Consider the following 144,179-nt stretch of genomic DNA (forward strand, 5'->3'; position numbering starts at 1 on the left):
TATACGGTTTAGGAACCTGTATGAGCAGCCCTCTGAGTGTGTATGCACATGATGCTATCGTGTTTCGGCCAGTAAAGTCAACATAAGCTCAAAACCAGTTCGTTTTGTACCAGCGCGATGTAGAGGAAGGAGTGTCACGCATATGATCTGCGGGTTTGTGGTGGCAATAAGTCAGACAAAGATGTTTTTCGTTGCGGCGAGACAAATTCAGTCAAATAATTTCTCCTGCGAATATAAAAATTATTTGTGGATGTCCATCTACATAGGGAGGAGCGATGGTCGTAATAAAGTACAAGAAATCGGAGGTAGCATGGGAAGATACAGGTGTCATTTCTCACGAACGATGTTCGGGAGCGGAAGTGTACAGAAATAGGCTGGAGATGGTTCGACAGACCCTCTGCCAGGCACTTTAGAGTCAATTACGGAGTGGCCTTGTACACGTGTTGTCCGCCTACACACTACATCTGGTCAACACTTGTTTGTGGTACAGGCACTGGTCTGATGGTACTTTACCGGCTGGTACGTCCTTTGCATTTCTGTACAGCCACTGCCGTGATATCCATTTCAGCATTCTTACGGTAGTCGAGCGTTGGTCCACCTCTGCAATTTCAACCTCCAGTACTTCCCTCATTAGAAACTCTACAATTCCTTGATGTCTCAGTGTGACCTCTCCACCCAACCAATCTTTTAAGCAAGTTACCGCTTAAGTTTCCGTTTTTCCCATGTCAATGTAGTACTTCCACATTAGTTACTCGATCTACGCATTAAACAGTCAACAGTATTTTGTAGCGCCACTTTTTAATAGCTTCTGTTCCTATCTTGCCTAAACTGCTGTTCAACATAAGACAAATACCTTCGGGAGAAGTTCATAAAAATTCTATTTACATTCAATGATAGTATATTCCTCTTTTTCAGATACGCTTTTCCGTTCTTCAAAATCCCATTTCGTGCTATTTCTTTTTTATTTTGTCGCTCTTTGTTTCGTCCATCCTCAGTTAGTCTGTTGCCCATAGAGAAAAGTTCATCCCTACATAATTTCGTAAATTAATTCGTTCAGCAGCGCCTCATTAACTTCATGACATTCCATTATCACTCTTTTACTTTGGTAGAAAATCATTTACAACCGGTTTTCAAGATATTATCCATTCAGTTCTATTGCTGTCCCATGAGTTTCGGCGTTGCTGGCGGAACTGTGTCATGCAGAATGCTTAAAGGTTTTGCTTCTCGCCCCTGAACTTTCATTTCCTCACAAAACTTCTCTACCTGTTCCTTTACTTGTTGCTTAGTAAACAGATAGTTCAACGTGGAGATAGGCTGCAACTCTCCATTTCAGTACTGTTTCTGTTTTGATGTGGTATTCCAAATGACCCCTGCATGGTCTGCAGGATTAGGATCTGTTTGCTTAGTGAACCATTCAAGGCGCGATACAGTGCTTGAAGGTTCCTAAAAGCAGGATCGTTTGTGTACAGACCTGGAAGATGTAACTGTCCATAGCACACTCGTCATGAATGGGTAGGATGAAGGTCAAGAAATGGTCACCAAGAATGTTGAAATAAACGACCTGATTTATGTACGTGATATTCATGGTACATTATCATAACATCACAGAAGCGTCTGCAACCTGAGCAGTGCCCGCAACACAGGGCGAGTTAAACAACTCACTGGACTGTCAGTGGCCTTGACACCTCACATCATCTGAAAGACGCGACCGCTCAGAGCACACTGCACTCACCTCCCCCCTCCCCTCCCCCCCCCCCCCCCCCCCCCACACACACACTCCAGTCACCCTCTGGACAGTTCCTGTGCTGTTTGGCCCACTGGAGACGTGCAGCGTTATGTGCCACTGTGGGCGATGGCCTTCTTACAGGTACCGAGCTCGACATCTCCTCTGTCTGCAGCTATTATAGGAAATGTTCGCTTGGAAACTGGCAGAGAACTGTTGTACTTAGAATCAAAGGAGGCACCTCCAACGTATTCCACTCTTCTAAATTTCTCACTACCATGTCCTGCAAAGATAGCCATCTTGTCTATGATGGATGCAACAATTTATGAATTTTGATATCTAAAAACTTTTTAAATTCATGCAGTTGCTCCTGTCACCTAACACTTGGTTTAAAATGTTTATGAATGTTCCTAGCTAGGTCGCCCAATCTCTGGGAAAACATTTACAAGCTTCACCAGCACATTTGTGAAGAGAGTAAAATATGAATTAGGAAATAATTAGTTCAGGAAGTTTTTCAGTTAACCGAGTAGCAGCAGCGATTCTTGGACGCTTCATATAATTACAATCAGCAGAAGCAAATCTTACAATATTGTTTTCAGAAAAGTTGTATTAAAAAATGAAAGAATTTGATTAGAATAAAACGTTTTACTTGTTGCACCTTATCATATTCACCGTGCCTAAAGGTTCCAGAATTTACGTTCACCTTCATTTGTGTCCTCGTAAAATTTTTAAGAGCAGATAGTAAAAACCTGGGTGTTCACTCTTGTCTTTCTGCAGTCTACTTCCATAATGTAACCATTACGACCTGTAATTGTAGTGATATTATACCGTGACTTACTTAAGTACTCCAGTCCACATGTTTAGTTTCATTATTAACTGTCTAACCAATTTTAATTTTCAGCATATCTAGCTGGGAAGAAGCCACATTTCAATGTGGTACTCATCCGACACTGGCGTGATTTTATTCCTAATTTAAAATGTTCTTTCTTATAGATTACATGAGCAGCTCCTCCAATCGTTCAAAAAAGAGGTCTTAGTTTTATCAAACCAATCTTTCGCCATAAAGCGATTACCGAACAGCGACCTGGAAATTACATTTCCTGAAATTCAGTCTGTCTACATCCTCTGTTTTGCTACTAAAAACACTAATCTGAGACCATCATCTTCATTCTGGTAGCGAAATTCTGAAATAGATCAGTTGGCGAAAATGGGAGAACAAACTTACATCTTCCATAGCTGTTTGTGATTCTATTACTGTATTCAGCTGTCTCCTCTGCATTTAACAGTGGAATACCCATTGGACTCGTAATTTTACCGCCCTTCCTTTTAATTTCACCGAAGGCTGTTTTGACTTTTTTATTTCCTGGGTCACTCCTTCTGCCAATTATTTATCTCTTTTTCGAATTCATCACATTTCATGCAGCCATTCCACTTTAGCTTTCATGCATTTCCTGTTTATTTCATTCCTAAATGACTTGTATTACCTTATTCCTGATTTTGCCTGCACGTTTCTGTACTTCCTCCTTTCGTCAGCCAGCTGAAGTATTTCTTCTGTTATCTTCTTTCTGTTTGCTCACAATTACCTTCTTTTTAGCCATGTTTCTCTTTCCAAATTGTGTAGTCCTTCTTTTTATAAATGTCCATTCCTCCTCAATTTAATTTCCTTCTGAGCTATTCATCGGCGCTGTAATTATAGCCTCAGAGATCTTCAACAATCTATCTTTATTCATGAGTATTTCTGTATCCCAGTTCTTAGCGCATTATTTCTTCCTGCCCAAGTTGTTAAACTTTAGTCTACTCTTCGTCGTTACTAAATTGCGATCTAAGTCTACATGAGCTTCTGCGTGTACCTGATTCTAGTACTGGATTCCATATCTCTTTTGATTTCGGAATCTCTGCCTGACCATGATGTCATGTAACTGGACTTTTCCCATATTTCCGAGTCTTTTCCTAGTACAGGCCTACCCCTACCACTTGTAAATACTGAACAGAACATTCGCTATTACTACCTGAATTCTACTGAAGGGCTCAATTAGTCTTTCTCCCCTCTCATTGTTAGTGCCACGCCCATATTGTCCTTTAACATTTTCTTCTACTCCCTCCCCTACAACCGAATTCCAGTTCCTCATGACAATTTTGTTTCCCCTCCCCTTCCGTACTGAATTACCCGGTCAAAACTCTCCTATATGATCTCCATATCTACATCTTCCGCTTGAAACATTGGCAAGTATACCTGAACTATCGTTGTAGGTGTTGGTTTGCTGTCGATCCTGATGAAGAAAACCAATATTTTAGGCACACTCTTTGGTTTGGTTACGTCCGTAGGACACATTTGGGTTGAGGTCTGAGGTAAAGATTGTATAGTTGTTTGTAATCAACAGGACTGGAAATCATGAACGATGTGTTGTAAATTGCATTGCGTATCAGGATTAAATATATGGATGCTACTATCTAGAAGTAATGGTTTAAATAGTAGCTAATGACGTAAAGAATTCCTGATAACTCCAACCATTCAGTGTTTAGCGTCTTCCCTTTTTATGTACCACGCACTTCGTTCCATTACCTGATTCACTATTCCTTGATACTTCCGGTCATGTACTGAAAATCGATTCCTTCTATATTTGTCGATTCAGCATCTGTTCATTAAATACTCGATGTACCCATCTTCAGTGTTATTCACCATAGGCTGCTGTCCCTCTTGGGAACCCCATGTTGGTCTGGCTCCTTTATAGACGCCTCTTCCATGTTGTTGCATCTACACTGCATCACTGAGGTAATCACGCCACCCCACGGCGGTCTTTTCGCTAAACAATGCAGGTGGAGGTGGGGTTAATCTAATTTAGTTTACAACGTCGAATATTTTACTTAGTGCACAAATGACATGGGGGTACGACAGTTTCTCAGGCTCTCCCTTGCACTGATAATCTCCAGGTAAGATTTGCTACTCTGGTATCTATATGTCTACTTGAATCCATTTATCTTCTCCTTGTTCTTTAGCATATTCCTGTATAAATTTCTTGAATTAGGTATTTGTATTTGTAGATGTAGAGTTAAAACTTAATGAAGCGGTTACCAATAGGTGCAGCTATTCGAAACACAGCAAATTTATTTTAGATTGTTTATAGGTATTTTCCATGAAGCCCATGATGACACGTGTAACATGTAAGCGACAAACCATGTCACGCCATACAATTAGGAGTGTGTGTAAAGTAACCGACGCTTCACAAATGGGCGAATAGTTTTCGGCGAATGTGGCATATACACAAGGTATTTCGCATAACCCCACGACAAGAAATCCTTGGGTGTCAGGCGCAGAGGTCTAGGTGGCAAAGAACACAGTGCCGCCATGGAAAGGACGACGGATTCAACGTTTTGGGGGGTGCTGATTCAAAAGTGTGCAGTGCCTTCCGATTCACTACTCTTTCACAACGATGAAAATTCTGAATTTTATTTTTCGTTTTCTGTACTGCTTATCGATGTACCGGCAAGAGTCGCCTGCAGTAACGTATCACCACTACAGTGATTTAGGGTTGGGCCGTACGCTGCACCCCCTACCGTGTGGACGCGGCCCGTGTCCCCCGCTGGCCTCCCTCTCCCTGTGTTGCTGTGACGCCCACAGCCGGGCTGGCGGAAATTGGAAGCTGCTCAGACCGCAAACGGGATGTTAGCTGCCCGCTGACCGCTATCCGCATGCAATCGCAGTGAAGACATGACGCACTTCCCACACACACACACACACACACACACACACACACGTAAACGCGTCCAGTATTCCTGGCGCACATCCGTAATGGTCCAAATACGCAAATACTACTTGGAGGCGAGAAATCGCATCCTGCGTTAGTAGCTTCCCGCAGATCGAGAGATTTATACCAAATATATTAATAAGCGACGGTACTAATCTCCTATTGCGCACAGGACAGGTCACTATTCAAGAAGAAAGGAAAAAAATCTCGGGAAACTTAAAACAATGGAATATCACCAAGATTGGCTATGTTTTATAAAAGCTCAAAATTTTGCGCGGATTTTAATGCGAGATGCTTTTAATAGCTTCCACAACGGAGCTTTGCCTACACATCTGTTAGAAAAACCCAAAGAGATTCTGGTCGTATGTAAAGTACATCAGAGGCAAGACAGAATCAGTGCCATCTCAGTATGATGACAGTGGTTATGTTACTGATCAAAATGCCGCTAAAGCGGAGTCACGAAATGCGGTAAATATTACAAAATTCGGTCAATAACAGCAGCCGACTTCAGTAAGTTAGAAGTAGATATCCTCGATGTAGAGAAGCAACTTAAACCACTTAATAAAGGCAACTTTTTCGGCCGTATCGTGTACCAGTCAGGTCCCCTTACGAGTATGGTGCTATATATTTAGACATCATCTACAACCGGTAACTCGACAAAATATCAGCCCCTAATGAATGGGAAGTTCGACACGTCACACCAACAGTCATGAAAACAAACAGGAGTAATTCCCTGAATTATTGCCCCATACCAGTAACGTCGATCTGCAGTAAGATTTGGAACATTCACTGGGCTCGAACATTATGAATTGTCTCGAAGAAAACGGTCTATTGAGACATACTCACCACCGATTCAGTAAATATCGTTCTTCTGAGGCACACCTAGCTTTCATAGTAGCGAGTGCTATCGACAACGGACTTTGAACTGGTTCTTTTCTTGATTTCCAGAAGGCTTTTGATACCATTTTTCAGAAACGGCTTGTAATAATTTTGCAAACCCATTCAATTTTGTCCTAATTGTGCGACTGGATCCGTCATTTCCTGGTGGAAGGGTCACTGGGCGTACTAACTGATGGAAAGTTATCGAGTAAAACAGAAATGGAATTAGGGGTACGAAAGGGAAGGGTTATAAACCGTCTGCCGTCCCTAATCTGTATAAACGATTTAGGAGACAATTTGAACAGCTTTGTCAGAGTTTTTGCACATTATTCTGCCGTTAACCCTCTAGTAAAGTTGGCATAAGATCAAAACCAATCGCCAAATGCCAATTTATTTAGCCAAAAGACACAACTGACTCTAAACGATGCACAGAGGTAGGTCATGCACATGCATACGAGAAGAAATCCTTCACATACCGGATACGTAATAAATCACACAAATATAAAAACTGTCAGTTCAACTAAATACCTAGGAATTACAGTTACGAACTATTCGAATTTGAACGCTGTTACAGAAAATGTTGTCGGGAAAGTAACCAAAGACTGCGTTTCGCTGGAGTCCCTAATCTTGTTAGTATTGTTAGTTAATCTACATTCTAAATTGGAAGTGCTGTTACTGTTGATGAGATTTGATACACCTGCCTGCCTGATCCTGGAGTGCTGCGGATCTCGGTCGTAACGGCGGCCGGCCATTCCGCGTCCGGCGGTATGGGTAGGTGCCCCTCAGCCTTTGTTGGTTTGTTTATTGACTATTTTGGTCCCTAATAAATTCCCTCATAATCTTGCGTGATACCTCGTTTGACAAACTGTTTAGGCTATGATAGGTGTCAGCACGTCGTATTATGGAGAAGATGTCACCTAACTGTACCCCCATGACTTCCCTGGTCCTTTTGATCTTTCCTTTGTTTATCCAGTGCCATGCTGCCTGCTTCTGTATATTGATGTCTAATGGATACAGCCCCATTAACACCAACAACGCCCCCCCCCCCCCCCAGGAGGAGTTCGATATGCCCCAACAGAGCGTAACAACATATTCCTCTGCACCCTTCTCACGGTCATGGCAGGCCTCGTGAGCCTGTGTGCCCAGACCCCACACCTGTATCCTACTATTGATGTTGAAATACTATTGTGATATAGTGAGATTGGGTTTCAGATGGAATCTTTTATGACCTATGTTGATGAGATTGTTTAAAACTTGTAGGGCTCATTGAGATATGGTGTCTATATCTGATGTATAATTCCACTTTTCATCAATTACAACCCCTAGATATCTGGCCTCGCGGCGCCGAAGAACTGGTGATTCTTTCACTCTAACGGTTGGATTTCTAATCAGGCTACCTTTCAGCAATAGATACGTGGAACTGTGTGGTACAATTCTTATTTTCACTTCGTGGCACCATTCTAAAAGTGATGTTATTGTTTTTTCCACTTTCGGTTCTAGGTCTTCACAGCTATGGCCACCAACCAGCAGGTCATCTGCGTAGGCTGTCCCGTCTAGTACGTCCTAGCTGAGATACAATTTCTCTAGCAGCGGTTCTATATTTACATTCCAAGAGAGTGTCCCCAGAACAGATCCATGGGCAACCCTTCGTGATGGTTTTACTTATTTTCCCTCTAGGCGATGATAACCAAACCTCCCTGTCCTCTTAACAGCTCCTCAGAGAGCCACAGTGGGGCCCTGAGCACTCCTTCTCACACAAGGGGGAGAAGAGCGAGGGCCACCACAGGTTGTCGAAGGCGCCACTGATGTCTACCAAGATGCCTGTCACATACTTGCGTGGGGCTGAGCAGCAGACCTCAACCGCCAGGGCAGTTGCGTCAGACACTGATTGCCCCAGCCAAAAGCTAAACTGCCTGTCACTCATCCCGTGCAGCATCCTGTTTATCGCCAGACTGTCTGCCAAAAACTTCTCTATTAATTTCCCCAGTATATCTAGGAGACATATAGGCCTGTAGGAATTGGCTTCCTTGTGGTCCTTATCTTTTCCTTTCTTTATAATTACCTATTTGCCCTTTTCCCAATTTTCGGAAATTTACCAAGCCTTAGGCGTTCATTGAAGAGCCCTGTCAGAGGTCCTATTAGCTGAGGGGGGAGGAATTGTACAACCTCTGCTACTATGCCATCTGGCTTTGGAGCCTTCCCTCTTCTGAAAGATTTAGTTTGTACGGCCACTTCTTCCCTCTAAAAGGGATACACCATGGTGTTGTTGCTCTACTCTACATGATGTTCCCTATAGATATGTCATTGAATCTCATTGTCCTCATTCTCCTCATCATCTGATAACAGAATCTGTAGAACGACCTCGGCAGACTCCTGCCAGGACTCTTGTCATTTGGTCGCCATCTCTGATTGTCGAGAGAACCTTGAGAGATCTTATTTTTTCTCTCTGACCAACTTATAGGGGACTCCCCTACGGGCAGTGGCCAGTTGGTGCAGCACATATCTTTCCCAGCTTTTAACCCTAACCCCCTCAGTTCTTTATGGAAGACCTTTCTGGCTGCCCTGTATCGCTGCAGCCAGAACTGTTTTTCTTGCCAGACGACACTTCGCTGGTAATACTTCCTCGTCTGTCTCACAGACTGGTGCATACATTGTAGTTCGGCAGTCCATGGTGATGGGGAGGCCGTAGTGGCTCTCCTCCTGGGTGGTACAGCGGCTTTCACCGCTCTAACTACAGACCCCACCAACTATTCAGCATACCTATCAACGTCTACATCACCCTCAGGCAACAGATGAATGTCACACTCCTGAGATAGGCATTACCAACATGTCTTATTGAAGTTGTATTGGATCTCCCACCCCAGGTCCCAGTCGCACTCCTTGCCACTAAGGCTAAACAGAATCAGATTATGGTCGTTGTGACTTTATCTAGGACTCTCCAGTTCGATGTTGCGGATGCAACTGGGTGTTGACAGGATGACATCTATGTTTTTTCCAAATCCACCTCCACTTCTATAGGTGTGGGGATTCCCTCATCTGTTTGTCACAACTAGTTCTGAGGCCATGATTAACTCTTCAGCCTTCTCCCCATTTGCATCTCTAGTGCCGCCCTATCATAGGGGCGATTTGGCATTCATATCGGCGGTTACAATAATCTTTTGCCCCCACAATGCCGTGGTGACTCGAGTGAGATGATCCAAGAAGTCGTCAAAATTACCTCTATATTGGAAGTACATGTTAATGATGTACACTAGTCCTACAGGTGATTGTAATTCCACGATGTTGCAGTGACTATTTGATAATTGTGCTATGGTAGCAACTCGTAAGGCCTTATTTGCTACAATTATAGCTGCTTTTGGCTCCTCCCCAGTGTACATTACGTGCCAAGTGGCAGCCATAAAGGAGATTTGTCCAGCTTGGGAGTATGGCTCCTACAAGCAGCCTCCATTCCTCCACTGCCCTTGGCACTTCCTGAATGACCTAGTGACTATTATCTGTCCAATCATTATTTCACTTGACATTATGGAAAGTAAGTATGTACGTTACAACCAGGTCAGGTCTTTTTCCAATCTAACACAATGTGTCCGTTTGCTAGGACACACTGTATTTAAATTTCCTCCAACGTCTTTCAAAAAACATTTTCAATGAGGTCACGCAGGGCTCTGAAGTCAGTGGGGAGATTCATCGACTTGAGTTGTATCCTGTCTACAGACTCCATTGCCGAGAGGGTGACCTTTCTACCATATTTGTACCCTATGCATACGACGTGCATGTCAAGCACGTTACACTCTTCTTGGGTACACTCTTCTTGGGTCTGCTCCCATAGCTCTTTGTGCTGCCTGCAGCTGCATCGTGCTGGTAACAGTGCTTTCCTGTAGTATTTGTTATGAAAGTCCTTCTTGTACGGGCATGGCAGTGTTTATTGTACTAGCATGTGGGCTGTTGTCTAATACTGGGCTGCGTTGGATTATGACTGGTCAGCCACTGCCACTGGTTGCCCAACATATCTTTCCGCTTTATCAGTTTGAGTACGCCCCCAGATGAGGGAGGAGGAGAAACCAATAGGAGCCTGAGAGACTTTCTTTTTTTGGCTCTCCTGGTCTCAGTGACACCATCAGCCATAATCTATTCTGGAAATTAGGTGCTGTTCCAACATTTTATATGTTGGGCAATTTGTACCAAATGCACCACAGGTCTTTTTGCCCCTATGCATGCATGGTATACAGACGCCTGGTTTATTGTAGTTTTTTCTTAAGTGGTCCTCAGCTTTGACTTTGAGCATGCAGGCTTCCTGCTACAGTATTTGTGTATATGACCTATGTCTCCGCAATTGTGGCAATGAGGTACCACGAGCTATACCAAGAGGTAATTTTTGACGTGTATGGCATGGAACCCTACCTAATCCTTTCCCAGAGCTGTCAGTTTCTTCCACAGGGCCCCTGAGATTGGGAACCACTTCTCTTAACCTGGACCGACTCCTCTGGCATGCGCGGGGGGGACTAAACTGCAGCTCCACCGCCGGCCTCGCCCCTAGACAGAGGACCCCTCAGCTGCCGGGTTCAATGCCTTGTTACCAGCACACTTGTCCGTTCAGTACTTTGTCACCGCCGATTTCACTCGTCCTGCATCGGCAAGTACAGCCCGCAGTCCGTAGAGGTGGACGCACCTCTCGCCCTTCGACCCGTACTGGCCTGAGGTTCCACCTTGCTGCCAACGACCCACTCCTACTCAGGTGGTGCGCTGGTCACGCAGTCGTTGGGGGGTGTGGACCTATTTAGCCCAACCCTGTCTGTGTTACCACCCCGTGGGCTTGGCAGAACACGCCTCGGAAGACAGAGGAGTGGCGAGGCACACTTGCCGACTTGGGGTAAGATTTCACGACAGCAAACCAGGCCACCAGCAGCAGAGACACGGACGGTGGCACGTCCCTGTGTTCTGGGGAGCAGCAGCGCCTGGGAGGCGCAGCAGGCCGCAGCCAAGGCCAGCAACGTGCCGCACCGGCCCTACACTGCCACTCAGCCCAGAACCCAGAAGTGACAGATGTTGTGTCCCTTTTGCGCCGCTCCCCCTGTGCGACGGATCCTTTGCTTTCGCCTTGGGTTGGGACACTCTTAACGTCGTCCAGGACGTGAGGAACGGCAGCAGCCAGGCCGCGGGGTTCCGGAATCGTCGTTAGACTTACCCTCATAGCCTCGCCCAACTGCCACACTCAACTCAGGAGAGACAGTAGGTGTGCCTCTCGTAACGCAGCTTCCCCTCCATCACGCACCCTTTGCTTTCGCCTCAGGTTGGGGGCGCTTAACGTCCCATCATGACGGGAGTTTTACATCCTTCCTTGATATCTCCTGAAATTTTGCTCTGCGGTATGGGACCATCTGCTGACTGAGTTGGTGGAAGACATCGTAAAAGTTCAATGAAGGGCAGTTAGTGTTGTACTGTCGAAAAATAGTGGAGAGTGTCGTGGATATGATCTACGAGTTGGGATGCCAGTAATTTGTACAAAGATGATTTTTCTTATGACGAGAACTTCTCACAAAATTTCAGTCACCAACTTTCTCCTCTGAATATAAAAATATGTGTATGATGCAGCTGTTTGCAAAACCACAGAAATACACTAGGAAAAAGTAAAGAACGTTACAAAACTAAAATATATTTAATACAGATGAAGAGAAAGAAACAGGTAACTCTCAGAAAGCGGACGTAGATGTTCTACATAAAAATAAATGCCACACACCATTCATGTCTTACATTCTCTGCTGTGTAAGAGGCTGTAGACATCAGAATGTAGAGCAATAACTTTAACCAGAATGACGGTTATTATCTTATTCCTAGGAGACGATAAAGGAATGCGCCAAATTATTGCCGGCCGCTTTGGCCGTCCGGTTCTAGGCGCTTAAGTTTGGAACCGCGTGACCGCTACGGTCGCAGGTTCGAATTCTGCCTCGGGCAAGGATGTGTGTGATGTCTTTAGGTTAGTAAGGTTTAAGTAGTTATAAGTTGTAGGGGACTGATGACTTCAGATGTTAAGTCCATTAATGCTCAGAGTTATTTAAACCATTTTTGAGCCAAATTATTAACATCACAACTTGTGGAAACAGCATTCGAGATAGGTCGGCAATGTACAGAGTGGGGCAGCCACCGACCCCTTGTCTGGTAGCACAGTGGTAGTCAGTTGTTTCTGAAAACGACGATGGAGATATTTCTTGTGAACTGGAACTTTTTTTTTTTTCAAAAATGAACATGGACGGCATGTCGAGAACGTATGACACAAGAACGTCATCGTCAGGAACTTAGTTGCACGTTGTAACGGAGTTTGAGGCCCAGAGCAGTTTTCATGGCACATCATCAACTTTCCATCACTTTAATTGTTAGGTATTTCATGCCGTCGGCCTACAAACTAGTGATCTGAGGATAAATGTCGTTACGATGAGACTCGATGAAGAATTTAGCCTCCAAGATAGTTCAGCAGCTTATATGGTGGGGCAAATAAAAGTGGTCCACAGAACGGAGTTCCAGGGTAAAAAGAAACACAGCAGGGGAAAGGAAATACAGCACTAACCAGACTATGGCAGATATCACGAGTGACCACCGTCCACCTCTTGGCACTTGTGGTGCTGGTCATTCAGTTGCTGAAGGTGGACCGAAGCTGGACCACTGGGATTGCTGCAGTATCATCCCAAATGCTCTGCTGCAGTTCTTGAAGACTATGAGGGTTGTTGCAACACACCCTAGATCAGGTGAAGTGGCTAACCTGCGCTAACAACTCTATCACACTTGACTCCTAGCATTGGATGGCTGTATGGGCAGCTGCTCCATCCTGTTGAAACTAACTGTAGATGTTTACCTCCTCCGTTAGTGCTGCCTGAAATGATTTCAAAATGTTGGCAATGTAACGCCCCGAAGTCAGACTCTGCTGAAAGCAGATGGGGCCAATAACATGGTGTGCAGACACTGCACACCTAACCCCATCGTTGTGGAAACTGTGCGGATTCTCTGCTGCCCAGAACCTGTGATTCTGTGAGTTGACAACCACTTCGTCAGACATAAAGAACGGATCCATGTCCAAGCCATTCATTGTTATCTCATCCAGTCACAAAACTGGAGGCACTAAGGAACGAGTGCTGGTTATCATGCGCGAGAAACAGATGCTCAGTAAGGATGCATGTACCGAGACAGGTAGAATATTCGTCAGCATGATCGATGTGTCATTCCAGTCTCTTGCAACAGTCGCCGGATTAATTTGCTAGAACATTAAAGTATTTTCTGGCGCATTAAAATCACATTTCCTGGTGTCCGGGCATCTTTCAGAATGTTTTTGATACTGTCTGACGCCATTTTTGGACTATGCTTAGCGTGGCGTTTCTTGCTGGCACTTTGACACTATTAAAGTTCTCGACAAACCACTGACCACACCATTCCACCGCCTTTTTTGTCACGTAACTTTCCACAACCAACACCAGCTGCTCTTCTGTGAGCACCGTCGCCTCCTTTGCGCTGCTTCACTCGCACTGACACAGCTCGCACTGCGCTCTTAACTGGTCTGGATCACGTGGCCGGCACATACGTCACAGGGTGTTGTTATGTGCACACGTTCACGTCCAATCGTATACATTCGTCCGCGCCATTTTTATTTGTCCCTGCCTGTATATTACTGGGTTTGCTCGCATATCACGGATGATACCCAGACTGGAATGGAATGACGTTAACTCGCGGCTTGAGGATGAAATGAGATGGAACAGCTGGAAGTGACTGAGAGATGGACGTACTGAGACTGCAGTTTTATGTCGATTTCTTCCCCCAGGTTCCAGTTCTGGAGGTCGCCCCGTATTACTGTGTCTGCCCCCACCCCAAGCCACAGATTTGTTACATGCCGTACTTTTCCTATTATGTGAGGCATTATTGACAAAATTCGTTGCAAGAGTCTGATGAGAAAGATAACTTTAAAGGTGAGAGTGAATATTATTAGTTTTTTTTTTAATTTGCCATCAGATCCAGGGCAGTACTGATATTGGATAACGTAAATGAAACAAATTTTACCTCTGTTTACTTAATGAATGGAAATAACTTGCGTCCTCATGCGTTACCTCTAGTGTGACAGTATTGTGGTGCTGTTTTCCAGCAGGACAATGCTCGCCCACATATTGCACGTGTCTCTGTGAACGGGCAGTGTCGTGTTGAAGTATTCCCTGACCCTGACGGAATGTGTGTGGGACAGCCTTGGACGCCGGCTTCGTCCCAGTGTCAGCATCAACAGCCGTGCGCCTGCTGGCCCCAGGTGGGTACAGAGCGACTCCATGACACCCATCCCAGCAGAGGCGGTGGAACGTCACACTGATAACTGGGCTCATATGCCCACACCCCTGTAAATTTGACTCGATCTTGCAAGTTACACCGATTATCTGCCTCTACCGCTAAAGTTTCAATTCGTTTTCTCCTCCCCTTCTCGACATTTAATGTTTTTTTGTCAGGTAGCGTATTTTATTATAATTGTCATTATTAAAAGTGCAGGCTTCTGTGGCACATTAAAAGTGAGCACAGATACGGCGTGATGCTAATGGCAAGTAATATATCCAGGGCTGTGGAGGGAGCTAGAGACAGTAGTAAGGTATGTCCTTTAGAACTGCAACCTGGGGGATGTAATCGATATAAATTTGCTGTGGGAAAGACAAGGAATAGCGCAAGTTATCGCCTTATTTATTTAACTATCAAGAAACTGGGCATGGTGTATTTTAAAGTACTAATTAGACCTTAAGCCTTAGATATAATTGATTTGCATATTCAGGAAAAATTAGTAAGGTTAGCGATATGTGGTAATATCTACTACTACATCTACATCTATACTGCAGAAGCGGCCTTGCGCTGTGTGGCGGAGGGTACTTTGCGCAACGCTGTCACCTCCCCCTTTTCTGTTCCAGCCGTGTATGGTTCGCAGGAAGAGCGACCACTAGTTACCATCCGTCTGTGCTAAGATCTCTCTACTTTTATCTTCGTGGTCTTTTCGCGAGATGTATGTAGGAGGAAACAGTACGTTGGCTTGCAGCGAGTCACACTCTGGCGTCTCCCTCACCCGAAAACTGTTTTGTGTGCTGTTCCACTTCAAATCACTCCATAAGCATAGCTCCTAGATATATTACGGAAATAACTGCTTCCGTTGATTGTTTCGCGGTCATGTCGTCATACGATAAAGAGTCTTTCTGTTTACGTATTGCCGGTACACTACATTCGTTTACGTTGAGCGTCAGCTGCCACTCCCTGCAACAGGCGTCGATCCTCTCCAGGTCTTCCAGCATTTCGCAGTAATTGTTTGAATTCGCGACTTCTCTGTATACAACAGCATCATCCTTGGAAATCTCATGGAAATTCTGACGTTATCTACTAGGTCATTTATGTGATAAAAAATAAGAGTTATTTAGCACTCTTTTGGACCATACTCGAAATTACTTTAACGTCTGACGATTTCTCTGTGTTTAGAGTGTCATGTTGTGTTCTGTTTGCTAGAAACTCTTCAGTCCAGACACACAGTTGGTCTGATAGTCTGTACGAACGTAAAGCGTGGTTATAATTACAGTGTAATTACTCGTAGCGGTCCAGTGTGGGCTGTGATTACCGTATGGTCACGAAAGTTGGTAGACATTCTAATGCCTTAACGCAGAAATGATTTACGCTGGCAAAAAAAAAGTAGTTCTAGTTTTGGCCATCAGATGCAGCTCTGGTGCTGTGAATGCTAGAAAGAAGTATAGAAGTTTATCTTTTATTTTCTTTAGGGCCAGCAGCATAATGAATGTCTGATAACGACATGATTATTAGAGCAGAGGAACCGGATAGCTGCTAAAAATCAGTAATCTTTATTTACGATTGACTGTTTCGGCTCTGTCGCATTTTCAAGTACGTCTAGATTGACGTGACGTCCATATTGCGTCGTTAGTGAACTGTTTTAACTGCAACAGTTTTAATAAGATAATAAATAATGTCAACACGTTGAAAATAAAATGTTAATCGAGATGACAGTGGTTTGATATTTCCGTTCTTACGCTGATATATTAGCCTCATACAAACAATGTAAAGCTGATTTGCACCGGGTGGGCAAAATCGGAATTCCGGAGGCAGCGTTAAGCAGATCTTTCATGGGTTCAACGACTTGAGTTGTTGTCCCATCTTGCATGAAAAAAGTGGTTTCCGCATTAATGCATTAGCATATCTACCAAATTTCACTGCCATGGAATAATTACAGCCAGTACTCGCCTCCGTGAGCAGATGCACGTCAATTATAATCCCCTGGGATATTAATTTCTACTGACACCCACTGTGCAGAACTGTGGTGCTGGAGCCAAGTGTGAAGTTTAGAGGTTGTAATAAAACTCGCGAAATTATTCATCTTCGGCAATTTCGGCACAAATCGTCAAACCAAAAGTCAAGAAAAGCTGTTACGATGTTTGTTATTGTAATATATACTCTGAAACCATAAAAATTAAGTAATATGCATTACAAATTCATTCTATTATATCAAAAAATAGTCGACCCACCATATCCGTGCAGTACCCAAATGGCGAAAAATGCAAACATTTATAGAACACGCGCGTGTATATAACTTCAGATGCTACTGATTATATATAACAAAAAAACTCATATTGGCAAGAGAGAACAAAATTAAGTATTTCACTTGTAATGCTGTATTATTGTGTTACATACTGTGGTGTTGCGTTACAAGTGGCACGTGTTCTTCCAGCAGCAAAACGCTCGATTACTCACTGAACATGTCACACAGCTCCAACCTTCCGCTGGTTATTCAGTTTCCTGGACAATGTACAAAACATAGAGGGGACACCACAAGCAAACGTAACCCAAAACAAGCCTTATCGTCTGTTGAGGGATCCTTATGGTGCAGGATGAAACAAAACCCATTAGGTTTCCTCATCCACTACGTCGTCGCTAGAACGTGTGCTTCCAGCAAGACAACGCGACTGTACTCACTGCTTTCCACGCTCTGCTCTCAGAAGTGTTCATTACATACCCGACCAAGTCTGAGTACCGTGCTGTGCGAAATCACAACCTCAAATTGCACCAGGCTAACGTTGAAATGATACAGTAGTGTGCTGTATACATCCTGTCGATTCCGATGAAGATTCTGCAACACGTTTACTTTCAGCAAGACGACGCGCTTTTACTAACATACTGCGTGGAACTGATTCTCCCTCCCACAATTTTCTAAGATTTTATGGCACAGAGATAAAAGATCAGTCTTTGGAATCAAATAGTCAGCACCTCTTAACATAAAATGTATACATACCGATTGTTGATGAGATGGCACGAAACTTACTGAGTGTATCTGTAACCGACAGTCACATATCGTGGTCGTTGAGGTAAAACGGAAGTTAGTAGGAGCATCCAGCCTGATCTGGTGCCGTTGTTACATTATCAGCTTTACCTCATCTCCCATACTCTGTTGCAGTGATACAGCCGACGTAATGCTCATTGTGCCCCACCATGAAGACATGCAAGACCACTTTAATATATCATGCTGTGCGGAAACGTAAGGTCAAACGAAGCCTGGTGTTTGTTAAGGAGACGCTGAACTGTGGAGAACATAAGAAGCGTTAGCCTGTACTGACCCTGCAACACTGGTATCTACCAGCACGACAATGCGCCTCACTCATAGCTCCAGTCGTGCTGAAGTATCTCAGCAAACCTGGTTGTGACATCTAAGAGCTAATCCAGGTAGCGTGTCTTGTTCAGTTGTAGCCACAGGAAACCCATGAGGCTTGTTCAGGGCACCCAGAAGGGAGCAGGATACACCAGACCTGTTCCAACTCCATTCCTACAAAACCAGCTGATTTAATCTTTGAACAGGACGACACCCACCTGCTCAGTTATTGTGTTACACAGATCTGCTCTCCAAGGAGTTCACCTGACCCAGACATATTGATATATTGGCGTTTCATGCTGGACAGAGACATAAGCCAAAATAACCAGTGGTCTTTGGTCGGGAATAGCAGAATTTGCTAGATACAACAAGCCTGGTCTGCTGCATTTTGGACAACTATACTGGGATGTGTTGTTTCAACAGGACAGCGCTTACTGACTAACTTTTTGAATCACACAGCCGCTCTAACGGAGATGTTTCTCATATCCTGTGTTACTGGTTAAAGGATCAGTTTCTAAATATCCTTTGTGGCCAACTGTAACTTAAAATAACCCATGTCGTTCTCTGAGGAACCCTAAACAATGGTGGATTCTTCCAAGCTGTACTACTGTGCTACTTTTGTGGGTGATCGTTCAACAGGACAAGACATTTATACACTTTCACTACTCTCCAATACGCACCACAATTCCCTCGGAAGTAACAAATCAGATACACTCTCAGTCTCGTGGCTTGGGGAACTTTAACATGAAACGATCCTCCTGTGTCTGAGGAATTACCGAACTCTGCAGGTGTCCAGAGTGTTGTCCTGCCTCTGCTGGGTGAGTAGGAGACGATGTTCTACAAGAACACCGCCCTTTCCGTCGCTTTCTGCGATAAGTGGCACAAGTTGTTCTGATGTCCATCAGCTCCCCTGGCAGTGACATGCCACCTCACTTTGAGTATCATGTTTTAGAGGAACCATTAAGGGGCTCCGGAACGCCCTATACTTGCAATGTTAAAATAACGCTTATAAATTACATCTTTCCTCACAAAGTATTTGAGGTAGGAAGTTGAACTTTTTACAGATTATTTATTGGAATATGGGCTACAACTTAACACAGGGATGTTACAAAATTTTAGTTCAGTTATTAAAGATGATTTTTTTTCAATTGTAATGAAAATTCACAACATTTTTTTGCAATTTTTTATTTATATATTCAAAATATACAGTTTTTTGGGAAAAGGCTGTGTTAAATTATGCAGAAGGTACTGTGTAACATTTACTGAAAGTTTGAAACAAATATGTTTGGAAGATCCTTAGAAAACATGTAATTAGTATGAGAAAATAAAAGTTTTGGGAATCGAGCGACAAAGATTGGATTAACTTTTTAGTGCATTCCAGGTCCATAGGATGGATTATCTTCATCCTCTGCAAACTCCTCCTCCAGCTTCCTCTTGTTGCTCCTCCTGTTTACTCTTGCTTGTATTTCTAGACTCTTTACAGCCCTGTCTGCAGCCCGAAGGCGTTCCTTGTCTAAAGCAAGCATCGCTCGTACCATGTTAGAACCTATCTTCATTCCCAGCTGTTGTGTTCGTAGATTTTGCTACCATTTTCTTCAGTTGCAGTTACTGCAACACTGTTCCAAATGGCGGTCATGTATGAACACTTATCACATTTCAGTTGTATTTCACTAGCAAGTCCTACGTGCTTTATTATGGAGAGTTCCAGACCAACTTCACTACAATGAATACATCTTACACAGTTTGGAAAAATTCCTTTGAGAACCGACATATCAAATATTTCATTCACATCCGATTCGCCCATAAAACATTCATAGTTTTCACTCATTGAACCAAGCTTCTTCTGTGAAGTATTTTCTTTCCCACTTTGACTGCTATGGGCAGGTGTACTTGAGAGGTTAGGTTCACTCACTTGGTTATCGTCTTTATTGTTTACAGTAATAACACATACCTTTGGCTTTCCAACATTTCTCCTTTTCTTAAAAGCCTTCAGAGGATTTCTAATAACTTTACTTTTACTCATTATTACACTTCAACAAAACAGAGACTCAAGAAACAGAATTAATTACGAATATTTTCGAGATAACGACAGAGTAAATAAACATGGAACAATCGATAATCACACCAGCGATATATATTGAACCATCACAGGTTAGCCACAACACGTACTTTATCTCACATCACTAAAATGTACCTGATGAACACGGACGTTAATAATAACACCATTTGACAGCAGTTTAACAGCGCCACAGTGGGTCACGCCCATGTAGAACACATTTCAAAAAAAATTTAAAAATAGTTGTAGTCTTCGGAATTGAATAAGTTATTTATCTATTAAAAGGTAATAGTCTGCAGATTCAGAAAACGCAAAAAAGTAAAAATTGAACTTTTCATGATATTAAGCCTTTCCGGAGCCCCTTAAGCAAATAATCACTGATGATTGATCAATGAATAATACAGCATGGTCAATGGTACTTGGTAACAACCTTAACGAATGTATCCACTGTTTCTTTGCCATATTTAGCGAGTGTGTGTGACAGAATAGATACCATTGTACGCACATTAATCTCTCTTACTTCGTTCTCGAGGTTCCTACTTGAGACGTGCAATAGTTTCAACGTAAATGTAGCACATTTTGCCTCGAATTCCTTTTCTGTAAATTTACCTAATTGAATTTCACGCCAGCCGCTGTGGCCGAGCTATTCTAGCGGCTTCAGTCCCGAATCGCGGTGCTGCTACGGTCGCAGGTTCTAATCCTGTCTCGGGCATGGATGTGTGTGATGTCCTTAAGTTGGTTAGGTTTAAATACTTCTCAGTCTAGGAGACTGATGACCTCAGATGTTGTCTCATACTGCTGAGAGCCACTTGAACCATTTTTTTGAGAATTTCACGAAAACAACTTCCTCCTTCTGCCAAACACTCCGGTTTGAATGCCACAACCACCTCTGTTACTTCTGCGTATGCTCAGTCGTAGCACTCCTTCTGATTTTGCTCCATAGCCGCTGTCATGCCGACTTGACCAGGTCTCCAGGTGCTGCAGCAGCAGTCTACATCTACGTCTACATTTACATGGATACTCTGCAAGTCCCATGTAAGTGCCTGTCAGAGGGTTCATAGAACCACCTTCACAATTCTCTGTTATTTCAATCAAGTATAGAGCGTGGAAAATACAACGCTCATATATTTCCGTGCGACCTCTGATTTCCCTTATTTTATTATGGTGATGGTTTCCTCATATGTAGGTCGGCGTACACTCCTTGAACATCCACATTCAGGTTCAGGTTCTTCCTGGCGTTCAAAATCAGCATATCTGTACACTGAAACGTCGTGCATTTCTGTATCATCCCCATTACATTTCTGAATTGTTACGTTATACACTGAAGAGCCAAAGAAACTGCTACACCGGCCTAATATCATGTGGGGCCCCCGTGAGCTCACAGAAGCGCCGTAACACGACTCATGTCTGAATGAGTTCTGGGGAGAAATAACACCATGAATCCTGCTGGGCTGTCCATAAATCTGTGAGAGTACGAGCAGCTGGAGATCTCTTCTGAACAGCACGTTGCAAGGCTTATGTACGTGTCACCTGTCAGAGTCGAATCTAGACGCATCAGGGGTCCCATATCAGCCAAAAACGGCACACACCCAACACCATTACAGAGCCTCCATCAGCATGAACAGCCCCTGCTGACATGCAGAGTCCTCAGATTCATGAGGTTGCCTCTATACCCGTACACGTCCATCCGCTCGATACAACTCTTACCTTTCATTTTCTTTGGTTGATAATACTAAGTTTATGACACTAGTTAATTCATTTGATGCGAGGTATTCTTCGGCTTCCTGGAAGACCCTGACAAAAATACTTAAATTAAGGACGTTTTTAGCAACATACTGGCTGAAACAAAATATCAGTGCAACAAGAAACCAGACAATGTGGGATATTTCACTTTTTTATTCACTTGATAGCTAGTTTGGAGCCAGGACCCATTATCTTCCTTTTACGAGTTTCCACCCGCTCAGGGTAGATGCGTTGCTTATAGCGACTATGAGGCAATACGTTGTTCTTGAACATTAGCCAGATTTTCTGAAAAGCAATTTGAACCAGACGCTCTGTCTTGCAATGCTGATCGGCACACATGAGAGGAGTCAGGCATCACATCTGGATAAAGAGGGAGGACATCCTGGCCACCAATCGGCTTAATGGCAGTAACAGGAGAAAGTCGGTAAGAGTTCGTAGAAAGGGTGACTTAAACGGAACAGACAAATTTAGAGGCGTCTCAGTTTTTCTGTTGTTTAATCATTGCAACACCAGAAGTCCCAACGACTGCCCCACGCCTGCATGTTTCTGGAAGATGCTAGGACACACACCAGCCACACTTTAGGTGATGATAAAGAACGTCGCTACTTCCTCATTATATGTTGTATGAATGCGGTACTCACAAAACTGTAGATGGGAAGGAGTGTTCTTCTTTACTACCATCTCCACTGAACGGATCCTACTGTAACTCTGTGAAGAATATTGAGTGGACTAGCGTTCACATCGTATACCCCTCACATCACTCTAAGAGACCAAAGTAAACTGTTGTTACACACGAGGACACGAAAACGCTGAGAGAAAGCTGTCCAGGAATGCACGTTCTGTGGTGAGGCAGTAAACTGACGACCCTCCCACCTGGTGCTCGATGCACCCTTGGACCACGGCTGCAGAAATAACATAGAAGAATGATGTCGTATTTGCAAATCAGATTTCTCTGGTCAATGTGTTGCATTGGAAGTGTTCACGAATTTCTGAGTGACTATTTACGCAACTTGTCTATAGAATGAGGCAGACGAATGCGTTGGCAACAAATTTCTCTGAACATTATTCGACAGTAGTCATTCATTTGATGTTCACAGGGGGCGTTCACAGAAAATACCAGCTCTGGAAAATGAGACAAGTCAATTCCCAGGTTTGGAGGTGTGGATTACATTAGAGGGATACAATTCCCATGTTTGGTCAGTAAGTAGCTACAGAAGTACCTTTCTGTTGTACACTTTTCTTGTATGATTTTTACTTGCAGTTTTCACGTTTCTTTACAGTCGAGGCGTATTTCTGTGTATTTTAGTGAGTTAGTAATTTGGATAGCATATTTCCATGAGGCAGTAGTTATGAGGATGAAAAGTGGTTGTTTGTCTTACACAATTGCCTGGGTTTTGGAATGGCTAGATTCAAGGTGTGTCTGGTTAGCATGGTTGAGGTGGGATGGTCAACACATTGGAGGAAATGGACAGGATGTCTGAACCCGGCCGCTCCTAATGTTTCCATAAACAGTACATCTTCTTGTCAATAAGAGTAGGGTTCACTTGGAACTTCTCCTTCATTGACTGTTCACTTGGAACTTCTCCTTCATTGACATGTTCTGCAACTTATCCACTACCTCAATAAGAACAAATTTGTCGTCTTTGCAGCTCTTAACCTTCTGACTATGTGTGTGTGTGAGTGGAACAGGAAGTACGAGCTAGTCGCACAGGGAAAGAAATGAAAAAAGTGTGAAGCTTCAGTCACAAACAAACACAGGAATAAATGCCAGTGTCCTACCAACTGTTTAATTGACATTCAAATAGTTATGAAAGATATGGCGCATAAAATCTTGTCCACTAGCGTAAATTCACGTGCTTTTCTTCAAGACCAGACCATGATTTCCATATGTCGTCAACCATATGTCTGCAATCCCTTGCACTCGTACTTAGACTAAATATATTCCCCAACAGGTGAGACATGTTAATTGACAATCGATTGTCCGGTATTGGCGGATAAATGCAATACTGCAGTTCCTGTGTTGTTCATAAATACGATGGAATGTTTCCTCGGACGTGCATGCGTCCGTATTTGCATGCATGTCCGAAAGGACATTACAGTGTACTTGTGAAGAACACAGGTGGAGCAGTATAGTACTGGCCAGCGAAAAGCTCTCGTGCGAGGCAAAAATGTTGACCAATATTTTAGTCACACTCTTTAGTTTGTTCACGTCCGTAGGACATGTTTGAGTTGTGGTCTGAGGGAAAGTCTGTATAGTTCTTTGTCATTAGCAGAACTGGAAATTATGAACAATGTGTCGCAAATTGACTTGCGCACCAGCGTGTAACGTATGGATGCTAATATCTGTATGTAATGCTTTCAGGTGTACCTAGTGACGTAAGGAATTTCTGATACCTCCAACCATTCATTGCTTGCTTTTCCGATTTTTTTGCACTACCTCACACATCCTTCGGTTACCTACTTAACGATTCCTTGATATCTGAGGATGTATCCTGTCAATCGATTCCTTCTATTAGTCAGACAGTGGCTCTATTGTTTCCTATCAGTTCGATCCTGTACCTCTTCATTATATATTCTATTTCACCACCTTATCTTCAGAATTATTCTGTATCGCATTTCAGATTCTGCTACGATGGGAGCATGACACTTGTATTTTCTGGTTGCCATCATCCGCCCATAACACCAACGTATGGAGGGCCGGTGGGCTAATGTTGCAGGGCCAGACCTTCTGAAACTCATCTGGACTGACCCCCTCTAACTAAAGAACAGGCTGCCCTCCTGTTCGGCAACCACATGTTGGTCTGGCTGCTGTATATACGCCCCTTCCACGTTGTTGCATCTGCAGTATGGCTGTCTGCATCACTGAGGCACGCAGACCACCCCAGCCTTGCATAGCCTTGCTGGTAAACAGTGGAGGTGGAGGTGGGACTGGAGTATTGTTGCCTACGCTGTCCAATATTTTCCTTGGTTCGTAAATGACATGAGGGTATCACAGGCCCTCTATATTGTCCCTTGCACTGATAATCGTCGGGTAAGATTGTGTAGACGTCTACTGAATCCTTTTAGTCTTCTGAGTCTTTCTTCATATTCTTATGTAAAATTTATAAATTACGTATTTCTATCTCTAGGTATACAGATGAAACAGAATGAAGCGATTACCAGTGGCTGTAGATATTCCGTACGGAGCATATTTATTTTAGATTCTTTATAGATATTTTGTATGAAGCCCTTGTCGACACAGACAGTATGTAAGCGAGAACCTTTCGTATCATACATTTAGATGCGTCTGTGGATGAATTGTCGCATCAAAATGAGCGATTTGTGTTGTGTAATGGTTTTAGACATAGGTATTTCACATAACCCCTGGAAAAGAAATGAGTTGGCGTCAGGGCCAGAACTCTAGCGGGCAGGGAACGCAGTGCCGTCATGGCAAGGACGACGGATTCAACGTTTTGGGAGGTGCTGATTCTAAAGTGTGCAGCGGCTTAGGATTCGCAGGTCTTGCGTAACGATGGAAATTCTGAAGTTAATTTTACATTCTCTGTACTGGTAAGTGTTAGCTGCAGTCACGTGTCACCGCTGTAGTGGTTTTGGTTTGGCCCGTACGGTGGGCCCCAAACTGTACGGACCCGGTCCGTGTCGCTGGCCTCCCACGGCCTGCATTATAACGCCCACAGCCGCGCTGTCGCAACCGGGACTCAGTTTGGAGCACAGACAGGATTTCAGCTGACCGCAAACCGCTAGCCGCCTGCGGTCACAGCCGGGATATGACGCCAGCACTCTAGCCTGCTCTTCCCACACACACGCACGTAAGAAGCTGGAGTATTGCTGGCGCACATCCGCAATGATCTCGTTACGCAAATATGCGTTCCTGCGTAAGTGGCTTGCCACTAAAGGATAAACATGTCCTTAAAAGGCAAGTGCGTCTATACTGTACGGAGACCTGTGTGTAGCACATTCTGACACTTAACACTAGTTTTAAAATGGTTATGAATATTCCTAGCTAGGTTTGGAAAGTCATTTACCAGCTTCACTGACACATATGTGAAAATATGAAATATGCACTTGAGTATAATTAGTCCAGGACATTGTTCAGTTAAGCAAGTAGTAACAGTGTTTCTTGATCGCGTCATATAATTGCAATCAGCACAAGTAAATCTTATAAGATTGTTTTGAGAAACATTGTCCTCAGAAAATGGAAGCATTATATTACTATAAATATTTTTACTTGTTGCACCTTACCATATTCACCATGTTTTAAAATTTCACAAAGGTTCCAAAATTACTGTCAGTTTTATTTGTGTCCTTATCAAAATATCAAACCAGAACACACGAGGTTTTAACATATTCTACATCTGTTGACTCATCAGCGAGAACACTGAATTCAGTGTGTCTCAGTTTTCTTGGAACTTTGTTCTACGTTGTTATGGCTCTCTCCCATCACATTGTTTACGATCTGGAAACATTCAGTTCAACGCAGTTGAGTAGCATCTGAAATTTTAGAAACAGGGAAACAACTCTCGACTACGTCCCCCAGCTGACTTACTACACTCAAAAGAAGACTGTTTTGTCACGAATCCTGTCAAGTAAACGCTGGATGATTGAACAGTGGAAACACGCTGTATGGAGTGACGAATCACGGTACAGAATGTGGCGATCCGATGGCAGGGTGTGGGTATGGCGTATGCCCGGTGAACGTCATAGGCCGGCGTGTGTAGTGCCAACAGTAAAATTCGGAGGCAGTAGTCCTATGGTGCGGTCGTGTTTTTTATGAATGGGGCTTGCACGTCTTCTTCTTCTGCCTGGTACTATCATAGCACAGGCCTATATTGATGTTTCAAGCACCTTCTTGCTTCCCAATGTTGAAGAGCAATTCGGGGATGGTGATCGCATCTTTCAACACGATCGAGCACCTGTTCATAATGCACGGCCTTTGGCGGAGTGGTTGGACTAAAAAATCATCTCTGTAACGGACAGGCCTGCACAGAGTCCTGACCTGAATCCTACAGAACACCTCTGGGATGTTTTGGAACGCCGACTTCATGCCAGGCCTCACCGACCGACATCGGTACCTCTCCTCAGTGCAGCACTCCGTGAAGAATGGGCTGCCACTCCGCAAGAAACTTTCCAGAACATGATTCAACGTATGCCTGCGAGAGGTGTCACCAAGGCTAAGGAAGGGCTAATACCATATTTCATTCCAGCATTACCGATGGAGGGTGCCACGAACTTGTGAATCATTTTCAGCCAGGTGTTCAGATAGTTTCTTAATGGAAAAAATAAAAGGTATTCATATGATGTGGGCTATAAACTGAAAGTAATAGCGTATGCAGAAGAACATGGAAACAGAGCAGCTGAGTGGCATTTCGGCCATCCACCAATAGAAGTGGTGGCTCCGTCTTGGTGTGGGCTGTGTCTTCCATGGAACAGGCTGAGTTCTCTGGCGCAGCTGAATCAATCGTGGCTAGAGATGGTAATGCTCGGGTATTTGGTGAACATTTGCAGCCATTCAATGGACTTTATCTTCCCAAACAACAATGCGTCATGTCACCAGGACACAAGTGTTCGCTACGGATTTGAAGAACAACCTGGACAGTTAGAGCGGATGATTTGGCCACCCGCACAGCCCGACAGGCGTCCCGCCCAACATGTATGGGACGAAATCACTCCGTGCCCAGAATCCTGTGCTGGGAACACCATGCCTCAGTAGCAGTGCAGGGGCTTCCTACGTCCTGTTGAGTCCCGCCACGCCGACTCGTCGGACTACGCCAGGCAAGAGGAGGTCCGGCACGATGTTAGGAGGTGCCCCATGACTGTTACTAATGGTAAGTGGAAACCAACTGTTTAGCTGATTTACTTTCCGCTGGGCGACATTCCCTACATCTACACGTAATAATTACTGTGTAAGGCGGTGCATGGCGTAGGGAAAATCGTGTCTGTACTATTTATTTCCTTCCATACCCCATTCACGTAAAAATGACTGTCCGTAAGCCACCATACGCAGACTAACCTCTCTCATCTTATCCTCATTCTACCAACGCGAGATACACAATGAGGTGGGATACCTCATTACACCGTGTGGGACCTGCTTCTGCCCAGTGTAGTACAGCGACTTTATGTGGCATGGCCTCAGCAAGCCATTGGAAGTCCCCTCCAGAAGTACTGAGCCATGCCGCCTCTAACAGCCGGTCGCAGCGAGTCTGCTAACAACAGCTTCACGACCCTGCAACTGAGATCAAACTGAAAAGTCATCAGCAGGTAGATGCGCTTCCCTCTGTTGCTCCAATGCACCTGGCCAAGACGTGGCAACAATCTCGTGAGCAGTAGAAACGAGATCAACACAAATATCCTCCACTAGCAATTAGTTAATAGGTGGCCACTTTAGCTGATGAGAAAGCACGTCGCTAGTTCCTCATAATATGATGTATGAATGCGGTACGCACAAAACTGTAAATGGGAAGGAGTGTTGTATTTCACTACCATCTCCACTGAATGGATCCTAAGTCTGCGAAGGGTATTGAGTGGAATGGCGTTAGCATCGTATACCCGTCACATCACTCTAAGAGACTAAAGCAAACTCTTCTGCCCAAGACGATGTGTTACACACGAGGCCACGAAAACACTGAGGGAAAGCTGTCCAGGCATGCGCGTACTGTGGTGAGGCAGTAAACTGGCGACCCTCCCACCCGGCGCTCGATGCGGAACTACCCCTGGACCACGGCTGCAGAAATATCGTAGAAGAATCTGTGTCTTATGACATCACATTTCCAACTCAGATCCCGCTGGACACTATGCTCCATTGGAACAGGAATTCCTGAGTGACTGATTACGCAACTTGTCGATAGAATGCGGCAGACGAATGCTTTGGCAAGAAATTTCTCTGAACATTATTCGACAGACACTCACTTTGTGCGCATTTGTGTGCGTGTTCCACGTGATGTGTACAGCTGGAGTGCCTGACATCCCCACGCTGTGGCCATACACGGAACGCCAGCAGAAACCAAAAATGTACAGGAAAAGCTGTGGTACAGAGGTAACGATCAAATCACGGTCCATCTTCCCAGATTTAGGTTTTTTGTGGTTTCGCCAAACCACTGCAGTTGATTTCTGCCCTCATTCTTCTGTAGTGAGAGTACATGTCCCTACTCGAATGGTCTCGACGTCAAGAGGAGTTGAAACTTTAAACATTCCTCCTTTTCTTCGAGAGCAGAACTCGCCGCTTCCTTCGAAAACTTGAATGTTCAATACGGTTTTGCTGAAAAAGCAACAGACAGTGATCCGTATATCAGTTAGGACACGTGCAGAGACTACATTCACAAAACCCTAGGTTATGTATGTGTGTGTGCAGACATGTTGGCTGATGCTAACGACGATCTCATTTTGGTTAAAATGCATTCGTGTCCAACAACGTTCACCTTCGTCTTAACCGTTAATTTACGTCTGATGCATTCTATAGTAATTCGCTACTCGCTTGTTCTCTGTCAATATCACGAAAATGTTGTTGCAGTGGGTTGGAGCCTCGTCTTACAGCGCTAGGCAATCGACAGAAGTCATTCATTTGATGTCCACAGGGGGCGTCATAGAACATACCAGCGACACTCCAGGCTCTGGAAAATGAGACAAGTCAATTCCCAGGTTTGTAGTTGTGGAGTACAGTAGAAGGATGCAATTCTCATGTTTGATCAGTAAGTAGCTACACAAGTATTCGTATGTTGTACACTTTCCTTGTATAGTCTGTATGTGCAGCTTTCACATTAGTGTACAGTCTAAGGTTAGTCTTGGGTATTTTAATAAGTTAGTAAATTGGATAGGATGGTTTCTTAAGGCTCTAGTTACGAGTTTGAAAAGTGGTTGTTTGTTTTATAAAATTGCGTGGGTCTAGGAATGGCTAGAGTCAAGGTGTGTCTGTTTGCACATGATTGAGGTGGGGTGGTCAACACATTGGAGGGAATGGACCTCTGAACACGGCTGCATTTAATCTTTCCATAACCAGTACATCTTCTTGTCAATAAGAGTGGGGCTCACTTGGAACTTCTCCTTCATCGACTATGTTCTGCAACTTATCCACTACCTCAATAAGAACAAATTCGTTGTCTTTGCAGCTCTTAACCTTCTGACTATGTGTGTGTGTGTGTGTGTGTGTGAGTGTGTGTATGCACAGGGGCATGGACTGGTGCCCATACCACTGGTATAGACAGAACACTACCGCCTGCTACTGCTCTCACCCAGCGCAATGTATTAATTTTCATCGCTACAGCAGTCATTGCATTATCACACAATGGGTAAATAGTTCTTTATTTCTTTCTTTGTCAATGTGTTGTGTTTCTATCTAACTGCGGATGGTACACCGCTCTACTGTCTGCTGTTCTCATCTGAGAGTGTGTACCTGCCTTTAGTTTTTGGAGCGAACGTGGAACGCCACATTCACGTTCAGCAGAAAGTGGAACAGGAAGTACGAGCTGGTCGCTCGGGGAAAGAAATGAAGAAAATGAAAACTTTAGCTCTCCAACAAACCCAGGAAAAAATGCAAGTGTTGTACCACCTACATAATTGACATTAGAAGACTTATGTGGCGAGATGGCGCATAAATTCATGCGCATTAGCGTAAATTCACCTGCATTTCTTCAAGACCAGACCACGATTTCCACATGTCGTCAACCACGTGTCTGCTACCCCTGCACTCTTAGATACATTATGTATATTCCCGTACAGGGGAGACATGTTGCCGGCCGGGGTGGCCGAGCGGTTCTAGGCGCTACAGTCTGGAACCGCGCGATAGCTACGGTCGCAGGTTCGAATCCTGCCTCGGGCATGGATGTGTGTGATGTCCTTAGGTTAGTTAGGTTTAAGTAGTTCTAAGTTCTAGGGGACTGATGACCTTAGAAGTTAAGTCCCATAGTGCTCAGAGCCATTTTATTTGGAGACATGTTAACTGACAATCGCTTGCCCGGTATCGGCGGATGAATGCGATGCTGCAGTGCCTGTGTTGTTCAGAAATACGACGCAATGTTTCTTCGGACATGCAAGCGTGCATATATGTATGCATGTCCGAAAGAACATTGCACTGTACTTCTGAAGAACACAGGTAGAATAGTAGGGGACTGACCGAAGAAAATCTCTGTCCCGAAGCAAAACTTTGACCATTATTTTAGTAATACTCTTTGCACAGTCGTTCGTAATGTACACGAGTGGATATCATGGGTAATGTGTCTCAAATTGCCCTGCGAGTCAGTACTAAACTTATGGATGCTAATATCTGTAAGTAATGTTTTCAATTGTAGCTAATGACGTAAAGAATTCCTGATACCTCTAACCATTCACTGTTAGGTTGTTTGCTTTTTCTGTACTACCGCACACTTTGTTCCGTTACCTGACCAACGATTCCTCGATACCTGAAGACGTTTGCTGTCAGTCGATTCCTTCTATATGTTTCATCCATTCGATTATGTAACTTTTCGTTAAGAACTGAATTTACCCATCATACCTTCAGCATTATTCTGTATAGGCAGCTGCCCCTCTACGGGAACCATATGTTGGTCTGGCTGCTGCACAGACGCCCCTTCCGCGTTGTTGGATCTGCAGTACGGCTGTGTGCATCACTGAGGCACGCACGCGACCCCACGGCGGCGAGGGTCTTTCCGCCAAACAGTGTAGGCGGAGGAGGCATTGGAGTAATTTAGTGTACATTGTCGAATATTTTACTTCGTACATAAACGAAATGAGGGTACCACAGATTCTCTGTATTCTCCGTTGTACTGATAATCATCAGGTAAAATTTGCTACTCTTATATCTATATGTCTACTTAATCGATTTAATCTTCTCCTTATATTCTTATATAAAATTTATAAATCAGTTATTTATATCTGTAGATATACAGTTAAAACCTAATGAAGCGGTTACCAATGGGTGTAGCTATTCGGAACAGACGAAATTTATTTTAGATTATTTGTTGGTGTTTGGCATGATGCCCATGGAGAGACTCACATCATGTAAGTGACAAAGCGTGTCACGCCATACATTTAGGTTCAAAATGGCTCTGAGCACTATGGCACTTAACATCTGAGGTCATCAGTCCCGTAGAACTTAGAACTACTTAAACGTAACTAACCTAAGGACATCACACACATCCATGCCCGAGACAGGATTCGAACCTGCGACCGCAGCAGTCGCGCAGTTCCAGACTGAAGCGCCTAGAGCCGCTCGGCGACACCGTTAGGTCTAGATGGCAGAGAGCGCAGTGGCGCCATGGCAAGGACGACGGATTCCGCGTTTTGGAAGGTGCCGATTCAAAAGTGTGCAGCACCTTCCAATTCACTGCTCCTGCACAACGATGGAAATTCTGAATTCCATTTTTCGTTTTCTGTACTGCTTCCTTCACTAATACAGTAAGGAAATAAGGTGAAAATAATACTGAATTGAGGCATCAACCCCGTATTGGGACTAAATATCTGAACAGCTATCATTTCTTTCCTTTTGGAACTTAGAATCAGTCAGACATAAATGCCCTTCCGCCACGTACTTTTAAACTTTGCAAGATTGTATCGACGCTGTTCACTTGATGAAACTTACTCAACACCGAATTCAGTACCTATGAAAGACAGAAAGGACAGACTAATGCTCTTCGAGTAATCAAAACGAATATTTTCATTAGAATGTTCATAGGACAAATCAAGGTCAAATATTTTCGTTGTGGAGTCCAAATATTTCCTCTACAGTCAGCCTTGAATCTAACTAGTCAGCTAGATAATTTCTGCCTGACTGTCTGTTGACTATCTCTTGCTTTTTTTAACCAGACCAGGATGTTTCGTAATATTAACCAACCAAAAATCTTATATTCTTTTCACAAAACTCAATTTATCCCCAATCATGTTCATAACTATTTCATATGTTAGTACACCTGGAAGGGGTCAAATTGTCGTCCTTTTACAGAACTGCCGCATAAGCTGCACGTGCTGCGCCACTCTGTGCGGCTGTCAGTGGTCACGTGATCACTCTCGCACTCGCAGACGAGCTCCTGCACGCCCACGCAGCCCTGACGCCCGCCAGAATCGTCTTATTCCAGGGGCAGCGGCGACAGGGCGTACAGCTACCACAGCACAGGTAACAGAGCTCGTGAGACCAGACACAAACTGTTGCGAACCACCTATTAGCAGTGAGACTGTGGGCACCCACACTTCTAGCTCCTTTCCCCTCCCCCCCTCCTAAACACACCACAGCATCGACGTGGAGAGGTCGACTGCTGCCGCCAGAGCTTCGTTCACCTGGAAGAGGAATGGCGCGCCCTGGTCTTCAGCGACGGCAGCAGATACTGCCTGCATCCAAGTGACGGTCGTTTGTGCATACGAAGGAGAGCTGGTGAGTGCTACCTCAAAGAGTGTACACACTGGCCTTACCGTGCCGTTCCTGGAGAGGACATGCAGAATGTTGTTAAACCTGCTCTTTTCCTTTTCTTGTAACAGGAAGATGGTGTGTTGTTCCAAGAGGATAATGCTCGCCGACATACTGCTCATCGAGCTCAATGTGCAACTTCCCTGGCTGGCAAGACCTCTGGGCTCCTCTCCAGTCCAGCAGGTGTGGGCTATGATGGGACGACAAGTGACAGGTGCGACGTGGCAAGCGAGGACTCTTACACAACGACGTGACGTCACGTATCCCAGGGCTGTATTCGCCACCTGTACGACCCACTGGATCACAGAGTCAGCGCCTGTGTTGCCGCCCGTGGTGGCTACGCCACGTGCTAGTATGGATGTCTCAGGTTGGGTCGATGCCTGGTTCGTCCAACCGCGTGTGCTATTCGTCCGTATGTGTTACCACTTCACGTACTGCATATGCACCATTGCAACAATAAATCTTGAGTGACCTATTAACCTCCAAAAGCACCATTTTTTTCTGCCAGTGTATTAGCAACCATGAGCGGCAACATTTGCAGACAATAATGCTATACTATGAGATCATCAGCGTCGATCTTCCACCTCTAGTGCACGCTCGCCATACACATTAAATCACGAGTAACTTGTAGTTAAAACTTGACACAGAAATGTCCGTGGAAGCCCTGTAGGCTTGTTCTAGCTCTACTACTGATGTGGCGACAATGGTTTGCAACTCATACAGGGTGTGGGGTTACAAGTTCAGACGTCTAGTTTATAATTAATATGTATTAAGGAAGAATATTTAGAACATGGCAGTTCAAATTTGCCGAAACTAGTCATCACTGTACGATCAATTGTGATTTCCGCAAATAAAGTTTTCGAATCAGAACACTTCATCATTTAAAGCTACAAGACTCTCTCTGTGCCACGTAATCCAATAGATGTGACTTTAATTATAATGAATGTAATCCAAACAGAGATGTACAGGGCGAATCAAAAAGGAATTTGCTACTTTAGAATGATATAGAGATGTATTGAGATAACTTATAGAATCGGTAGGTGTGTGATTATGCAGCAAACAACCCGCATGTACTTCAGTCCATCAGTGCCCCATTCCACCAGCAGGAACGCCAGCGTTGTGCACAGTTAAGATGGCTGCTTTCACTGGTGTGGAGCGTGCCCGCTGTGTGTCCTGGTACCATGAAACGAACTCTGCAAAAACTGTTCGGCGGTTCCATTAAAGACCGCGCGTATGTTCCTCCGGTAGCAAACAATTCGGCCGACCTGAAAAATTTAATCTGCGCTGCGGTTGCTCAACTTTCACCCGATTTTCCGCAAGGAACGTGGGAAGGGGAATTTGAGTACCAGTGGCATGTGTCCCACATCATAATTGGTATTCACATCGAAACGAAATGACACTTTTATAAGAAATTTTAGGTTCTTTACTACAAAATAACACGTCAATCGACTCTGTAAGTTATCTCAATATATTTATGTATTTCCAAAGCTACAAAGTCCTTTTTGACACACTCTTTATTTTTAGCGTCATCAGTACGCAGTTTTCCAGAATCCTACTGTTGACCAAAAATAAACTCCGTCCTAATGCAACATCTTTGAACCTTAGCCTCAGCCACACTCTTTGGTTTGTTTACACCCTGCAGAACAAGTGGGAGTTGTTGGCTGTGGAAAGTTTGCTTAGTGCTGTGTGATCAATTCAAATGGAAAACATGAACTACGTTCTCCAGTGTGGCTTGTGAGCAATGGGCAAAGTGGTGCATGTTAATTACCGCAAGTAATACCATCAAGCCGAACTTGGAGGCTAAGTAATTCTGGATACCTTGCCACATTCTGTGCTTCTTTCTATCGTCTTTTCTGTCCTTCCTTGGACTACATTTAGACATTAGAACAGCTATGCCAGAGATGACTGGCCTCGTGACATTCGAGGCGTGAAATATCTCATGTGGTAAACTTATAATGGGAGGCGCCGCCCAGGGAGGTCGGGCTCGAGGACACGATCTGAGACCACATTCCTCACCAGCGTTGTTGAGGCCACAACTAACAATCATCCCTACTTTGCATTTTCTCTCTTCTCAAAAGTCAAAAATTTTATAATTGTCGATTTGGAAATTTGATGTATTATAATTTCGAGAAGTGATTACAGCTGTGTCTTATACAAAAAATGACAAAAGACCTCCACGCGGCAGTGCACGGGCAGCGCTGCCCGTGAAGTCAGCTGCGCAGCCAGACACCGCGCTGAGGCGGGGGCCGAGGGCACTGAGTGGAGGGAGCACCGAGGTCCGCAGAAAATTATCAGGTGGCGGACCCTGGCTGTGCAAATGCGGGCTCAGCCCCCACTGCCTGAGAGGACAGCGCCGGCCGCCACCGTCAGCTGCCGTCAGCCTCCGAGGCTCCCACTCGGCCGCCCACCACGTGTTTTCACGCGGCTGCACAGACAAGTTGTTGTACTGCATTTGCGGCATTCTTAGTGGCCTTCCCTGCACGGAAAGCGAGCTGCCAGTAGTTTGTACCGCTCAGAAGCCGGTGAGACGACTTCTGGCGCCACCCAGCTTTTCAGATGCTTTTTACAGAACCGCCAGCAACCAACTAGATCTATCTGACTTCCTTGATTATAACTACACGATTTTCCATGGCCAATTTCTAGACATCGATTATAAACGAGACATAAACATGGAGTTACCTTTGGCGCCAAAAGTTATATAATTTCTTCTGATAATCCGTTAGGACATTGACCTGTGCCTCAAACAAGACTATTTAATGGTATGGAGACAACCTCATGAATACATGTCAGCAGGGGACCGACCGTTCGAGGGGCTGGAGGCTCGGGAATGGCGTGGAGCGTTTTCGGTTGCAGTGACATGGGACTCCTGATATGTCTCTATACAATTCTGATAGCTGACACGTACATAAGCATCCTGTTTCATCATCTGCATCCATTCATGTCCATTGTAAAGTCCGACTGATTCGGGCAATTCCAGCGCGGGACAATGCGGCAACCCACATGTCCAGAATTATTACAGAGTGACTTCAGGAAGTTTCTTCTGAATTTAAAAAATTCCGCTAGTCACCAAACTCCCCAGACGTGAGCATTATTGAACATATGTTGGACGCCTTGCAACGTGCTGTTCAGAAGAGATGTCCACCCTCTGGTTCTCTTACGGATTTACGGACAGTCCTGCAGGATTGAAGGTGTCAGCTCCCTCCAGCACTACTTCAGACATTAGTCAAGTCTGTGGCACATGAACCAATTTCTTTTACTCTTCAGTGCCTACATGTGTGCACGTGTATATGTATGGTTCTTTTTTCACCTACGCATATTATGTACAGGCAAAAACGAATTAGAAACGAAAAAGTGGTTGACTGGCAAAACAGAGTGCTTATTATTAGTTTTTAATTTGTACATGGAATTAAAAGTAAATATGGCACATAATTAAACGGAAAAAGCAGAGTTTATTAATTTAAAAATGTATATGGAATTAAATGTGAAATTATATATGTGATTAAATGGTATAAATGGTTGAAATCACTCTGAGCACTATGGGACTTAACATATGTGGACATCAGTCCCCTAGAACTTAGAACTACCTAAACCTAACTAACCTAAGGACATCACACACATCCATGCCCGAGGCAGGAGTCGAACCTGCGACCATAGCGGTCGCGCGGTTTCAGACTGAAGCGCCAGAACCGTTCGGCCACACCGGCTGGCTTAAATGGTATAGAAATTGAATATAGTAAAAAATACACATCGATCTTTTTTTTTACAAAAAAAGATTCTTAACAATATCATTGTTATTTCATAGAAAAGAACCTAATCACTACAAATGACTAGCCAGATGTAAATGATGAAAAAGGAGGATTTCCTTAAATCAATATTGGAAGATGTGGCTACTTATTTACAGTGTGCTGCATTACACATGTCTTTTCTTCAAAAATAGACAGCTTACATATCAGCACAAAGTAAACTTCAAGGTAAAACAATAGGAATTAATAATATCATGTGCAGTCACAGCTGCTTCATAAAACACTGCCGCTGAGTTACAGTAACTACACGTAATTCAGCATTAACATTAAAGTGCTGACTGCTGCGGGCCACACGCTGTGGCGTGCGACCCCTCTGGCTGGCCTCACCAGCTGCGGCGCCAGCACTGCTGCGGAGGCCGTGGCTGGCTGGCTGCGGCCCCGCCCCTGCGGGTCTCCTCTGGAGGCGGACTGGTAGGCGGGCTGGCGGCTCCCCTCCCAGCCAGCCAGTGGCCACGTGGGGCCCGCGGCGGCAGCTCGCCACAGCACTGCCCGGCCGACACGTGCGCCACAGAGGCGTCTCGCGCACACTGCTGGAGACTCCCGAGTAAACACTGGCTCATGGCACGTTTATGTACAGTACAATGGTGAGGATTGGTACGCAGTGAGGCAGGAAGAACAATTTATTCTGTATTTTCTTTACTTACATTTATACATTCTACACTCGTTGTGTTGAGCATTGTTTTCCGGGAAATTGCTTTATATTAGCGTTAAATTCAGCTTGTACAGTGTTCAGTCCAGAAAGTAGCACATATATGAGTAGATATACCATCCCTAAACTCCGCTTCAATGGACTTGATACTAATGGCCTCTCCTGGCACAGGGAGAGTACATGAAGTTATAACCTGCTCCTCCCACATTCAGATACCAGCATGTTAGCCCGTCTCTAGCAGTCACTAACACGTATTATAAAGCACCCAAATTCCCCACACCCAAATGTTTTATTTAAATTCGCATATCCCCTGAAGTTAATTCAATCATAGCTTCCTATTATATATCCACTATTAAAACTCTCCTCCCATACATTTCAATGTCGGTTGGTGGTTTAAATGCACCACACTCTGTTGTCATCTACTTCTTCGAATACTCCCTCATGCTTCACAGATAGTCCTTTCGTGCCAAAAACACTTGGAAAGTTTTCTACTTCTACAGCCATCCCAAAGTCACTGCCGGGTTCTGGATCTACATTCACGGGTTTAGATAGACTAACAGTCAAATTATATGTGTTGGTGAAAAGCGATACACTTCTACAACTTAACCGAGACTTGGTGAGTTGAGGAAGTTCTGATGTCTGAGTATAATAATAGAAAGACTGCCGGCCGCTGTGGCCGAGCGGTTCTAGCTAATAGTCTTAGGCATAGTATAGGAGATGTTAAAAACAAGATGCTTCCTAAATCAGGAATTTATAAGTTGACTTGTAAAGACTGTAGCAAAATTTACATCGGGCAAACAGGGAGAAGTTTTAACACCAGATTTGAAGAACATACCACTGGAACAGCACGTAATAAGTCACTCTTTGGACAGCATTTAGATATGGAAAAACATGCAGAAATCAATATAAGGGATAATCTGAAGATACTGCATGTAACTCGAAAAGGTCCTATGAAGGATATTCTAGAGAGTCTGGAAATTTTTATACATAATAAACGGAATCCGGCAGCGATGCTGAAAGAAAAAATAGAGCCACGATAAAAAAAATTTCGAGCTATTCGAAAATAGTATTTGTACACAATGATGATACTTTTCCTTTTATTATTTCAATAATTTAATTCCTTTGATCGGTACTACAAACGTACCATAAACTTTTATCCTATCTTTAGATTTTTTAGGTTATCCTTGATTGTCGATATTTCCATAATCTCAAATAGGTGACAACTTCTCTGTGAATGAAGAGCCATGACATACCTCTACCATGGCAACGGACGCCGTGACCAGGGCGAAGATAACACCATATATGCACACCCACTGCTACCATGACGACGGCGTCCTCGCTGCACAGACTAGAGGGTGCCTGATATACGCTTTGTAATCCATGGCAACGGCGTCCTCACCACAAGGAGTAGAGGGCTCTGTAGTCCATCCGTATTGGCCGTTTTAGTAATTGACTCAAATGCTTTCTACGCACATCTATGGAATAGATATATTATAATACAAGACGACACCAGTTTTTGTGTGTCACAAATTGTTTTACTTTATATTATGGCACTTAATGTAATATAGTTTTACGAATTTTACGAGTTGACTACTGAACATATGTTATTATTTTATGATTAACAGTATAATTGTAACTCTTTTTAAATGCAATGGTTCCGTTTTCTGTTATTTACTGTCACATTTATGTTAAACCAAGGTGACTAGTATTTACATATAATAAACTGTATTTATTGCCGTTGGTCGCCGCTGGGGGTGTTACCATCTATTCACGTGACCTCAGCACGCTATTTAAGCCCATACGAAGGGTTAGTCTCGCATAGTTTCCTCAGTTATATAGACAGGAGTGACACCACCAGCAGTGGACCAATGGGTAACGTGTTAAAATTTACGTAATTTCAGTTGTTGTATAATGGAGTCTTTCTGACGGATATCTATAATTTCACGGTGTAGACGCCCAGAAGATGACCCCTACGTCAGCTTGAAACCGATTGGCGATATAATAATAATAAATGCTATTAAGACTGTTTTTGAATAATTGCTTCAGTCTGGAATCGCGCGACCGCTACGGTCGCAGGTTCGAATGCTGCCTCGGGCATGGATGTGTGTGATCTCCTTAGATTAGTTAGGTTTCAGTGATTTTAAGTTCTAGGGGATTGATGACCTCAGATGTTAAGTCCCATAGTACCCAGAGCCATTTGAACCATTTTGAATAGAAAGACTGCAGGTCTGATAAATCTGGAAGGTAGTCTGTGGCCTGCTGATACATTTCAGCTGGAGTTTGTTACCCTGCTGAAAAAACACATAGGTGTAATCGAATATATTTGGTTTTTGGCCCATCCCTGACGATAGCACTTCGCAACGTTCTTTTCACTACTGTATACACACCTGAAGCGATCCTTAATGGGGCGAGAGCAGTGTGGCGGAGGGGAATGGAGGGGGATTGGGGTGGGGAGGGAAGGGTGAGCGCACGTCTGCTGTAATACGACACCGGAAGAAAAGTACTGACAGATCCTGAGGCAGCGATTTGGCTCGCAGTCCACAGTGATTAAGTGCTAAGGTGCCTCAGTACAGTCTGTTAACGAATGGACGAGCGTATACAATAGGTTTCTAGATATGTGAGTGGTAGAAAAATTTCTTGATAACAGAACCTCTTACATTGCACTCGAGACAGCTTGGCGTGCTGCAGAACATAATCTGACAGACAGGATGAACTGATGATGCTGTGGTGTACGGGGAGATGTAATTCTTGAGTGACTGTGGGACGGTACAAGTTGACTTACACAAAATTTCTAGATGGTGAGATGAATGGTAGTTGGATCTAAGCGTAGAAATAGTGGAATACAGCATTAGCAGTCACATCGATGAAATATCTCTGTGTAAGGTTGCAAAGCGATATGAAATGGAATGAGCATTTAAGAATGGAGCAGAGAAGGTGAATGCACGACTTCGAGTGGGAGAATTTTAGGAACGTAGTGTTAATCTGTAGAAGACAGAATATAGGACAATAGTACAACCCATTCTTGAGTGCTGTTTGAGTGTTTTGGATCCGCACCAGGTCCTATTAAAGAAAGACATCGAAGCAATTGATAGGTGTGCAGCTAGATTTGTTACCTGTAGATTCGAACAACACTCACATGTTGTAGAGATGGTTTGTGAACCCAAATAGGGACCCCTGTAAGGAAGACAATGTTATTTTCGAGGAACACTGCATAAAAATTTAGAGAACCGATATTCGTAGCGGACTGCAGAATGATTTCACGGGCATCAACGTCCATTTGCGCAAGAAGCACTAATACAGAGAAATTAGGGTGTCCGTGGGGGCAAATATACAGTCGTTTTTCGCTTGCCGTATTTAAGAGCGTAACAGGAGAGGAAATGACTAGTAGTGGTGGAAGGCAGCTTCCGCCATGCACCATATTGTGACTTATTGCGAGTATAGGGAGATGTTCATGTAAATCCACAACAATGCTCAGGATGCCAGCAAGTGGTGTGTGACGGAGCGTGCTTCTAGCACCCCTAGCTGACAGTCTCTTTAGTGGACTTGTTGCATCTTCTAGGTGTCCTGCAAACAAAATACAGACTTTGGCTCGTCTTCCACTCAAGATTTTCTGCTTGATCGTTCCTATTTAAGTTGGCCCTAATTCTAATCCCTTGGCATTAGCTGAAATGGCTCCCTTTGAATTTGTGTGACTCATCGAGCAAAAGAAATATAACGGAGTCCTTCTAGTTCGTATGTGGGTGACACAAGACTTTTCATTGTTTAGAATCAGCTGCCACAGCCGCGCGGGGTTGCTGCACGGTCTGTGGCATCTTGTCACGGTTCGCGCGGCTCCCCCTGTCGGAGGTTCGAGTCCTCCCTCGGGCATTGGTGTGTGTGTTGTCCTTATCATAAGTTAGTTTAAGTTGGGTTAAGTAGTTTGTAAACTTAGGGACCGATGACATCAGCAGTTTGATCGCACAAGTTCTTACCACAAATTTAATTTAAAAAAATTAATGTTCAACTGCCTCTTTGCGTACCTCACCGATAAATTCTCTAAATCATTTTGCTGTTGCTTTGATCTTCTGATGACTTTAGTAGATGGTAAAAGACAGCATCATCTGCAAACAATGGCTGCTCAGATTGCCTCCTAAATCGTTTTTATAGATTAGGAACAGCACAATGACTACAACACTTTCTTGTTTTACTCGACGACTTTCGCGAACTCTCACCAGGCAAACAGGAATACGGCGGTCATCCGGATGAGAGGCGTCACGCCACGCTTCCCGTGGTTTGGCCGTCCTGCGGCAGACTTCCGCTGCGCCCGCCGTCATATGGAGCGCGCGCTCCCTGCGGCGCGCACTGCTTCTGTTTGCTCCCCAGCGTCGACAGCGGACAATGCAGCCGGCGGGCGTAATTGCCACAGTGGCAGCTCTGCTTGCAGCAAACGGGACGTCGGTGCTGGACTGCGTCTGCCGGCACCTCATCAATGTTACTGACTCTGGCAGAATCTATCAATTGAGCCCCGCTGAAGGTTTGGTGCGATGGAACTACTGTGCTGATAAATGTAAGTGCTTTTTCGTGCAGTACAGACTGACAAGACGTTATGCACAGGGCAGTTTTCACTCACGCACAGGCGCCTTGGATTTGATATGCTCTTATCAAAGGTTATACGTTTTCTCCCTGACAGTGAAGGACCGCCTTGGGGACAAATTGCACTTCATTTTCACCCTTTTCGGTCAATGTACTTTGTAATAACCTTTTGCATGTGAAAAATATCATAAAGTACGATTTGGAAAGACGGTAAATTAAGCATCTACATTTGCGAATTGAGCCCAAAACGTTTTTCATATGTGTGAGAATAGATAGAAGTAAGATGTTGTGAAATACAACGAGTAGATTCTTTAAAACCAAAGCACCTTCTTGCATAATTTCTGCTGTACCTCGTCATAATAGCACCCTTTACGTATTTTCCATAGTTCTGTATTCTACATAATCGTGGACATTGATATTACAATAAAAAAACAATTCACAATGAATATAGTGATGTCAAACGGATCTTAACTACTTAACGTACAGCGATACATCGATAAGAAAGAAAATAAAATACAAACTAAGAACAAAATTTCGATCGTTGCTAAGCACAATGAGGAGTGGAATGTTCCGAGTGATAAGAGAAAACGGTGGGCTGCATTCTGCGCTTCAGGAACTAACATTCGCCGTTGTGTCATCGCGGTGCAGATGACGTATCCTTAGCGGTACAGCACAGACATCGGTGGCTGACGCCTGACGTGGCTGGGACGGAGTTCACTTCCTTCACTGCACTGTTTAATTTCCTAAATTAAGTAAAATATTTTTGTAGTTGTAAAATTACCTTACAATGAGCCTGACAACGTTCGTAGGGTTGAATCGCCTGTAGACGTATAGAAAAAGACCATCCTCCTTTCCTTTTTCGTGATGGATCTATGACTCTGTCGTTGAAATTTCGAAACCTGTGAATCGTTTTCTTTCCAATAGATAGGATGGCAAGATGAGACAGCCTATCTTCATCTCTGGTACTTCTAAGAAACTGTTTGATCCGCGACAACGTGCGGAAACACGTCTCTGCTTCACAGCTTCTCATGGGACAGCAGCCGCTAATTTCAGCAGATTCCTGACGCCGCCAAAAGGTTCAATGACAAACTTTATAAGGGCTCCTCGAGAATAAATGGTCTGTAGCTCTGTTTTTAACTCAGCTTTACTTAAAAAATTGATAGGACTGCGTAACAGCAGATAGCACATTTTCAGGACACTAATTTTTCAATGAAAGAAAGAAGTGGTGTTTGAGTAAATTAGAGGGCAACAAGTGGCTGTTTCTTCTGTGATATCATTAACATTGTCTCTAATTTTAAAAATTTCGTTTCGGAATGAGACGCGACCAGTGGTATATTTTTGGAATTGGCTGTACTAGATGTTCACGTAGGGCATACATACATATTATAAAAATGGATGTGTGTGTGTGTGTGTGTGTGTGTGTGTGTGTGTGTGTGTGGTTTGCAGATGTACCACATCCCCTCCTGAACCGATTTCAACCAAACTTCCTGCACACATCTCTTACCGCCAAAAATGAATTGCTGTGGGCATAATAACTACTCATCTATATATTGCATCTGGGAAGGCTTCAAGGCCGCCATAATCACAATGATTGCCCCACACAACTGCAAGTGTGAGCCACGTACTCCCTCCAAACACGGCTTGTACATCACACGTGAAGTTCAATTTCAGTCCTCGAAACACATTTGGACCACCAATCAGTTGTTGTTTATTGAATTGCCCAGCAAGATCAATGTCTATCGCCTTCAGAGGACGATAAACAGGAACGCTGCGCCGCCAGCGACGACGGTAACCACGTCGCAGAGGCATTGCTGTGCGAGAGAGAGCAACACGGCCTCTGTTTGACTCAATGCCCAGGCGTATCGAGGCCGTTATTACGGCCAGAGGTGGTTTTTCTGGGTACTGATTTCTCAGGATCTATGCACAGAGATTCCGTGAAAATGTAATCACTGTCAGTTCTAGTATAATCTACACTCCTGCAAATTGAAATAAGAACACCGTGAATTCATTGTCCCAGGAAGGGGAAACTTTATTGACACATTCCTGGGGTCAGATACATCACATGATCACACTGACAGAACCACAGGCACATAGACACAGGCAACAGAGCATGCACAGTGTCGGCACTAGTACAGTGTATATCCACCTTTCGCAGCAATGCAGGCTGCTATTCTCCCATGGAGACGATCGTAGAGATGCTGGATGTAGTCCTGTGGAACGGCTTGCCATGCCATTTCCACCTGGCGCCTCAGTTGGACCAGCGTTCGTGCTGGACGTGCAGACCGCGTGAGACGACGCTTCATCCAGTCCCAAACATGCTCAATGGGGGACAGATCCGGAGATCTTGCTGGCCAGGGTAGTTGACTTACACCTTCTAGAGCACGTTGGGTGGCACGGGATACATGCGGACGTGCATTGTCCTGTTGGAACAGCAAGTTCCCTTGCCGGTCTAGGAATGGTAGAACGATGGGTTCGATGACGGTTTGGATGTACCGTGCACTATTCAGTGTCCCCTCGACGATCACCAGTGGTGTACGGCCAGTGTAGGAGATCGCTCCCCACACCATGATGCCGGGTGTTGGCCCTGTGTGCCTCGGTCGTATGCAGTCCTGATTGTGGCGCTCACCTGCACGGCGCCAAACACGCATACGACCATCATTGGCACCAAGGCAGAAGCGACTCTCATCGCTGAAGACGACACGTCTCCATTCGTCCCTCCATTCACGCCTGTCGCGACACCACTGGAGGCGGGCTGCACGATGTTGGGGCGTGAGCGGAAGACGGCCTAACGGTGTGCGGGACCGTAGCCCAGCTTCATGGAGACGGTTGCGAATGGTCCTCGCCGATACCCCAGGAGCAACAGTGTCCCTAATTTGCTGGGAAGTGGCGGTGCGGTCCCCTACGGCACTGCGTAGGATCCTACGGTCTTGGCGCGCATCCGTGCGTCGCTGCGGTCCGGTCCCAGGTCGACGGGCACGTGCACCTTCCGCCGACCACTGGCGACAACATCGATGTACTGTGGAGACCTCACGCCCCACGTGTTGAGCAATTCGGCGGTACGTCCACCCGGCCTCCCGCATGCCCACTATACGCCCTCGCTCAAAGTCCGTCAACTGCACATACGGTTCACGTCCACGCTGTCGCGGCATGCTACCAGTCTTAAAGACTGCGATGGAGCTCCGTATGCCACGGCAAACTGGCTGACACTGACGGCGGCGGTGCACAAATGCTGCGCAGCTAGCGCCATTCGACGGCCAACACCGCGGTTCCTGGTGTGTCCGCTGTGCCGTGCGTGTGATCATTGCTTGTACAGCCCTCTCGCAGTGTCCGGAGCAAGTGTGGTGGGTCTGACACACCGGTGTCAATGTGTTTTTTTTTTTCTATTTCCAGGAGTGTATTTGTCCAGTGAATACCCGTTTATCATCTGCATTTCTTCTTGGTGTAGCAATTTTAATGGCCAGTAGTGTATATTCGTGATTGTTGTTTTCGTATGCCACGGATGATTTTCCAAATACAAAATTACGTTTAGTACCAACTCCTAGGACAGCGACTGTCCTTCAGTACGTTTCACTGGAAACGGCAACTGGGGCTCCCTGTCCGACAGCGTCGATGAAGTGCGCCACACCTGTTTCAGTAACACTTTCTTTCTATTGCCGTGCACGTATGATCAACACTATATGCCTTTTGTACATTGTTCGCACGACACCACCCATTCCAGTGACTCATTTCCAGAAAGGCAAATCCCTCATCCGGCACCTCTTTCTCACTCAGCGAAATTTCTTGGGTTTCTTTCTGACGGAATCTCAACTTGGGCTACTGTTACTGGAGATATAACGCAATGTTTGCTTTGTTTATCGTTGCCATTGCTCTGCTTTGTATCAACACCATTAGCACTGTAGCACTACCGTGAGTTACTCGTCAACTAAGCAGTTGAGCTACGCTCCGTAACCTCGTGCTGTCGACAGCATTTGATAGCTCCAGTCCCTCCCTCTGTTGGCATCTGCAGCCAGTGTTGTGTTAGCACGGTAGGCAAAATGTGGGGCGTCGAATGGCGTTAGATCTGACATGCCAACGCATGTACAGCTCGTGCCTTTACCTTTAGCTAACAGCAAACACGGAAAACAAAATGGGCTATTGGTAGGAGTGAAGCAGGCAATGCAAATGTTGCTTTTACGTCCATTTACGTACATTAACACGCCTGGAGGATGCCTTACCTCGGCTTGTTTACGGTTGCCTTAACTCGAGCTGAGGCGGCGGCCTCTGAATTTCATAATTCCCTTCGAAGGTTTAAGGTGTTTCATCTAGAGATGTGTACTCCCGCAATTTCATTACTTCACACTAATTATATTTTTTGCGCTGCTATTTTTTTCCGCCAGTATATTACTGGCGATCTTTCCCATCACTCCTGTCTGCTGTAGGAATGCCCATAAACTTCCTCGCGGAGGTTGAGAAGACAAAGTGAACCTTAACAGTCCCCGCGTAATGGTTTCAGTCATACACTTGCTATTTGAACAAGATAAAATATCACACGATAAAAACTAAAGATGAAGAAAAAATGATCACGTACGAGGCAGAATCGAAGTACGATTGTTTCATTACATATATTTATAATCTGCACAACCAGCGCTTTTCTGGGGCATGTAGAGTTTCCAGACTTTCGAGGTTCCTGGCTGTGGCTGGAGTGTGTTCCCACGGCCGGAGAACGCGAGTCGCCCAGCGCGGGGGTGGGGGCCGTGGCCCGCTGCGTGGGAGGCCGGCCTGCCTGCAGCCAGACACGCAGGTCGGGGAGTACGTGGAGGAGGCGCGCCAGTCGGCCGTAAACACACTTAATGGTAACAGGGGTAGTTCCCTTTGGTTACAGTGATTGTCGGGGAAACTCCCTGAGGCATTGGCCGTAACTGTAGCCTTATTCCAGTACGGGAAGCTTCAGGTATCGCTACACAGTTGGCGGGGACAGGCTCTCGCGAGAATATACGAGAAACACCGAGTCATACAATTGTACGTCGCAGGTTACGGAGACCGCCAAGTGAGTCAGTCGGCCCTCAGACACGACGAGGCGGAGGTCTCCGTGTTGTGCCAGGAGCGTGGACTTCCCTCTGTACGAGTCAATTACGTTCATTGATATCAGGTATGCATTACTCGAACATTCGCAGTGGTTAATTACAAGTGGCATACAGCAATGGCATCCCGATTTTTCTGTTAACAGTAGCAGCTGCCCGCAGTCCCATCAGAAGCCACTGTTTGTATGTTTACAGCCCGGTAGCCACACCGACGGCGAGTGACGTCATCAGGGCAGGTACGGAACTTTCAGAATGTTTACCGGCGAGGTCAGCTCACCGCCGAGGTAGCCTCAGCTGGACTGCCTTAGCGAAGCGGATCTGACGAGTGTAGGTGCGCGGGCTGACCGTCTGTTCCTTCACAGAGACATTACGCTGTCTTCTTTCCTTTTGCTTCATTTTGAACTCACTGCGGGTTTTATCACGCATTTGCTGAAAAAGACGTGAGTCCCTCGTGAGGGAATGAGCAGGCAGAATATCTTTTGTGTGTCCAGAGATTCTGCCGTAAACTTTCTGGCAGGCGAGAACAGATCAGCGCTTTTTAGTGCAAAGCCGCTCTCCGCCACTCAGTGCCTTCATTGCTGCTTTATCTGCGGCGAGGAACCGTATGTCAACCGCACTTGCATATCGGTCGGTAATTTAAGTTCGATTATTTCTAAAAGGATCTCAACATTTGATGAGTACTTAGCTATAACATTTGTTTTCTCCCTGCTCCGTAAGCGCTGAACGTTCCCACACAAGTACAAAGAGACAGAAGTGCAACTACGGCCTCGGAAGTGTTCAGAACAACGAATGGCAGCGCCTCTGCTGCTTACCTAACGAGATATCCTGGGTAAACACGGCTACAGCTAAGAGGAAAATACAGCTCAGAGGCGGATCCCAGAGATTAAAGCGAGAGGAGAGTGGTGTGCCGATTACATCATTGGGAATTCCAGCTTTTCAGGTTGCAGTTACTTGACTGTGACGCAGTACTTGGCGGGTAGTCTGTGATGAGACAGGCCAAGTGTGCGGCGCTCCAGGAGATGAGAGTACAGAATGCCCGGGGTCGTCATTCACGGCCCAGCCTCGACTGGAGATCTGAAGTCACCAGGAAAGGCTCCCACCGGCTGCCGCTCCAGTCTGGAGCACCCTGCCGCCTGCAGCCCAGCTGCCTCTCGGCCAGCCTGGAGTCTCCTCTCCAGCCCCGCACTGCCAGCTCTGACACCAACGTCAGACCATATGTCTTATTCCCAATCTCGCCAATCAAACCAGTTAACGCTAAGTGTGATTTCGACTTAAATATTACTGTCTGCGCCTAGCCAGGTACATCACACGTTCCTGTGCTAGCGATGCTAACTCTGTCAAGCTGGGGCAGAACAGCATGGCTGACATGCGACATTAAATTATTTTGTTGAAAGGATGTCGAAAGTATCGCAAGCGAGCTGTCTCAAGGACTCAGAAATGCAACAGCTGCGATCAGTGTAACCAATCACGTATTGTATACCGAGTGGCTCCCCGTGAGACGGGCGAGAGTGCAACGTGGCATTCTCCGCTCTGCTCAGGGCTTCGATGCACGGACCGCCCACACCGATGCTGCAGTCAGAACCTCGGCTCATACGGAATGACGGCACAGTGTCCAGTGTTGTACTGTCGGCGCAGCTCTGCCCGCTCCCTCGCCAAGGGGAGCCGCAGCAGTGGCCGCCGTGCTGACAGTCGGCTGACTTGTTGACCTTTGGCTTGTAGAAGTGTGCAGCACACCTCACGCCGTGTCCATTATCGTTGGCTGCAGCTCTCTTAGTGTTTCACTTTCAGTAGCTGCTAGTAGTGATGAGCATACGAGTAGCCCGTGGAAGCTCGTGAGTCAGAGTGCAGACCTCGAGGTGACTGAAGAACGTTTTGCAGCTTGGTCACCGGGGTTCACAACGTGCGGCAGCCTGGAGCAGCCGCCCCCCGCGGTCTCAGCTGCGCAGCGCCTGGCAGACCGCCTCTGGGACTCCGGACTGTCACCGCCGCCAGCAGCTGGAGCGGAGGAGGGAGGGGGGTGCGCCGGCGCCCTGGCGCAGCTCCGCCGCCTCACGGGGCCCGAATCCTTGCAACTCGTCGAGGAGCTCGAGTGCCAGATCGCTGACGACTGTATCGACTCCCGCTGTGTACCGAGGTATGTAGACCACTCGACGCCATTACTACTAACCGTACAACTAATTCTTTCCTTAAATCTATTCTCAATGCTGTCACCTACTTTTCCTATTTTGCGATACTAACTATCTGTCAATAAGGGCACATTTGTGACCGAAAGAGGAAGCGCGCCAATACCTTCTGCCGCCGCCTCTTCTGTTGACACTTTCCACCGAGCAGTCAATGGAATGTGCCTCGTGGCACACGTCTCTCTCCGCTCTCTGTCTCCGCATGTCGCTACAGCAGACAGTAAATGATCTGATGATGACAGTCACAGACTGAAAGCGGTAACGAACAAAAAAAGCTTTTCATCGAGACTGCTTGCATTACTAAAATTGAATTTATATTCCTATTTCCCAACCGTATTATCAAAAATCAATAAAAGTACAGCGTCGTTTGAGATGACAACAGCTGTAGCTCGATATCGTTGTTAGTTGTAAATTAGTTCAAAAGTGAACAATAAACACTGCAAGTGGCTAAATTAATTACTTTTCGAAAGAAGCAATTATAGAGTCGACACCCTGCACCACCAGATTACAGTAATACTCCACAACATTTGCTGCATATACGTAATTAAAATCTCTAACATGGCAGCAGTCAGCAACAGTAAAATTATGGAAGCCATAGGAATCGAACAGCCAACCAGTGGCACGTCAGATGTTTATTCACTCTATTACCTTGCTTTACTGTTCATTAAGCCATCTGGCTATACGTTAGCATTTATATGGGTCATTTTAGTGTTGACTGAGCTTTATGACCTGTTTTCTCTTTTCACACAATAAGTTTACACACGTTACTACTTCTTGCAGGGAAGAAAGGCTTATATCCGTTTAAACCTAGGTAAGGATTCGAATAAACTTGTCAAGTACAACTAGCTGGTGCATGATTCCCATTCTTTCCGTACGTCATTAACTTATAGTAAGACAGTCACATTCAAGCCAACTTTTGCTTCAAGGATCATGAAATGGCATCACGGTATTACCGCCTCTAGCCTCGAAGACTTCGTCAACGCGGTGGGGAAGAGAGTTCCGGAAGTTTCTTCAGATACGCAGCATCTGCCCGAGGCCTCCCACTGACGCATCAGATCCCGCAGAGCTACCAGTGTGTGGGGATGTCGGCTGCCACGCCTCAGCCGCTGTTCCAGACGGTACCGTGCAACGTCTGCGGCTCTGAGACCGGGTTGTCTAGTGGTCGCCTCGAGGTGCTGTAGGGCGCCCGAGTGTTCGTGAAACCGGGAGTGTATGCACGCAGCCCTGGGAACACGACTGTGTGTGTCATCTTCTACAACGCAAGTGTCCAGAGAATGGGGCAACACTTCGTCACCGACAATGTTGAAATAAACGTGCTGCTTCAGGTTCACATTAACCTTGGTGACTGAATCCAAGTCACGGCGACAGAAACACCCCTATGACACCATGCAGCCACCAGTGGCTTGAATTGCATCCTCTATAGGCCGTCGGTCCCATCGCCACCTCCATAATTTCAGAAGAGGCGAAATCGCGCGACTCGCGTGACGCACCTCCACCCAGCCACTGTCCGTCTCTGTGTGGTTTGGCCCACTCAAGACGCGCAGCTGTGTGTGTCTGTGTGAGCGGCGGCCGCCGACTCCAAATGTCGAGCCTGTGCAGCCACCTTCGGAACGATTGCTAGGCGGCTGGTTCAGATGGAGCTGCTTTGCCAGGCATCGGCAATTTGCGTCTCGTTTCAAACCGATCGCCAGTCACTTGGAGTGACACTCGTCAGCAGCCCTGTCAGCTAGAATCTTTTTACGCCACTGCCTCACATCACTACGAGTGGTTCACCATTCGTTGCAGATACTTGGACAGTCCACATTGATAGACCAACAGATCGTGTAAGCCAGCAGTCTGGCTTTAGCTGTCGCCGCGGTCGCACGCTCCTCGAGTTTGCTCCGTGAACGTTCAGTGTTTACGCCAGTGTTTTCGTGTTTCGTGACTGTTTATTGGCTATTGGTCTTCGTTCATGTTGTCTTTCTACGTAGTGCTGTTGGGATTTCGGCGTTGTCCGAAATTTCTTCGCTGCAGAACACCGTGGCAAACTCCGTGAGAAAAAACACCGTGATTTTCACCTTCGACAAGTACACCCGTCGAGTACAGCCCTCTGCACTGGAAATACACGACTAGATTACCGAGGTATTTGGGCTTCATCCTGAATCTGCTCATACCATGCAGCTAGACTCTGATGAATACTGCATGTTTGTAAAGTTTAACGATTCCGTGAGTGTAGAACACTTTCTGGAAAAAATTTGGGCCCGCATCTCGTGGTCGTGCGGTAGCGTTCTCGCTTCCCACGCCCGGGTTCCCGGGTTCGATTCCCGGCGGGGTCAGGGATTTTCTCTGCCTCGTGATGGCTGGGTGTTGTGTGCTGTCCTTAGGTTAGTTAGGTTTAAGTAGTTCTAAGTTCTAGGGGACTGATGACTATAGATGTTAAGTCCCATAGTGCTCAGAGCCATTTGAACCATTTTTTTGAAAAATTTGGTTATGAAACGGAATTTATACACCGTGATGGTACTACAAGTACTGTAAAACTCAGGAATTCCGAGTTTGTAATTAGAAATGTTAGGGTTTTGAATATTCCGGTAGAAGTAGACAACTCGAAAATTAAAGATGTCCTTTCAAAGTGTGGGGTTGTCAGGCAAATAGTCAACGAAAGGTGGGCTTCGCATTTCAAGCTGCAGTGCTTTAACGGCATTCGCTCCGTGGAGATGGAAGTGAAGGCAAACATTCCCTCCCACATCTTTGTTGACGGGCACAAGGCGCATGTTATTTACTCAGGGCAAACCCCTACATGTTATGTATGTAACGAGTTTGGTCACTTCCGTCAGGACTGCCCTCGCCGTGTTTTTGTGCTAACAAATAACCTTACGCAACGCCGGAAATTAACACTCAACGATTTGTTGCCAGCCGGTAATACAACAGAGGCGGCGGCTGTCGTGGATCCTGTTACTACCTCTGAAAATGTTGCACTTAATGTTAATGACTTTCCGCCTTCAAAACCTGCATTATCTGCTGAAATTCCGTCCCGTGACAGCGAGACTCCCACTAAAAAGCGTCCTCTAGAGGACACTGAAAAAAATGTTGATGAGGACTCTTTCTGTGAAACACCCGTTGCCAGGAAGTCGAAGCCAAGTCCTGTTGGAAGTGGTAAAAGGAGATGAAATGCAGGTCGATTTGGCTCCCACTTCCGCACAAGGAATTATACCGCCACGAGCAGATAGTGACGCAGCTGGTAGTGGCCTTTCACGGAAATGTGACCCTGAGCCTGAGGTCACAGCTGCAATAACCGCATCGAGTGCACAGCCCATACAGTGCGAACAGTACGAGGAAGTACCAAGTAAACAACCTGCTGGCTCCGAAGCGCAACACCGCCTCGCCAGCAAGACAACGCAACCGACAACAGCCCGGAGCCAAATATTGACGACTCGCAAGCCACAGCCGTTGCGCAAGACGGCCACCGTCGGAGGCTGCGACCGAAACAAGGTCTTGCTGTCGCGCGTCATCGAGCGAAAACCACACCACAGAAGAAAGACGTCAAGAAAAAGAATATTAAATATGAAGTCATCAGGGCCACCACTGACGAGGAGAAAGAGAAAGACCACAGTGACTTATAGCAATGCATTGTCAGGATTTCAGGATAATTTTCTTTTCAAGTACTTTGTTTAAAAGCAGTAAAATTTTTTCTATGAAGTTAGTGCATGTAATGGGCACACAGCTTGTAAGGATCGTGACTTGGAGAGAAGGTCGTTGCTGCTATAATCATACCGATCCTCATCCCAAATAGCTTCTTCTGGTACGTCTGTGATGCAAGTTTATAGCACTACTACTATTAACATTAATAAAATACAGTCACCCTTCAAATTGGCAGGATCAGAAGAATTCTTGTACTAGTCTGGGACAGATATTGCGTTGCTACAAGAAGTTGCGATGACGGCATTTCGGATCCCAGGCTTTTTTGGAATTGTTAGTGTTTCTACGGAAGCCATATCGGTACAGCCATTCTTATAAGGGAAGGCATTCCGGTGACTGAAATCGAACGACTAGAATCAGGAAGAGCCGTAGGCATAAAAATTTTCGATATGACCGTGCTTAACCTTTACGCCCCATCAGGAAATTCCCATAAATTGGATGGTGCGATGTTTTTTCAAGATGAACTAATTTATTTATTGAGGAAAAATCCGTGTTCCCTTATATTAGGTGGACATATTAACTGTGTTTTAAACCAGAAAGATCAACAACCCAATTTCAGCTACTCGCCACAGTTAAAAAAGTTAGTAAGTGATCTACAACTCAAAGATGTATAGGAACTTCACCACCCGACATCAGTCGACTTCACGTATATAACCAGCCACTCCCGCAGCAGACTAGATAGAATTTACGTGTCACCAAATTTGCAAAATTTTTTATTAAACGTTGAAACTGTTCCCGTGTATTTTAGCGATCACAGTACACTTTCAACTTGCTTTAATTTAAGTGTACAGCCAACCCGTCGATTCAGAGGGCAATGGAATTTGAATATGTCTGTTTTAACTGACGAAGAACTGGAACAGAAAATAAGAGTAGCGTGGACTATGTGCCTCCGCACAGCAGACAAGCACCCAACAGTCACTGACTGGTGGACTAGGAGGGCTGAACCAAGGTTGCTGAAAGTTGTCGTGCAGTATAGTGTAGCGAGGCGCAGGGAGTTGAGGAATACAATGGAGTTTTATTATAAAGTTTTAAGAGACTTTTATCAAGAGGCAAATGATGACGTAATTCGTCTGAATGATATCAAAAAACAAAAGCCAAGTTATTAAGCATTAAACAGCAACAGATGGAGGGACTAAAAATTAAATAGAAAGCCACATCAGTAGCAGCTGGTGAAACTGCTTCTCTGTATCACTTGGTGCGGCATGCTGAAAACAGACGTCAAACTTTTATTGATGAAGTCCACACGCACGCTGGTACAAGGTTCACATGCCAGAAAGAAATACTGGACCAAGTCCACAGGTACTATGACAACTTATATGCCCCTAACACAGTGGACGATGCAGCTCTCGAGGACTTTCTCACTATTTTAGGTCCACAGTTGTCGGGAACAGAAAACGCTGACATCCTGTCACCTATTACTAAAGATGAAGTGCATGAGGCAGTGCGTAACTCACCTCTCAAAAAATCTCCGGGACTTGGTGGCCTCCCTGTGGATTTTTATGCCCGCTACTGGTCTGTAATTGGGGACAAGATCACTTCCATGGCGAATGTGGTCCTGACCGGAAAAGCAGTCTCTGCAGAGTTTAAGGAAAGTAAAATAGTACTGATTCCTAAGAGTAAAGGCAAAACCAACTTAAACAATTTTCGGCCTCTTTCGCTACTAAATTCTAATTACAAAATAATTTCGCGTATTATCAACAAAAGATTCCCTGCCTTTTCCAACAAAATATTGAGTCATCATTAATCTTGTTCTCCAACCAGAACGATATTCGAAAGTCTATCTGCATACAGAGACGTCATTGCAATTACGTCAGTGGCAAGTATAAAATGTGCTTTAATCTTTATAGATTTCAACAAAGCTTTTGACCGCGTTAGTCATAGATACCTCTTTGCGACGCTGTCAAGAATGGCTTTGCACCCTCAGATTGTCAACATGCTAAGAAATGTTGCAACAGGTATAAATGCGAAACTAGCAATCAATGGCCAAACATCTAAACCCATACAGATAAGGCGAGGGGTTCCACAGGGCAGTCCCTTATCTATGTTTTTATTTTCCGTACGTTTAGAGCCCTTTCTCCGCACTGTCCACGCAAGATTAACAGGCATAACATTGAGTGGTGAGAAAACCGTCATACGAGCTTATGCTGATGACGTGGGTGTTGTAATAAGGAATAAGGTGGAGACAGTTACACTGGAAAGAGAAATCCAAAAGTATTGTCTAGCGTCGGGAGCGACAACCAATGAAAACAAAAGTAAAATATTGAATCTGCGGGGCCTAGATCACCTCCGACTGTCATGGGCAAAACAAGACAACAAACACAAAACTTTGGGAATAACCTTAATGACATGTCCGATGAGGATGGCTGCTTTTAACTGGACGGAAGCTAGGAGGAAAGTTCATGGTGCTGTAATGGAGAACATCCATCGAACTGTGGACCAGGTGCGAAAAGTCAGATTCATAAACTCCTGCATTTGTCTAAAACGTATTTCACTGCACAGGTATTTCCAATCCCCAAACTAGTATCGAAAGGGATCATGTCCACTGTTACCAATTATTTATGGCGAGGAGATATATTCAGGCTCGGTGCGACTACCGTTATACTGGATGTCAGAAACGGGGGCCTCGGTTTGGTGGACATTCGAAATAAAGCGTCTGCTCTGTTCCTCAAACGGACTTTCCATGTACTCCGAGAACTTACACAATGTATAACCGCAAAGCTCTTTGAGGCTGTGACACCCCATAGCCTGCAAGCACCGATTGATGTGCGAAGGATTAATGCCCGTCTGCAGTATGTGAGGAACTTTTTCCTCGAAGCAAGTTACCTTAGTGACAAAATCAGAAGCAACACACGTACCACAGCGCGCGACATCATACTTGAAAGGAAGTTAAATGAGGGCAGAAACAAAACTGAAAAGAAATTCCCTAATTGTGACTGGAAAGCTGTATGGCGGAACATCAACTATGCCGGGCTATCTGCAGACGCTATTTCCGCATGGTACAAAACAGTTAACAATGTCATCAGCACCAACGAGACACTGTATGGGATCGGTTTAAACCAGACACACCTTTGTGGAAAATGCAGTCTGGTGGATACACTCATCCACAGATTCACCTGTGGCGGCAATGTGAATAACTGGAATTGGATCAGGCAACAAATCGCCTTTGTCGCCAGATCCTCGGCCGAATATATAACGCAATCGCTCCTCCTGAGACCAGACATGACATACTTTCCGAAATTAAAAACCAACGCCATTAGCTGCTTACCGGGAAAATATGGTAGTTATGTCATCAACAAACTTGGGTCGGACAACGAGATAGAATTCCGCGTTTACATGGAGTGTGAAGACGCAGAAATCAGCACGTATCGCAACCGCAAGAAGCACTACGGCAACATGCTGGAGGTCATTTTTGAAAGAATGGGTGTCGGTTAAATATGTGGAACCACTACAACACCTTGGACGAGAACGAACAGAAGAAAATTAAAGGTCAGTTGTGTTATTATTATTTACTATTACCTTGCTTCCGAATCTTCTATGTTACACGAAGAGTTTTCTCAAAACATTTTGTTCAGAATTACTCGTGTTCGACTTCCACAGTATTTGTGTGATTCAAGAAGAATTGTTAAGTTTTTATAAGTGTTCAGTTTCTACTCAGAGAAGAGGTTTCTTTGTGTTTCTTACATCGGAGAATGGGAATTTTGTGTTAAGATTTCTGCACACTTAGTGCTATGACCCAACAGGGAACATGAAAAAAGGGGTGGGAGGAGGGGTTTGGGCCCCGACGCACCGGCAGTGCCGTGAAGAGACCCCACTGCTAGTGCGGTGTGTACCACGACCTGTGACCTTCCTTAAAAAAAAAAAATGTAGTTAGCGCGCGTGGGTGGATGCGAAAAATTTTCTTTTCCTCTTCATAAAAAAAGAAAATAAAAAAAAGTTGGTAGAGCACTTGCCCGCAAAAGGAAAAAGTCTCGAATTCGAGTCTCGGTGCGGCACACAGTTTTAATCTGCCAGGAAGTTTCATATCAGCGCACACTCCGCTGTAGAGAGAAAATTTCGTACTAGAAACAATATATTGTTACACTAGGAAACGTATAATTTTAGAATTGTACATTTGCATTCAAAACGCTCTCAGAAAGATGTATGCGTTAATGGCACATGCTGTTGCTGATGTCCCTGTCTGCTATTTCCAGTTTGGCTGGTATCTCGGTATTGCAGATGACATGCAGCGACATGAACAACGGCATGTGCTACTATGGTTTACATGTCTGTTATAACGTTCTGAGCAAAAATAACACATTCCCAAAAATATGCGTATCCCATTGCGATAGATTACTCTTTACTCTGCAAAAGAATAAAGGAAACCCGCTGGTGATAATGAAATATGGCCGAAATACACATCGGTAAGAAGAGAAGAAACCGTGTTTGTTCAAGGTTGAATCTTTTCAAATTTTTGTTCTTAAATCAAAGACGAGATAAAAAAAAGTGAGATTTCATGTCGAGAAATCACCTCAAGATGAATACCTACTCACAACATTCAGAGAAGCTGTATGAAGCGAAGAATCTGAGAATACGAGACGGACGCCTGGCTGTCGCTCTCGTAGGGCCGGCAAAGACGAGGTCACGCTAATTACAGGGCGCACAGGAGCGAAGTGGCCGGGGAGACGGTCCGGTGTGTGCTACTGCAGGAAAAACCCTCTACCACGCACTTCGCAGGGGTTTGTGGAGTATGGAAGTGGAAGTTGATTTAGATATTACCAGCATGTTATTTTTACAGCCTTTGACTGGGAGATGACTGAATATTTACTTTCGCACAGAAAAAAATAAATTTCACGAGCTAGGTGACTGACGCAAAAGCGGTAGTGCATGATATTGAAAAATATACTGTCCCAAATAATATATGATCTCAACCACATGCACTCTTATTTATTCTGTAATTACTGCTTCCATTTCCTTACAGTTTGCATCCTTCAGCTTTACCTTTAATTGCCCACATTAAAAATGGTGTTACAAGCAATTTGAGTGAGTGAGGCGCAGGAGTTTGACCTTTTTTCGACGTACAAGTCTTTATTGTTTAAACGTTTGCAAATCCCGTTAACGTTAGTAACGTCTTCACACTAAGACATTCAGTAAACAGATAACCGAAGATTTCCGCTGCTCGGCTGGCATTGTCCTCGTTATATACCAGCTTATTTTGATGTTATTCTCAGATATGTACATACTACTCACACAGCTGATACAATCAGCTGGTCTCATGACATTTCTCAAAATATTGCAGTGTTCTCTGTTATTATCTCTAGTTGATGGCTCTTGATACTGCTGTATTCCTCGGCAATATTGTGCTTTTAATATGTGTTATTCTGATGCATTGTGTTTTACACGCTTGCTGTTTGTCACTTTTAAAAATGGACATATTTTTCCTGGAAAATATGAAACGAACATATGTGATCTTACATCCAACCTGTGGCCACCGGTGACGCCTCAGGAGTTGACTGAGTGACTTCGCCGCAGCTGGGTAGGGGCTCATAATGACGGCCGGCCGCGCCGTGCCTCAAGTCACGCGTGCTGCGTGTCTGGGCCACGGGCGGCGCGGGCCCGGCCTGCCTGCCGCTCGGCTCCGCTCGGTCCTTGTCGGAGGCGCCCGGAAGAGCGCCGCGCTTCGTCCGGCGTCGCGGTGCGGCGTCTTCCGGCCGGCACAAGTCTCTCGAGTCCGGCAGACTCGCGCTGTCAGCGCTGTCTAGCCTTCGCTGTGTGATCTCGGTACGGTGGAGGTTCACTGGGCCAGTGGCTGTTTGCACGAAGGAGGCAGTCGAGCGGTCTACCGTCGCGATTCTTTAAAATGAGCGGCAGTGACAGAAGAGAGCGAAGAGGTTTCTCAATTCATATACGATACAGGTAGTGCATACCTACTGTGAAACGACATTAGATGTACATGTACACGGATGCTCTGCAGATCACATCTAAGTGCCTGGCGGAGGGTTCATCGAATGACCTTCACAACGATTCTCGATTATTCCAATATCGAACAGTGCGAGGAAAAAACGAATGCCTATACCTTTCCCTGATAGCTCCCGTTTCCTTTATTTTATTGCGACGATCGTTTCTCCCTAAGTATGTCTGCGTTAGCAAATTATTTTCGTATTCGAAGGAGAAAGTTTGAAATTTCGTGAGATGATTCTGCCACAATGAAAAACGCCTTTTTGATGTCCACCCCAAATTCTGTAACATGTCAGTAACACTGTTTCCCCTATTTCGGGGTAATACAGAACGTGCAGCTCTTCTTTGAACTTTCTCAACGTACTCCGTTAACCCTATCTGGCGAGGATCCCACACTGTGCAGCGGTACTCCAAAAGAGGGCATACAAGCATCTCTTTAGTAGATCTTACATTTTCTAAATATTCTGCTAATGAATCGCAGTCTTTGGGTTGCCTCCCCCTCAACATTATGTGTTCTTTCCAATTTAAGGTCTGCCCATTCTGATTTAGGTTTTCCGTGATTTCCCTAAATCGCTCCAGGCAAATGCTGGGATGGTTCCTTTGAAAGGGCACGACCGACTTCCTGCCCCATCCTTCCCTAATCCAATGATACTGATGACCTCGCTGTTTGGTCTCTTTCCCCCAAACAACCCAACCAAACCGCAACCCCCAATCTAAGTGGCTCGTAATTATAATTCCTAGGGTTTTAGTTGAATCCGCGGGCTTTAGATTTAGTATTTCCCCATGACACTTTCTTCCCTATACAAAACAAGCTGCACTTCTCTGAATTTTTTTGATGTCCATCAGTCCTATCTGGTAATGATCCTATACTACACAGCAATAATCCAGAAGAGGATGGACAAGTTTAGTGTAGGCAGTAGATTAGCTGTATCCTCTAGGTGTTCAAAACTTTTCCCACACATTCTCTTCAATTTATGTTAGATACACTTTCCACATTACTCTGTTCTCATATGTATTAACTTAAATGAAACACTTTTTTATCCTTGTTTCACAAACTTTATCATTACAGTGCAACCTAGGTTTTGGGTTGTAAACCCATTTTCTAATAAGTAACTGATCTCAAAGATGAGAACCGAGCAAAGAGAAACGTGTCTAATTTTTAAACTATTGATTTTTTACTTAAACAGTAAAAGTTACCTCTGTTGACAATTTTGACAAAATTATTTATGAATTTACAAAATTCATTAGGACAGCATTGATGATAACTATGGTTAACCATACTTAGGAGTACAGTTATGCACAGGAATGGAATTTATGTGAATGAGGGCACCAAGGTTCTTCGGTGTAGGGGTTGTAGTATTGTCTAGAAGGGCCTAGTAATTGAACTGAGTTTGTTCATTCGGCAATAAATGTGGGGATACATGCATGTTTCTTAATTTCTGAAATATCTAACTGAGTTAGTTTTTCACCCTGTCCTCCTATGTATAGGACTTCTGTATCTATAGATTGTGTATCTGTGATTTTAATTTATGCAGTGTTTGGCAATGGATGAATCTGTCTTCTTTAATTGCAAAATTCTGTGGTATTCTCTGAGCAGATTGACCTCCCTGTCTGTCCAAAATAGCAATGCTGCCACTCTCAGCAAATGATCTTACAAATCCCTTCCTTTGTTTCATGGTGTCTATTTGTTTATCTTTTGAAATGTAGACACAACTACCTACTGTCTCTGGGACTTAGAAAAGTAGAGGAAAATTCTTTTCTTTTAAAACTTTGCTTGTCCTGTTTGAAGTTTCACCTATAAAAGGTAAATTGCACCAATTCATTTTTGATCTCTGGTGTTCACTGGGTACAGTAGCGATCTGGTTTGCTTCTTCTGTTTTTCTTGAGAATTTTGTCAGTAATGGTGGAATCAAATTCATTATTTGTGCCTAATGTTCTCATTGTATTGAGTTCCTGCTCGCAGTCTTCTTATATAGTGGGGATAGAAAGGAGACAGTGGATCATGTCGTGGAATGCTGCATGTTTGTAGGATGTTGAGAGGAAGGTGGGAATGTGTTAGTGAAGACATCATTTCCTCTAAATTTCAAATTTGTGGTTGCTGTTTTCTATCTGTAAGCTGATATCCAGGAAATTAATACTGAAACTTACTAATTCCACATTGACCTCTTTGCTAGTTGCTATTGATTCTTATTGTCCAAGATCTTATGAAGTTGTCTAGTGGAATCTTTCCACATACAGAGAATATCCTAGACATATATATTCACCTATACAAGAAATTTTTGTGTGGCCTTTTTGTGTTAACCAACATCAATGCTTCATTTATTGTATTGTACTGTATTTATCAGACCATGCCATGCATATTGTGTTAAATTTGTGGTTTTACTGTGCCTTATCCATCTGTTCATTGTGTTCTTTGTTAATACCTCCCTTTCTCACGTTTATTCCCTAAATATTCTTTTCCTATCTGTTTGTCAACTAATGTCTGACTTATACAGAGCTATTTCATAAAGTCATTTGAAGCTATTTGAGCTGGCTGCTATTACCTTACGCCTGTAGTGGCTACCTTCATACCAGTGAAGCCAACTTTAGACCCAGTTTTTATATATTTCATTTTTCTGTTAAACATCAAAAGTTTTGAAACCTGACTTACACACGTATCAACTGCTGAACATCAAATCTATAGAGTGAATAGTCCTCTTTACTCATTCCATTGTTGGTATGGCACTAAGAATATTCACTATCAGAATAATCTTTTTTAGTATTTGATGAATGGGAGCAACATTGAGTATGTTCTGAGACAATATTGTGACTTTTTCTTTGACCATGGGAATTAAGTTGTATTTGCTTCAGCACCTTTCAGTTACTATATTAAATATTTATTCTATCTCACCATTCACGAACGTCGATGTATGCAACAGTATGACCCATATTGTTACAGGGATTTCAAATGTTTTTCTTTCATAGAATATGGTATGGCACCAGCTTTGGTCTCTAAAACTTCTTAAGTTTTGATGATTGACATATATACATCTGAATGGTAGTCATTGGGATTTTATACGTTCTGCCCGTAGAAAATTTTCTGCTAAACTATTTTTCAGTATGAACCACAGTGGTACAACAGTATTCAATTTGCATTATAAAAGTCAGAGAGGGATGTTCTATTGTATCTTCATGCTCATCAAATTCACTTCGCACATTAGTAGCCTAGTGGGTGGGGTCATAATGTCTCGTAACATATCCTCTTTTGGAAGCAATAGCTGTGCTATTAGATGATAATGATAACCAAAAATGGTTTTATAGAACTCACCAGGTGTGTTTGTGTTTGTGTTTGTGTGTGTGTGTGTGTGTGTGTGTGTGTGTGTGTGTGTCCAGAAATCTTGTATTGTTTCAACAGAGGTATGGGGTGGATAACCACAAAATGTTAATTATACAGCAAAACATTTTACATAAAGGCAGGGCAGTTTCAGCAATAAAAAATATTTTTGCACAATAAAAGTACAATTTTCTTTAAAGAACTATTAATGAAAATAAAAAAAATACGTGCACACATTATGCCCAAAAAACCAGTTGGTATGAAATATAGAGATGGCAGAAATTGGTGGCTAGGTTTATACACAAAAATACGTATTGTGGTTGCATATTCTCCTGAATTAGCCCTTTTATCTATGTCAGAATGTTATGCAACAGATACTGGGAAAGCCATGCATATTTTTTTATTCATAAACAAATAGAGTAGCATATATGGTAGAGTACAAGAATTAAATATGATATTAACTTAGCTAGTACATATTCAGGATGATTTAGCTGAGTTGTTCAGACCAATTGTGTGATTGGATTGAGGAGTTCCTAGATAACAGGACGCAGCATGTCATTCTCAATGGAGAGAAGTCTTCTGAAGTAAGAGTGATTTCAGGTGTGCCGCAGGGGAGTGTCATAGGACCGTTGCTATTCACAATATACATAAATGACCTTGTGGATGACATCGGAAGTTCACTGAGGCTTTTTGCGGATGATGCTGTGGTGTATCGAGAGGTTGTAACAATGGAAAATTGTACTGAAATGCAGGAGGATCTGCAGCGAATTGACGCATAGTGCAGGGAATGGCAATTGAATCTCAATGTAGACAAGTGTAATGTGCTGCGAATACACAGAAAGAAAGATCCCTTATCATTTAGCTACAATATAGCAGGTCACCAACTGGAAGCAGTTAATACCATAAATTATCTGGGAGTACGCATTAAGAGTGATTTAAAATGGAATGATCATATAATGTTGATCGTCGGTAAAGCAGATGCCAGACTGAGATTCATTGGAAGACTCCTAAGGAAATGCAATCCGAAAACAAAGGAAGTAGGTTACAGTACGCTTTTTCACCCACTGCTTGAATACTGCTCAGCAGTGTGGGATCCGTACCAGATAGGGTTGATAGAAGATATAGAGAAGATCCAACGGAGAGCAGCGCGCTTCGTTACGGGATCATTTAGTAATCGCGAAAGCGTTACGGAGATGATAGATAAACTCCAGTGGAAGACTCTGCAGGAGAGACGCTCAGTAGCTCGGTACGGGCTTTTGTCAAAGTTTCGAGAACATACCTTCACCGGAGAGTCAAGCAGTATATTGCTCCCTCCTACGTATATCTTGCGAAGAGACCATGAGGATAAAATCAGAGAGATTAGAGCCCACACAGAGGCATACCGACAATCCTTCTTTCCACGAACGATACGAGACTGGAATAGAAGGGAGAACCGATAGAGGTACTCAAGGTACCCTCCGCCACACACTGTCAGGTGGCTTGCGGAGTATGGATGTAGATGTAGATGTAGTGATTTATCGTGTAACCGAAGTTTAACAGATTCCTTTTAGCACTCATATGGAGGACTTCATTATCTAGGATCAAATGCCACTTTCCAAAATATACAGATATATTTTCTAAATCGTTTTACATTTTTTGATCTCAGATTGTTCCTCAGATTGTTACGAAATCATTTATATAGATAAGGAACAGCAGTGGGCCTATAACACTACGTTGGGGAACGCCAGAAATCACTTCTGTTTCACTCGATGACTGTCAGTTATAAGGAACTGTGACCTCTCTGACAGGATATCACGAACCCAGTTAGCTAATTCCATAAGCACCCAATTTCAGTAGAAGCCGCTTGTGTGGTACAGTGTCAAAGGCCTTTTAGAAATCCTTGTCGATAGAACTCAACACTTCGTGCTTCACAAGAATGATTTTTTCTGAATCCATCTTTACTGTGTGTCAATAGACCGTTTTCTTCGAGGTAATTCATAGTCCTCACACGCAATATATGTTCCAAAATCCTACTGGATATCGACGTTAATAATATGGACCTGTAATTTACTGGATTACTCCTTCCACCATTCTTGAATATTGGTGTAACCTGTCCAGCTTTCCAATCTTTTCACACGGATCTTTCGTCCAGCGGACGGTTGTGTGAGGTTGTTATGCATGGAGCTGTTGCATCAGCATACTCTCAAGGAAACATAATTGGTATGCAGTACGGATCGGAAGACTTGCTGTTATTAAGTGATTTAAGTTGCCTCACAAATCGGAGGATACCTGCCTCTAGGTTACTCATGTGGAGAACTGTTCTTGATTCGGATTCTGGAATATGCAGAAAGAGTTTAAAGATTTGATTGACAATGAAACAGGATTAAATCACGAATGTCGACGGACGAGATTCCTTGTTTTGTACATCAAAAAGCACTTTGTGCTAAACTTGCAGGTCTTTGGCACATGGCGAAATTGGAAGAAAGCATAGTATAATTGCTGAAGTCACACGCATCTTCCGTTTTCAGCTGCAACGGTTTTCAGTGAAACTGAACGATTCCTATGGAGACTTCATATCGTACTGCAAAGTACGTAGGTTATGTCGAAGCACATACCTGGAACGACTTAAAACTTGCTACCGTTTAATTTTTTGACAAAAAAAGCAATGCAGGAACAAAAATGAAAACATGTGTAATCTAGTGCAGATTTCACATTTTAACTGGACTTGACTGTACACTGCCCACAGTAATGCACTGCAAGGTAACTTTTTCCTCATTTGATGGGGATGCATTTAAAAGGAAAATCGCGTTTATGGAACGGACACATTCTGACAAAGACAGTGAAGTTCCCTAAGATCACTGGTGTTAAACAAAATACGAAGTTTGAAGAATACGTTGTGGCCTAGAAAGAATTACAAGGGTAGGTTTATGAAGTTTTTGAGATTTTTAAAAGTTTGTTTGCATTAGCGCTTCATTGCGTATTAATACAGGTTACGTAACATCAGTGCTCTTGTGCCAAGTTATCCTCTTCCTTTGTGTAAATTTTTCTGTCAAAACATGTCTAGCAAATGTGATGTTTACTGTAGAAATCTGAAGGCGGGGGTGTGAAGACTGTGTAGGTTATGGTTTATTGGGGCGAATGTAGCGGCGAGGAAACTGGGTAGATAAGACGCTCTCCATGGCAACGTACGTTATGTAGGAAGGACAGAAAAGTCGCTGAAAAGGAGGTAAAAACTTGTGCCATTGAGGCTGAATTACAAAATGAGGACTTGTAATTATGTAGGCTAAGGGAAGAAACAGGGACAGGAAAGGTAGAAGCAAAAAGAGAAACTTGAAAAAACTTCGAAATTCAGTTAGTAAATCAGTTTGGCTTGCTATCTGAAGTAGTGGAGGAAGGCCCTCATCCAGATGTAGTTGAATGTATTTTGAAGCAGAATATTAGCCTCAAGAAAAAAAAGACACGTAGGGATCAAATCAGAATAGGAAAAGAAGAATATTGCTTCTAGTTAACAGTCAAGGCCAGGACCTTCAGGAGGAGTTAGGTGCAGCGTACCAGCTCACAAGTTTTGTGAAAGCAAATGCTAGGGAGATGAGGTAATTACAGTTGGGGCAGCAGGAAACAGCCTGCGGTATGAATCCAAGCTGTACTATTGCGAGAGACTTGGATGAAATAGGAACATGAACTGGCCACACAAATGTGGTGTCTGTGGAGGTCTTTCAGCGCCGTGTTCGGTCCTGCGTAAACACTGCTGCAAGGCGTGTTAACACTCTGGTTTGCTATCTGAAGTAGTGGAGGAACGGGATGTTCCAGATACCCCCAAAACCTCACACACGCGACGTTCCTGTTGACACTACTGGTAGGTGAGGATACACTACGCATGGCCTGCACCTAAATAGGAAGGGGAGAGATAAGTCAGCTGACACTGTAAGGGGGAGCCTCAGTCACACGAGGGTGACCCCTGTGGTTAATGGCACCAGGCAGACACGTTTTGTATGTCAAGGTCAAAGTCCAAACAGGCAACACGCAAGAAAAACAGAATAACAGAAGCTTCATGTACAGTAAATAGGGATGAAGCTAAGGGTAATATCAACTCACTTCAGCAGAATATCAGGGGAATAAAAAATAAAGTAGATGATCTGTTAACATCTACATTTATACTCCGCAACGGTGTGTGGCGGAGGGCACTTTACGTGCCACTGTCATTACCTCCCTTTTCTGTTCCAGTCGCTTATGGTTCGCGGGAAGAACGACTGTCTGAAAGCCTCCGTGCGCGCTCTAATCTCTCTAATTTTACATTCGTGATCTCCTCGGGAGGTATAAGTAGGGGGAAGCAATATATTCGATACCTCATCCAGAAACGCACCCTCTCGAAACCTGGCGAGCAAGCTACACCGCGATGCAGAGCGCCTCTCTTGCAGAGTCTGCCACTTGAGTTTGCTAAACATCTCCGTAACGCTATCACGCTTACCAAATAACCCTGTGACGAAACGCGCCGCTTTTCTTTGGATCTTCTCTATCTCCTCCGTCAACCCGACCTGGTACAGATCCCACACTGTTGAGCAATACTCAAGTATAGTTCGAACGAGTGTTTTGTAAGCCACCTCCTTTGTTCATGGACTACATTTTGTAAGGACTCTCCCAATGAATCTCAACCTGGTACCCGCCTTACCAACAATTAATTTTATGTGACCATTCCACTTCAAATCGTTCCGCACGCATGCTCCCAGATATTTTACAGAAGTAACTGCTACCAGTGTTTGTTCCGCTATCATATAATCCTACAATAAAGGATCCTTCTTTCTATGTATTCGCAATACATTACATTTGTCTGTGTTAAGAGTCAGTTGCCACTCCCAGCACCAAGTGCCTATCCGCTGCAGATCTTCCTGCATTTCGCTACAATTTTCAAATGCTGCAACTTCTCTGTATACTACAGCATCATCCGCGAAAAGCCGCATGGAACTTCCTACACTATCTACTAGGTCATTTATATATATTGTGAAAAGCAATGGTCCCATAACACTCCCCTGTGGCACGCCAGAGGTTACTTTAACGTCTGTAGACGTCTCTCCATTGATAACAACATGCTGTGTTCTGTTTGCTAAAAACTCTTCAATCCAGCCACACAGCTGGTCTGATATTCCGTAGGCTCTTACTTTATCAGGCGACAGTGCGGAACTGTATCGAACGCCTTCTGGAAGTCAAGGAAAACAGCATTTACCTGGGAGCCTGTATCTAATATTTTCTGGATCTCACGAACAAATAAAGCGAGTTGGGTCTCACACGATCGCTGTTTCCGGAATCCATGTTGATTCCTACAGATTACATTCTGGGTTTCCAAAAACGACATGACACGCGAGCAAAAAACATGTTCTAAAATTCTACAACAGATCGACGTCAGAGATATAGGTCTACAGTTTTGCGCATCTGCTCGACGACCCTTCGTGAAAACAGGGACTACCTGTGCTCTTTTCCAATCATTTGGAACCTTCCGTTCCTCTAGAGACTTGCGGTACACGGCTGTCAGGGGGGGGCAAGTTCTTTTGCGTACTCTGTGTAGAATCGAACTGGTATCCCGTCAGGTCCAGTGGACTTTCCTCTATTGAGTGATTCCAGTTGCTTTTCTATTCCTTGGACACTTATTTCGATGCCAGCCATTTTTTCGTTTGTGCGAGGATTTAGAGAACGAACTGCAATGCGGTCTTCCTCTGTGAAACAGCTTTGGAAAAAGGTGTTTAGTATTTCAGCTTTACGCATGTCATCCTCTGTTTCAATGCCATCATCATCCGGGAGTGTCTGGATATGCTGTTTCGAGCCACTTACTGATTTAACGTAAGACCAGAACTTCCTAGGATTTTCTGTCAAGTCGGTACATAGAATTTTACTTTCGAATTCACTGAACGCTTCACGCATAGCCCTCCTTACGCTAAGTTTGACATCGTTTAGGTTCTGTTTGTCTGAGAGGTTTTCGCTGCGTTTAACCTTGGAGTGAAGCTCTCTTTGTAGATGACCTCACAAATAACAGTGGGATTGATATACTTTGTCTGAACACCATGTAACTGTGGTGATGGATAGTGTCCGTATAAATTAGTATAATTTAGCCTCTTACACTTCCAGATATAGCATGGATAAAGGAGGGGTTGCCGTTTACAAAAAAAAAAAAAAAAAAAAAGGATATAAGTACAAAACTGTAGAAGTACGCAAATTCTGCATTGATCAGCACTTTGAAGTTTGTGCATATAAACTACAGCTAGATAATGCAGTGTTGATGCTAGCAACAGTGTACAGGTCCCCATTAGGAGATTGGGAGCTACTCATAAAAAAGTTTGACTACCTATTACGCTGCCTGTCAGCCAAAACAGGAAGTTGTTAATCTGTGATGATTTCTAAGTAAACTTTCTAACCAGTTCAGATCGGAAAAGTGTAAGTGTTATTAATTGCATACAACATAGAATCAGCTATCAATTTCCCTACACGTATAGCTCAAGGCAGTAGCGCTCTAATAGATAATGTATTTGTACAGCAAGAGGGTGTAAAACTAACACATGCTTTCACATTGATAAATGGATTATCAGCCCATGATGTACAATTGATTAAATTAGAAAACACAGCAAGGTGTACAGTTCAGAAACCATGAAATAAAACTGTAAGGTTGCTCAACCCAGTGTTTATTGAGCACTTCAGAGAAAATTTAAGAAATGTTAATTGGGGAGATGTGTATAACGAGCCAAATGCACTTGTGCCCGGGCGTGGCCCGTGAGCTGATGTCTTGGCCACCCCATTTCTACACTCCTCGTTTCTTTTGTAATTCCAGCAAACACTAACACCTGTATTCGTACTGATAACTAATTTAAATACAACCTACTGGTGAATTTTGCTTAATAGGTATTCGGCCACTGTCCATGGCATATTTGTGTGCCTAAGACTTCGTCTCCTAAATGTGGAGGCAATAAACAATGACACAACACTTAACTTGTGGAGAGAGACCTATCCGAGATTTCAATTCTGATGTATTCTAGAGCTTCCAGTAGATAAGGGCAACGCTACAATGCTCATGAAATAATCAACCTACTGCAGAAAAACTTCCGTTGTATTGCAACCAAGAAGGTACAGTGAGATTAAAAGCAATCTCCCAAGATCAGTACTTAGGGTAACGCATCAGCTAGTAAAAGCCTCTTCGATTTCTCTCACCAACTAGAAATGTCTTACTACATCAGAACTGGTCCCATCAAGATTGTGTGGTATACCAAAAATTCACAAACCTGTCATTCCATTAAGACCAGTTGTTAGCGCTATGGACTGTTCGACAAGCGTGACTGCCAAATACCTGGACAGTCTTCTACAGACCTCTGTAGCAAAAAAAGACGTATAAAAGGTTCAGTTCATTATACAAAAAATAGAATCCTTCATGTCCATCAGATATTAGCCCATTTAGACGTTCTATTACTGCTTACTATAGTTGCTCTTAATAAAACGATGTCACATATGGAATTTACACTCTTAGACAAAAAAAAGGAACACTCCGTGAAGGAAATATCCGGAAGGTACAGAAAGTAGTAGTTGTGCTGTACATGAGCAGACAAACAAGTGAATGACTTCTTCAAGAGGGAAGTTTAACAAGTTAAGTAAGTCAATAATGCGTCCTTATGTAAGCAATTTTTCATCTTGACATTGATTGACAGAGTTGTTGGATGTCTCCCTGAGGAACATCATGCCATATTTTGTCCAAATTCTGCGGTAGATCGTCAAAATCCCGACCTGGTAGGACGTCCCTGCCTATATCGCTCCAATTATTCTCAATTGGGAAGAAGTCTGGCCACCTTGCTGGCCAAGGTAGGGTTTGGCAAGTCTAAAAGCAAATAGTAAAAACTCTCCCCATATGCAAGAGGGCATTATTTTGGAAAAAAAGTTAGCCAAGAATGGCTTACCTTGAAGGCAGCAAAACGGGGTGTAGAACAGCATAGACGAACTGCTGTGCTGTAAGGGTACCACAGATTAAAACCAAAGAAATCCTGCTGTGAAAAAAAATGACACCCCACACCATCACTCGAGGTTGTCAGACCATATGGCGGACGACAGTAAGATTGGTATACCACGACCATCTGGGGCATCTCCAGATGCGACTTCGGCCAGGAATCTCATTGACTGGAACAGTCTTCTATGATGAGCCTCGCTTCTAATTGAGCCCCAATGTCCAGCAAAGATGTGTCTGGAAACGCCTTGGAGACTTGGGAGGGAGGGGGGGGGGGGTTCCAACCTGACTGTCGCCCGCCATAAAGCCCAACAACCGAGAGTGATGGTCTGGGGCGCCGTTCACTTTCATAGCAGGACCACTTTAGTAGTCACCCACACAGCAGAGCGGTACGTCGACGATATTCGATGTTCCACGTCCAGCTTTGTTGTCCTTCATGCAAGCCATACTGACATTACATATCAGCAAGGTAATGCTCGCCCACACACACAACGAGTGTTTCTATTGCTCGCCAAACATACCTTGACTAGGAAGGGCGCCAAACCTCTCCCCAACTGACAACCTTTGGGGCATACCGGGCAGGGCACTCGAACCATCTCGGGGTTTTCATGACTTAAGCTGCCAGCTGGACATGATTTCGGACGATGTCCCTCAGGAGGACATTCAACAGCTCTGCCAGTAAATGCGAAGCCGAATAACTGAGGCGGACCAAAGTGTTACTGACTTCGCTCAGTTTGTGAGGCTCTCGAATAAATCATCCAGTTTTCTGAAACTGTATTCATTACAGGAAACACACTCAGCACAGTTACAACGGAGTTCTATATGTAAAACTGGAAGGAACAGCTCATCAGCCCAGCAAGAAAAATCACTATCGTTGGTTTTGTTATATTGATGATACTCACACTTCGTTATATAGCCTCATGGACAAAAAGAACTCGGACTTTCTAAACTTTCCGAATGATATTAGTTATAATATAAAATCCAGTATAGAAAAAGAGAAAGAAGTTGAAATATTTTAAAATGTACGGCTACTTAGAAAATCCACAGATGTTAGGCACAGAAGGTCTGCAAAAACCTCACTCACACATTCACAAAAATTCCAGTCATTGTCCCTAACTGAAAAGAGCGGTAATGAGAACATTGGTGGGCTTGGCTTAAATAATGTGTCACCAGAGTAGTTGGAGGAACGCTCCGACCATTTAAACACTACTTTCAGAATAAATGAGTAATCTGAGAAATAGATAAATAGGGCAATAAGTCCATAAAGGTATGGAGCTTCTCACGAAGAAGAAACAAAGATTTACTCCCATTCGCAAAAGCAGTCACGGTTCACATGATCAGAGTACGAGGAATACATAGTATTGATGCAGTGTTTATACCAATTATGAAAGAGCGTGAATGTTTCGAACACTGTAAAGAATGTACGGCCAGCACTTGCCACAGGAGGAATATATAAATTGTCTTGCACACACAGTGAAGCACACATGTGTAGTACAAACAGAAGAGCAGTTGTCATCTGCGAAATAGCAATAAATCGGCAGTTGCAGAATATCCACTCGGACCAGGGAAACTAAAAATTCGTCTCTGCAATACAGAACCAATATTACTGTGCTTGAATTTACAGAGAGGGCATTCAAATTCCAAAGCACGAGAGCAACTTTAACGGAAAGAAGAATGAGAGAAATTAGACGAGCTGCTGGCCTCAGTGCTGAATACAGAAACCAGCGCCAAGTGTTCCCCGGCAGAAGCTCGACAACACACGCACTCGTGACTCTGCGCTCTTAAGCAGCCGTCTGATGACATCACAGGGATCCGGACAAACAGTTCAGCTTGTAGAGTTTATAGAAGTTTCAAACTGCTGCCTGAGCCTTTATAGCCTCTGAAGATGTCTCCAGCATTTGGAGACGGAACGTTAGAGACCTTTCCATTTTTTTTTTTTTTTGAGCCATCTGTTTTCTCATTCGTTTGATGTGGTCCACTACAAATTCCTCTCCTATGCCAACCTCTTCACCTCAGAGCAGCACTTGCGACCCACGTCCTCAATTATTTGCTGGATGTATTCTCCAATTTCGTACCATGGAAGTCATTCCCTGATGTCTTAGCAGATGTCCTATCATCGTGTCCCTTCCACATATTCCTTTCCTCTTCCATTCTGCGCAGAACCTCCTCATTCCTTACTTTGTAAGTTGACCTAATTTTCAGCATTCGTCTGTAGTACATCATCTCAAATGCGTTGATTCTCTCCTTTTCCGGTTTTCCCACAATCCATGTTTCACTACCATTCTAGGTTCTGCTCCAAACGTACATTCTCAGAACATTCTTCCTAAAATTAAGGCCTATCTTTGATACTAATGGACTTCTCTTCGTCAGGAATGCCTTTTTTGCTGGTGCAAATCTGCTTTCGATGTCCTCCTTGCTCCATGTGTCATTGGTTATTTTGCTGCCTAGGTAGTAGAATTCCTTAATTTGATATACTTCGTGACAATTAATCCTGATGTTATGTTTATCTCTGTTCTCATTCCTACTACTTCCAATTCCTTTCGTCTTTCTTCGATTTATTCTCAACCCATATTTTGTACTCATTAGACTGTCCATTCCATTCAGCCCATCATGTAATTCTTCTTCACTTTCACTTTCAGGATAGTAATGTCATCAGCGAATCGTATCATTCATGCCCTTTCACCTTCAATTGTAATCCCACTCCTGAACCTTTCTTGTATTTCCATCATTGCTTCATCGATGTACATATTGAAAATACGGGCGAAACACTACATCCCTGCCTACATCCTTTTTAATCCGAGCACTTCATTCTTGGTCATCCACTCTTATTATTTCCCTCTTGGCTTTTGTACATATTGTGTATTACCTGTCTCTTTCTACAGCTTACCCCTGTTTGTCTCAGAATTTCTAACACTTTGCGCCATTTTACACTGCTCAACATCTTGTCCAGGTCGACAAATCCTATAAACGTAACTTTATTGTTCTTTAGTCTTGCTGCTATCACGGACAGCAACGTCGGAATTGCCTCTCTGTTGCATCCACCTTTCCTAAGGCCAAATTGATAGTCATCTAACTCATCCTCAATTTTCTTTTCCATTCTCCAATATGTTATTCTTGTCAGCAATTTGGATGCATGAGATGTTAAGCAGACTGTTCGATAATTGTCGCACTTGTCAGTTCTTGCAGTCTTAGGAATTGTGTGGATGACATTTTTTCGAAAGCTAGATGGTATGTCGGCGGACTCATATATTTTACACACCAACATGAATAGTCGCTTTGTCGCCAGTTCCCCCCAATGGTTTTAGACATCCTGATGGAAAGTTATCTACCCCTTCTGCCTTATTTGATCTTAAGTCCTCCAAAGCTCTTTTAAATTCTATTACTGGATCTCCTATCTCTTCCAAATCGACTCTTCTTTCTTCTTCTATCACATCAGACAAATCTTCCCTCCTCATGGAGGCCTTCAATGTACTCATTCCATATATTCACTTCCTCCTCCTTTTTCGACGGTGAAATTCCCACTGCACTTTTCATGTTACCACCCTTTGCTAACAATTTCACTCAAGGTTGCTTTGACTTTCATATGCGTTGACTCAGTCCTTCCAACAATAATTTCTTTTTCGATTTCTTCACATTTTTCAGGCAGCTATTTCGTCTTAGCTTTCCTACACATCCTGTCTATTTCATGCCTCAGTGACTAGCCTTTCTGTATTCCTGAATTTCCCTGAACATTTTTGAACTTCCTTCTTTCATCATGGGTAATAAAAGAAATACTTCAGTTATTTATTTTAATTCCCATGGTTTCTTTGCAGTTACTTTCTTTGTATCTATATTTTTCTTTCCAATGTCTATTATTGTCCTTTTCAGAGATATCCATTCCTCTTGAAGTGGACTGCCTACTGGATTATTCCTTGTTTCTGTATCCATAGCCTTGCAGATCTTCAAGAGTATCTCGTCATTCCTTAGTACTTCTGTATCTGACACATTTGCGTATCGATTCTTTCTGACTTATCTCTTAACCTTCAACGTACTGTTTATCATTACTACATTGTGATATGAGTCTATATCTGCTCCTGTGTATGCTTTACAATCCACTATATCATTTCAGAATCTCCTTCGGACCATGATGTAATGTAACTGTTGTTCCCCATATCACCCGGCCTTTTCCAATTATACATCCTCCTCTTGTGATTAAGGGTATTCGCTATTACTAGCCGAAGTTTATTACAGGACTGAGTTAGTCTTTCTTCTCTCTCATTCCCTGTCCCAACCCCATATTCTCCAGTAACCATTTCTTCCACGTTTTCTCCTACAACTGCATTCCAGTCTCCCACGAGTAATGGAGTTTCATCTCCCTTTACGTACTGTATTACCCTTTCAATACGTTCATATACTTTTTCTGTCATCTTAAGCTTCCGACGTCGGCATGTACTATCTGAACTATCGTTGTCGGAGTTGGTTTGCTGTCGATTGTGATAAGCTTAACTGTATCACTGAGCTGTTCACTGTAACACACTCTCTGCTCTACCTTCCTAAAGAATCCTACTCCCCTTATACTGTTTTCTGCTACTCTTAGTATTACCATAATAGCAGCCCAAACTACGACAGTCCCGCCCCGTAGCAGAACCCATGGATAGAGACCTGCACCGGTGCCTGGTCACCTACACAGCCTTGCACGACGAGCCCCAGTCGACGTTCGAAACCTGTACTCGCCGGTGAACACAAGCCCACTCCACTGATCCAGGTTCCGTTTCACGTAGGCAATTTCTTCGCACTCCAAGGTCCCAGGTAGTTGTTTATTGTTGTTCGTAGTGGTCGCCTAGTGACCACATTCATCGTGTGAAACTGGCTACTTTCTGACTGTGTCGACGAGCCTCCGAGTTGACACCAAACTGAGGGAGTACTTTTACAGACAGAGGCTCCAGCAAAACACAAGTGGAACTGAGCCCACAGAGTTCTACCTCCATGATACAGAGGCACACAGGCAGTCATATGAGCCCCTGGATAGGACCAAAATTTCCTGCAGCTATTTCCTTAATTACCTTGGTGTCTCCCTCTTCCTGTCACTGTCATTTATGCAGCACTGCGCGGACCTGTGAAAGTCGTTTGGTTCTATTCTAAATCAACTGCACTACATTCCTGCAAAAAAACTGGGGAGCAAATATAGACAAACAAAACAACGCTGCAATTTCTGTTGGTTATTGAGCTGTCGCATATTGTGCTAAAGCGTTAAGGAGCCATGTTGACTCTTAATGACATTGCTACAACAGCTCCCACTTAGTGGTTGCATGTTCTGTCCAATTTTGTCCCTGCTAATCTCACAATCAAGGATGCCAAGGTGCTAATTCCTAAGACAGAGTGCTATAAGAATTCAGTCCAACTGAGTAAGGTAGCGCAGTATGGTCTTTCTTGTCACGAAAGACCAAGATTCAACCTCATCCAAATGGCACAAGAGAGACATGGCAACGTCTTGAAAACGTGGTATTACAGTGGAAGTGCTGCTCGTGACTATGGCGCCCAGGAGCAGACGGTGAGCCATGTTGTGGGGGAGCGCCCACTCCATGCCTTTGAAGGCCGTCTGCCGTGCTTGTCCAATCATAGTTCTGGCTGCATGTTTGTATGTGAGTTCTTGTATTTCATCAGAAATTATCAGTTCACCAGAATATGTTAGCAGACTCGCATACCAGCCGTAATGTACGCAACAATTCCTGTCTGACACCTCGATTCGTCTCTAATGGGCTGGCGACCTCTATCAATGGGAAACGTAAGAGCTGGAGAAGGGCAAGTTCAGTTTAGTTTTCACTATTCTAGTCTACAAAATACAGTCAAGTTTCAGAATATCATCTGTCACATAAGCTGACTCCATTTTATTTTGAAAGGTTGAACAACATGGAATGGAACGTGACAACGCTGCAAGCGGCTGATCTGAGGCATCATATCCTGTCCCAGTCAGCGCGTGCTGTTCGGCGCATCGCAAGAGCCACGTCCGGCAGGGTGAGATGTGAGAGGTGGCGTGGTGTTCCGTTAGAGTGGTTGGATAAACCTGGTGAGTATATTATTTGGAAGTTCGTTATTGTTAAATAAAGCGTAATGTGCTCATTTAGGTTTTCTATAAAAACTCTCGTCGAGGCTTATGAACACATGATGATGGACTTGCACCACATTTGAAAATTCAGTCCTAATAACAGTGCACAGAAATAAAAACATAAGAACTAAATAATAATCACACTGAAGAAAAGAAACAGTTGTCTAACCACAACCGATTGCATCTCACAAGAGAAGATGACCAACCTGGTCTCACATACAAAACGCACACTTGCAAGGTGTGAGCCCCAGCTGTCTATGTCGCGCGGAGATTTGGGCCACGATTATGACTGTATGCAGTTAAGACCTTCTGACCACATTGGTTTTTAACGCTCGTGTACCATTTGTTTCTGGCACGCTCCACTGCGTTCGCCCATCGTCGGAGCTCGAACTACTGTACGGTACGGTGAGTAAGAGGTTCGCGTTTATAGTGCCGGTGAACCGACAAGCGACAGTGTGGCACCTCCAGGAGCAGTATACAGCGACGGTCAAATTGCCACGTTTAAACGTCAAAGCTCGCGACAGTTGTGACCGGTAAGCGTCGTTATATGTGGCTATTCGACTAACTCTTACACGAGGCAAAAGAAACTCTATGAGCGTTTCTTTGTGCTACTATTTGTACCTTGCGATTTAGTTGCGGCAGTCATAGAGAAGACCCGTTAAATGGAGAGAAGAATAGTTGATTGACGTTAGACTAATCTTTATGAGAGGATGGTGGTGACAATGATGACGAAACCCTTTCACCACGATCATTGTCGTCAAACAACTTCATTGGCACAACGCGACGGAGACGTAAAATCACCAACTGACTGTTTAGGAAGCTTGCTTTAAAGAGGTAATATTGTCAGATTTTACCTTGCCTCTGTCCGTAACAGAGATCTGTGTGTGTGTGTGTGTGTGTGTGTGTGTGTGTGTGTGTGTGTGTGTGTGCGCGTGTGTTTTATAAAAAACTGCTGCAGAATATGTCCTAAAATATTGCTAAACAGTGTTGACCATATATGCGCATGGCATTGAAATATTATCTGCTCATATTGCTTACCCGTTTTTCATGTTAAATAACGTGTGTTCTACTCGAAGAACAAAGTTTCGAAGCACATGGGGCAGACGTGATCGGCTCCACGCACGTCTTCCCACACTTGCGACGTGAAGCGGGTCTGAGGGCTCTGGACGTCACCCCGCTGCACAGTGCTCTGCACTCGTGCATCAGGCAGCTGCGGTGGGGCGCAGCCAGTGGCAGGCAACCTGCACCTACAGAACTCTAAAAACTCTGCACTCAAGACGTCTGAAATGAGTTATATCATAAGTATGGCCATTTATTTTAAGAGTGGGCTGGTGTTTGGTATCTAGGGTTGAGATCTTGCAAGTGTACGTTTTTCTCCTTACAAAAGAAGGTCGAGTTAGTTATGTTTACGTGAAAGGTTACAAGTAAAAAACATGAAGGTTGAGGACAGATTTCATTCGATGTCAGATAAGGAGAGATCATGCTGACACAGGAGTAGAGCACACCGCCTCTAGCCTCGACAAGGGCCTAAGTTGGCCGACAAAGAGAGTCCACGAGTCTCTCCAGTTGTGTCGTGTTCAGCTGACGTCACTCAACAGGTCCCGTAGAGCCGCCAGATCGCAGCGACGTTGAGACCGCCGCTGTCCACACGCTGGAGCCAGACATTTCCTGTGAGGCTGAGACCGGATGGCTTAGCGGCCATGTCGGGATGCGGCAGGACGGCTGAGCGTTCGGCCGTCCAGCCAGGAGCGTGTCCACGTGGCCTGTGAACACGGCTGCTGTCTTGGGAGCGTCCCCAGGGCACTCAGCATGAAGGTAGCGCACAGGTCCCGATTAAAAAATCACTATGCGATGTGATGCGATCCAGACTGCTCGCTCACTAAACTTCAGCACAGATCTCTGACACGTGACGTTTTAAGACTCCCGTTCATTGTCGTTGCGATAAAAGTGACAGTGCCGGAAGGCACAGTAACTTTTACGAAATTTTTAGACCTTTAATGCCATACGCTACAGAGCGTACGGGGATCCACTACACGATGCCAACCCCAGCAGAACAGACACTAAGAGTTGCAAGAAACGACAGAGCCCGTGTCCTTAGAAATAGTGTAAAGTGCGTTATAAGAAGTAGCGGAATTTGGCACATTGTGTACATTTATTTACTTCTTTATGCGTTTATTCCACCTGATAAAATTAAGGCATTAGTGCACTCTCTTACATATAACCTGACATCTCAATGGGTCAACATTACGACATGCGAGGTACACGAGCAGCACACGGTAGTGGTAATTTTACTACTTCTGATAATAACAACAACAACAATGGAGAGACATTAGAATACACGTTTCTCTTGATGGGACATGCAGAACTGTTGATACACATCCCCAGTGATAAAATCAACTGCTGATGTAAAATGTTGCAACTCTAGCAGGTATTATCACTGATGACAGAAATTAATGTATGGGGTTTCATAAATTCCACATGCCATGCTTTATATCAGAATACACATACTACAAAAATTGTAGCTCTGCATCTCTAAGTTGACTTAAATGTAAAACAGTGTAACTGTCTCAAACTGTGGATGCATTACTTTTACATGTTTATTCGCCTTTCTTTTAACAAATTACATAATGATAAAAATATCAAAACTTTACGTACTGCAATTACATAACATTATTGCTTCAATACAAACAGTCATGATTGCACACGACGTTTGGCCTTGGAGCGGAGTGGAAGAGAGGGGAGTCCCTTTCTCTCTCCCTCTGTCGCTCTTTGTTTTAACTCGTAACCGTCGGTAGCTCGCTTCCCCACGGGAGGTATGCTTCGAAAAGGATCGAGGCACAGGAAAGTTCCATCTGAAGTTACGTCCTGGTGAGGCTCTTGTTAATACTCGTACTTCTGTGTTTATGGGAAGAATTTTCCGATTATCTACGTCTAGAAATCGAAATCTATCGTTTTCTAAATCCTGCTCTTAGATTGTGTGGCTCGGCTAGGGCCAGATATAAGCTCAGATCTCAATTGAATTGCGATGAAGAGTGGATAGGAGTTTAAGAGAATTGTCTGGCAGGATAAATGCGGGAAGGAGTGGGACACTGAAGTGGAGAGCATTCATGAAATGCCTCTGAATTTCTCTTGGGCTGTAGATACTACGTTGATGAATACCACACAGGCAGTTCAGTTGAAGAGGAATGGACGTCTATGAAAAGGGCATCACAGAAGTTGGACAAACAAAGTTAATAACTGGCAACCAATGCTCTACAATCGCTATAAAGTTAAGAGATGTTCAATTGACTCTTTTATTAGAACATGTTACGCGTTTCAGGTTTAACACCCATCTTCAGATATATGTTACAAACACGTACAAAACATAAGCGAACAGCACACTCAACGCGTCTCAACGTTACAGAAAGTGAGATGTAGTCATATGAGTTACATACCACAAACTTCAACTCCTTCCTACCCAACCAGGCGTACAGCCTTGACAACTCAAAGAAGGTGTCCAGTAACATATGACTGCGGCTCGAGCAGTCTTGAAGCAGAGCGTATACTGACGCTGAACAAGTCAACCAGCGGCGAAGCGCCCTCGGTAGGGGGTGCTGTATGGTTTACATGTAATTTAAGAATAATATACTCATCATATAAATCTAACAGGGTGTAATTACGACTAGCAGTCGGAATAGTACTTCTGTACACGTTAACACTAAAAGTTTTAAAAAATTTTTCTAAACTCCAAATTTTTTTACATTGCCATACTATGCCTATAGCCAGTAGTGGCACTAAACACTACTCAAAACATATGTCAATATAAAATAAATAATAGGGAGAGGGGGTCGGAGTTCCTTGGCGAATAAACCTTTCAACCTCTCAAATCTCTAAAAGAATACCACCAAATTAAATATAACCAACATTATCCATCATAAACTAAATCCCTGTGATCAGCTCGCGTACACAAACGTCTTAGGCGCCATCTGTTATAGCCAACGGCAACCGCATCGGCGGAAGCCATCCGCCTATCGAGTTACAGCCAAGTGATACTCATGGGCCATGATTGCCCAAACAGAAGCCTTCAAACAGCAACTTACACCCCTCTACCACATGGAAAAAGTTTAATGGTGAGAGGAAGAGCATTTTCATAAAATCCCAAAAGATACGTGGGCTATACCTCATTCATTCCTTATATAAACTAGTGGCACGACAATTGCCCGAGTCCTACCTATGCTATCTGGATACCGGAGAGCTATAGATTTTTAAAAAACAAATACAAAACAATAAAAGTGTTAAAACTTTAGTCTAAAATCAATAAAATAAACCATGGTGTCACCAAAGAGCACCCAAAGGGCACGGTGGTGAACAAATCTGTAAATGCCAACCTATACGCCCATCTAACGTTCCCTGTATGACGTTAAACTAGCCAACCACTCGGCAAAAAACCTAGCTTATCGTAACGCTACGTGGACAGAACACCACCAACTCCTATAAAATACACAATCACACTTCTAATGAGGGGATGATAGATACCAAGTTCAAAACAGTATCCGTTCAAACAAGCCAGAAAACCAGTTGTTCCCACCGGAAGCCTGTTTATTAAATACTGGGTGTGCAGCGTGCTGTATACGCGCGTAGATCTCCATATCTTCAAAGTTATCTAAAATCTTCCCTTTAGGTTATAAATGCTGAATTCTTAGGCTATCTTCTATCAGGGCCCGCTTTTGGCCAGTCTCCCTCATATAACACCCCAGCCCACTATTATTACTATAGTTATGTTCTGTAAACCTTGTGGCAAAATCCCTATCCGTCTGGCCAATGTATGTCCCAGCACATCCCCCACACTTAATTTCGTATACACCGGATTGCTTAAACTTATCTGTTTTCCCTTCGTCCGTATGTACTAATATTCCTCCCAACTACTTCCTTGTATGGAAGCCTAGCGAACGCCAGCCTTCCTAAAGGCTCTAGTTGTTTTTTTGGCAACATGGTCCAACATATTCCATTGACACAATATTACTATTTAATTTTTGGCGGCCTGACTGCCGCGTCTTGTTAAGAATTTTAGCTCCAAACTGTCGTATAAATTTTTCCGAGTACCCGTTAGCCCGTCGTAATTACACCCTGTTAGATTTATATTCTGAGTATATTATTATTGAATAACATGTGAATGCAGCGCCCCGACACTTTCTTTGCGTTATCAAGACTGTACGCCTGGTAGGGTAGGAAGAAGTTCAAGTTTGAGCTATGTAACTCATATGACCAGACCTCATTTTCTGTAACGTTGAGACGTGTTGAGTGTGCTGTTCACTTATGTTTTGTACTTGCTTGTAACATATGTCTGAAGATGGGTGTAATCCCGAAACGCATAATATGTTATAATAAAAGATTCAATTGAACATCTCATGCGATTGTACAGCATCGATGGCCAATTATTAACATAAAAATGATTGCAGGCCTCAGACGGGATTTTATGTTCCATATATCAAACAAAGTTAGATATAAGGAGCTAAAGGAAAATAAACCTTGGCAAACAGAAAAAAACACTGCAACTGATCGGTAAATGTAGAAGGTGCAAAAACGTTCAGAGGAACACAGGAATACAGCAGTATAAGTCACTTGGGAACGGAGTAGCTAGGGGTAGATGTGAAACCAAAGCGAAATGGCTGTTGGAAAAATGTGAAGAGAAATAATAACACATGGTCGTCTGAAAGATTTATTCATTGTACAGATTACTCAAAAGAACATTTGACGTAATTAAAAGTGAAGACGTCATCTTTAAGAGAGCATTGGGAATTCCACTGTCAAATGCAGAGGAGAGTGTAGGTAGGTGGAGAGAGTAAACTGAAGGCATCAACGGGGGGAAAGACCCGTCTGATGACTTGACAGGAGAAGAAATGAGAATCACAACGGAAGACACTGGAGATCCCACGTAAGAGTTGAGTTGAGTTGTTTGGGGAAGGAGACCAGACAGCGAGGTCATCGGTCTCATCGGATTAGGGAAGGATGGGGAAGGAAGTCTGACGTGCCCTTTGAAAGGAACCATCCCGGCATTTGCCTGGAGCGATTTAGGGAAATCACGGAAAACCTAAATCAGGATGGCCGGACGCGGGATTGAACCGTCGTCCTCCCGAATGAGAGTCCAGTGTCTAACCACTGGTCACCTCGCTCGGTGACCCCACATAAGAGTCAGAGTTTAACACAGCTTTGGAAGGCAGAAGCGATAGGTAACATACCTTCGGAGTTTCCGAAATCATTGGCGAAAGTGTCAACCAAGAACTACTGAAGTTGGCGTCTAGAATATACGAGAATGGCGCTATACCATTAGATACAACCCTGAAGATATATGCAGATACTTGCGAGGCCTATCGCACAATCAGCTTAACACCTCATGTATGGAATTTGTCGACAGGAATAATATATACAGAGGGATGGAAAGGATAATAGAGGATACGATAGATGACGATCATTTTGACTGTCAGAAGGCTATTAGCACGTCTGACATTGTAACTGATGAGGGAAGCAAAACTTGGAAAATAAAATGTACACATTCATAGGCCCTGTAGACCTAGAAAAAGCATCCGGAAATGTAAAAGTCTGCAAAATGTTCGAAATATTGAGAAAAATAAGAGTAAGTTGCAAAGAAAGACGGGTAACACGTACAAGAACCAAGAGGGAACAATAAGGTTGCATGACCAAGAACAAAATGCAGTCCCATCGTCCTACCAAAGTATTTGGTATGTTCCATTCTTCACCGATTCTGATGAGAAACTCATCATTTCTTTTCTTATCAGTCAATCTAATTTTCGACATTCTTCTCTAGCACCACATATCAAACGCTTCAGTTCCCTTCTGTCCCGGTTTTCCCACTGTCCATGATTCACTTTCATAGAATACTGTGCTCCAAACTTACACTATGAGTTACTCGTATTCCAGCTAAAACTGAAATTTAATTGGATAGATAAAAAAAAACTACTCACCAAGCGGCAGCAGAGTACACACATAAAAGACTGTTGTGATTGACAAGCTTTCTGGCCAGTGGCTCCTTCTTTAGGTGGGAGGGTTGAAAGGGAAGGAAGAAGGGTGAAGGAAAAGGACTGGAGAGGTCTAGGAAAAGGGGTAGATTTTGGAAAAGTCACCCAGAACCGCAGGTCAGGGGAGACTTACCGTACGAGATGAGAAGGGAAGACTAATTTTTGGGGACTGCATCGGACGAGATTTGAAAACCTAAGAGCTTAAAGGTAGAAGACGAGGTGATATGTACGACAGAGATTACTGCTAAGACATTTATCACAAGTTATAAAGAGTGAGACGCTAAGTGCATTGTACATAACAGAGGTGGGATGGGGCGGTGAAAAATAGATGGGAAAGACAATGAAAGATGCAGGAAACTGAAACGGAGTGAAGCAAAGAGCAGTTAAAGTGATAAAAAGCTGGGTGGCGAGAACGAAGGACATGTTGTAGAGGCAGTTCCCAGCTATGGAGTTCTGGGAAACTGGTGTCTGGGGGAAGAATCCAGATGGTGAAACAGGCGCCGAGGTCACGAATGTCATGCTGTAGACCACGCTCTGCCACAGGATATTGTGAGTTGGCAGTGTATTCCCTCACCCTATACCCATTCATGCTAACTGATAATCTGATGGTAGTCATGCCTATGTAGAAGGCTGAACAGTGTTATAATAGCTGGTATATGACTTGTGTCGTTTCGCAACTGGCTCTCCCTTTGATAGAATATGTTTTCCTAGTTACGGGGCTATTATAGGTGGTGATAGGAGGACACACTCTTATTAACTTGTGATCACTGTTTTAGCAGTAATCTCTGTCTTGCATGTTACCCTGTGTTCTTTAAGCTCTCAGGTTTCCAAATCCTGTCCGATGCAGTCCTCAACAATCAGTCTTTCCTTCTCATCTTGTACGGTAAGACTACCTGACCCGCTGTTCTGGGCGACTTTCCCAAAATCTACCTCTTTTCCTAGACTTCTTCAGTCCTTTTCCTTCACCCTTCTTCTTTCCCCTTCAACCCTTCTGTCTGAAGAAGGTGCCACTGGTTCCAAAAGCCTGCCAATCACAACAGTCTTTCATGTGTGTTCTGCCGCTGCTTCGTGAGTAGATTCTTTTATCTATCCTATTAAATAATTTCATCAATAATTGTTTGTTTTCGTTGTTACAAAACTGACATTTGATGTTAGTTGACTTCGTTTGGCCAGGAACATCCTCTTTGGATGTTCTTCTCTGCTTTTCATGTTCTCTTTAACTTGGCCATTATGAGTTACTTTATTCTCAAGGTAGCAGAATCTTTCAGTTGGTCTAGATCCTCGTCTACAGTTCTGACCTTAAGTTCAACACTGATCCCATTTCTGCTAGACTTTATTCATTTAGTCTTTCTTCGGTTTAGTCTTAATTCATAGAGTGTACACATTAGATTGTTCATTCTATTCAACACTTCCTACAGTTACCTCTCCCTTCCACTGAGAACTGCAATGACATCAGCTATTCCTGTCATTGATAGCCTTTCAACACGAATTTTAATTCCATTTCTGAACCCCTCGTTTATGTCTGTCATTGCTTCTTCGATATACAAATTGAATGGTAGGGGCGATTACATGTATGTCTTCCACCTTTCCTAATCTGAGCAGTTATTGGTCTTCCTATTTTTTCCTCTTGTTTGATGTACATATTGCACGTAACCCTTCTTTTGCTAGGGGTTACACTCATTTTTATGAGAGTTTCGGAAATCCTGCATCATTTTAAATTATCGTACGATTTTTATCTAACTACAAATCCTACGGACGCTTCTAGATTTTCCTTAAGTCTCGCTTTAATCATCAATCGCCAACCCAGAAGTCCTTCTCTGATGCCTTTACCTTTCCTAAAACCAAATTAATCGTAATCTAGCACTTCCTCAATCTACTTTTTCCTCTTATATACATATTCTTGTGAGCAACTTGAGTGTGAGAGCTCTTTAGGTAATTGTGCGGATGTCCTCGCACTTATGTGTCCTTGAACATACAGAACTATGTGAATGATATTTTCGAGAGATACTGATTGTTTATCTGGAGAACCAGTTCGAATAATAATTTGGCTTCCAAATTTCTGAACAATTTTCGAAATTCCTAAGAACTCTTCCACATGCCTTCCACATGATTTGATCGCGAGTCTTCCTGACCCCCGTTTGTTTCTGTGGGCTGGAGAGGTAGGCCCCTCGACGGCCGCTGCTTCCCGTGACGTCTCACGAGGCCCCCTGAGGACAGAGCAGCGTCGACCTGACCGCCACAGGCAGAAGCGACTCCCGCCGCTGAACACCACAGAACGCCCTACACTGTGCTGCTTGTGGTGTGGTGTCAGTGGTAGCCACAGATCTCAACCCAGGTTACATCGGTCTGTCTGTGATGGCTGGTGAACTTCTCCCAACCCGTGGCTATACATTCTGGCAGTCGTTGCCCTACAGCCAGATGCCAGTGTAATGTGTCGGTACGATGCTCTCAAGTCCCTCATGCCGATGATTCGTTTCTTGTTACAAAGTCGTAAAGATGCACGTACCTTGGACTTTCTCTTTTGCGATTTGCGATGAGTAATTCCAATAGCATTAGGAACGCAATAAACATCGTGTACACACATCATTGTCCATCTTTAGCAATGTCTTTTCTGTACTGAAAATAAGCTCGCATAAGGATGAAATGCGAAAAATAATGCAGTATTTTTCTTAAAGACGTCGTATCTGCCATTAACTGTAACATTATTTGTTTTCACGACTACATTTTCAATCCTATGCACTTTATACAGGTATACAGCAATAACCGAAAAGTGAAGTGCAGATGGCATGTATAGAACGCCACTATCCTCCCATACATGAGGCAGTTATATTACAAAAAATGCTAAAAACACCACATCACTTGCATCGGGCCACTGGAGGTGTCAAAATTTACGAATCTTCTGACGTGTGTATATCTCACTGTTGTCTCTGTATGTTGAGCCTCCTAACTCCGACTGTACATCAACTTTAGATGAGCGTAAGGATCATAGCAATGGCATCAGGTAAATTTATTGTTACTGATGTTAACATCACTAACATGAATCTCCTCAAATCACTGTTCATGATGTTTATACGACAACTGAGGCGGTTGGTGGGGAACATATTCACAAGTCGTTTCTTCTTTGCCCTTAGCAGTGATTGTACATGCCACAGTAAACGTTTTATACCAGAGTATCTTAATATCGTGTTTACATTTGTTAACAAAATTTGGCATTCTGTTTACGATACAAGCATTTGGTGTAAAGAAATAAGATAAGACATTTCTTTATTGTGATAGTGCGTAATAGTACATATGGTATCCATCGTCAAAGGCTTACAGTAGCTTGGCTGCTCATAAAAACATGGCAGTAATAATCATATATATATATATATATATATATATATATATATATATATATATATATATATATATATACATGTGTATTCTTTGTACCATATTAACATCACAAAGGCATAAATCGCCTTCACAACAAATTTCGTACATGAATTGATCCACTGGACAAATAAAAAGAAAAAGGAGTACAAAAATGACGTAGAGACATGTGATGAGATATTTCTCACAAATTACAGAACATTATGTGTATCACCATGTAATTGCAAAATGTACTGTTAATATGTAAGGTACTGTACCAGTACAAATGTGGCCATACATTTCCATGGCCCTTAGAACGTTTAGGCCAAGAATGGCTTTTTCAGCTACACTTGCAAAACACATTATTCATTTTTTTACTGAATTATTCAAATATATTACTTATGTTAAAATAAATACACCCTAATTATAAAAACGTGTATGAGTGGACATAATTCATTCTCATTTCCATACATATCATACAACTCACAGGAAACGTCGTAAAGACTACTCATATTATAAAACCAGCATAGACACGATCCTGTGCAAATCGTTACGTCCTATGCTTGTCAGTAAGTCAAAGTCAAATAGCTAAACTATGCATACTCATTTATGTTGCTTTCTATTATTAGCACGTAAAACTGACTGGAATTTATCTCGAGGTCTCTTATTTCTTAAATCTATCTTATTGTTGGGCAAGCCGTGTGGGTGATTTTTGAAATAGTTGTATATTTCCACTTCTTCAGATATTTTGATACTTCTACCCTTAGGTTAATTTTTATTACTGGATCTACGTTAGGTGATGGTACTCCTCTCTCTTTGCTTGATGTGCTCTTTAAATTTGTCGCTGGAATATGAGCTTTGTAACGTCCGGTCAAGGTGTCCATGCTGTAACTCATACGATTACTGACATTGTATATTGATCTAGTTTCAAAAGGTAAATGCTACCTGCTTACACTTTGTGGGGGCAGAAAGCGAAAGCTGTGCTTCTACAGAAGTCTGATCCACTGGCTTGTTCACCAGTCCGTCGTCTCCCGTCTTGTGCAGGACTGCAGGCCCAGGCGGCTGTTTTCCGGGGACGACTCTCCAGCTACTGGCGGGACTCGGTGCAGCTGCTCTCACTCAGTGCGACGCACGCCTCACAGCTGTTGGTTCCCCTCGCATTCGAAAGTATGGTAAGTGGAGTTTTCTTCCTCCTCTTATAAACTGTATTGTACGTACAGGGGGTGAGAAAATGACACACACCACCTGGTCAGTTCTTGGGGAGTGTTTCCCAGTTTACCTTCTTCACACTGTAGCTATCTTTGGCTCTCCAGTTCTAATACTAACCATCTGGAAAAATTCTGAACCAACCTCTACTTCTGTGAGCCTTTTGGGGCCATGATACAAGGAGGCTAAGCTCGAAATGGTTAGAGATCGAAGAAAATCGTCTGTATCTTTCTTTTCTCGTATTTGCTAGCTAATTCTCTTACAGATTCAGATAACTTTGCATCCAATCCTGCTTTACAAGCTGAAGCATGTTATCTTCATATTTAGTGGAGAGTGGTCTAGAGTCTCAGTGTGGCATTTAAAGTCTCCATCAGCATCAACCTGCAGCTGGGGTCCACCAGTTAGCGCGTGTTGCGCCAGCGAGTGGCTTTGTTAAAGGCACTGTGCTGCTACAGTCACAAGCGGAATATCTGGTGAATGCGTCAAGGCCAATGAAAATCTGTGCCAGACTAACCTGAAACCGGATGCTGCTTTCTGAGAGCATTCATCTCAGTCGTTAGCCTTTCTGCACGTGTCTCGTGGCCTAACTCGAACCATTATCGAGTCTGAATTCTCTGTCTGTGATTTATGAACATCACCACCAGTGATGTTCCCACTACCGAGGATAAAAGCTATGTGAACACATACACTGGACTCGCATTTCGTGAGGACGACGGTTCAATCCCGTGTCCGGCCATTCTGATTTAGGGCACGGCCGACTTCCTTCCCCGTCCTTCCCTAATCCGATGACACCGATGACCTCGCTGTCTGGTCTCCTTCCCCAAACAAACCAACCTTAACACACAGAATGGCCACTGTGCATTATGACTGTTTGGATTCTGACAGTAGTGTACATGGAAAGTAAAAGGACGCAGTATGATCTGTGTCTTTGTGTAACTTTTGGTGGCGTATGTAGCAACGTGCCAGTCCCTAAAGTATCGTGTGAGCCTCAATTTCGATCGTTTGAGAAGAGAATTAGGCGATACCTGTTTTAGTGAACTGAAAAGGTTCTGAGTAGATTAAATCTTTTTCCTATAAATATTACGGATGTTTGCTGGATGGTAATTTCAAAGATTGATAGTTGCGGGTTCCGCATTTAAGGATGGTTTCTGCCGACATCGTATCGTGTCCTGTCATTGCATCTTGTTTTCGTTACCATCATCTATGCATTTCACTGCAGGAAAGGCAATTTACCTGATACGTATCCAATATTTTGTAGAGTTAGTACCTCACAGCTTGCGAGAATGTTTAAAGGACGACTTCTTTATTACATTTGCGGTGCAGATACGCTTCGTTGATCATACACTGCACCTGCTTAGGAAAAGTGTAATTGCGAAAAGTTATTCCGTGAAACCAATGTTGTACAGATAGTTTCGATTTAAAGACACACTTTGCTTTCTGAATGAAACTTGAGTCTTCAGACAGCTGCAGCAGTCTTGAGGTATTCGTATTCGAGATAATTCCTCTCGTGGTTCTTCACTACAGCCCTGCAGAGTAGTTCGGCAAAGCGTGCTGTGGCACAGGTAAGGACGCAGCTCACGATTTTGACCCTGTGCCCGTGCTAACTGGGCTCTCACATAATACTGTGCACAAATATGTATGTATGTATGTATGGTCAGAATAGTTCAAATGGCTCTGGGCACTATGGGACTTAACTTCTGAGGTCATCAGTCCCCTAGAACTTAGAACTACTTAAACCTAACTAACCTAAGGACATGACACACATCCATGCCAGAGGCAGGATTCGAACCTGCGACCGTAGCAGTCGCGCGGTTCAAAACTGAAGCGTTTAGAACCGCTCGGCCACACCGGCCGGCATAGTTTAGGTCTAGATGGCAGAAAGCGCAGTGGCGCCATGGCAAGGACGACGGATTCAACGTATTGGAAGGTGCCGATTCAAAAGTGTGCACCACCTTCCAATTCACTGCTCCTGCACAACGATGGAAATTCTGAATTTTATTTTTCGTTTTCTGTACTGCTTATCGACGTACGGGTAAGAGTCGACTGCAGCCACGTGCCACCACTACAGTGATTATGGGTTTGTCCGTACGCCGGGCCCGCTACTGTGTGGACTCGGCCCGTGTCGCTCGCTGGCCTCCCTCGCCCTGTGTTGCTGTGACGCCCACAGCCGGGCTGTCGGAAGCGCGAAGCGGCTCAGAACACAGATGGGATGTTAGCTGCCCGCTGACCGCTAACCGCATGCTCTCACAGCGAGGACGTGACGCACGTCCCGCACACACACACACGTAAACGCGTGCAGTATTCCTGGCGCACATCCGCAAAGCTCTACTTACGCAAATACGAATTGGAGGCGATAAATCGCGATCCCGTCTAGAACCGGTCGGCCATGTATGTATGTATGTAAATTTAAAAAATATTGTATTCGAAAAGGATTTATTTTTCTCTGGCGCCTGCCATCAATATAAAACTGATAAAGGAGGTATTTCATTCAAAAAATATGAAAAAGAAGAACAACTGTATTGTGAAAACAACTGAAAGCTTTTTAATTTCCATTTTTTCTCGTATTTGTTATATACGTAACAGTTTTGTTATTTCGTAATTGATTCATTACAATATACACATTCTTTTGTGAATAAGGTAATTTTTTAATTTCCTGTAGAGACAGTTTACATCCAGGTAAAGGATGATACTGAAATCGTCAGACAACCTGTACTCCACCTCGATCATTTGCAGGTTATTTGCCTTGGCATACCTGCGCACACGTTGGCATGTTCCAGGAAGACAAGCATGTCAACGTTGGTCAAGAATTCGATGCTGGCTTGTGTCTTTCTTAACATGGCATCCCACGAAATCTCATCCCCATGCTACAGAACTTCTCGATGTTGCCGGTCAGATGTACATTGGTGTTCATCATTTTACATGTTCTGATAAATCAGAGATGCCGTCCTCCCATTCATTCACCAAGTGCCCGTTCTTTGCATTCATTATGGAAATGCCTCTTATTTTACTAGAGAGTCCAGATTTCGTTTGGAAAGACCCCTTCTCCATCACAAGCTGAAACTCTACATCATAGAGATAAGTGGCTCCCTTTGCTACGAATATCTTCAGGACGCGTTGGTTCAGCAAATTTCTAAAGAGACGTTAGCATGAAGCGTTGTGAATCCGGGAAGTGGTGTGATCCTCTTTGAAGCGGCATGTATTTGTCATCCTACTACCCAGACTCGTCAAAGTGCTGAACTAGAAAGTGGGCATCATGCTCGCTGAAATTGTGGAAAAGATGGCTGTGTGCTGTGGCAGTTGGTACTTACAGTTACATGGGTTGTCAGCTGCACTCTGGGACTTCCCCGTTACGTGGCCACAGTCTCTACAGGGAGCTTCCTCACCTCTGTCCAGTCACAGTCCCCAGGTATAACGATCAGCTGCCTGCTTGTACAGTGCATCATGCTCCTTCACGTTGGTCATGAGGACGTTTTCACTATAAATGTTATAAACATCCCGTACAAGACTTTCAAGCTCAGTGAGCAGCCATCTCGCACTATTCCCTTGACATAAGATTTTAATTTTAGAGTTATACGTGCTCAGAACTTGATGGCTAGCCACATATCGTATGCATCATTTTGTGGCAGTGATACGGGAGGCAGAGGCACCACGTTCATACTGTACCACTGGAGCTAGGAGGCGCTCTAAATCGACGTAAACGACGAAGGGACAGAAGTGTTGGTGGGAGGCGTTCTTAAACTTCGGGAACCGTTTATCCTTGATAAGCATTTCCACACGTATTGTTTCCTGGCTCTAGCAGTCAATCAGGTGTCTTTCAAGATACATGCTCTTGGTAAACGAGACATCCACAGCAAAAATGTCTTGCACCTTTTCTGTTTTCATTTCAGAGGAACGTAGGTGGGACATGCATTTGATCCAAACGCTGTGTTGCTTATCGCCTTCAGAGATTAGCAGCAGGTCTACACTTTTTGGATCTTTCTCAGCTAATATGGACAAGAAGAGGGGACCACCTAATTTACGCTTGACTTCTTTGTTGATGTGCCACACAGTGTGTTAATGTTTGTCTTCTCCTTATGGCTTTCCAACTTCCGGCCATATACGAGAAATTAGATCGTCAGTCGATATCTGGTGTTTGTTGTGTATCTGTATGCCCTGAATTTTTTGGTTAATTTCTATCGCTAGTGAGAAGCAACCATGGAAATCAATTTAAATTCCTCTCATCATGATTCTGGGCATTAGGACATGCTTTTTTTTAGCAATGTATACTTTTGAACGGAGATGTAACTGAACCCCACAATAAGTTGATCAAAATCTTATGAACATAAATCAAGGCAGAGCATACAGCTGAGTGTCTTACAGGACTCCCTTTCCTGCACCTCAGAAAAGTGACTCAGCATGACCACTCTGGTATCGACTCACCCCATGATGTCACGACAGCTCTCCCCCTAACTTGGACAATGCTCTTCCCCTCAACAACACGCTGAATTCCTAATAATTCTGCACACGAGAAGGAGAAAGAGACGCAGTTGTTAAGTATCTAAGGAAGGAGAAATAAAAATCCGTATTCGTATAATAATAATAAATTCTGAGTACTTACACACAGAACTGTTGTTGTGTTCATTACTGGAATACACTTCCAGCAACTCATCATCAGCAGGCATGTTTGTCATTAAGGGCATATCCAGCATGGGTACTAGAGGAGCTGCATGACGTCGGCAGGGGAATGTGTCTGAAAGAATATGGACAAGCCCAAACGAAAACACAGGTGCAAAAGAACTAGTAGCTGGTGGTCGCGTCCAAACAGCGATAATCGCATTGAGTACAAACTAGAGCATCTCAAAAATAACAAACAAAAAATTTAATACTTTAGAATAAGCGATATCTGCCTCTGAACGATCGAAGTCGTTCCCCAGAGATCATCATCATCGTCGTCATCATTATCAGCTGCTGGGTTCAGATCCCACAGCGAGTAACGCCTGCTCACACCTAGAAAAGAAGAAGTGGAACCCATAAGAATCACTTACACTACTAGCCATTAAAATTGCTACACCAAGAAGAAATGCAGATGATAAACGGGTATTCATTGGACAAATATATTATTCTAGAACTGACAGTGATTACATTTCATGGAATTTCGGTGCGTAGATCCTGAGAAATCAGTACCCAGAACAACCACCTCTGGCTGTAATAACGGCCTTGATACGTCTGGGCATTGAGTCAAACAGAGCTTTGATGGCGTGTACAGGTACAGCTGCCCATGCAGCTTCAACACGATGCCACAGTTCATCAAGAGTAGTGACTGGCGTATTGTGACGAGCCAGTTGCTCGGCCACCATTGACCAGACGAATTCAATTGGTGAGAGATCTGGAGAATGTGCTGGCCAGGGCAGCAGTCGAACATTTTCTGTATCCAGAAAGGCCCGTACAGGGCCTGCAACATGCGGTCACGAATTGGCCTGCTGAAATGTAGGATTTCGCAGGGATCGAATGAAGGTAGAGCCACGGGTCGTAAGACATCTGCAATGTAACGTCGACTGTTCAAAGTGCCGTCATTGCGAACAAGAGATGACCGAGACGTGTAATCAATGGCACCCAATACCATCACGCCGGGTGATACGCCAGTATGGCGATGAAGAATACGCGCTTCCAATGTGCGTTCACCGCGATGTCGTCAAACACGAATGCGACCATCGTGATGCTGTAAACAGAACCTGGATTCATCCGAAAAAATGACGTTTTGCCATTCGTGCACCCAGGTTCGTCTTTGACTACACCATTGCAGGCGCTCCTGTCTGTGATGCAGCGTCAAGGGTAACCGCAACCACGGTGTTCGAGCTGATAGTCCATACTGCTGCAAACGTCATCGAACTGTTCGTGCAGATGATTGTTGTCTTGCGAACGTCCCCATCTGGACATGGCTGCACGATCCATTACAGCCATACGGATAAGATGCCTGTCATCTCGGCCGGCCGCCGTGGCCGTGCGGTTCTGGCGCTGCAGTCCGGAACCGCGGGACTGCTACGGTCGCAGGTTCGAATCCTGCCTCTGGCATGGGTGTGTGTGATGTCCTTAGGTTAGTTAGGTTTAAGTAGTTCTACGTTCTAGGGGACTTATGACCTAAGATGTTGAGTCCCATAGTGCTCAGAGCCATTTATACCATTTGAACCTGTCATCTCGACTGCTAGTGATACGAGGCCGTTGGGATGCAGCACGGCGTTCCGTATTACCCTCCTGAACCCACCGATTCCGTATTCTGCTAACAGTCATTGGATCTCGACCAACGCGAGCAGCAATGGCACGATACGATAAACCGCAATCGTGATAGGCTACAATCCGACCTTTATCAAAGTCGGAAACGTGATGGTACGCATTTCTCCTCCTTACACAAGGCATCATAACATCGCGTCACCAGGCAACGCTGGTCAACTGCTGTTTGCGTATGAGAAATCGGTTGGAAACTTTCCTCGTGTCAGCACGTTGTAGGTGTCGCCACCGGCGCCAACATTGTGTGAATGCTCTGAAAAGCTAATCATTTGCATATCACAGCATCTTCTTCCTGTCGGTTAAATTTCGCGTCTGTAGCACGTAATCTTCGTGGTGTGGCAATTTTAATGGCCAGTAATGTATAAACAAAAACACTATAGAAAATATGTATACTTGCTTTCATCCTCAGCCAAGGTGACCACGATGAGTGACATCACAGCGTCGTCGGTAAACAGTGACAACAGTGCGGCGTCGTCATTGTTGTCCAACGTGCGTGGCCATGACTGCAGTCACCATCGTCGTCACGCATACCGCACGAGCGCTTGACTCCGATATCAGGGCTGGCTGGCAGTCGGAGAGGGAGAAAGACTCGGGTCGCCCTCCGCAGGGCTGTTTACAAACCCCTTCGGCCACGCAGCGTGCGCTGATCAGTAATTCAAGTCGCAGTCCATCACGCTTCTTCTCTCCCCACTAACATTACTTACACATAAAGCATTGCGACACTGCCCAGCGTGTTGGTACAGATTTGAACATGCCTCTCTCAACTTGCTACTACTCTCACTACTTACCAAGCGTGGACGCAAGGCAGCACAAACGGGTTTATTTCTCGTAAGAAGAAGAACTTCCACATATTAAACGAGTGGGTTTGTGCTGTGACAGAAACGCACGAAATGGAATATGCTGGCTGCAAGTAGCTGCTGATCGGCTACTTTTGAGCGACACATTGCAGAAACTTGGGAAATCATCTCGACAGTTCTCCAAAAAGAGTGTAGATGTCACCTGCTAAATAAACGTAGCTGACAAAAGAACTGTAAAAAATGAGCTCGGGAGTATCTAAATAAATACAAAAATTTTATTAAGAAAATAATATTTGCACATATCTGCAACACAAGTAAATCCGTTTTTCTCTCCACCACCATACACTTGCCTAAGGTGTCTGACTGACATACAGTTGAGTGATTCCAAATTCAGGATGGCAGCGTTCTTGAAAATTTCCCATATTCATACCACCACCTCACGACCTTTGACTGCATGACGCTCTCTCTGTGATCACAGTTTCGGAGTGATGTCAGCATATCCTCACAGGTCATTCCTGTATCGTGGCTGCTACTGCGATAGTGGAAGCGAGTCAATCACGCTACTGTCTTCCAAGACATGCAACACTTCGTTGTTCTGAGCAGCTCGGCAGAAGTGACAACTGTGTAGAAACTTGTCGAAACACTGACTGAGTCGATGTGTGTGACAACAGCTACATCTTTAATCATCTTTAAACATGAAGCGGCCGCACTCGTCGTGGAGGCCTCGCCCGTGAGCAACAATGTTGTACCAGGAGGCGGGCAGCTTGGACCCTGGCAAGCAGGTCTTCAGCTGTATCTACAGGTGTTTCGTACACCTACATCTAGGCATCACCTCAGAGAATGAAGTCGAGCGTTGTAAGATCCAGCGATCGCAATGGCCATCAGAGAGGACCCCCCCCCCCCCCCCTTTCCAGCCCTACAATGAGTGTGAGTATTCTTCAGGTGCTTGGTGCTTGCAGACATTAACATCAAAGTGGAATGATCTTGGATAATGTCCTAAAATACCTTGACTGAGAATCTTTGCTGTTGGCCTCCGATATGGGTGGCGTGGGTGTTGTCCTCATTCTAGATCTGCCTGTTTGGCTTTTGAAAACAACATCACGGATGAATGAGGCCTCATCCACAAACAATACAAACTGTATGAAGTTGGACAGTACAGCGCAGTGAACGATACTGGATTGACACAAGCAGACATAGGGCTCAAAATCCGTTTGTCGCAGTGCTTGCACATTTCATCTTTGATTACTCATTGTGCACTGTACACAGCAACACACCTCACCATGAACACGACACAAGCTATCTGATGCAATGGACAGCTGACAGCAGGGGCAGTGGTGTGCTTGCGGCACAGGTTAATGCGCCACTGCGATGCTTGAGTGCTACGAGCCTAGTTGTGCACAGTAGGTCCGTTTGGTGGTCAGGTGTCTGTCTACACTGTTTATCAGCTGCTACTGTTCGAGTGCACAACGGACACCCGAGATCTTTGCCAGAGTGTGAAGAACATCAGGCATCATTGCAATACATGCATTCAGACTGACAGTCGTTGCTTTGAAGAATTACTATGAGCTACATTGTTGTTCGGTGGTGTATGCTGTGTATGTCCTTAACACAATAAATATGCACTTTCGAGTATTGGTTCCCTATCTCAATTTAATTTATTGTGCAATCACTGTCACCTGTTTCAGTGTGACCCAAAAGGATTGGGGACCCCACGTACAGAGAACAAGAGCAGTTCTGTCCCACTTCCCTCAGACTCTCCCGACGGCACCCATGTCTGTGGTGAGCACTCACCTTCCAGAACAACATACTGGGTGATGCTAGGGTAGATACAAGAAAGGAAAACAGAATGGGCAAGTGCGAGAGGGACTCACGCACTAAGGGTTCTGTACAAACTCTACATCCTGGGAATCAAGATTCCCAATAATTTTTGCCTGTTATCGACACTTTGTAACTTTACTAGCAAGATTCTGGTCCCAGGAACACCAAGATCGGTTCAGATATTCTACGTTATTTCCTCAGCCCAGCCCAAACAAACAAGAACAAGAAAGCAGAGGACTTTAGTTTATGTATGTAGGGAGAGAAGATTTAATAACACATTTCTGTTTACGTACTAAATCATGAATACAACATACAATTTATTTTTGGATGCAGTAATGTTCGTATGTTATACTTTCAACAGGTGATGAATACAATGTATGTACAAATTGAAAACGACATTTTTATGCGATATAATTACAAGTTAACAAGTTTCAGATTTTTTGCTTTACTTGTACCGGAAAACTTAGTTGTTGCCAAATCTCATGATTCCAGGTCAACGTAGGGCACCCTATAGGTTTCGACGAGTGAGTTTTCGATTATCAAAACACGAGACATAAACGGCCGTCCGTATCTGATGACTGGAGTCAGTTATAAGCTTACAGCTTTTACGCCGCCAAGGGTCGATATACCTTTGTATGTGACATAATTTGAGCATGATACCCAGAACTGATCCAGAGAAAAAGATTCCCAACAGATGGACAGACAAATAGACTGATAAAAAATAATACGAAAAGTATTTTATAGAGTTATATAGTTACCAATTATGGATTTTATGATTTTTTCCTTTATTTGCACGGTGAAATCTGGCTTCTTCCAAAATATCATGATTCTAAATCAACAGGGAGCACCTTATAGATTTTTGTGAGTGATTTTTCGTGTATGAAAATGTGTAATTAAATGGCCATATCTTTACTGCGTTGACTTAGAAACCTACAATTTGTACAACGCCAAAGGAGCATAGACCTTAATATGTGACATAAATGCGAACTTCGTACCCGAAAATGGTCCAGAAAAAATGATCTTAACACTAGGGCAGTCAATACATTCCTTCAAATCTGCAATATTCGAGACATGTTCAGATACAGACGACATCGTGTTAGATGACGAGCATCAAACGCAAATTTTTGGCAAAAGCGATCAGCCAGGCAACAGACAAACGCTACAAAATTTTGAGTCAAACTGACATTTCGTGTGTGCACAATTAACTCAGATAATGTTTCAGATATGGAGCGGCTGATGTCTATCATTGCGTTTGTAGACGGTCATAACATGTGTTCAGGTTTCTCACAGCGTTGGTAACGAGTAGGATTTTGACGGATTTGTCAACAGTCTGGCTATTCTATTTTCGAAAATCGTTCAAAAGTTTGAATAGAATCTCGTCAGAGCTCCAGCCACGCCATGCGGCTTTACACGTAGGAACTCGACGCTGCTGGCAGCTCCAGAGCATTTCAGTTGGATACATCGTCACGGAAGTATACACTCATACATTCAGACGTCAGTAATTTCAACTACCAAGAAATATCTGCACCTCTCTTATCGGATGTCACAGTTTGAGAAATGTACTTATTTAATAAAACCCCACTAGGCATCTGCTGTGCATTAATGTTTTTATGCCTGTACAAAACTGAATGTACTACACTCATGCGCTGGCAGTAATTTCAGTGTCATGTAATAGTGCTACGTGTTACTGTATATTAAGACAGGCTGCTGCTTGTGGATGTTACGAAAGTAATTTGAACTATTTTCTGTGTGTCTCAGGGTAACCACGCAAGTGATCAGCAACTCCACGGTTGGATTAAGGACATGGAACGTGTGAAAGACATGCTGCGCACGAAATTAACCGGATGGGTACATGACATGCAATTAGCCGGCAAACAGGTGGAGCACTACGAGGTGGAAGAAGACAAGGACCACCCAGGCCACTTGATACTCAGGTATAGACCAGTGTACACTCAAATGTCTGTCGTACTCACTATGGTTATTTGGAGTTTATCTCATTTTTATCCATGGAAGTATTCATTAAAGTTATAGAAAACACAGGGATCATTTAATTCAGAATGGAGTAAAGAACTAGCACTAATAGACAGTAGTGAAGGACATGGTTACAGAAACTCGTGATTTACAAAGTTTTTTGACTCCGCTAAGCCTTCGATTTTTTGATTCGTATTGTGTCTTAAAATGTGCCACGTATTACGTAACAGACCAGCGGAGAAAACTGACACAAAAAACGATGCTACTGCATTTACTAGAGAAAGCATTGATCGTTACAGACACTTCCGAAGTTTTCATAATTTGTGGAAACAATGATGTGGAACCTGACACGAAAAGTGAGCGTGTTCTCGTCTTATTCGGGACAAAAAAAAAAAACACTTCGGGAGAAATTACGGTAATACCGTCTAGTTGCGACTCTAGTCCAGATAATGGCATCCAGTCGGTGAGGGAAAGAGGCCACAAGTCATGTTCATCTCAATACATGGAGGAAAAATCTAAGCAGCGATGAGGGAAGATGGGAAGACGTCAGCAGAGGGCAGGAAGCGGATAGCCATCGTTCTTATATTTTGTCCTGTGGTTGGTGTGTTTAAATCAGTCCGTAGTATAGAGCGTAAATAGTGGAGGTTGTGAGCGGGAGGAAAGCGGAATAGTGTCTCGAGTGTTTGACATATGGGGCCGTGGAATGGAGTATTGTAGGAGATATGTTGGCACTATGGAGGGTGACCAGGTGGCCTCCTATGTGGGAATGGGCAAGCTCCCAGCAGGCACCCCAGGTCTTGTGGCGGTGTTGTTGGACTCTTTCAGGTGGCTTATTGTGGGATAGCTATGGAAGTGGAGAACATGGATTAGGATGGACAATTAGACTCAGTCGTGATTGCTATCAATAGGATGAAAGACTTCTGCAGTTATATCTGAAGATGTCGGTAGGGGAGCTACTTTGGGATGAGTGTGTCTGGGAAATGGACTAGGTCTTTTGAAACGAAGGTGATCATCCGACATCTACAGTTAAGTTCATCATGGGAACTGATGTGGGTAAACAGCTGTGGAGAGGCAGTGGTCAGTGTGAGGAACGAAATTACGTGCTATAGGATTTCTCGGACAGAGACAGGCAGTAGGACAGATCACGGCCAGGGTGGTAAAATACACACTCAGGGTAAAGTATTATGCAGGATGATTGAACATGATTTGTAGCCAACTGGAGCTGTTTTCGAGGAACGGTATTGTTACTCCACAACGTTTATTGTTTGGGGATTTTTGGTTTGCTACTCCACATCTGTCATCAGAACTGTGAGTGGGTTACTGATTCACTGTGTACGGACACATGCAGATAGTGTGACGGGATAAAACCATCGATATTGTGTCAGGCAGTGGGAATGAAGGTAACAGTGATTGGGAAGGTGAACTGAAAATCGGAGATGGGTAGATTTGAAGACAGGGGTGCACTACACAAAGGAAGCAGCTGATCGGATAGCAGAGTACTTGTGGAGTGCACGTGGGGGGTTTCAGGCTGGCCAGTAGTTTGAGGTACTCTCATGAACACTCGCCAGTTGGTACACATGTAGGGAAATCAGATAGCTTTCAGAGTAAAATCAGTTCGACTCTGAAACTTTTATCAGTCAACTGTCGAAGTATTTGTAACATAGTTCCCAAATTTGCTCTCCTCCATGAACGCTCTCAGCCTCAAATTATTCTTGAATTGAGAGCTGGCTAAGACCCAAAGTAAAAAAACTCTGAGATATTTAGCGAGTCTTGGAATGTTTATCGGAAAGACATTCGACGCCGTAGGAGGGGAAGTGTTCATTGCAGTTGACAAAAAATATTCTCTTTACTGAGGTTGCATTTGAGTGCAATAGTGAAGTTACGTGGTCGCACATAACAGGACTAGGTGAAACCATATCAGTTGTTGGATGTTTTTACCACCCACCCGACTCCGCTGGGACAGATGTGGAGCCATTCGAAGAAGGTAAATAGTCAGCATTGCATTAATATCCAGATCACGGGACACTAGCTGGTGGTGACCTTAACCTACCGAGTATAGGCTGGGACGTCTATGGATTCACTGCAGGTCGTGCTCACAGAGAGTCTTGTGAAGGACTTTGGAACACATTTTCCGAAAACTGTGTTGAGCAGCTATTTCGGCAGCCAGCACAAACAGGCAGGACCTTATCGATGGCGTCAGCATAGAGATGGGGATTAGTGGTGGTGATTTCATCATAGCGACTATGGTTACGAAAGTCAGTAAATCAGTCAAGAACGCTAGGAGAGTTGATATGCAGTTGTCAGCTCTCACTTAGACAATAAAATACAATCATTTAATTCCAGAATTATCGTCATAGAGGAATTATGGCTAAAGTTTAAAGAGATTGTAAATCGTGATCCGGAAAAGTATGCGCCTACTAAGTGGATCAAGGGCGGAGAAGACTCATCGTGCTTTAATAACAAAATTCGGAAAATGCTGAGGAACGAAAGGCTGTTACATTCTCGGTTCAAAAGAGAACGCCCAAATGAGGACAGCAAGGTTTGTATATTCGTGCGTCTGTGAAAAGATCTGTGCGCGAATCATACAACAGCTACCACCGGAGAACCGGAAAAAGTTTTCGTCCTCTGCAAAATCGTTAAGCGGATCTAACGCTTCTATTCAGTCACACGTTGACCAGTCTGCTTTGGCGCTAGAATATTCCAAAAGGAAGGCCGAAGTTAAAAATTCCTCGTTTAAGGAATCGTTCACGCAGGAGAATGGTACAAACGTGCCATCGTTTGACCATCGCACAGTGTCCTGTATGGAAATCATAGTAATGAGTACCCCTGGCGTAGAGAAACAGCTGAAACAGCTGAAAATAAATAAGTGGCAATGCCTAGGTGGAATGCCAGTTTGGTTTTACAAAGAGTAGTGTATGGCATTGGCCCCTTACTTAGCTTGCATTTACCGCGAATCTTGCGATCAGCGCTAAGAACCAAGCGAATGGAAAAAAAGTGCAAGTGAAGAAAGGTAAAAGAACGGACCCACAAAATTACAGACCAATATCCCTAACACTTGTTTGCTGCAGAATGCTTGAACATATTCTCAGTTCGAACATAATCAACTTTCTTCAGACTAAGGAGGTTATGTGCACAAATCAACACGGTTTTGGTAAGCATCGCTTCTGTGAAACTCACCTTTTCCTTTTCTCGCATGATGCACTGAAAGCTATGGATGAAGGGCAACAGGCAGATCCCATATTTCTAGATTTCTCGAAAGCATTTGTCACGGTGTCCCATTGCGGGGTGATAACGGAAGAACGAGCATACGGAATAAGTTGAGAGACTGCAGGTTGACACAAGATGACAAAATTTCTAGTTGGTGTGATGAATGGCAGGTGGCTCTTGCTGTAGACGAAAGCGGATGAGTAGCAAAAACGAACCCGCAATATCCGGATACGGCATTCCAAGTGTCCTGCTTACCACAGTCACTTCGTTGAAATATCTGGGCGTAATGTTGCGAAGCGAGATGAAATTGAATAAACGTGTGAGGATTCTGGTAGGAAAGGCGAACGGTCGACTTGGGTTTATTGGGAGAGTTTTGTGAAAGTGTGGTTCGTATGTAAGGGAAACCCCGTGTAGGACGCCAGAGCGACTTCTTGTTCAGCATTGCTCGAGTGTTTGGGATCTGCTCCAGGTCGGATAGAAAGAAGACATCGAAACAATTCACGGGGAGCAGGTAGATTTCTTACCGGAGTTTCGATCAGCATGCAAGTGTTACGTATATGCTTCTGGAGCTCAGCGGGGAAGAAGACACTCATTTCGAAGAAAACAACAGAGAAAATGTAGAGAACCTGGCTGCAGAACGATCCTAATAATGCCAGCATACATTTCTGGTAGGGACCACGAAGACAAGATACGAGGAATTACGGCTCCTAAGGAGGCATATAGACAGGCGTCTGTCCCTCGCTCTGTCAGCGAGCGGAACAGGAAAGGAAACGACTAGTTGTGGAACAGGGTACCCTCCGCCACGCACCGCACCGTGGCTTGCAGATTATGTAGGTAGATGTAGACACAAAGGACGATAGTTGAGAGGAATTATTGGTTTCATGTCCGAAAATTTAGTGAAATCATTTTTGGCTTGGTTTCATTTGGAATCGTGATGTTTTATCTATTCTATTTCATTTGTTTGGTCTTGTGACTGCATGCATGAGGGTTGTGGTGTAATAGGTGGCCCCAGTTGTGTGTAGATAAGGACATTGACAGGAGTTTATGACGGCGGTGACGAATGTGGATGTGGTTGGAACTTCTGGCTCCGGCAGTGGTGCGGGCGTTGGGGCGGGCCGCGGTTTGGGGCTGGCGACTGTGTTGGCGACAGAGCCAGCGGCAGAGGCTGCTGGAGAGGGAGTCGACGGTGGCGCAGGTGGCGGCGACGGTGGTGGAGCATTTGACGCAGGCAGTGGCGAAGGAGCTGCCGGACTACGGCTCTCTGTGAGTGGTGAAGCAATGAAGACGACGACGAAGGGTGGGAGATTGTCGGCGCACTGGGAGAGTCCAGGTGAGAGCTGAGGTGCTGGCGAAGTATAGTGGGGCGTGTCAGTAAAACGGAGGATATACTTCGTACTGGAAATTTTGGGAGGACATTTTGGGGTTAACATGAGTAAAGCGAGTCAGAGAATATACTCCAGCCGAGAATGTGCTCATCGCGAGTAAAAGGGTGAGGGATGTTGCTCAAAACAAAGAACGTTCTCCGATTACGTATGAATAAAACTAGAGGAGCTTCTCACAATCGGAAAATATTGAAGCGAGATCTGTAGCAGTCTTCGGGCTGAGTAAGTTCTGTTAAGTTTTACCTACATTTTGGCAATGATGGCAGAATTCATATTGCTTGGGAGGCAAAAAAAGAAATATATAGCCCAACGAAGTGCTGAATTGAGGAGCTGTAGAAGTTTATATCGCTTTGACAATAAGAACATCATCTACGGACGACCTCTCAAAAGAAGTGAAAATTGAAACATTTTTATTGCTATTTAGTAGACCCAAGTTTTCAGACTGACGTACGAGAACATTTAGCTGTAGGCCTACACCAAACAACCGTGTCGCTGACTTTTCCAGACGTTCACCATCATGTCTTCTCACAGCATAAGTCTTATATAGTGTGATGTTAGAAATAAGTAGGGTTACCAGAAAAATTAATAACTGGTTTATCGCAAACCTAGCTACCTGTTACTCGTAACGAACGCATGGTGGGGCGCTTACGTGCTTTCCAAGCGAGCAGACAGTTGTGGGCCGTATTTAACCAAAATTATCTCGTGTTACAGAACTCTGACAGAGTTCCAGCTTGGAGTAGATAAAAAGTCATGTAATCTTAAGATTTCGTTCGCATAATGTTCGCCTAACTTCTATAACTGAAAAGTTTTCCGCATGTTGTAAATTCGGTAACCTCAAGAAAATGCATTTTCATAAGCTGTACGTAATTGTCTTCATAATTTGTTGCCGCACATAAAATAAACAAAATGAAACGTAGTGCAACTCTGCCTGAACACAGTGGTGCCGGTTCCAGACATGTCGCCCGTTTGAGCGAGCTGAATGACACGTGACACTGCACGTGCCTTCTGTGCCGGACACGGCAGACCACACACACCGAGAACTCAGCAGGGAGCAGAGGTAGTGAGAAAAAGGAACACTCTCGTCACAAATTATGGCTTCGAATGTTTTGCTCGTAAGAACTTTCCCTGAGAATGTTCTTTTGCTCGGAGAATCTTCTCCAGAGAACGTCATCTTGTTTATTCATACGACCCAGCGTGTTTACCTTCTGTTGGATGTCAGTACAAAGGCGAGAACCAAAGACGCATGAGGGGCCACAGCGGCAGTGGTGCAGCTTAGGTACCGCCCTCCTAGTCCAGGCAGCGCACCATTTCGTGTCTCTTCTGTAGTTCACGTATCGCCATTTACAGTCGGTCATTTCTAAATTCCGTCAATCCACTTCGTTACTGGACTCGCATGGTACGTTCAGTAATGGCTCCAGCACTACAGGCCAAAGCCGCCTATATATAGCACACAGACCCCTCCCTGCCTCTGCACGCAAATTGTCGACGATTGACTTCCGTGGCAGCGGTCTGCCCCGCTTGTCGACACTCCAGCTCCATGTGGCGAGCATTTATTTCGTCCTCTGTTGATTTGCCAATTTGCGTTGCAACGCACTTGCTCCTAAACTGAATATGGCAGTCAGTGTTGTATCATTATAGCTGTGTAGTACATTCGCAACTGTCCAGAAGTTTCGAGATTTTCTTTAGAGCTTGTTTCACTGGATATTGTTTGTTCACTACCTTGCTGCATTTAAATCCGTTCTTTCGTTGCCTTATGGAATGAACGGCTCCATTACGTTAAAACAGCCCTTTCCCGAAATTCTTCCACAACCAAATCTCCGTACAATGTTTATTCAGATCATTGTCAGTATGCACGTACATCCTGCATCTGGGGCGTAGAAATGATGATTTTCATCACGCCACGGGTTCTGAGTCCCAGCTTGTCAGTGTTGCAGGTGTGGTACTGTAACTCCAAGCAGAACAGCGTGCTGGTGTACGTGGCGTGGAAATGATTTGTGAGCCTTAGCACCATGGCACCACATGTCTTATGGGAGGGACAGCTTTCCGGTCAAACTGAGGACCCAGACATCACACGGAACTCATTATGATGCAGCTTCATGCTTTAATTGGCAATGACGTTGTCAATTAAAAGTGATGACCAAGGACCATACTACAAGGAGTACAGGGAGTACTGATTGTTCTGCATTGTATGGAAACTTTCCATCGTTGATGGGCTATAGGGAATGTAGTCGTAGATTAATCAGGAAAAAATTGTCTCATACCCGATTCTGAGGGCTCCATTCTCATCATAATATGTACCTGACACATATGCATCGAATCGATGTACCGAACACTGACCTTAGGACAGAGTTTTACGGCCAACAATTTCTGTATGATAATTTTCACTGCCAAACTAGACACCCGCACCAACCAATCACGAAGCGAGACGGAGCGAATGCTTCAGAGCCAAGTAAACAAACATTTTTATGCAATAGTGAAGCGTCATTTTGTCAAGTTTCACGTCAGCAGACATGTACTTCTGCACGTCAAGCATAGCAGTGTGAGATGGTGGGATGCACACTGCCGGATGTAAGCGGAAACATTGTAAAAATGCCACAGCTGATAAGGGTATAATGAGTAAAACAAAAGACCTATTGTGAAATGAAAACACATGTTTGGTATTTGCAAAGACGGTTTTGAAATAGTGTAAGTCATCGTATCGCGCTGTCCTTAGCCGTTGGATTGGCTGAAAGGGACTGAATAAGTGGACCTGCTCGACGGTACATTCACGTTTGTCCATAGAGCTCTTCTTCCTGTGGAAGTTCTGCTTTCAGCTGTCATACAGTCTTTACGGAAAATTATCGCAGATGCCACATCACCTAAAGCAGATAGGAAACTCCCTGGCAGGTCAGAGCCGTGTGTCGGATTCCCGACGTTTCAAGTGACTGCACTCTCCACTGCAGAGTGAGGATTCGCCCAGGAAGCAACTCCCGAGGCCTCTGGTCACTGCAGTGCCCATCCTTCCGGGAGCGCTGGTCCCGCCAGCCGTGCAGGGGAGCTTCTGTGACGGCTGGAAGGCAGCGGCTGAGCTACTGGCGGAAGTAAGGCTGTGACGGCGGCTCTCGGTTCCTGCCTGCCCAGCTCTATTTTTTTAAGGACGTCATATTCGCCATTGACTTTAGAAATTGTTTTACAATTGCAGTTTCGACCTTATGAGCCATTTTCAAGTGGTAATGTGGAAGATTTTGCTTCAGCTAATGACAGACATGTCTACATGTCAGCGTCTAAAATCATCTATAACAAATTCGAACAAGTCATTCATATCCTTAACATAAATATCACATGTTCACTCTCTTGCAATGCATACGAAATTCTTCTTTAAAGAAAAGAGGTATTCTGCAGGAAGCGCTGGAGTTCTGCTGTTTGATGTGCCTGAAACCTGTTAAAACGATATAGCAGCACAGAACGGAGTGGATGATCTGCAAGAAATAGTTACAATTGGTATCTCACTCAAGTGCTCTGAAATCTAAAGATGAAATCTCGATGCGCTAAAATGCTAAGAAGATTTGCGATTGTTTGCTTTGTTACTATGCATCCTTTAAAGAATGAAAAAGTTCCAGGTTTGTGTCCCAGTCTGGCACACAGTACTCATCTGCCAGGAAGTTTCTAATGCACTGCTGAGTGGAAATCCGCTCTGGATACTTTTAGCCGCGCGGGATTAGCCGAGCGGTCTCAGGCGCTGCAGTCATGGGGTGCGCGGCTGGTCCCGGCGGAGGTGCGAGCCTTCCCTCGGGCATGGGTGTGTGTGTGTGTGTGTGTGTGTGTGTGTGTGTGTGTGTGTGTGTGTGTGTCCTTAGGATAATGTAGATTAAGTAGTGTGTAAGCTTAGGGCCTGATGACCTTAGCAGTTAAGTCCCGTAAGATTTCACACACATTTTTGGATACTTGTACGTTCTTGCATAAACTATACATGCTAGGTTTTCAACTTTTAACCTGGCAGCTTGTGTGCTACAGGCGGCCGCTGTTGAGTGAACGCCTGCTGCGCTATCAGCCGTGGAGCCCCTCCTTTGACGACGACTACAGTGCGCTGTGCAAGGAGCGGCAGCCAGAGGCGTCGCAAATGTTCAGCCTCGCTCACGAACTGTACGCCTTCCATCGTTTCTACTGGTACCATGCAGCTGAGAGCGTCGGTTTATCCTACGGAGATGATGCCAAGATTGTAGGTAAGTTTAATACTGGGACCCGGCCACTTCACGGTTATGCGCTGAACACTGTTCAGTTGTTCGAGGAATGAGATTTTCTGATTTGTAGTTTTAGATATTGCGTGATTTTCCACGCCACGCAAGATAATCTCTGGTGCTCTTTCCAAAGTCAGTTTTTAGATTCCTCGGCAACTCTCCGTCTGGATCTATGACAAGCTAACTACTTCATTTCGATATATTATTGACTTCTTCATTATGCAGGGACTAAAAAAAGACTACGTACACAAAATTTTGGATTGTTTAGAGGAGATTAAAAAGAACAAATTTTATGTGAGACAGATGTCGCAGGTGTACCCTCCACCTGCTCGTGGCCCGTGAAGGTTTCGACGCCAGCGATGTACAGAGGCTGTGTGATGTTTTAGAGACGTTACTCAAGTGCCAGCTGGCTGCTAATGGTTGTGTAACACACTCGAAACAAGTGGGTGTCTCACAAATAATGTTTGCAGCCTCAGCCTAACAGGCAACCACCTCACCTGGGGTGTCCGCCAGTGTCTGGTACACTCAACAACTCCCTCCCGTAGGAGGCACGCAACACCTCTAAAACAGTGCCCATCCCACAGCACTTTGAACTCTGTCTCTGAACGCCAGTGCAGATAAGACCTTCATACGTGTGCGACACGTGCCTCATATAAAAATGTGTTCCTTCTTATCTTCTATAAACGCTCTAAAATTCTGTACATGTAGTTTTTTTCAGACCTGGTCTAAGGCTTTTTAAAAATGGCGAATGGTTTCTGCAACTTAACGGCTACAGACAAGCTAATGTTTTGTCAGTACTGTAACTTGTGTAGTGTTCTACATTTCTCATCTATGATCCTGGCATGATACTGTTCGTATTTACTAATTTTCTTTGACGAATAATATTTCCATTTGTAACTGAACACTTAATTGTACGAAATACACTGTTAATATTATCCTTAGAAGTGTTAATACTATGAACTGTAGTAGGACTGAGGAAACACTGCATTTTCAGCTATCGCACCTGTCTGCTAAACAACTCTATTTGTTCAAATCACTATATTCTTTAAATTTATTATTTTATTCTCGTTGCTGGATCATCTATCGATCATCTATCTATCGTGCACCAGACATGAAACGAGTTGTAATCGTTTAATTCTCTCTTTGTACCTCCCTGATAGCTACTTGTTGGGTAGGGAGTAACTCCATTTAAATGAGAGGAAAGTAGGACAGTGGGCATGTGCTCTCTCAGCGGAAAAATTATTTATGCCTGCCGTTATCAATCTTGACCGCTTCAGGCAATCGAACTTGCAGGGTTTTCATTGGTAGTAAGCCGACTAATTAAGAAACTAAGGTGGTCGCAAAGGGTTACAACAGATAAGGAAGTAAGTTATCATAAGAATATCCGTATACTAGAACCAGGAACTGTAATACTGAGAAGAAAGGCCTTTCCAAAATTTCGGCTGTCGCCGATAATTTACTGCAGACACTCATACAAATAATACTGGCACATAAAAGGAAATACGCATTGTTAGCAAGTTACTAAACAAGCAGACTCTTACCCATCTGTTGCCAGACTGAGCTGCACTCTGCAGCATGTCTATAATTATGATTGTAACTGTTATGGACACCGAGAACAAACGTGTGAGCTTTAGTTGATGTTTCAATTCCTCAAGAGTGGCGACAAGATATTAAAGAATGAGCAGCGACAAGACCTTACAGAGTTGTGGACCACTAGCCGTTTGTCTGGAAGCTAAATTTAAGCCCGACCTTAAAGATATCTTCAGGCGCTGGGCGGTGTGGCCGTACGGTTCTAGGCGCTTCAGTCTGGAACTGCGTGACCTCTACGGTCGCAGGTTCGAATCCTGCCTGGGGCATGGATGTGTGTGATGTCCTTAGGTTAGTTAGGTTTAATTAGTTCTAACTTCTAGGGGACTGATGACCCCATCGTGCTCAGAGCCATTTTATCTTCAGGGGAAAGTTGTCGTGATAATCCAGAGAGATCGGAGAGGTTGTGGCAGTACGGTCGAGATAAGGGGGGGGGGGGGAGGGGGAGAGAAAGAAGAAACCGGTGCGAACCTCTTCTGAGCACGTGGCGATGTTCTAAATGGTTTGCACCATCCAGCAGGCTGCTGCAACGCCCCTGTCTGAAAGAGTTGCCCTCGCCACTATTAAAACCGTGGCGCTTCTCTGCCGGCTTCTTTATGCATCACTGTCCAGCAGAACTAGATGCTTGCCCACAACAGACCAACGTATCAAGAACTGAGCCCTGATCTGTTGTCGCTGCCATTGTGTAACATCACCTAAATCGCAAATCCAAGCCTACAGATGTCACAAATACTTCCTGTGTGACGACTATCTGACCCAGTATCGCAGAACCACCTGGCCTATCCCAGTTACAAACACGACCACCCATCAGTAGGACGAAAAACCAGTCCAAGTTGCAAATTTTTATTTTTTATTCATCCGATGACTTGATTCGGACCGAGACCCATTTTCAAATCACCATAACATAGTCGAAAATGGCATTTCCGAAGATGTCAAAATCGTGCAATGAACATTTACAGTGCATAGAGATAACTCGTCGAAAGAACAAAACCTTGGAACGGTTTTTCGTTCACTGATTACCAGAAGCTGCTGACCCAAACTACTGCAGCATATTGGAAGTTTGGGAAACCACCCATGTTAACTGTGCCCAAATATACAATCCTTGCACAACTGCATCATCTATACAGCCTCAACTCGAATGATCTAATAAATATAAAGTAAACGCATTATTCACGACACTAAACTTACATTCCGCATCCCAACAACTACGTGCATTGCATCCTCACCATCAAATATATTGAGTTCAGATCCACAGTGTTCTACACCATCAGTCGAGCTCACCGTCATCATCTCAACAGTTTTTTGTGTCGCATCCCTAACATGAAAGACATCCAGTTTTTCCACAACATTCACTCGCCTTCTACTCTCGTCCAACAGGTGACGACAACACCAACAGTCACCTTCCACTTTTAACATCCAAGTCACCTGTTCCAAAAAGCAATCCAACTTTATCTTCAGCCACACCAAAACATCAGCTTAAAACCTATACCTAACCTTGTTTCGCCACGTAAAACATCAAGACAATGCAGCAGCATAGCATTCCACCCATATGTCTGTTCCCTCACCTCCAACGAGATCTTCATCACTCACATGTTATCTCAATGCTACAACTATGCTTTAATGAAAATTGTTACAGTCTCGTAACACAGTCCCAGTCACTCTACACTCTACAAAGCACAGATAATTGCTACAACATAGAATCAGATGGTATTGCCAATGGGTGCTTTTGAGATATTCTGGTACCAGCACCTCATTCTGCAGATCAGAAACCCTGGGATTGGTGATACACATGAACAAAAACACTGCCACATTTTCCATAAACTGAACAATCTGTTGAAAAAGGATTCATTCTCCTCTCCTCCATAACAACCACACGTTACCAAACAACCTCAACAAGCCAGACTCAGTGCTTCATATCTTAAAGATATACTCACTGTATCTAATGACTGCTCGACAATTCGGAACATACAATGTCACACAAATACGACCACCATATCTCTTGGTCCCAGTTTAAAATACCTGTCTATAACGCCACAATATGAATTAAATATAGCATTTACAACACAAGACTATAAAGCCACACATTTTGTGAGCGTGTGGGTTGGTGCTATTCTGTCATTCTGCGCAACAGATTAATCTGAGATGTACCCTTTACCCTTTGGCCCCTGCAAGATGAAATTTCCACCCCCACACTACTACAGAAGTCAGACGGACAGTCTTAACGTTCTAAAGAGAAATGCCTGAATAACTTTCAGCAATAAGTACCTTCTGGAGTCGTCCACTGTAAGGAAATGACACAAAAATTCACAAAATTTCTTACGTAACTAGTGGGATACTTGGGTACTGGAGTAGTGCTAGTTAGTGTAAGAAAAACATGAAAGTAACGAAAATTATTATTTATTTTGCAAAAATTCTGAGAAATCACAATAGCACTTTTAGTTATGAATTGAACACGTTATTTGCGGGTTCTTTTCAGAATGTGAAGTTACCTCTTAAGGAAGTTTAAGATTGTTATTGACTTGGCAGAATGGCTGAGAGCCGCACCTACTCGACTTGAATATTTATCGGTTAGAATGTTGCTAGGTACAGTCGAGGCTGTCACGTGTGATATGCAGTGAAGGGCAATGTTGTGGAGGAAATGTGGGGGTCGTAAGAGCTGTAGCTGTGATGACTGCTGTCTGCGCCGCTCGCTGCCGACAAATAAGATAACTCTCGTTCTATCTGGATTGACCTTCGCCAATCAAACTCTCCCTACGCCTTGATGAAGTCATGGACTCCTATTCGCTCCTAGTTTATTGGCGTGGTACACCGGTCAGATAACCAGTCCACCGCGATGCCACTCAAAAATTCGCTCGCAGGCGTTTAACTATTACTCTGTCCGTTCACACCGCACAATAAGTGTGGCGGCCAACACAGTGAACAACGCTTAATCGCAAGGACTCAATATACAGTTTCACTTCGATTCGCTCTGGACAGAGGTGCTCTCCCAGTGAAGTACTGAGGAGAGACTTGTTCCTCGCTCTTTGAGTACGTGTGCGAGCGCGCACGCTCTCGTTACGTGTTCTCGCTCCAAGAGCGACAACGGAACAGCCCCTCTGCGCGCCAGACGTGAAGGGGTATATCTTTCGATCTCTTCCATTACTCCCTCAGCTCAAGGCGTCAGAAATATCATCTGCCAGTCAGCATTGCTCTTCTAAAACGGGAGAATGGCGTTTTGTTTAAGGTGACCAATCCGGAAATCGGTAGTATCGGTGTTTGGCGTTTGCTGTCTCCCTGTGAAAATCTCTGAAACTGCGTTCTATGTGTAAAGAATGCGTAGGCTAACCGCTCCCACACAATGTAGTGGAATTTGCTTTTAAGCCGAACACGGGGTCGTCCTTTCACTCGGGCTAACGCTGTCTGCTCTACAGGCGCTCACTGGCCGACGTAGATAGCTTGGGACCGGCCTCCTGGGGTGCAATTGCCTCTCTCCAGCTAGAAACTCCTCTGACCGTCGAGTCTGGAATGTATGTGTGTACGTCAGCCTCAGGTATTTCAACCACGGTGCGCACTTGCGATTTATTAGTTATTTGCATATCATTTACATGAATTCATACAATACTGACTTTATCTTATCGAGTTTGGGCTCGAATGAAGCGCCTTGATGTGCAGAATATGATTGTGAGGGCGGAATATGGAAGCAATGAAGGAGACCACGACTTCTTACAATTTCAGGAAATTCTTATGAGAGGCTGCTCATGACTCCATTACTTTCGACCTCCTTAAAAAAAAAGAGAGAGAGAGAGAGAGAGAGAAGCAAAACTGTTATTTCCTACTAGCTCTAGTCAAGTTGTGTGATATCATATTGTACGCAAGTTTACATCCGACGGCTCCCCTACGATGTAAGGGTAGTGTCTTTGTATACTAATCAAAACGTCATGGAACCCAGGTTCGAACCTCGCTACTGCTTAAATTTAGAATAAAAATCATCAGTAATGATGGATGGGCGGATAGAGCTTCAAGGCACTTTTTTCCACTGCTCCTAAAACCCTGAAGAGTCTGCAGTGCTCAAAGGCATGAGAATGCAGAAGGTAATGGGAACCACTGGTGTCTGTCCACAGGACATGTCGCCTACAATTGAAAAGTGGTATGATGACTCCTCCACTGGCGAAATATTCCGCAATAGTCGCACATTCAGATCTCTGGGAGGGAACTGGCAAGTGCCAGGTGTCCCAATGAATTATGTTTACTGTATAGCTCCTTGTCTGGCACACCATGCTTCTTTTGTCACTGTAAATCTTACTCAACAGCATATCTCCTTCTGCCTCGGTAACTTCACCTCTTAGTGTAGCCTCTGCTACATCAAAATCACTTATGTTAAAAACCCAAGGAATCATTACAAGAAATACCACCAATCATTTCTCTCTCCCTAACTTCCACCATGGCACACATAAACATGACTGTGTGGTGGTACTCTCTTCAAAGGTAAGCTGGTTCGAATCCAGGTGATGGAAGAAATTTGCATTGCTGGTATTTCCCCAGTAATGGGAGGGGGAATTGAAGCATAAAGTTTCTCATCACCAGACCTCGTGTCAGTGTTCTACATTACATTACCTCTCCTCAGTGTATCATGATACACTGATGCCTGTGACACTGTTGAAGGTGACACATGTGGTGTCGACGATACTCGCCTGCAGCAAATCGTCAATCGACCACCGCAGAGATGCTGTCCACGTAAGCAGCATCGCCACCGCCTATGAGAAAGAAGTAGTAAGCCACTCCTCCTGTAGCTTCGAGGCGCCACACACGACAAGTATTTCCAGCTCTGCCACTGCCTGGTACGAGTTCTGCCAGAGTCCAGCCTCTGTTCTGTCTACGAGGGTATCAACAGTTCCATGACGACTGCAGAGAAGCGACGAATTTCTGCCTTCAGAGTGCAGTGTCGGCGTAACGTCACTCAGTCAAGCCTAGGCCAAGCAAGCACATACAGAGAGTCGATGGCCCACAACAGACACATATTTGGCACAACTGTAGTAAACGTTCAGTGTTCATCATCTGCAGACTTGTACTGTAATGCCGCTCAGTGTTTTCAGCAGCTCCTGTGTATCTGAACCCCAATTAATACCACACGTGCTCCTGCAGTCACAGCTGCGAGGAGCTAAAAATAAGTTTATCGCTTTCCAAACAAAAAGGCGTTCTTTTGACTGTTTCATTTATGTACTTGTAAATTTATTAAAAGCAAGACACAACAACATGTGTGTCGGATGTGGATGTTAAGTTCCTAACGCATCCATTACAGTCATGTACACCCAACAGATAACTCCGAGTCACAGTTCTCTCACAATGCAAGGACAGTGCCCAATTACATGGAGGAAGATAAGCGCTCGCAGTAAGGCCGCGGATCTGTTGCTCCATTTCTCTCTGCTGACATGGGCAGAGGACTCTCACTTTCTTATATCTTGGAATAATCACGGAACCACAGCCTACAACAAACTCAAATTAAGAAAACAGCAAACTCGACAATGTGGGGATTCCATCATCCAGCCATCCTCTGTACTTGGAAAAAACCAACTGAACGAGGCGATGCTGTGGTAAGCTGGTGGCTACAAACTTGATTTTCGACCAAATTTAGTTTCTCTGCGATGTCCCTACACAGCGTAAGGTGAATGACACGACGGTTCCTATGGATGGACGCAGCTGTCCTGCTTCCCCGTTCTTCCCTATTCTGGGTTATGCTCTAATAGCTGTTTCACCAACAGGACGTTAACCCCTGATCTTGTCTCTTCCTTCGTCTTTCCAAAAGCCTTAGTGGCCCCAGTGTTACTTCCGCCAATATAGCTTGGATCTCAGCACTCTCAAAAATTTACTATTCCTTACAGTCTTAGAACACCTTGCACTCAGTATCATATTTGCAGTCTCAGACGCAACCTCTGCCAGCTGATTACATTGCCCTCTCTTCTGAGATTCCTCAAACTTTGTCACAAATTGCAAACGTTCCATAAACGTGGGAAACAAAAGCAATTTTTCTCGCCTATCCTCTCGATACCTAGGCTTCTGGTGCGCCCTCCACTTGCCACCCTTCTGTATCCTATTCGAGCGGAACTTCAGCTGGCTGGTTCTCCCTGTTCCAGAATAGTATGTAGACACTTACTCCTCCAACCAGCTATAATCCTAGCGTCTACGCCTCTTCAATATGTAGATGATCCCGCTTCCAGCCTCCTGACCACTGCCATCCCTCCCTCACACCTCCCTCTACCCACATCAACTTGTCAATCATACTTCCCAGCCCACTCCAACACCTTGAGTACATACACCCTTTCTGGCCGGCACCTGCATCATACTGTATTACCCTCGTAGTAGATATTGGGAACTGACTGCCAGTGACGTGCCAGAAGCAAGAGCCTTATCTTCCCCATAGCACCATCACCAACTTCAATGTACATGTGTTTATGTAGAGACGCTATGGCTTTTATTTTTTTGAAACCTATCATTTTATTCATTCTCCCCAAAAAGCAGCAAAGTGTCCGAACCTTGCGCACCACACGATAATGTGGTAGGAGTGGAATGAATAACAATGAAAATGGAGTGTTTACGACAAAGTCGTGCATTCGGCTTTTCACAGACTGTGCCTGTGTATAAGAATCTTTCAGAACTTATTCGTCTTACTGGGTATACATTTGCGCTCAACACGCCAATGAGGTATACATTGGATAATGTGTAGCATATCAGTATCACTCTCCTTTGATTTGTACTCTGAACAGGAATAGTGCTCGAGGACAACGACCATCAGGACTTCTCAGAATGCAGTAGGTAAAGCCGTCATCAAGCTGAAGCCTGGTTTGGTCACCACAGTGCTGTCCTACTGCAGGTTGTCGTCACTCGCCGCCTTCCTACTTCTGAGCTAACTTACCCAGTTAATAATTGTGGGACACAGTTAATTATTGGGTCTCCGAACAATGTTACAGTTCCTCATTTTCGATTTCCATAAATCAATGTCAGAGGTGAAAGAAGAGATAAGTGACAGAAGGAATCTCGGGAGCAATGCCTGAATCCCAAATCTCTGGAGTTGTAATCCCACATTCATCCACTCAGCAGCTGAGGCATATATGTCCCAATTGCATTTATTGCTGCATCATTATCATTACACAAGGTACGAATGAGACAAAGTAATTACATTTTTTGCGTGTTTTTGAATGTATGCAAACAGAGTATTAACAGTAAATCGTTCATTGTGGTAAAGGAACTCCCAAAATCGTCAGTTAATGTATTTTGTTGTGCTTTTTCTCGACAATCTCGTGCTAACGAAACAAACTGGTGACAAATATGCTCCATCACTTTTTTTTACGCTGCGTGATGGGGTCACTAAGTTCACGGAGGAAAGTGAAATATCACAAAGACGAGAATTCAGCCTGCATCCTATTTCTTTGTACAGGACGCCTATGGAGTTATGTCAAAAGAGTATATTCTATATGGACGTAGTTAGATATAAAAAAAAATACGTATCCAACGGATCAGTGTATGGACGATCACACCTTCCTCAGATATCTATGTGTCTCGCTGTCCCCCTTGCTTTATTGCGGATCGTTCTAGTAATTCTGCTTAGAAAGACTTCTTCAACACTTGTGTCAATTTTCCATTAATCTTTCAACGTTGAGGCACATGCGGCTTTATTATTCTTCATATTCAGTTATTTGCGTGGTAAGATCAAAAATTTGTCATGACGATTTCAAAAGGTTGTTGAGGTGGTAATGTTGGGATTTCGTGGTAACCACTTTAATGTGGCTTTAAATGCTGCAGAACCAAATAATCCGAGAATAAGTTGTTCATTAAGAAACATACACATCTGAACAACAAAACGAGACTCAAGCTCCTTCCTTCTACAACCACACAAGATCCGTGATTGCCTTGTCATGGAGCTGAGATACTGAAAACTTCTGTTGTACAGAGAAACGGAAGTTCCCATTCATGTAAGCTTCAAAAGAATGTGGTCCTAACAGGTATTCTGATCACACAATGGCCCACATAAGGTGAGGTAGGTTCCTTTCCAACTCTTGGTAATATGGGTACTTTCCTTAGACAAGAAAACAATTTTTTCCTGATCAAACAGTGGTATATGGCACATTTATACGTAAACAACACTCTTGAGCGAGACATGGCAGAAGTCGCCACAACAAAGTACGGTAGGTTACAAATCGTTGCTCCACACCATTGTCAGATAATTCAGTAACAAACATGGGCCTAAATCCTTTCGTATTCATATTTTTTCAGTGTGGTCGTGCATTGTTGAAGAAGATGCTTGAAGTCCAACTACTCTTTTGCAAATGATTTTCATTGGAGACTGCTCATCTGATTAAGAGTGGGTGACACACGTTTCCTGTCACTTTTTATTGCTTCCAATACGTGGCCTGTCTTTGAGACAGCCTGAAAATACAGGACATTTATCTCAATCAGGCATGGCTACTTTACGAGGGGGACTGAGGGAAATGGTCTCATCATGCGTTACATAGTTTTTCCTATCTGCGGACGTTCATGAACCCACGAATCCTCCAGTAATCCCTCCTTTACAAGATGGATTCGGAACTCAAAGACTGCAGTGCTGAAACAAAAATATAATTCTGATAACGTTGTTTTTTTCCATGCAGGACTATCAATAAAACCTATTTACTTCCTTATTTTTACTATGTCAAGAGCGATGCAGGGACTTCTTGGGCACCCTGTAGATGAAATAGACGTGCATAGTAACAATGATACCTGTCTTTGTTAATACTCTTACTTTGTGTTGACATGCCGCCTCACATAGTTCTGGGTAACTGAACCAGGGTAATGCGGGTAAACGACGCCCAGGCTCGTCACCCAGAGAAGACTTTGGATTCAGCTGCCTGCAGTGTACGGCCACCACCTACTTGCTGTCGTTTTCTTGCAGACGAGGAGTGGCAGCTGGAGGACAGAAGCCACGATACGCTCTCCGTGGACACTGACTGCGTGCAGCTGTTGGTGAACGCCCTGGACCACCCCACGTGTCCGCTGGAAGACCTGCCACTGGAAGCCGTGAAGCAGCGCGAGCAGTGCCGCGAGCAGCTGTGGGACGACGTGGTGCAGAGGTCGCCCCACATACCCGTCACCAGCTACCTGGCCTACACGCAGAGGGCAAACGTCAACCTCTGCCTGCTGGCCTGGATGGCGGTCAACTCGTACGGCATTTGTCAGGACGTCCCGTTCAGTATGATACAGTCCGTGCACGATGCTCGCTGCTATTTCGATACTCCCGACGATCAATCATGTCTGCAGTCGAACGCTACAGAAGCAATGTGCTCTGTTTCCAGAGCTATTCTGTTGCTAAAGTGTCGCGACTTTTCCTCCATTAAGACTTCCCATAATTGTACGTTCAGTACGTTGGGATCTCTATCGGTCTATAGTAGGAGTAGTATACTGGATCAAAAGCTAACAGAACAAACACTGAACTACAAAAACAGTTTAAACAACGCCACCTTGAAGTACAAGGATTTCAAAATCGACAGCTTGAAGCCTTTAGAAATGTCATTTATACTGATAAATATCATTTTCCGTTTTTCGACTGCCGGAGTATACATGTACCTTCCCCAGTTGCGCAACTTGCCTGGAAAGATACTCTTGTCATTTCAGATCACGTGCATAGTCCAGATCCTGTGTTCTGAGGTCGTGTATCGTATGGCAGGCGTCCCTGACTTACCTACAGCAGTGCTGATAGACAGCGCCCTCACACTTCTCAGCTGTTTCTGGCTGAACTCATTCTGCTACCACATGTACGCTTGTGTTCGCCATCTCAGGCTTCCTGACCAGCTACTACCTGCTGAAGTAAGCCAGTTATTCCGTCGTGAGGTGCTGTGCGTGTTTATACCGTGCAGTATAGTGTGTGTGGCAGCTGTTGCTTTGGAAAAGACGAGTAAATATTACCTGATCTACAGTCGCATAGTAGTCCTTGCAGGGATTTCAGTGTCTGTGGGATTCAATTTCGTTTGTCTCGGACTGCTTGGATACATGTACCTACGTAATCGGTGCTCCATGCGGCAACTCGAAATTGTTGATAACAAGAAATTTGCCTCAAAGAAGGAATGTCTTTTTATGTCAGTTAAGGCCATTATAATAAGTGGAACAGGAATTATTATTAGAACTGGGTTCCACCAGGCTCAGGGAATAGCGCAGGTAGTGTACTACATGCATCTAGTTACGATGGTGCAAGGACCAGTGCTCTTCGTCTGTTTCGTTTGCAATGGAACGACGCTCCCCATACTGAAGAACAGGATACTTCTTTGGTGGAACCCAACCAACATACCTGCAGGTCTAGAGCTGTGTTCGGCAGCCGAGAGGAATCTGGCCAGGAGAAACAATGAACAGTCTCCCTTTTCAGAATCCTCGCTGTAGCCTCCTTCAGTATTTTTCGCAAATAACTGTCTCCACACTACACTGCATTAAGCCCAACAATAAAAATGGACTCTACCTGGTATGACAATATTAAATGTCATTAAATCGCATATCGTACAGCCAGTACTTCTCTTTCCTAACGTCTCCTTCATTTATAGCTGTGTGCTTATTTGTGAGTGGTAGCCTCTGTCTACCTACTCTAATGCACTGAGGCTACTCACTAAAATTGTGGGGAAATGCCTCGTGTATACAATAAGCTGCGTCAATCACACGGCCTGTTATATACCAGGAAAACGCAGCACGTTGTCGGAGGAATTCCCGTTCGTCAGTGTCATCTACCGTGGCGATGGTGCATTTCTGGACACATGTTCGTATGACGTCTTTTCTCCATTTTCCGTCGAGGACCCGTCTTTGCAGTTTGTCGATTTTATTAATGTATAATGTATGATATTAGTATATATCATATTATGTCTGAAACAAAGAAAGTTTCCATTTGTGTATGAAAGATGTACTTTTACATGATTTGTAATTCAAGTACCATGACAATAGACGTTCAGATACTTAAAAAATCAAAAGAGAAGGGCCAATGACTGAGTGGTGTGTGCATGAAAGTGTAATTGGGTTTGGTGAGCTTATTAGTGGTTTGATTACATAGAGTGGCTCATACAGGTATGGTAATAAAGTAACAGATGACTTCTTGTGTGAAATGTGGCTTGAAGTGGACGCAAAGTGTCGAATGGCAGAGTTATATGAGATTAGCATTATTGGGTTTGTGAGACAAGATGGTGATTTGTTAAGCTAGTGGTTTGTAAGGGTACTATGGCAGATGTTAAAAGTTAATGTTCCATGTGCCACTCTTGGGCAAGGAAGAACATTACTTAAAGGCGTATTTACAGAAACAGTACTGTGGAAGGATAAACTTGTGCCAGTACTGTGAGTCCTGGAAAACATGTGCCATAGTAGCTTCACTAGAAGCGCACAGTACGCCGAAATTGTTGTGATTCGTAATCAATAGACGATCTCCCATTTGTTCAAATAAAACCTGAGTGAGCAAAGTAAAGGAGTGTCTGTGTGAATTTAGTGTCCAGCCCAACTGAAAATCCTGTGATAAATAGTACTACGTGGAGTGATTTTCGTGAATTTTGCACTTAGCAGGGACCCGCAGTGTTAACCGCGATTTTCGTACTGGACGCAGTGGAACCAGAGGGAGGCAGGTGCCGGGTGCAGCCCGCCTGGCCGCAGGGGGGCGCCGGCAGCTCAACACATTCCGTAAGACCGTTTGACGAAGATTTGCAGGCCGTGCGCCTCGATTCTGTCAGCGCAGCGCCAAGCCAACCCTGGCTCGCTTTGCGTGACGTCACAAGAGCGCACCGCGGCCTTCTCTTTAGGTGGTGGCGGCCAGAGCCGACACGGGGCCCACCCACACAAGCGTCCTGCACCACCGGTACACGCGTAAAGTCAGCCCGACGCAGTGGTCGCCAGCCGAGCCTTGACCCGCTGGAAAGTATCGAACCCCATCGCTCGAAAGCCAGTAGGTAACGGCCCTAATGCTACCTACTTACCCCCAGGCAAGATCCCGAGTTCCGACCGCAGTACTGGGAACATTCACAGTCGAGCCCAGGAAATTACTTTCGACTGGCTGTACGAAATACACAGTTCAAACTCAACAGAAAGACGGTCACTCAATTTGTATAACAAACTGAGATTATCGCTATCCAATTACCCCAGCCAAGTCAGTCATTTGAGTCGGAGGACCACTACCACTTAGTTAACATCACCGAGTTTTCCCTGAGCTACAATTCGCCGTAAACGCCCACACTAATTACTATTTCAACATTCGCAGATAACGACAGGAAAGTTCTTAAGCGGTAATAGATGCGCGCAAACGAGAAGTCATTTGGAAACTCGGGAACACTGTGCGTCGCGACACAGAACTCCGCTCCAGAGAGCCCACGACCCGCCACGTCGGCCACACGGGCGCCGACGGCCAGTTTTCGATTTCCCGAGCTCCGAGCCTCTCCACGAAATCCTTCTACACGTGGGCCTTTCAGCCAATCAGGAGCAGCAGAGGACTGCAAGCCCCACCACTGGCCACTCCCTGCTGCTGCTTACAGCCGCTGCTGTCACGTTCTGGTCTTCAAAAAGCCGAACCAGCGAGCAGATATGGGTGGTCAGGGAATCAGCTGTTACAACCCTTTGCCTCGTGGGGTATGAAGCATTAACTTCTGCAACCGATATACCTATTAAGGGCTTTCCTCTGATATATCTGGAGACAAGCATTCTCGCAGCCGAAACTGCTTGAACTGTTGTTACATGTACGTAGATGTTCGACAGCACACGTGTTACTCAGATGATGTCCCCTGCAAAGTGCATCATGCGTAACTCGCGCCACTGTCGTGAAACGCAGCATTGTCAGAGCGACTCAGACTTGGGATCGGCAGTCTGCACAACCGCCACACTCTGAGACAGGGACGACCAACTCGCATCTGCCGAGGCTAAAGGCACAGGACTCGACGCTGACTGCGAGCGCTCTCAAGCAGGGCGGGGGGACTATGGATCGCCCTGTTTCCGATATGCAACAACAGTTTTCAGCGCACCAGACTGAAGCAGGGAACTCTGTCTCCACCAGATCTCCAGAAACGCAACGCTACGCGAACTAGCCGAAAACCCGGACAAGAAACCCGAAGTAAACAGGCAAAGCCGCCACAAACACGATACGCCAATTACAAAAAGTTTACACTCATCCAAATACATCTCACGAAGAACAAGGTGAAAGTCCCCTTTAAACAATTTATACACGAGACTGTGCTTAACCTGACACACAATACTTTGTTAGCGCAATGCAATCAGACTTTCAAAATTCCCTACAAAATAATGGCCCTGACTAACATTAAACTATACCTTTCACAAATCACTAAATCACTTACCTCACAATAATCTTCGTTTCTCCCACTACTGCAATACAGCAAGCGCCACTACTGCCAGCTAAATAAAAGATTCAAACTACTAAAGGCACTAACTACTGATAGGGATAGTTAGCAAATGAAAGATATTAATAGAGAACAAACAATGTATTTACATTAATATCATCACATCTCATAATATATATATCAGTTCATGACAAATTATAAATCTCCGCCATCTCTCTCCCCACATCCACCACTGCTGGCGGCTCACCTCCAACTGCGCAACGCTACACGCTGTTCACATCCAGCTGCCGCTGCCCAACACTACAATGGCAGACAACAATGCAAACTAGCCACAGACTGCACACAGCACAGCCAGTGATTTTCATATTGAGCGCTACGTAACGTTGCCAATAAGAAAACATAAACAGCCTACTTACATAGAGAAAACATAAACAGCCTACTTACATAGCCCCCATGCTCCCCACAAAAATTTTTACAAATGGTGTTGGGCACTGGCCAATACAGATTTGACAAAAAATTTTCACAATTACAGTAACAAAGATATAAAATGCACACACTTATTGATACATTGTTGGTCAAAAGCTAAATTTTTTCTCACAGTCCATAAAGATAGTCCTAATCATTCATCATAATAGTAATTACAGTTTTTTTTTCACGAAGTCTCATTAGTAAAAGAAATTGCACACAGAAGTAGTGGATTTCCATGCAGTCTTGAAGAAGTAGTGTTGGCCTTCCAGCGGAAAGACAGTGCTGACTCTTGACATGCTGACAGGTAATGGGCCACAATGGAGCAAACCCACTGCAGAGTCAGTCGAAGTTTTGATGAATATTGGTAGGTCGGTTATCACAGAGCAGACCCACTGTAGTCCTGGTAGAGATTGTGGTATTGGTGGGCCACCAGAGGTGCAGACCCACTGTAGTCCTTGTAGAGATAGCCAGCAGCCATCTGTTGTGATTGTGCAGGTGCACATTCACCATCGAAGAGTCTTGCGGAGAATATAGCAAGTCCATAAACCATCACTTGTGCACTCACAAAGTTTTTGGAATTGTCCTTAGAACGAGCAATGCTGTTATCCAGTCCCTTGCTGAATCATTAACACACATGCAAACACTATCACTCCCTACTTCTCACATATTGTCCATATACTATGACCAACAGAAACGTGTGCAGTGAAATGTAACTAACAAGTTAATAATATCATGAACTGGTGACAATTACAATTTTATAACATAAGAATACAATTACAAAGGTACAAAATACATCATTAAAAACATAGCAATATAGATAACAATTGCAGTAACACAGGCTTTACAAAAGAATAGAAATAGACATATACGTCAGTGTTACAGGTATTATGACATGAGTACATACATAAAAGATCACAATAATTTTTGAAACATCAACTTCACACATGAGCATTAAACAGAATAAATAATGTGTAAGCATATTTATAAGGTAAATAACATATTACTAATGCCAATTATATTTGAGGATAACAGTATTCCTCATCATAGTGAATGTAGCTTAATATTAAAAGAAGAAAAAATTCTATGAAACTACACAGAGACAGGAAGAAAACAAATACACAAGGGTACACACACACATAGTGGGATAACACCAATACGAAAGGACATGGTTCGTTTTCAGTGTAACATTTGGTACTGCAGTCCAACCCAAAACTTCATATATCTTTCCTCTTATTTCATCCTTTGTTTCCACCAAAAAAAATTCTATCTAAGCATGCTTACTGTATTTATATGTTCACACATTTCTTACCTCAACATTTATTTCCAAGAAAATCCTACCTAAAATACCTTTTTTTTTTTTTTTTTTTTTTTGGCCAAACCATTTTCTTATAGCGTCTAAATGTATTTCTTCCAATTCATCATAGTTAGTTTCTTATATAGTCTACCCCTCTTAAGCTAACTTAAATCTACTGAGCTCAGATGCTAAACTAAGGGACGAGGCAATGCAGCATCACATAACAATTAACACAAACAGCAATGAGAAAAAAAATGGAAATTGCAAAGCAAGCTACAGTAAATCTAAATTAACAGATAAAATGCAAAATTACAACTAATATGAGCCAATGAGCAGCAACAAAAAAAAAATCTGTTGTAAAACTGGCTTAACAGAGTAATGTAATGTGAAATTTAGTAGCACTATGCCTGGCAAACAGCAACAGCAAATGCAGTAACTTAAATCTAAACATGACATAGCTCAAGCAGAAAAAATATTACAGTAAAAACAACAATGCAGATAAGGGAAATGTATAATCACATCTTAATGTCTAAGTAATTAAAGTGGTGCACCACAAGAAGTTATTCTACCAAAAAGTTACCAATTACTTGAAAAGAAAATTATGAATGCAGTTACTAGTTCCTTCTTATTGTTCTTTCCTTTCCAAGTGCTCCTTTTTTAAAGAATGTGGATCATAAAATAATTATTTAATAGATCTGTTGACAGAAAGTGTTCACATTAGCAAATGCATTTCATTTTATAAAAGCAATGCTGCAACACAGCTGGAAACCAGATATCAAGTGAAATAAGCAATTACGCAAACCAAAGCATAAAAACATCATTCAATAGTCATGTGGCATTTCGTAAGTCAGTAGCTCTCAACTCTCATAGAAAGACACTTGTCATTATCAGGTTTGCAGATGTACGAATATTTCCCATCAATTCATAAGCATTTCAGCAATTAGCACAAAGTGCGAGTAATCATATGTTTTCAAGTAACAAGGGTGTCGCATTAGCGATGAAAGGCACACCCTAATGGCTTGTTCTCCAGGTGTTTTCCTGTGCTCTGAAAGGCACGCGCTAATGGCTTTTTCTCCAGGCGTCTGACACAGCTGGGTGCCCACGACGCATTATGTGTAGGTGGTCCGTTAACTTTCTTACGGAAATATTTACGACAGCAGTTTCCGCTACAGAGACAGTCGCATATAAAAATATTTCACAGGTCAAGAATTTGCGTTACAAATCTGTAGAAACAAAATGCTATTGATATAACAGTGTCCAAAAAAAATTTTCGTCTGCATTGTAATACATTCACGAATATACACACACATTTCATAACTCTTAAAGTACGTTTCTTGGTTTCCAACATCCTTTTCATAAATCAGAGTCCCTAAACACTACTCATTATTCCTTACCTCATTATACATATACATATTCGTCGACACTTCTTCAATATTTCATCATGAGAAATACGTAGCATAATAAACATTCCTCAACAACATAATACACATCGTCGTCGTAATAATAACATCATAACACCTCAGTCAAATCTCAAAATCGTCGTAACTTCCTCCAATAATTTCTAAGCCTAAAAAAATTCTCTGCTCATGTCAAAAGTGTCAGCTGCCTCAAACGTACTTTAAAAATCATGATCTCATACCAAATACATCATTCAAAGCTCTCATAGTATCACAATGATTCCGAAAAAATATTAACAGTTTACAAAGTACAGACAAAATACAGTTTCATAAGTGTGAAGTTATCCAACTGTATAATTGCGTAAACATGTGTCACTGATGTAGTAAAATAAATGTTTGTCTCTCTCAGTTAAATAATCAGATAGCTGTGTAATTTGTGTGTTAGAGAAATATGGTACCGATGTGTAAAGTTGTATAAGCAAATACCATTTAGCTAGGGTTCCTTGTGGTTGCCACACACATGGTACACAAAGTAGGCGTGTACCCCCCTGAGGATTAATGTAATTATACCCTCAGGTGTTACAGATTACACCAATGGAATGAAATATATCACGGAAAACTTTCTTTGTAATTCAAAAATCTTTAAAAATAAATGTTTTAAGTACAAAATTTATGACTCAAATACGTGTACTGTAGCGCTAAATGTGCGTCTTGTTGTAAGATAATCTCTGTGGAAGTGTCGTAGTTATTTTCCTCCGAAAGCTAAGTTCTGCAGAAGCCAATGTACTTACCTCATGATAAACAAAAGTGAAATGCTTTGCGTATAGATATCGTAGTTATTATGCTTATTGGCGTGATGAAGAAAGTACTGTACAGTAACGTATTGTTGTGCCACGAAAAAGCTGTCTCATTGTTGCTATACCACAAAAGTTACTACTAAAACATGTTTTTCTTTCCAGAAGAATTCAGAAAACTGTGCAGATATAAAACAGATACACCGCAAAAGCAACATTGTAAATTGTCACTCATTAGTAGCGTCGTGATAAAAATCGTGTAGCTGTCACATAAACTAACCTCTGTGTCATCTGGTATCTCTCAGAAAGCACTTTAAATTCAGAATGTATTTTCAAATAAACCAAAATGTTGCATTAAAATCTCATTAGCAGTACTGGTAAATGTTCTAAGTATGTGAGCCTTATAGTCGTTACGTAATCGTGCAACAAACAAGCAAGAATGTACACACACAATAACACTGTGGCGTCTGTTCACTATAACAATGCATTCGTCATTTCTGTTTAAATAAGTTCTCTTGGTTCTTGACTGGATATTTCACTTCAAACATTGTTACATGTTAACAGATTCTAAGTCTGACAAAGCATACTAGCAACGTAAAGTGAAAAGTTATATGGCAAAGACAAAGGTAAAAAGCAGATTATCTCTCAATAAACGGTTTTACATGTGGAATGTGGTGTAAACCTTTACTCTTCATAGTACTCAGAGTTTGAACTTGAATGCAATTGTCAGGCGGTATACGTCGGTAAAGAATACTGGAGTTTTTCTCAAGGTTAGCGTCTATGTTATTTTTCTCTGAGCCACCTGGCGCACGCGGCTGCCTGCTGTGCGAGTCATTGCCTATTGTCTCTTTGTTGGCGCGCGTCGTTAATGGGATTTGGAGACCTAACTTCTACAAATTCACCGTGACGAGAGGGCCCTGCTCTGTTTGAATCCCGCCAGTTCTGATGCAATTCAGGTCTGTCGTTACGATCATATCGTCTGTCGTCATGTCGGTAGATTCCATAGTTTCTTTCTTGTCGGTCACATGGTGGAGAATTTCTCCCTGAATCGTAACTGCGCGCTGGTCCGTTGCGTCTAAAGTTATTCTGTCTCCCTTGATAGTATTTATTTTGGTTCCCATATTGTCTGTTTCTCTTATTGTCTCTGTGATAATCATTACCACGGAGAGGTGATCTTTCCCTGTAGTTATTACTACTCTGCCAACGGTTGTCATACGGGTGGTGTCTGTTTTGGTCACGATTTGTGTTGTGAGAATAGCCTTGTCGTGTCAAGTTATTACTTCTTTCATCGCGGAATTGCGACGGATGTGACCTGTAATTGTTGTGTTCCTGGTTTCGCGTTCCGCGATTGTCAGTGTCAATTTCTAATTCTTGTAACAGTCCCTGAAATGCTTCAATGTCGTCTTTGCAACGTCCTGCCAAAATAATATGTCGTAAATGTTCAGGTAATTTGATTAAGCAAATGCGGATGAGTTCTGAGGGGCTGTATGGGTTTGACAGGTACTGATTCTTGTGCAACATGTCTTCAAAATATTTCACAAGACTGGAGAATTCAGATTGTTCGAAATGTTTCATCATTATGATGCCATGTTTTACGCGGTCTTGTGTGGCTTGAGACCAATATGCTGAGAGGAAGGCATGGTAAAATTCTCCTTCACTGTGGCAATCGTGAATGACCGATCGCATTCTTACAGCTGGTTCATTCTCCAAGTAGCCACACATAAATTCTAATCTGTGTTCTAACGACCAGTTGGGAGGAAAACAATGAGAGAATTGATGGAGCCATGCTTGTGGATGAATGTCGTTGCCATAATTCTTAAACGTTTTGAATTTACGTGTAGTAATGAACAGCTTATAGTCAAAATCATCATGTCGGCGAGTCGCATATCGGTCATTGCTATGTCGTTTCGGCGGTTCCATTTCAAAATTCGGTGCACCTTGCCAATTTCTTTCATAACTTCCGAAGTGTCCTGTGTTATTATTTTGTGGTTGTTCCGTATTTCTAAGTCCCTCTTCCCGTATTGGGGCGCGAGTATCCTCTGAAATACGTAATTCTTGTATTAACTGTGTCAGCTGATCTTGTACTTCCCGGATTTCTCTTTGGTGTTGCGTATTAATCTGATTCTGATTTTGTTTGAATTTCCTAATTTGTTCGCACTCTTCAGTGTCAGTGAAGGCTATAGGTCTTGTGTCATTCAGATCATCATCTACCTTTGTAGATAAGTTAGTGACCTGATCCGAAAGTTCGGCTACTTTCTCCGATAGTGAACACATTTCCTCAGTGTGTTTTTCTGAACCAAGTTTCAGAATGTCCATTTGTGTTGAAATCGAATCTACTGTGTCCTTTAAGTTTTCCTGAGTTATTGCAAGTTGCGTAACCGAATCGGTAGATGCAACTGAGTCAATTTTAGTCCACAAGGTCTCATGATTTTCATGAACAATGGCTTGCAGTTCTTTTATGGCTGCTTCGTGATTCTGTAATGCATTTTCATGCCGCGAAAAAATAGGTTGAAAATGCTCACAAATTTGTGTTTTTACGTCATTACAGACTTTTTGACATTTCGATTCAATGTTATGTAACTCAGTAGTTAAATCTTCACGTGTTTGTTCAAGCGTGGTGTGAAGATTTTGTTCCATTGCGTCTAACTGTTGCTGTGTTTGTCTCTGGTGTTGTTCCATTGTGTCTAACTGTTGCTGTGTTTGTCTCTGATTTTGTTCAAGTGTTGTGTCTAACTTTTGTAGCTTTTGTCCCATTTGTTGCATTAACTGTAATAACAATGCACTGGTGTCTGAAACATGTTCCTCAGTGCTTTTCGGCAGTGAATTTGCACCGGCAACATTGACATTTTGACATGCAGAAAATGTGTCTTGACTTATTTGAGAAAACGGCGAGAACACAAAACCTGAGTCTACAGTATTCGCAAAATTGTGTCCTGTCATTCCCGATTCCTGAGGCAAGCTGTTGCCGACCGATCGATCGATAATGCGTCCCTCTTCACTAATTGTTTCACTGTCCACGCCATTGTTTGCCGCCTGCTCAATTTCCCTATGAATAGTTACCAAATTACTACTTTGAACATCAGTTAATTCATTACTCGGTGGCGCTAACACACTGCTTTCATTTTCACTGTCATTTCTCAGTTTACTTTGGAGCCTAGTATTACGTTTTTCACACGCCATAATTGTCACAGTATTTCACACGACAACACAGAAAAACACAATTTGAAGATCAAAAATAAGATAACACATTAACATAGCACTGAAAATAATATTTAGTTAATTGCAAGCGCAGCTGCGAAAAACTTGCTGCTAATCTACATGCATACCACAACTGTTTTACTGTACAACAACGAAAAACTACAACTACAAAGGAAATTCTCTCTATAATTACGCGCTAGCAATAAACAAAAGCTACACTAAATACACAAACTACAAGAAAAAATCAGAAGATTCCAGTGAGGTATCCTGGCAGGGTCGCCATATGTGAAAGTCCCCTTTAAACAATTTATACACGAGACTGTGCTTAACCTGACACACAATACTTTGTTAGCGCAACGCAATCAGACTTTCAAAATTCCCTACAAAATAATGGCCCTGACTAACATTAAACTATACCTTTCACGAATCACTAAATCACTTACCTCACAATAATCTTCGTTTCTCCCACTACTGCAATACAGCAAGCGCCACTACTGCCAGCTAAATAAAAGATTCAAACTACTAAAGGCACTAACTACTGATAGGGATAGTTAGCAAATGAAAGATATTAATAGAGAACAAACAATGTATTTACCTTAATATCATCACATGTCATAATATATATATCAGTTCATGACAAATTATAAATCTCCGCCATCTCTCTCCCCACATCCACCACTGCTGGCGGCTCACCTCCAACTGCGCAACGCTACGCGCTGTTCACATCCAGCTGCCGCTGCCCAACACTACAATGGCAGACAACAATGCAAACTAGCCACAGACTGCACACAGCACAGCCAGTGATTTTCATATTGAGCGCTACGTAACGTTGCCAATAAGAAAACATAAACAGCCTACTTACATAGAGAAAACATAAACAGCCTACTTACAAAGGTTTACAACTGTTTGGGTGCAGATGGAATAAAAGCACATCTAACACAACTTATGCCACATTAGCAAACCCTGCAATAAACTATACACTAAGAAGGTGGCAAAGAAACCGCCAAATCGTTGTAACCTGCACTAAAACAGTTGCCTGGGCCACCAAGTCGTTCACAAAAAAAATCCGAAAAAATTTGCATTCACCACAACACACCCATCAGATATCGAAACCCGAGAGAACAGTTTGAGTTACTTACCGATCTGAAGCAACAGTAACAGAAATCACACCGCACGCCAAACACTAACCAAAAGAGAACCCACGCAGACTCACGCTCGGCTTTGTGATAACCAATTTTGACCGTGATACAATAAACGAAAAAAATGAGGGGGACCTAAAGGTACCAGGAAACTAAATCAAAATTCCCCGCTATTCCTTCCAGTCATCTATAGTTACAAAGAACCAACAAACAAGCTACTTGTTCACCATTTCAGAATGCACTGTGTACCTCACAAGGTTGGACTATTTAAACACTACCTCCTCAATAACAGCTACGTCCATGTTGCAACACTTTCCAATAAGCCACGAGAAGCTGCGATATAAATTGAAATGTGAAGAACGGAGTCGAGCACATCGAATTTTTAATGGCAAAATAGACCCGAAACAAGAAGCACCAAACTACAGCAGCTGCAACACTGATAACGTTAATAGTGATGAGAGTCGCAAAGAAAGACCAAAACAGCCTGTCTCAGCAGACAAAACTGAATACATTAAGCGCATTGATGAAACTATCACGGTCTTCGTCCAAGAATGTCACGAAAACAATCAAACGGAAAACATACTCTGAGTCTTCACCACAGCCCTTCACAACCTGATATTTGTAAGAAGGGAAATAATAACAGCAGCTTCTAAAAAGCTCCTACTACGTTCTTTGGCGAACACGGATCCACGTCTATATCGCCATATTGATAGACAAGGAGGCCTATGCCCAACCTAGCCTGAGACACCAGGAAACAAGAATTAACCTTTACATTCAAGCCTAAGAAAGATATTGCCACTATCTGCATTGTCAAATCACTGGGTTTCTGCTCTAAAAACAAACTCCCTAAAGGCATAGTAAGAGAAAAAGAAGTTGGTATTATAGTCGCAGCACGTACCTCATGAGCAGGTAGAGAAATCAATCTAGATAACTGTATCTGTCACGCAAACCAGACCGTAGTAGAAGCTGAGATAGATGCTTCATAGTCTTTCATACAAAACACCACAACGATGTATCCTGGCGAGGAACCGGCAGCTGATCTCGTTAATTATGTACTCTCATTGTACCCAGCTAAAGGAACAGGACACTCAGTACTAGATCTGCGATGTTTGCTGAAAAATTGAACAAGAAAGATATTAAACTTGTTGTAGCCATTTTGAATCACGCAAGACTCAGAAATGACTCGCCGCCTTTTATCAATCACTATGGCACTTCTATCTTAGGACATATACTACGTACAACATAGCTACCCAGATTCTGAAGCTACACTGAATTTGGCGACTGCATAGCTAACGAATACCTCACATTTATTGTGCTGTGAACCACAAAAACTAGGAAAAAACTTAAAACGATCATAAACTCACGAAATCGGATAGTCGAAAAAATCAGATTGATACGTTTTAACACAAAACCTAACCAATCAACTATTCAAACCACTCCTTAACACTCCTGACGTACATAAGAAACAAAATTAAACAGTAGGGAAATTCTGTAGACCATACGGCACTAACCAAATGGATATGCTACGATTGGCTTCAAAGTTTTCAATGACCTAATAAGAAGAGAAGCCCACCAAATGATCCGCGAGGTAATCACAAGAATTAGGTCCCACAATAGAAGTAGTTTTTGGAAAAAAGTTCCAACAGGTCATAGCACACCATTTGCGAACAACCATCCTTAATAGCAGATGAGAATGTCATTGATTACTGACGACCTCAAAAAAGTTCCTCAAAGTGCTACAAAAACATTCACGGTCATCCGTGGTATCCAAAATTCGATGAAACCGACGAGGAAATAATATTCGAAAATCCGAATGCAACCGCTTAACATCCACTACTTTATAAGATTGACGAATATGAAATGGAAAGAAAGCAGCTCAGAGACTGGAAGCACTGGAAGATAACAAAATAAATCACTCCTTTCACAAGACACCTGCCTCAAACACATCAGACGTTTCTTCATCGCGGCCATTAAACTGAAAATAGTCTCTCTAAAATAGAAGCAAGCTAAAATCAAGATGATTTCCCAACCCGAAAGACCAAAAAACAACACCAAATCACAGGTTACCGTGCTCTCAGTGACAGGGAAAGCTTTCGAGACAGACTAAAATTGTTCAAGGAATAGAGCAACATAATGGCACAAGAACAAGCCGGGTTCAGCGGCAACCACAGCACAGGTGACCCGGTCCCAGGACTGAGCAGCAGAGCGACGCAGGCTGAACGCAACACGGCAGGCGAGACGCCGGCACGCTTTCTAGTGGACGGCGAACGCGCCTTCCATTGGTTGTGGCATGCTGGTCTGCTCTTTGAAACGTTACTTTTGAACTTCGCATGCCAAAGTGTGCAGTTTACTAAAAACGTTGCTGGAAACAGGTAAGTACAAGCGCTGCTTGGCGATCACCATTGGACAAGTATTATGCCAGCCGCAGAGACGCCACGTGGGACAGTCACGTCTCCACTGCTACACACCAACAACACGGCTGACATCGCTAAGGGTCGAGGATCGAAAGAAGAGCCCTGTACACAGATGACACTGAGTACTGTTGTCAGGGCCCAACATGCGGCAGAATTAACGAGCAGGTCAGCCCCTTCACAAACATGCAGGAATCATCGCGAAGCAAGTCGAGTAGATTAAAATGCAGTGGATCCACGAAATCTATTCTTCATCACCAACCTGTGATCTTCAACTACCCCCACTTTAAATAAATATATGTTCCTCACGTCATCTTCAGAGGTACTCTGACAGTCAGTTATAAACAATGAAGAAATACGTCAACTGGAAAATAAGATGTTATAACACAGAGAGATGTTGTTTCGCCCCTCAGTGTGAAGACTGGTTTTAAAAATAGCTCTCCATTCTACTGTATAACTTGCAGGCCTCTTCATCTCCAAGTACATACTGCAGCCCACATCCATCCCAATCTCTTTACTGTATTCACCACCTGGTCTTCCTCTACGATTTTTACCCTCCACACTTCATTTCAAAACTAAATTGGTTACCTGTCGACGTCTCAGAACGTGTCCTACCAACCGCCCCTCCATTTGGTCAGGTTGCGCCTCGCATGTTCCCACGTTTCTCAGGAATCCAAACTTATCTTCCCTGAGGTCGGCGTCTACCAGTTTTTTCATTCTTCTGTAAAGAATTTGTGTTGGTATTTTACAACGACGAGTAATTTTCACACCTACCAGCAACTGCTTTCTTTGGAATTGATAACATTACATTCTTCGCCTGTCTCATACGCCTGGCACAACAGGTGGGAGAGCTCCGCCGTGGCCGGCTCTCCCGAGGCTGCCTGTAATCCTGCCAGAAGACTGTTTACTCCCTGGGCCTCGTTTCGACTTAGATATTTCAGAACACTGTCAAATTTGATCTCGCACAGTTACATCTCCCACCTCATTTACATCCATGACCACTTCCCTATCTGTAATATTACCTTCAGTAAGATATATATCTGACATAACTACATTAGCAAAAAACAAAACCTATGTGATGTCACGACAGCAGAAATTCTAAATATGATGTAGCTGTGCTATTGACTATACAAAGACATAGACCACTACACCATTCAGAATGACTCCAGTTTCTTCTATATAACATGGCACTTACCTCTGACTTACACGGTTATGTTACAAATCCCTTCGTATCATACTAGAGATTAGTTCCTAAGCATTTGTCTTAAAGACTACTAGTACAATGTAACAGGACACACAATGCCATAACGATCGACAAACAATCGCAGCTGATGCTTTTTTAAAGGAAGGTTTTAACCCACTCATAAGGCGAATGCCAGGACTCAGCTGTAAGAGTAACATCGTCCTCCAATCCACCAGGATTACACGCTGCGTCCAAACCAAATAAGAGCCTCAGATTAAAGATGAACACTGTCACCACATCATTAAGCACATTTCCGTTCAAAGAGTAACACGTTTGCTAGGGCACATTGCTGCTTGTACTAAACTTAAATATTTTCATTTTCACCTCTGTAATTTGGATCAGCAACTCAGAAACAGACATTCTTTAACAAAGTCAGTCTGAAGTAGTCGACGAATGATCTTGACATTAATCACATTTTATTAGGACCTGACTTATCAGGTGCTGCAGATAAGTGATCTTATGTATTTCTAAAACATTAAAACTTAATTACGAAACCTTTTAATTTTCTTGATCGCAAAAACACATTGCTTTAGCATTCATTACACGTTTTGGTTGCCAATCAACTATTGTTAGCTTGTAAAAGAAACAATAAACAGGGAATTGCCTTAGATTTAACCAAATTTAAGGAAGTTACGTAGTACTGCGTAATGATATGCCAATCATGGTAAATGCAATGTGGCTATGAATTCTGTAGGCTTGAAGGCCATCATCTAATAGCATATCTTGGAACTGTGTAAGTAATTGGAAAGTACCTATCGGGTGAATGTGAATAGTAAACTGTTTTCAGATATTAAAGAATTAAGCAAATAGAAATAATGAAAACATACCATGCTGACTAATGAACCACATTTTCCATAGACTATTGGTTACACCAACGAAGTTACAGAGTGCAACTCTCAACATATGGTAACAATCGAAACACACTCTTTCGTTAAGAATAAAGGCGCTAGCCCAGCTTAAGAAGCGAAAGTAATTTAAGGAAGAGACACTCTCTCTAGTTACTTATATCGGAAATGAGTATGAGCAGAAATTAGTAAGTGTAGCTGTCTTTTTGGCCCTATCAGCTGTTCTCGACACTGCTTGGTGAGAAGCACTTCTTTAGAAATTCACGATTGTGTCGTAAATTTAAGGACTTACTTAACAACATGCTAAACAATAGATCATTTCATATCCATTCTCACAATGACAGATGCAAGGTAATTAAACCAAATGATAGTTTACTTCAAATGTCTGTTCTGAGTCCACTACCACTTTGGTCTGTACATGCACAGCTTACCAAAAGTCTTCAAAAAAATTGATTTATACTGATGACGTTTGCTTGGTGGCCCAGAGCCTCAACGTTTATTATGCTGAAACCTCTTTATCCACTGATATGGGAGTCTTAGATGTATACATCAAGAAATAGTGGCTCCACCTAAATCCACAGAAAATAATTGTATCTACATTACATCTATGCAGAAGACAGTCAGAGTGCACACCAGAAGACAGATTCAGAGACCAAGTCTCGTTGTACTGCATTACACCATAATACATAGGAACAGCGCTAGATAGAACTCTTGACTTACAAGTAGCACCTAAAGTCAAAACGAGAAACAAGTCTTAAAAATTTGGTGGTATCTAATGGGGAGCTAATGCTCGTGTTTTGAGATCCATAGCTCTAACCCTATCATACGTGCTCTGTTGCTGAAGATTACTGTTCGACCAGGATCAATAGTGCGCATACTAAGAAGATAGATGTCAAACTGAATCAGGTATTATGGGATGTATTCAGAGTACAATCGCTCTAACACTTCCTGTTCTCAGCATCATCCCATCCCCAGCTCTAAGAAACCAGCTCTCCTAAAGGTCTGGAAGAACATTCTGAAGAATCCTCAGCTGGCCAGTCATCGAGATGCTCTACAGGCAGAACATCAACACTTGAAATTAAGGAAACCCTCATCATGCACAGCAGAAAACCTCGTTGTGTTCTCTTTGATTGTCAACCATTTACGGAAAATTCAGTGGAATCCGTCACCAATAGTCAACAAGCATCTAGTCAAGGACCCATTCGTACAGACAGGATTCGATATCCCTAGACATCAGTAGAGGATCTTGAAATGGATTAGCAGTGGAGAAGGCTGATGTGCTTATCTTAAGCATGGGGTGAGTGCTCTTTTTACAGACAATTCAATGTCGCTTTCTAAATATTCCAGTTTTAATGGCCTCAGTATTATCATAACAGAAACAGGGTCACATGTTGCAACATACTTGAGGCAGCTGCACGTCCTGCATGTTATTGCATTAAGTCTTGGGATTTCGAGGTCATCTATACTGCAAAGAGGTATATAAACCATACAGCTCTATGATATTATCAGTTCATTTCAGAATGCTACTATTTACTAGTACATACATGTTAGCTTATGATTCAAAACATGTAAATGTAGGATTAGCATGAGATCGTGAGTGTGAAGTTATAGTAGAAACTGAAGATGTCCGTCGTAATGTAAAACACAATTTACAGATACGAGTTAGAGCGAGCATTGTTTGCCGATGAAGCAAACTGAGAGGTTGATGACAACAGACTACGATCCTTTTCAACTTCCTCTTCACATGAACATCTGTAGCCGGCCAAAGAGTGAGCCCGAGAAACTGCAACAGGAAACTAAAGCGAAAATTTTGCCTCAGTGAGGAAATGACAGATGCAGCGCGAAAGAGAAGTGAGAAACGGTGGTCTGAAACCATGAAAGAGACTATGGCAAAAAAAATTTTTTCAGCTGTTCAACATCGCCATTCTCCCATTTACCACTGTCGCCTAGTCTTACAGCTGTGTCGGCTGTGCAGGGGAGATTAAAGGCTCTCTCCAGCTTGCTGAGACAGTTGAGTCTGGTGGGCCTGGCGGAGGGGCGCGCGCCCGGAAACCGAGGGGTCACTCGACGAACTCTCCTCGGGTTATCAGCCGAGTGGCGGCGTCGTCTCGTCCCAACACTCTCATATACTATGGCTAGCAACTCGCGACCGCGTAAAAGCAGTGGAATTTGGGGTTTCTTCGCCGATTTAGGTGATGGGTAATCAAAGTGCAGCTGTCGTTCTAAGTGTGTTTCATATAAAGGAGGAAATACATTTAATCTAGCGCGTCATGTGCGAGTTCTGCATCCGACAGTGTCATGTCAGTCAGGCGCTTAGCGCCCCCTGCTCCTGCATCTTCCGATATTTCTTGCACAAATAACGCGGACAATCCGGAACAAACACCAGCAATTGTCAGAAGCGAACAGCAGTCGGTGCCAGAAAATAACAGTATCACTTCATTATCAGACAGCAGGCATCAATAACACAGGACATTACCTACGTATTTTTCGAAACCTCTTTCGAACAGAAGAAATCAAGAGATAGATTTCACACTTCAGGAGATTGTTGTAAAGGATTATTTGCCCTTCAACATAGTGGAAAGCAAATATTTCCAAAGTTTTGTAGGCAAACTAAATGGTGCTTACAGAATGCCAGCTCGGAGGACAATTTCCAATACACTACTAAAGCAACAGTACGCCATGATGAAAGAAATTGTAAGAGTCAAAATAAATTCTGCGGTAGCGGTTGTGCTGACAATGGATGGGTGGACCTCAACCACAAATGAGAGTTATTTGTTGGTGACAGCACTCTACGTTAAAGACCTGGAGCTGGCATCTTCCCTCCTAGAGTGCTTTAAATACGACGAAAGGCACACGTCAGAAAAACTCTCCGAAGAACTGCGACATGTCACAAGGAAATGGGGCATTCCAGAAAAAGTCGTGTGTGTTGTTAGCGACAATGCTGCTAATATTGTGGCAGCTGTAAGACTCACAGCCTGGAAACACATCCCCTGCTTTGCGCACACACTCAATTTCATTGTTCAGAATGGGCTTCCGCACATTCAACCCATTCTGAATAAAGTAAAAAAAAAATTGTTCAATTTTTTAAAAGAATTTCATAGGCCTGCACGAAACTGAAAATGTTGCGGGAATTTTAAACATAAAACGTGTTATGCTATAGTTGCCCTCTTTTATGCTACCTTTTTGTATTTTATATCTGAAGAAGTCTCGTCAATGATCTGAAACTAGTAATCAGTAGAGGAGTTTTAGCGATCTTGAAATACGACTTTTATCCACACATTTTAACATAACAGATCGCCCATCATCCCTTTTGAAAATGCGAAATAATAACGAAAAAAAACTTTAACTTTTGTGCCCAAGGGCATATTTTGCACTGGGTTGACGCCACCTGCGACCGCAATTCTAATTCGGTCTAAATTTCTTTTGGCAACCCAGAATGCAAGTTTGATGGCGCATTGTTGAATGTCTAGTTGCTTAGTTTCATTTTCATGGTTGATTTATAGACTAACCATTATTATTAGCAGTTTGTCACAGTTGAGCAAACGTGTTTCTTTTGAGGAAGATTTTCTACAATGAGTCATAGAGACCTGGACGAGGCGGAAATTTGCGCTTAACATCTAATAGACGAACAAGTATCAGAGTTAAGGGATTTCGAGTCGAATTGTATAGACATTGAAGAGAATAAAAATAAAGAAGATACGGGGAGGGGTGGGGGCAATGAAGAAACAATGCACACGACAACACTCCCAATATGCTACGAGTTCTGGTAGAGTGTATCCAGAAGCAGTTCCAAGAATACGTAAAAGTGGTTCTGCGAACTTGGCCCATAAACCTCAGCGAAGAAGTACAGCTGGGAAAGAAGTATCTGAATCAATTTAAAAAAAATTCACTCCTGAAATGGTTGGGAAAGTAACTGACGATACAATTGTGTCATGTGAATGCAAAAAATGGATCTCTTGTTAGCGATTCTGAACTATACGCTGTACAGTAACACATACTACAATATACTGCCCTACTTAACGTACTCTGTTACATTAGTTTGCTTTTAGCATCTAAGATGTACGTACTCACTTTGAATTTGACGATGTATTCGTTGTGACGCCTGATTTGAAACCAACAATCTGCAGAAATCGAATGTTTGAAAATAAGAGTTACCTCCCCAAATAAGCGACAAAAAAAACTAACATTGGATCTTACAGCCGATACATTTGTCCGAAAATGGAACAAAAATACGTAGTTTTATTCGGTAAGTCGCAAAAAGAGACGTCCTAAGGGACTTTATAAATACAGCGTTCATATAGGGTTTAGATGAGCCCATTAGATTCCTGTGTTATAGCCTAAATGCAGCATTCATGTACGGTTTAGATAGAACCATTAGATTTCGATGTTATAGCCAATAAGTCGTTAAAAGTGATGTCGCTACGAACGGTCTCGACTGAATGTATCCACAGGACGTGTGGCATGTAATTGAAAAAGTGGCGTGCCAACGCGTCTCCTCGAGGCTTTCAGGCTTGCAGCGAAATGACCACGACGAGAATAATTGAGGAATTGCAGCCAATATAAGAGGCCCTGCCGAGGATCGCCTCAACCACGCGACATTCGCGAGCGGAACAGGAGTAGGCGGGTGACAGTATGAGGAGAAATGTTGTTGAGAATAGGTTCTGGGTTCGAACCCCAGTCCAACACAAAGCTTCACGTCACGGCATTTCAAATAAGTTACATGTGAAGAAGCAATATTTAACATCTCTCGTAGTTCGTTAACAAGGACAATAGATGCTGGGTAGGAATCCGCATCCATTAAAAATGTTTACATTATGTAATTTATAGTTGATATTTGCTAACTGATACTGTCTAAAATCGAGGTATATCACTCTCTGTATGCCTAGTCAGGAATGACTGTTAGTTTCCGTCAGTCACGAAATCTTTGCTTAGTCTACATGACCTGGGTTTGAATCAATATGCAGAACGAGACGGTTCGTCGTGTCATTTGAAGTCCATAGATATTCTCAACTAGCTGCTCGTGAACAACTTAAATTTTTAATGGCATTTTGCGTTAAATAATAAGTACGGTATGTTACTTTCAAGAAAAAAATCATGAATATGACGAACTTACTACGTGCATTACCTATCCGACGTAACAATGAGAGTGGTAACATTTGAGGTATGTCATTTATTGTAATAAATGTGAGCTTACAAGCGTTAAGGACAGTTTATGTGTGATAAGGGGTTCCCTGATATTTGTAGTGTCGTGGTATTACTTTACATCTTGAGTTACTGCGATACAGAGCAGTGTTTCCTAGTGATGACTTGTTGGAACCATTTTAAATAGTCAAACGACTGTACTGAGGGGCGATTAGAGGACCTGCTAAACAGCTGCGTTATGTGGGTTGCATGCGATTCAGGCAAAATGCAATTCGATTCGTTCGGATACTTTTGAGCATGACTGTACGTACATAAGTTGTGTACCAGAAAGGAGTATTGTGGGTCCGATACAAGTAGGCTATTCTCACCATTTACGTACGTAGTCGTTCATTGCTTACGTAAAGATTCCGGACAGTAACGTACACAGTGTAAGTACTGGCATCAGAGGCGGTACCTTCAGTGTCGGCGCTGTGAGGTCAGGAAGGGGCAAAGCGCAAGCACGTTCTGTGAAAGAAATATTAGGCGCTGCAGTCATTAATAGTAAGGGCACAGAAGTATTTTGTTTTTAAACATTGTCGGGGGTGTTCTTGGAGGCAGATTATCTGTGAAAATATTCCTACGTTATTCAAAGAATTCGTAAATACAATATTGTCAACCGAACTGACTAAAAATTGAACTAACTTTGGGCATAACATAAAACCAGCAAGCGGATCGAAACCATGAGTTGAGTCGCTCAGTGACCATACTGTTACAGAAACGGAAGATGACAGACAGAAGGCGAAATACAGAGCTGCCATGAATCATTCACTCGTTTCCAGAATTCTAAATTTTCGGAAATATTGCTTGTACAAATATGATTGGAGCACGAATATAACAGCAAACTCAGCGAGTTTAAACTGTGCTGACCACCTCACATTAACAATGCAGCGAGTTGCCAAAATGCCGACAAAGCGAGATAACACTTTTCTCGTGTTGTAATATGCGGGTTATTTGACCAAATGTGGCAGCTGCAACCGTGTAGGGGGATGAACGAGATTTCTGTACGCGGTCCACAGAAGTCAACAGCAGGCGCAAGCCGCGAACTCTAAGATACCGGAGCAAAGTGTGTGGAACACCGTGCGTCGCCGGTCACACATCGAACCGCGCCGTCTGCATTTCTCACAACTATTAAAAGCAGAAGGTTGCGCCCGGCTCCTTCAGATTTGCGCCACAATGCACGGACCGGTTGAGGATGGACATTTCGTCCCCATGCTCATACTTAGCAAAGAAGCAACTTTGCATTTATCTGAAAATGTTTGTCTCCGCCATGTGAGAGTGTGGCGTACTGAGGATCGTCCTAGTTCCTTCACAGAGTAACAACGGCCCATTCAAGCTTTGTCTGTGACACTGGACAGAAAACATTAACCATCGGAGAATCTGGTTCGTGCGCCGCAATTTCATTAGGATTTTCAGTAGCTCACACTCACATTGCGGAGATTAAGTTTTTCAGGTAAATTCTAGGTTGTTCCGTCGCTGAAGATCAGCATGGAGGTTCATCCTCCAGTGATACCTCCGTTGTGGCGGGAATCTGAAGGCGCCGGCCGCAACCTTCTGCTCTTAATTGTTGTACGGGCTGCAGACGGCACGGTTCGAAGTGTAACAGCCGACGCACGGTCTTCTACACACCTTGCTGCGGTATTTAAGAGTTCGCGGCTTGTCGCTGCTGTTGACTTCTTTGTACAAAAATCTCACTCACCCTCCTCCACGGCCGCAGCTGCCACATTTGGTCAAACATCCCGCACATTCCAACACACGAAAACTCTTCTCTCGCCTTGTCGGCATTTTCACAAGGCGCTGCATTCGTAAGATCAGCTGTTCGGCACAGTCTAAACTCGCTGAGGCGAAAAATATTTCGGAAAATGTAGAATTCTGGAAACCAGTGAATGATTTATTGGTAGCCCTGTAGTTCGCCTGCTGTGTCGTCTTGCGTTGCTGTGACGGTATGGTCACTGAGCGACTCAACTCATGATTTCGATCCTGTTGTTGTTTTCGTGTGACGCTAAAAGTTCTCTTAATTATTAGTCGGAAAGGTTGACAATGTTGTATTTACAAATTCTTTTAATAATATAGATAATATTTGCACACAAAACCTGCCTCCAAGGATTCTCCTGATAATGTTAAGAATCAAAGTACTTCTGTGCATCTCCAATTAATCACCGCAGCGCCTAATACTTCATTCACAGAATGTACTAACACTTCTGTACTAACTAATCACATACTGCCAAAACTATGTAGTGACTTCAATGCTACTATTTACACTGCGTACATTAGTATCTGCCATCTTGCCGTAAGCAGTCAACGATGAGGTACGTAAATGGTGAGTATATGCCTACTTGTACCCGAGTTTTATTACTCCTTTCCAGTACACTATTCATTAAGTGCGATCATGCAACCCAACGCAATTTCGCACCTGACTGACGAACTCATAGACCAAGACACAGGTATCGTTAATAGGTATCGTGTGTTTGAATTCCGTAATTAAGTCTAGACCTTCTTTCTGTGAAGTCTCAAGAATGAAAAATTAATACCCCAATGGCTTTATTCTTCCCGCAAAACAATGATGAGAAATTTATGTATGATAGTGTTTTCTAACAGGTATGGTGAGCTATCAGTGCTGCTATTCATTAACTTTTAATTCACGTCTTGCTGACAATTTACTTATAGAATCAGTGACGAGTGGCTGCTTTCCTTACCTGAAATAGCGATTACAAGATACGAAGTGCCACAGTACCTGACCTAACGTTCTTTAAAGGGCAGATGGACCTGTACTGTATCACTGGCTTGTACAGATAATGTACATCATTTTCGTTACCACTCACGAATGATCCTGCTTCCTGTTTATTTTTCATTTAAGGCATACTGAATTTGTAGCTGGGTTCACTGTTGCCTTTCATCTAGTAATGTAGTGTCCGAACACAAAGCTCCGACGTCATTTGCATGGGAAAATTTAGTCAATAATTTCACATCTCCAGACAAAAACCGATCGTGAAGGTTTGATATTTTGCACAGAAACGAATATTCTTTTAAATGGCGGTTAAAGCAAGTACTGATCAGCTTTTGAAAGCCACCTAACAAAAAAATCGGCAACCGGCAATGGTTTTGTGTAAATAAACTTTGCTTATCATATTCGTCGTTGACTGCTCTAATAAAGTTGTAACCTTTATAATTTTACTACAGCCTAGTTTCTCATTCTGTTTTCGAGAATGCAGCGATAGATAGCAGGCACGATATAGTGTGTCTCAAATCAACATGAATATTATTGAAAAGGCCATTAGTAAACGATACGCGTTACCACTGCATTGGAAAGCACGTTTCCTCATAACATTAGCACTAAAAAGTTCAACTCGGTTATCCATTATACCATTCAGAAGACACACTAGATGATACCGATAACTCGCGCCATAAGTATGCACGATAATATTCTTCAGATCCGTTTCTTCCTTTTTAGGCCACTCGGCCAATGGGTTAACAAAAATTTGAAAGCGCACGAAAGACTGGAACTTAATAGTGCGACGCAGCAAAACGGAGCAAACGAAACAAAACCGTGAACGGGACAGCAAGGTCTGTATTCGCCTGGGACGTGTTGACTGCCCGCGCCCACGTGTCAACAGGCGTACGAGGCTGGCTGCACCGATGCCTCTTTGTGCGAAGGCTGCGTCCGTCTTGTGCACACACAAATTTACA

At 43.6% G+C, this 144,179-nt stretch overlaps 1 protein-coding gene across 1 annotated transcript; it reads left to right on the plus strand.

Moving 5' to 3' along the window:
* Positions 1 to 42,006: 42,006 nt before the first annotated feature.
* Positions 42,007 to 120,655, plus strand: LOC126443350 (uncharacterized). Its single transcript, XM_050090944.1, has 7 exons — positions 42,007 to 42,175; positions 49,050 to 49,395; positions 76,194 to 76,360; positions 87,811 to 87,938; positions 98,610 to 98,785; positions 107,405 to 107,613; positions 118,118 to 120,655. Exons 1-7 carry the CDS (start codon positions 42,007 to 42,009, stop codon positions 119,593 to 119,595), a joined length of 2,673 nt encoding a protein of 890 aa, XP_049946901.1. The 3' UTR covers positions 119,596 to 120,655.
* Positions 120,656 to 144,179: the final 23,524 nt, after the last annotated feature.

This window comes from Schistocerca serialis, unplaced genomic scaffold (genome assembly GCF_023864345.2).
Source record: "Schistocerca serialis cubense isolate TAMUIC-IGC-003099 unplaced genomic scaffold, iqSchSeri2.2 HiC_scaffold_1466, whole genome shotgun sequence".
In the NCBI taxonomy this organism is placed as follows: domain Eukaryota; kingdom Metazoa; phylum Arthropoda; class Insecta; order Orthoptera; family Acrididae; genus Schistocerca; species Schistocerca serialis.

Bases quoted from the DNA above. Each gene is read 5' to 3' on its own strand.
- LOC126443350 (XM_050090944.1), top strand. From the start codon at position 42,007: ATGCAGCCGGCGGGCGTAATTGCCACAGTGGCAGCTCTGCTTGCAGCA. The intron at 87,939-98,609 runs GTAAGTGGAGTT...TGTGTGTCTCAG, and splicing joins CCCTCGCATTCGAAAGTATG to GGTAACCACGCAAGTGATCA. The intron at 98,786-107,404 runs GTATAGACCAGT...TGTGTGCTACAG, and splicing joins CCAGGCCACTTGATACTCAG to GCGGCCGCTGTTGAGTGAAC.